This window comes from Salvelinus namaycush, chromosome 33 (assembly GCF_016432855.1).
Source record: "Salvelinus namaycush isolate Seneca chromosome 33, SaNama_1.0, whole genome shotgun sequence".
NCBI classification, from domain to species: Eukaryota; Metazoa; Chordata; class Actinopteri; order Salmoniformes; family Salmonidae; genus Salvelinus; species Salvelinus namaycush.
The window spans coordinates 21514837-21636732 of NC_052339.1; the positions used below are offsets into that span (position 1 = coordinate 21514837).

General features: G+C 44.1%; 10 protein-coding genes and 1 pseudogene across 20 annotated transcripts in view; 4 read left to right on the top strand and 7 right to left on the bottom strand.

The window, feature by feature from the left end:
* The window catches only part of LOC120027827 (ribosomal protein S6 kinase alpha-3-like), a 28105-nt gene extending 13386 nt beyond the window's left edge, over positions 1-14719 (bottom strand). The window contains exons 1-2 of one of the 2 annotated variants that reach the window (XM_038972877.1): positions 14343-14719; positions 12789-12848 (exon numbers count right to left, since the gene is read on the bottom strand). In XM_038972877.1, coding sequence (XP_038828805.1) covers positions 12789-12848; positions 14343-14405 — 123 coding nt within the window. In that variant the 5' untranslated portion in view covers positions 14406-14719. The remainder of the gene's footprint in view (positions 1-12788; positions 12849-14342) is intronic. The other variant, XM_038972876.1, reaches the window with a different exon arrangement.
* A 1001-nt stretch (positions 14720-15720) lies between these two features.
* Positions 15721-21255, bottom strand: LOC120027844 (pyruvate dehydrogenase E1 component subunit alpha, mitochondrial-like). The gene is made up of 11 exons (XM_038972911.1): positions 21139-21255; positions 19602-19670; positions 19293-19466; positions 19050-19176; positions 18678-18769; positions 18507-18599; positions 18278-18433; positions 18134-18205; positions 17364-17431; positions 16874-16982; positions 15721-16732 (listed from the first exon to the last, which is right to left on the bottom strand). The coding sequence occupies exons 1-11, from the start codon at positions 21199-21201 to the stop codon at positions 16568-16570; spliced, it is 1188 nt and encodes a 395-aa protein (XP_038828839.1). The 5' UTR covers positions 21202-21255; the 3' UTR covers positions 15721-16567.
* Positions 21256-21382: 127 nt separating this feature from the next.
* Positions 21383-22743, top strand: LOC120027690 (annotated as a pseudogene).
* A 2416-nt stretch (positions 22744-25159) lies between these two features.
* LOC120027868 (acyl-coenzyme A thioesterase 9, mitochondrial-like) lies at positions 25160-41932 on the bottom strand. 2 transcript variants are annotated; one of them, XM_038972950.1, is made up of 16 exons: positions 41770-41932; positions 31333-31427; positions 31118-31144; positions 30378-30423; positions 30060-30230; positions 29881-29918; positions 29501-29584; positions 29226-29329; positions 29078-29151; positions 28908-28975; positions 28716-28827; positions 28188-28278; positions 28006-28091; positions 26165-26252; positions 25918-26068; positions 25160-25486 (listed from the first exon to the last, which is right to left on the bottom strand). In XM_038972950.1, exons 1-16 carry the CDS (start codon positions 41781-41783, stop codon positions 25428-25430), a joined length of 1308 nt encoding a protein of 435 aa, XP_038828878.1. In that variant the 5' UTR covers positions 41784-41932; the 3' UTR covers positions 25160-25427. The 2 variants fall into 2 exon arrangements, with proteins under 2 accessions (XP_038828878.1, XP_038828879.1); XM_038972951.1 differs by lacking the exon at positions 31118-31144.
* Positions 41933-44628: 2696 nt separating this feature from the next.
* On the top strand, positions 44629-47864 carry LOC120027951 (diamine acetyltransferase 1-like). Its single transcript, XM_038973043.1, has 6 exons — positions 44629-44909; positions 45393-45444; positions 45542-45628; positions 46652-46753; positions 46877-46917; positions 47269-47864. The coding sequence occupies exons 1-6, from the start codon at positions 44844-44846 to the stop codon at positions 47443-47445; spliced, it is 525 nt and encodes a 174-aa protein (XP_038828971.1). The 5' UTR covers positions 44629-44843; the 3' UTR covers positions 47446-47864.
* Positions 47865-50131: 2267 nt separating this feature from the next.
* On the bottom strand, positions 50132-55763 carry LOC120027862 (MICOS complex subunit MIC26-like). 3 transcript variants are annotated; one of them, XM_038972943.1, is made up of 9 exons: positions 55715-55763; positions 55252-55368; positions 54830-54952; positions 54648-54680; positions 53060-53114; positions 52821-52916; positions 52167-52258; positions 50729-50818; positions 50132-50622 (listed from the first exon to the last, which is right to left on the bottom strand). In XM_038972943.1, exons 1-9 carry the CDS (start codon positions 55733-55735, stop codon positions 50587-50589), a joined length of 663 nt encoding a protein of 220 aa, XP_038828871.1. In that variant the 5' UTR covers positions 55736-55763; the 3' UTR covers positions 50132-50586. The 3 variants fall into 3 exon arrangements, 2 of the variants coding, with proteins under 2 accessions (XP_038828871.1, XP_038828872.1); XM_038972944.1 differs by having other exon boundaries at positions 50132-50626; XR_005473350.1 differs by having other exon boundaries at positions 50604-50626; positions 52064-52258.
* Positions 55764-62972: 7209 nt separating this feature from the next.
* LOC120028063 (kelch-like protein 15) lies at positions 62973-69241 on the bottom strand. Of its 4 annotated transcripts, none has more exons than XM_038973213.1 (10): positions 69011-69034; positions 68534-68621; positions 68065-68158; positions 67443-67581; positions 67157-67345; positions 66764-66988; positions 66475-66636; positions 66157-66366; positions 64491-64681; positions 62973-64343 (listed from the first exon to the last, which is right to left on the bottom strand). In XM_038973213.1, exons 3-10 carry the CDS (start codon positions 68082-68084, stop codon positions 63575-63577), a joined length of 1905 nt encoding a protein of 634 aa, XP_038829141.1. In that variant the 5' UTR covers positions 68085-68158; positions 68534-68621; positions 69011-69034; the 3' UTR covers positions 62973-63574. The 4 variants fall into 4 exon arrangements, with proteins under 4 accessions (XP_038829141.1, XP_038829142.1, XP_038829140.1 ...); XM_038973214.1 differs by having other exon boundaries at positions 68065-68142; positions 69011-69031; XM_038973212.1 differs by lacking the exon at positions 68065-68158 and having other exon boundaries at positions 69011-69241.
* Positions 69242-71422: 2181 nt separating this feature from the next.
* Positions 71423-78745, top strand: LOC120027843 (eukaryotic translation initiation factor 2 subunit 3-like). The gene is made up of 11 exons (XM_038972910.1): positions 71423-71531; positions 72464-72527; positions 73224-73351; positions 73508-73724; positions 76271-76429; positions 76581-76715; positions 76803-76897; positions 77129-77273; positions 77376-77545; positions 77754-77926; positions 78035-78745. Exons 1-11 carry the CDS (start codon positions 71463-71465, stop codon positions 78096-78098), a joined length of 1419 nt encoding a protein of 472 aa, XP_038828838.1. The 5' UTR covers positions 71423-71462; the 3' UTR covers positions 78099-78745.
* A 5378-nt stretch (positions 78746-84123) lies between these two features.
* lrrc31 (leucine rich repeat containing 31) lies at positions 84124-89213 on the top strand. 4 transcript variants are annotated; one of them, XM_038973239.1, is made up of 13 exons: positions 84124-84572; positions 84820-84872; positions 85187-85357; positions 85485-85640; positions 85764-85931; positions 86021-86185; positions 86288-86377; positions 87291-87431; positions 87557-87724; positions 87811-87975; positions 88086-88241; positions 88335-88612; positions 88736-89213. In XM_038973239.1, exons 2-13 carry the CDS (start codon positions 84860-84862, stop codon positions 88853-88855), a joined length of 1791 nt encoding a protein of 596 aa, XP_038829167.1. In that variant the 5' UTR covers positions 84124-84572; positions 84820-84859; the 3' UTR covers positions 88856-89213. The 4 variants fall into 4 exon arrangements, with proteins under 4 accessions (XP_038829167.1, XP_038829169.1, XP_038829168.1 ...); XM_038973241.1 differs by having other exon boundaries at positions 85190-85357; XM_038973240.1 differs by having other exon boundaries at positions 84829-84872.
* A 4762-nt stretch (positions 89214-93975) lies between these two features.
* On the bottom strand, positions 93976-106300 carry lrrc34 (leucine rich repeat containing 34). Its single transcript, XM_038972682.1, has 9 exons — positions 106197-106300; positions 105957-106069; positions 103103-103167; positions 100984-101112; positions 99408-99503; positions 99063-99217; positions 98467-98622; positions 98144-98270; positions 93976-94222 (listed from the first exon to the last, which is right to left on the bottom strand). The coding sequence occupies exons 1-9, from the start codon at positions 106298-106300 to the stop codon at positions 94016-94018; spliced, it is 1152 nt and encodes a 383-aa protein (XP_038828610.1). The 3' UTR covers positions 93976-94015.
* A 7919-nt stretch (positions 106301-114219) lies between these two features.
* On the bottom strand, positions 114220-119936 carry mynn (myoneurin). The gene is made up of 9 exons (XM_038973034.1): positions 119880-119936; positions 119361-119407; positions 118472-118764; positions 117190-118085; positions 116911-117070; positions 116625-116803; positions 116430-116513; positions 115900-116001; positions 114220-115795 (listed from the first exon to the last, which is right to left on the bottom strand). The coding sequence occupies exons 3-9, from the start codon at positions 118732-118734 to the stop codon at positions 115050-115052; spliced, it is 2430 nt and encodes an 809-aa protein (XP_038828962.1). The 5' UTR covers positions 118735-118764; positions 119361-119407; positions 119880-119936; the 3' UTR covers positions 114220-115049.
* Between the last annotated feature and the right edge of the window lie 1960 nt (positions 119937-121896).

Here is a 121896-nt window from a genome sequence, read left to right on the forward strand (position 1 = left end):
GTCTGAATTGTCTCAAGGCTTAAAAATATTTTTTGACCTGTCTCCTCCCCTTCATCTACACTGATTGAAGTGGATTTAACAAGTGACATCAATATGGGATCAGAGATTTCACCTGGATTCACCTGGTCAGTCTATGCCATGGATAGAGCAGGTTTTCCTAATGTTTTGTGCACTCAGTGTATATAGTATGTACATTATAGCACCCTTATGGACTTCCGTATAGACCTTGTCATATACTGAACATAGATATATATCATGCTAGTGTAGCTATGTTTACGTGATGAGTATCAGTGCCACCTGGATATGTAGTAGGGGAGTTTCAGTTGGACACACACTGTGTTGAGATATTTCCGTCTGTTTGAAGTGTGTGTGTCTGTGTGTGTGTGTGTGAGTGAGTGAGTGTGTGTGTGAATCACACCGCAGATGGAGGATCAGAGAGAGGCGACAGGTTGCTCATGTAGCACCTCTTAATCACAGGATAAAAATGTACAGCTCAAATCAAATCCAATTTTATTTGTCACATGCACCGAATACAACAGGTGTAGACTTTACCATGAAATGCTTACTTACGAGCCCTTTCCCAACAATACATAGTTAAAAACAAAGAAACATTTACTAAATAAAAAAAGGAAATTGTAACACAAAATAACAATAATGAGACTATATACAAGGAGTACTGGTACTGAGTCAATGTGCAGAGTTAGAGGTAGTTGAGGTAATATGTACATGTAGGTATGGGTAAAAAGTGACTAGGCAATCAGGATATTTAATAAACAGAGTAGCAGCAGTGTATGTGAAGAGTGAGAAAGTGTGTCAACAAAATGTGTGTCTGTGGCATCATTATGCATTTGTGTGTGTGTGAGCGTATGTAGTGCTTTTACATGCTTTTACACAAAGACTGCACCCTACACAGGGCAATGTCCCCAATCACTGCCCTGGGGCATTGGGATATATTTTTTTGGGGGGGGGGGACAAGAGGAAAGAGTACCTCCTACATCACTTCTAGCAGAATCTGGTCTCCCATCCAGGGACCGACCAGGACCAACCCTGCTTAGCTTCTCTGTGTGTGTGTGTGTGTGTGTGTGTGTGTGTGTGTGTGTGTGTGTGTGTGTGTGTGTGTGTGTGTGTGTGTGTGTGTGTGTGTGTGTGTGTGTGTGTGTGTGTGTGTGTGCGCGTGTGTGTGTGTGTGTGTGTGTGTGTGTGTGTGTATGTGTGTGTGTGTTCAGTGAGTGCATGGAGCCAGTGCAAGAGAGTCAATGCTCTGCGTATGCACCTGGTAATCAGTTTGGTCCTGCGGCCTTGTGAATGTTAAGGTCTTACTCACATCGGCATGATCACACAGTTGTCCGGAACAGCTGGTGCTCTCATGCATGGTTTTGTGTTGCTTCGAAGCGAGCATAGAAGGCATTGAGCTCGTCTGGTAGGCTTGTGTCACTGTGTCACTGGGCAGCTCGAGGCTGGATTTCCCTTTGTAGACAATGTCCAAAAGGCTCTACCCCCAAGCCATAAAAATGCTGAACAATTAATTAAATGGTCACCCAGACTATTTACATTGACACCCCCCACCCTTTGTTTTTACACTGCTGCTACTCACTGTTTATTATCTATGCATAGTCACTTTACCCCTGCTTACATGTACAAATTACCTCGACTAACCTGTGCCCCCGCACATTGACTCGGTACTGGTACCCCCTGTATTTAGCCTCATTACTTTTTATTTAAAAAATTACTTTCTTAACTCTATTTCTTGAACTGCAGTGTTGGTTAAGGGCTTGTAAGTAAGCATTTCACGGTAAGGTCTACACCTGTTGTATTCGGTGCATGTAACAAATACAATTTGATTTGTAATCTGTGATAGTTTGCAAGCCCTGCCACATCCAACGAGCTTCAGAGCCGGTGTAGTAGGAGTCGATCTTGGTCCTGTATTGAAGCTTTGCCTGTTTGATGGTTCGTTGGAGGGCATAGCAGGATTTCTTATAAGCATCCGGATTAGTGTCCCGCTCCTTGAAAGCGGCAGCTCCAGCCTTTAGCTCAGTGTGGATGTTGCCTGTAATCCATGGCTTCCGGTTGAGATATGTACGTACGGTCACTGTGGGGACAACGACGTCGATGCACTTATTAATGAAGCCGTTGACTGATGTGACAAACTCCTCAATGCCATCGGATGAATCCCGAAACATATTCCAGTCTGTGCTAGCTAAACAGTCCTGTAGCATAGCATCCGCTTCATCAGACCACTTCCCTATTGAATGTGTCACTGGTACTTCCTGTTTGAATTTTTGCTTGTAAGCAGGAAGACAGTTATGGTCAGATTTTCCAAATGGAGGGCGAGGGAGAGCTTTTTCTGTGTTTCTGTGTGTGGAGTAATGGTTAGCTAGAGGTTTGTATGTGTTTCTGTGTGTGGAGTAATGGTTAGCTAGAGGTTTGTATGTGGAGTAATGGTTAGCTAGAGGTTTGTATGTGTTTCTGTGTGTGGAGTAATGGTTAGCTAGAGGTTTGTATGTGTTTCTGTGTGTGGAGTAATGGTTAGCTAGAGGTTTGTATGTGGAGTAATGGTTAGCTAGAGGTTTGTATGTGTTTCTGTGTGTGGAGTAATGGTTAGCTAGAGGTTTGTATGTGTTTCTGTGTGTGGAGTAATGGTTAGCTAGAGGTTTGTATGTGTTTCTGTGTGTGGAGTAATGGTTAGCTAGAGGTTTGTATGTGTTTCTGTGTGTGGAGTAATGGTTAGCTAGAGGTTTGTATGTGGAGTAATGGTTAGCTAGAGGTTTGTATGTGTTTCTGTGTGTGGAGTAATGGTTAGCTAGAGGTTTGTATGTGTTTCTGTGTGTGGAGTAATGGTTAGCTAGAGGTTTGTATGTGTTTCTGTGTGTGGAGTAATGGTTAGCTAGAGGTTTGTATGTGTTTCTGTGTGTGGAGTAATGGTTAGCTAGAGGTTTGTATGTGTTTCTGTGTGTGGAGTAATGGTTAGCTAGAGGTTTGTATGTGTTTCTGTGTGTGGAGTAATGGTTAGCTAGAGGTTTGTATGTGTTTCTGTGTGTGGAGTAATGGTTAGCTAGAGGTTTGTATGTGTTTCTGTGTGTGGAGTAATGGTTAGCTAGAGGTTTGTATGTGTTTCTGTGTGTGGAGTAATGGTGCGCTAGAGTTTTTTCGCCTCTAGTTGCAAAGGTGATTTTAGTTTTCCTGCAATAAAATCACCGGCCACTAGGAGCGCTGCATCTAGGTCAGCAACACCAGCGCTCAACATACACAGACACACACACACACACACACACACACAGACAGACAGACAGACAGACAGACAGACAGACAGACAGACAGACAGACAGACAGACAGACAGACAGACAGACAGACAGACAGACAGACAGACAGACAGACAGACAGACAGACAGACAACCCCTCTCCTCTTCTACAACCACACCACACCATTACTGTTTAATACCACCACAAACAGTGTGTGTGTGTGTGTGTGTGTGTGTGTGTGTGTGTGTGTGTGTGTGTGTGTGTGTGTGTGTGTGTGTGTGTGTGTGTGTGTGTGTGTGTGTGTGTGTGTGTGTGTGTGTGTGTGTGTGTGTGTGTGTGTGCGCGTGTGGTTAAACTAAAGAGAAAGTCTATTACAGCCTTCCCAGATCACTATAACTCAATCCCACTGTGGCTGCATGGGCCTATTCATTTAATGACATTAATTCAACTAATGAAGTGATGAGATCTAATCAAGCATCATTGTAAGGAACAGAAGCCTGTAGATGAGATCAGAGAGAAAGAACTACACAGAGAACAGCAGCATCACAAATACAAAATTACAATTTTAGCTGGAATGTTCTCTATCTTCCATGGAATATTCTACAGCCAATTCTGAAAGCCACACACATACACAAACACACAAATACACACATAGTACAGAGGCAAGTTTTAGTACTTGTCAGCTTTAGGACAGATAGTGGCAACCTGACACACACACTCCAGGATAGCGTTACTGTACCCGCACACACAGTCCTGTACTTACAGCCCCCTGGGTTTCGGAACACCCGCATCCTGCCCTGGTAAACAAACCCCAGTCCCGCTCCTTCCCGGTAAAGTTTCTGGTGCAGTTCCTGGTAAGGTCTCCGGTAAAGTTTTGGATCAGTAGACATCCTAGGGCCTTGAGTCTGCTAGTCAGAACACCCAGCGACACACACACTGCTTTGGCCTCAGTCATACCTAATCACACACTGTCCTTCGGACAGCTATGCACTGGATGTGTGTGTGTGTAAGACAGAGGTAGAGTGAGTGAAAATAAGAGTGAAGAAGAGGGAGCATGTTGGAGTGTATGTGAGGGAGGTGTGTGTGTGACTCAGTCAGGGGGAACACCAGAGATCCAAACTGGGATCCCCCCTAAACCCCTCCGTAACCTCCTACCCTTAGCTTCCAACATGTGATCTGGAGATTCCCATGAAACACACACACACACACACACACACACACACACACACACACACACACACACACACACACACACACACACACACACACACACACACACACACACACACACACGCGCGCGCGCCATACACGCGGACCAATGCCTGACTACCACGTACCGCAAAGAATGCACACACACGTGTCTCAGAATATGACAGCGTAGATGGGATTACAGACAGCTGTTGTGCAAGGCCTATCACCTTCCCCATGAGTGCAACCTCACTAATTGTCCCCACACAACAAGAACAATGACTCCCGAGGTTCCTCTGGGGGGACAGACCTCTACAACTAAACAGCTCAGTCTGAGACAGTCTAACCTACTAGTTCTAAACCACACTTTCTTCCCTTGAACAGTGAGACTAGCGAAGATACTAAATACATTACTGTACTGAATACAGTGTGTAGAAGAATAGACTGATAAGTAGTACTACAATATTACTGCAATAGTACTACAATAGTACTAGAGCATTAACAGCTCTGGAGCTGGTCTTTCTGTATTAAACCTCCATGGGTGCGTGTGTCTGTGTGTGCGTGTGTCTGTGTATGTGCGTTCATACGTGCATGCGTGTATTAGGCTCTAAGTCTCTGTGTGGCAGTGGCTTCCATGGACTGTGAGAGAGGAATTCCAGGCAATCTGTGTCCCTAAACCACTTATGCAACCAAACTAACAGTGCACATACAAGTGAGGACACACACACACACACACACACTCACACACAGAGGGCTGATTGATGCGCATACTTGGGCCTAGGTTAGCAGAACATAATACATCCGCTAGGCTAGGCCTTAGGACACCGTCTCATAACACACACACACACCTTTGGTAACTGGTCATGAGGCGCTCTACAGACAGCGATAGGTTAACTAACAACCAATCAGAAAGGCGGCGAGAAAGTGAGAGAGATTATTAAGTATTGATGATGAGGAGCAGAGAAAGGATAGGGCAGCATAATTTATTCAGGAACTGAATTTATCTGAATTAGAATTCAATCTCTGCCTGCTTGGCCCCCTTCTATTCTGACTGAGTGGAGACTCCAACATGTTCAATACACCTTCTATTCTGACTGAGTGGAGACTCCACCATGTTCAATACACCTTCTATTCTGACTGAGTGGAGACTCCACCATGTTCAATATACCTTCTATTCTGACTGAGTGGAGACTCCACCATGTTCAATACACCTTCTATTCTGACTGAGTGGAGACTCCACCATGTTCAATATACCTTCTATTCTGACTGAGTGGAGACTGCACCATGTTCAATATACCTTCTATTCTGACTGAGTGGAGACTCCACCATGTTCAATACAACTACTATTCACAGATCTGTGCAAGAAATGGAACACAGAATTTAACAGCAGGACAGAGAGAGAGAAAAGACAGAGAGAGTGTGATAAAGAAATAGACTGAGTGAGAGTGACAGAGGGAGAGAGCGAGAGCAAGAGAAAGAAAGAAAAGAGGGGGAACCCCACAGTGCAGTGATCTACACTGGCTCTATTGTTCTTAGTCTTGTCAGTCTGATCGCTCTCTCTCTCTCTCTCTCTCTCGCTCTCTCGCTCTCTCTCTCTCTTTCGCTCTGTCTGTCTCTCTCTCTGTCTGTCTCTCTCTCTGTCTGTCTCTCTCTCTCTCTCTCTGTCTCTCTCTCTTTCTCTCTCTCTCTCTCTGTCTCTCTCTCTCTCTCTCTGTCTCTCTCTCTCTTTCTCTCTCTCTCTCTGTCGCTCTGTCTGTCTCTCTCTCTGTCTGTCTCTCTCTCTCTCTCTCTCTGTCTCTCTCTCTTTCTCTCTCTCTCTCGGGCTCTCTCTCTCTTTCTCTCTCTCTCTCTGTCTCTCGGTCTCTCTCGGGCTCTCTCGTTAGAGAAATCTCAACGCTTCATCTGTTGCCAGCAGCGCTTCTTAGGTCAGAGCAAGCCTCGTAATTATATCACACACACACACACACACACACAAATACACACATACACACATGCCTTTGTCTTAACAGAGAATAAGAATGTTTGCCCTCACCCAAAGAAAGAAACACTGAATGTGATTGTTTGGGAAACTAACACAGTCAGTATGAGAAAGCAAACGCTAACCGTGTGTGTGTGTGTGTTTGCGTGTGCGTGTTATCAGAGCCCTACCCGTATATGGTTGTGTCTGATCCAAGACAAAAGCATCTTCAGCATTGTCCTCATATCACACACCCACATCCACAAACGACGACAGATAGAAACACATACCCAAGCATTCACAGGCCACTGAGTTTGAGAATGGACAGAGAGGAACGCATAGGAGTCTAAACACACACACACACACACACGAGGAAGGTCTGCCCAGGAAAAGCCTACAGCTGCTGGTCACCGTGGTGATTAGAGCATGTCCTGTCCTTGCTCCCCTGGCAACCACATCTGCACAGGAACACACACATCATTCCTCAGAGGGTTTCCACTACCTCACACAAACACACCCACATCCACACAGACACACACGAAGATATGGCGTTCCAATAGATAAAACATAAAATCCTACACAACGCCCATGAAGATACTCAAAATATATAAATGGTCTGTAAACTGTATACTGTATGTAAATTGTATGTTTCACTAGCACAGACTGTAATATGTTCCGCGATTCATCGACGAATTCATCCCCCACAGTGACCGTACGTACATATCCCAACCAGAAGCCATGGATTACAGGCAACATCCGCAATGAGCGAAAGGCTAGAGCTGCCGCTTTTAAGGAGCTGGACACTAATCCGGATGCTTATAAGAAATCCTGCTACGACCTACGGCAAGCCATCAAACAGGCAAAGCATCAATACAGGACTAAGATCTACTACTACTACGCTCGTCAGATGTGGCAGGGCTTGCAAACTATTGTATTTGCTCCAGCAGGTATATTTCACTGATCATCCCCAAAGCCAACTCCTCCTTTGGCCGCCTTTCCTTCCAGTTCTCTGCTGACAATGACTGGAACTAATTGCAAAAATCACTGAAGCTGGAGTCTTATATCTCCCTCACTAACTTTAAGCATCAGCTGTCGCATCAGCTGTCAGAGCAGCTTTCCGATCATTGCACCTATACATAGCCCAACTGTAAATAGCCCACCCAACTACCTCATCCCCATATTGTTATACATTTTTTTGCTCCTTTGCACCCCAGTATCTCTACTTGCACATTCATCTTCTGCACATCTATCACTCCAGTGTTTAATTGCTAAATTGTAATTATTTTGCCACTATGGCCTATTTATTGCCTTATCTCCCTAATCTTACTACATTTGCACACACTGTATATAGACTTTTCTATTGTGTTATTAACTGTACCTTTGTTAATCCCATGCGTAACTCTGTGTTGTTTGTGTCGCACTGCTTTGCTTTATCTTGGCCAGGTCGCAGTTGTAAATGAGAACTTGTTCTCAACTGGCCTACCTGGTTAAATAAAGGTGAAATAAATACATTTAAAAAATACGGATTACAAAGGGAAACCCAGCCGAGAGCTGCCCAATGACGCAAGCCTACCAGACAAGCTAAATGCCTTCCATGCTCGCTTCGAGGCAAACAACACTGAACCGTGCATGAGAGCACCAGCTGTTCCGGACGACTGTGACATCACGCTCTCCGTAGCTGATTTGAGTAAGACCTTTAAACACTTTAACATTCACAATGCTACAGTGCCAGACAAATTACCAGGACGCGTACTCAGAGCATGCGCTGACCAGCTGGCAAGTGTCTTCACTGACATTTTCAACATTTCCCTGACCCAGTCTGTAATACCTACATGTTTCAAGCAGACCACCATAGTCCCTGTGCCCAAGAACGCCAGGTAACTTTTCTAAATGGCTATCGCCCCGTAGCACCCACATCTGTAGCCATGAAATGCTTTGAAATGCTGGTCATGGCTCACATCAACAACATCATCCCAGACACCCTGGACCCACCCCAATTCGCATACTGCCTCAACAGATCCACAGATGACGCAATCTCTATTGCACTGCCCTCTCCCACCTGGACAAGAGGAACACCTATATGAGAATGCTGTTCATTGACTACAGCTCAGCGTTCAACACCATAGTGCCCTCCAAGCTCATCACTAAGCTAAGGACACTGGGACTAAACACCTCCCTCTGCAACTGGTTCCTGGACTTCCTGACTGGCCACCCCCAGGTGGTGAGGATAGGCAACAACACATCCGCCACACTGACTCTTGACACAGTGGCCCCGCAGGGGTGCATGCTTAGTCCCCTCCTGTACGCCCTGTTCAACCATGACTGCGTGGCTGTGCACAACTCCAACACCATCATTAAGTATGCTGGTGGTAGGCCTGATTACCGACGATGATAAGACAGCCTTTAGGGAGGAGGTCAGGGACCTGGCAGTGTGATGCAACAACATCTTCCTTAAGGATCTATCATGGTCCACACACACCAACAGAGTCGTGAAGAGGGCACGACAACGCCTCTTCCCCTTCAGAAGGCTGAAAAGATTTGGAATGGGCCCTCAGATCCTCAAAAAGTTATACAGCTGCACCATTGAGAGCATCTTGACTGGCTGCATCACCACTTGGTATGGCAACTGCTTGGCATCTGACCGCAAGGCGCTGCAGAGGGTAATGCGTAAGGCCCAGTACATGACTGGGGCCAATCTCTCTGCAATCCAGGACTTTGATACCAGGTGGTGTCAGAGGAAGACGCTAAAATTGTTGAATACTCCAGCCACCCAAGTCATAGACTGTTCTCTCTGGTACCGCATGGCAAGCGGTACCGATGCACCAAGTCTGGAACCAACAGGATTCTGAAAAGCTTCTACCACCAAGCCATTAGACTGCTAAATAGTTAGTTAAATAGTTATCAATAGCTACCAGGACTATCTGCATTGACCCTTTTTGCACTAACTTTTTTGACTCATCACAGATTCTGCTGCTACTGTTAATTATCTATCCTGTTGCCTAGTCACTTTATTCCTAGTTATAAGTACATATCTACCTCAATGACCTCGTACCCCTGCACATCCACTCTGTACTGGTACCCTGTGTATGTAGCCAAGTTATTATTACTCATTGTGTATTTATTATTACTTTCTCTCTACATTGTTGGGAAGGGCCTGTAAGTAAGCATTTTACTGTTAGTCTACACCTGGTATTTACGAAGCATGTGAAAAATACAATTGGATTTGATTTAAACACGAGCCATTACTGGTGTTTTGTGTGTCTATGTGTTCCCTGTCTAGAGGTTAACTTCCTGATTCGGTACAGAAACGGAATCTCCCTGCATCTCCATGACAACAGACATCCCTCTATCACCACTTGAGGAAGAAAGAGGGAGTATAAGAATTACGCTCTAAATTTAAACAGTCTGATTTTTCTTAAAGGCAGAATTTGTAGGGGAACAAGACCCGTATTCTCAAAGCGTCTTAGAGTAGGAGTTCTGCTGGGATCAGTTTTGTCCTTCAGATCATAAGTATATGAACGTGGATCAGCACTCTCACTCTGAGACGCTTAATGAATACAGGCCCAGAGTGTGACTGTGACAAGGTCATGTTGATTCAGATGGAGTGGTTCAGTAGATATCTGGCTCTGGGGGACAAGGGGATCCCTGGGTGGGGCTCTGGGGGACAGGGGGGATCCCTGGGTGGGGCTCTGTTTGGCCTGTAGCCCCTCACTTCCTCCTTTGCCCTCTCCTTCTTTCTCTGCATCCGTCTCCTCCCTCTTTTTCTCTCCCTTTCCTCTCTTCTCTCCCCTGTCCCTCCCTTCCTGTGTCTCTCTCATAACTCTCCTCCCTCTCTTTCTCCTCCCTCTTCTCTCGATAAAAAGTGTCTGAGGGAAACTCCTAGAAAACCCCTCTGACCGTGTGTGTGCATGCAATATAATTGTTCTTAGAGAGTGTTCCATTCAGGAAGTGTGGCGCCTGATACAGAGATTGCATCATCACCTTGTGACCTCACAATAACAATCCCACAATGCTTCACTCTCATGAAGAGCCCAATGCCGGTAACAATCCCACAATGCTTCACTCTCATGAAGAGCCCAATGCCGGCTGTCCCAGAATGTGCGGACCAACACACCCATACTTGAACATTTACACACACACACACACACACACACGAGTGCGCTAGTCCAGTGACCCTGCCCTTCAGAGGACTGTACCATGTAATACTGACAGCAACCAGATGGGGGACATCTCTCTCTCTCTAGCTTCACCTCACCCTCTCTATCAATCAATACGTCCACCTCCCTAGCCAGCTCTCCCTTTACCCCTCTCTCTCAATCAATAGGTCCACCTCCCTAGCTAGCTCCCCCTTTACCCCCCCCCCCCTCTCTCAGTACTGTGTTGCACAATGAAATGAAAAAGAATATAGACAGAGAGTGTGTGCATTGCGTCATCCCCAGGGAAGTGATGAGCATACATATGGCAGGTTCTTGCTTTTGGGACAGGCTCATTTGACATTTTTGGTATTATGTATTTATTAGGGATCCCCATTAGTTCCTGCCAAGGCAGTAGCTACTCTACCTGGGGTTTATTATGGATCCCCATTAGTTCCTGCCAAGGCAGCAGCTACTCTTCCTGGGGTTTATTATGGATCCCCATTAGTTCCTGCCAAGGCAGCAGCTACTCTTCCTGGGGTTTATTATGGATCCCCATTAGTTCCTGCTAAGGCAGAAGCTACTCTTCCTGGGGTCCATTAGTTCCTGCCAAGGCAGCAGCTACTCTTCCTGGGGTCCATTAGTTCCTGTCAAGGCAGCAGCTACTCTTCCTGGGGTCCATTAGTTCCTGCCAAGGCAGCAGCTACTCTACCTGGGATCCATTAGTTCCTGCCAAGGCAGCAGCTACTCTTCCTGGGGTATGATATTTATGCCTCTAACTTTCTCACTCATCATTATTTACGATTCATTCATGATTATTTACACTATAAGTGAATTTGTCCAAATAGTTATGACACCTTCAAATAGGGGGACTAGATACATAAAGTGTTTACACATCTGTTTACCATTTAGAAATGTATGAAAATACCCTAAAATAAAAGGTGACATTCTGTAATGTCACCTCATATAAAACATTTGATCTCAAATCCAAAATGCTGGAGTACAAAGAGTATAAAAGTTTTAGCTTCACTGTTCAAATAAATATGATGGGGAGAGTGTGTGTGTGTGTGTGTGTGTGTGTGTGTGTGTGTGTGTGTGTGTGTGTGTGTGTGTGTGTGTGTGTGTGTGTGTGTGTGTGTGTGTGTGTGTGTGTGTGTGTGTGTGTGTGTGTGTGTGTGTGCGTGGGCGTTTAAAGACGCCAGAGAAAGTCAGTCCAGATGGCCTGAGAAGATTAAATACCATCTGCCAGCGAGCGCTGGACACAGCCAATCCCTCTCTCTCTGTCTCTCACGGACACATGCATGCACACACACACACACACACACACACACACACACGCAGACACACACACACACGCAGACACACACACACGCACACACACGCACACAAAGTATAATATACATCACATACACACTCTCCATAGGGACTACAACACACAGGGTCAAATACAAACTATTTGAGATTTTCTTGGCGTAGCTTCTTTAGGTCTATTCCATTGTTTCCATCATATCAGGCAATCCAAATCACGTGTGTGAAAGAATTTGACATACATAAATGACCCAGATCTGACACACAAACACACAGATACACACACTTCCATAAAGAGAGGGGTTTTCACAGTCTGTCTCCGTGACAACAGGGTGCGGCATTAAAGAGCTGTGGTCAGAGTGAGAGGAAGACCCTACCAAGATGCCCCTCGATGTCGTGTGTGTGTCCCTCTAGGGATATTTGTAATAATACCTGCTCAGCTCTTCTCAGACGGCAAATCTATAAGCCATCTCCTCTGCATTTAAATGTCTATACATGCAGCTGACACACATACAGAGAAAGAAAGAGAGAATGAGAGAGAGGGAGAGAGAAAGAGAGAAAAGACAGCCTATGTGCACACTGCCCACAAAATGAGTTGGAAACTGAGCTGCACTTCCTAACCTCATGCCAAATGTATGACCATATTGGAGACACATATTTCCCTCAGATTACACAGACCCACAAAGAATTCAAAAACAAATCCAATTTTAATAAACGTTCATATCTATTGGTGAAATACCACAGTGTGCAATCAGAGCAGCAAGATGTGTGACCTGCTGCCACAAGAAAAGGGCAACCAGTGATGAACAAACACCATTGTAAAAATAACCCATATTTATTTTCACCTTTGTACTTTAACTATTTGCACATTGTTACAACACTGTATATAGACATAATATGACATTTGGAGGGGTGGGGGGAGTGTGTTTCAGTGTGTGTGTGTGTGTGTGTGTAGACTTACGTTACAGGACATAGAATCATCCTCTCCAATAGAATCCTCCAGAACATGTCGATGGGCATCCTGCAATAACACAATAAACAACTATTAGTTATTGTAATGTCCATTTTATGTCAATTTTATTTCAAAGAAGTCAACACAATTTCTAAATACCTGGTGTTGCTAGATGTAGTGAATCCCAACGAAACAATGTTGTAATGTATAGGTTATTACTGTGTCATTCCCATTTCACAACTTAGCTAAATACTTGGGAATGGATGTACTGTCAAATATAGTGAAACTGTTGAAGTGATTTTTGTACTGGAGCTGTCAGGTCACATGTTTCTTTAATATGAAAGTGATTGGATAACTCAGAATAAACTGAGGCTGTAACATGATTATTATTCATAATAGTAGCACTTATCATTATTATTACTTAGTTCAGTGCAGCAGTAAGCCTGATAAACATGTAACAGGATGATTGAAAGATAAAGAGAGAGAGAGAGAGAGGGAGAGAGGGGGAGAGAGAGGGGGAGAGGACAGGAGAGAGGGGGAGAGAGAGAGGACGGGAGAGAGGGGGAGAGAGAGGGACAGAAAGAGTGGAGAGGGAGAGGACGGGAGAGACGGAGAGGATGGGAGAGAGGGAGAGGGAGGGGGAGGGAGAAAGGGAGAGGGGGAGAGAGGGAGACAGAGAGGGGAACATGTCGGATGGAGTGAAAAGACAGAAAGTCATCTCACGGCCTCTGTCATGAAAGGGTTCATGTCTCTCTGTCATGAAAGGGTTAATGTCTCTCTGTCATGAAATGGTTAACTCTCTCTCTCACACATACACTCACTCACACACAGTGTGATACAGTGATGGCTATCTAATGGACCAGTATTGACTGAGGACCCAATAGTCTAACAGTCAGTCTACCTGCTGCCAAAACTCATTTATTGTTAACTTACTTAGTTGAGAAGGAATGATTGAGTGAGTGAGAGTGCTGTTGTGCCCTAGAAACATTCTCCCACAAATCACTGAGAACACACACGTTACCAAGAATATGTCCATCCTCTTGCTATGGAGCATGAGATATATACTGAGATAGACAGAGAACAGAGAAAGGTAGAGAGAGGGGGGTCTGTGTACAGTACACTAGGGTATAATTATGAATCAAATGTGAATCAGAGAATGTCTTCAGACAATCAAACGCGGGCGACTCTACTCACTTCTCTTTAAACACGTCACGCTTGCTTTAACCGCATCATCCAGGAAACACACACGCCCGCTGAAAGCCGCATCCTAAATCGTGCGGTCTGTCGGATGACCGCCCACTCGCCTTTCTCTCTCTCTATTATCCGAGGCTCAGCAACTTATCCATTTGGTTTTAGTAGCCAGCCTCAGACCCGTGGTGCTACGCGTTTGTTTATATCTATGAAGTGCAGCTCAGAGACAGTCAACGTGACGCTTCAATATAATAATCTGTTCACATCTATTCCCGCAGACAGTTTTCTGGTGATGGAAATGAATACTATCTCTCTCTCACACACACACTCTCTCTCTCACACACACACACACACACACACACACAAACTCACCTCGCTTGCCGCCCGCCCCAGTGCCATCTTCTGCCAGGGATCTGGCAATTGTGCCAGGGGCATCTTGGCGCTCGAGCTGTCCTGGTTTCCTCTGATCTATTCTAGTGTTGTCAATTAGTTAGAGCGCTAAAGCTTCGCTCCAGACAGGACCGTAGGCAATCAATGTAGTAATCTAAAACTCTGTTCTATTCTAGTAGGCTAACGCGTTAGCCCCGTATGGGAGGACAAGGAGTTTCTAAAACAGGGGCCGCCCCGTCTTTCTCTAGCGGAATAATGTTCACTACATTACACTAGCTGAGCTCACGCCTTTTACGGAAAACTGTCTCGCTCTCCACTTTCGCCCTTGTGTCACTATCCCGTGTTTCCACTGCCTATTCTCTCTCTCTCTCTCTCACTCACTCACTCACTTCCGTTTTGTCCCAATATGGCGCCGGGTGTCTTACCTGCCTGTCAGACTGGCGAGTCACGCCTGCGTCATATTTGGGGGCGGGGCCCTCTTATAACGGGAGTACGGGACACCTCTTCCGAGCCGGACACAGGCAGGTGAGGGGGCTTGCTCTAGGAGTTACAGTCTAGCCTGGCTGGTCATATGAGAAGAGATACTTTATTATTTGGTGAAGGCGGTGCGTTGTAGGCTAATGGTTCGGTAACCATGAAGAGCCCACAGTCAGAGTGCAGAATATGACTCTGATCAATACGGAGCTATTCAGGCGATGGACTGAAATATGCTGTGTGTTGAAAATGATATAAGGCTATAATAATTATATGATGTAGATAGGCGAATCATCGGCTTTATCATAGGTTACAATTCGCCCCAACATAGTATAGTATACCTTAATATTAGCAGTTTAATTGCCACCCTTGACTGGAGGGGTCTGTCTCTGACTGTATGAATCGTTTCTCACCAGTTAAAGTTTGATGTTGGAGGTCCTTTGCGTGAGAGACTGCTTTATTATGAGCTATTTATAGTCCATCCACCTTATGAAGGATAATGAGAACCATGAACTGGCACAGAGTCATTATCTGTGACTAAAGAGGTGTGTGTGACTGAAGATGTGCTGTGGACGGGAACAGTATAATTAAAACCCAAAGATATTTATACTGAACTGCCAGACTGAACTTGGTGACAGAACATTAATCTCTGTCTTCTCTCCTCAGATACAGCTGTAGTCTGGGCGTGGACTTCTAGCGCTGTGGTGACATCTGCTGGTAGATGATGTCTTAGATTTATGGATGTAAAATGAACTGGATAGGTGGAAGCAAGATGGCTCCATCTGAGAAGCTAATCTCATGAGGTATGGTACATTATTAGCTGTCTGCACACAGAACTCTGCAGTGTTATCAGACACAAACAACTAACATATCACACAGTCTCTGCCAATTTTATTGCTTCAGTCAAATCACAACAAACTGTATTACAATCGTTCAGTTTCAGTTCTTCTGTTAGTGCTTGGATCAGTATCCTCTCCTCACGGAAAGAAGGATGGATGAATGCCAGGGAGGAAGTTAGAGAAGGAGAGGAAGAGAGAGAAATAGACCACCATTGATGGTCCCTTTTTCTATGATGACATAATGACTTGCAGTATGATATCTCGTTAGTTTATCTATCTAGTCAAAGTGCTACAACAACATCTGGGTCAGAAGTAATACATACTAACAGTCTGAAACCTTACAGGGAGATGAACTTGGTTTAACCTAGAACCATCCCCACACACACTCCCTTATCCAGGGGTAGCCAACCCTGGTACTGGAGAGTTCTAGGGTGTGCAAGCTTAGTAAGTACCAGCGTGAACACACCAGATCCAGCTAATCAATGTCTTGATGACTGATTGAATCAGGTGTGTTAGTGCTAGGCTGGAACAAAAGCCTGCCCTAAGCCATACACCTCCAATCTACAGACAGGTGGTCCCTCAGTGTCAGGAGAATACATCAATATAAAACGACATAATATACTCTATACAGTGTCAATAAATACCAGTGATGTCAGTGTCAGAGGTGACAGACTGGTTTGGATTGCTGCTACAGACTGAACTCTAACCTACAGGGTCATGACCTTCTCTCATATAGTGCATTTAGAGACAATTCATGAGGGAATAAGAGAAGGGAGACGAGGACAGGAGGAGTAGACTTTCACCCAGGGGTTGGTTGCAGAGTGTAGACAGGGATGTGTAGCTGATAGACTGTACAGTAGTTTGGTCCGTGTGTGTGTGTGTGTGTGTATGTGTCTAGCTGACAGACTTCAGTTTGACCCAGGGGTTGGTCCCACGGACCTCCATGGGTGGATTGTTGGCGAAGATGTGGTTGCAGAGCTCGTCCAATGGCGGCTCAGGGTCAGAGATCGCAAACTGGGCCGCGTCCTCGATCACCTTCCTGATCTCTACATCTATCTCCTAATGGTAGGGAAGAAGGAAGTAGGTAATAAAGGAAGGAAGAATGAAAGAAAAAGTGAATTGGACCACCTGTGTCTGTATGTTTGTGTGTATATATGTGTGTGTGTATGTTTGTTTGTTTGTCGGTGAAGGTGTGAGTACCTTGATCTCCTCCACAGAAGCCATGTTGTTGGACAGCATACGCTCCTTCAGCATGGTTATGGGGTCACTCTTACTGCGCACTTCCTGGATTTCCTCACGTGAACGGTAGCTACAGGACATTACATCACACACAGGAAGAAGAAGAGGAGTTAGACCTTATTAGCAGGGTTCGGCTCCAGCCCTTCGTTGACGAGAGAGAGAGAGAGAGACAAACACATACACACAGAGAGCGATAGAGCAAGAAAGAGCTAGCGCGCCCTGGAATGGAAGCGATGGTAGTGTTATTAGGCACGTCCCAAACCAACACTGGGTGAGCCTACAGGACAGGCTACATTGGAGAGTGAAGTAAAGCGGCTACACAAGGTTGAGGGCAAGAGAGAGAAAGAGTGAGAGTGAGAAAAAGGAGAGGTGTGGTGAGGAGTGAGGGGGTGGAGAGAAACCGGGGGTCAGGTGACGGTCACAGGGTCAGGGGTCAGAGATCACATCTCACCTAACCCCGGGGTCGCTCATGCTGTGTCCATGGTAACGGTAGGTCTCCAGCTCCATCACAATAGGACCCTGGCAGAGAGGTTTCAAAGCCAGGAGACTCAAAATGCTAACCAACGCTGCTATGACACTGCTGAATGGCCTGATCAGGGAATTCTACACTCTTGGAAAGTGGAGACTTCATAAAACATCAAAAAGTTAACATTACTAGTGACGCCTTGCAGCAAAGATATAGAACTGATATATGGTCTGTCCCTTGCAGTTTTGGAAACCGCATCGCGTTTGCTAGCAAAGACATTTGAGGTGGCTAATTAATGGTAAATAACTTAATTGTTTTGTCCCACAGTTAGCTGATGATTAGCTAGCCAGCTAAAATTGTTCACAGTTAGTAAGCAGTTGCGTCTACACTATTTTTCTAGCTACAGTTGCGCCGCCAAGTCAATAACCTGTCTCCAAAGATGACCTGATGTCTCTATATCTATGCTCTTTGGCCCTAGCACACCAGGAGCACCATAAGTGGTTTTAAACTGGGAACAGTTACAGCTCTGTCCTATAGTCTCTTCCACAGACTGTCTTTATTCTACTGGTCACTGAGCTGAGCCTCCCTCTGTCAAGCAAGAGACACTGGTGTGATACTACAAGCTGATCAGCCTTCTGAGATTACACTGTCTGAGACAAAGTGATTCTTAACACTCTTCAAGCTCTTAAATCAGTTATAACTTTTTAATCTCTGCCCCAATCAGAACTCATCTTTTCCCTATCATTATAGCTCACCTTCCCAGCTCTGCAGTAGTCTGCAGCAAACTTGATGGCCTCCCTCACACACAGAACGTCCATGCCATCCACCTACACCACAGGGACAGAGGGGTTAATATAGCAAAGATACACACACAGTCAGTGAGTGTGTGTGTGTCCTACCTTGATTCCAGGTATATAGTCTCCTCTCTTGAAGTAGTCAGTGCTAGCGGAGGATCTCTCTACAGACGTCCCCATGCCAAACTTGTTGTTCTCACAGATGAAGATACACGGCAGCTTCCACAGAGCCGCCATGTTGAACGACTCAAAGATCTGGCCCTGATTGGACAAGAGAAGAGACAATGATGACGATGATTTAATAACTTCATTGTAACCGTTAGATAGACCTCACCTGGTTGGCTGCTCCGTCTCCGTACAGCGCCACGCACACCTGGTTGTTGCCTTGGTACTGACAGGCTAGTGCCACACCTGCCCCTAATGGAACCTGTAGACACACACACAGTGAGAATGCATGTGTGTGTGTGTGTGTGTGTGTGTGTAAGTGACCTGTTCAGATAGTTACCTGAGCCCCCACGATTCCGTTCCCGCCATAGAAGTGTTTAGCGTACATGTGCATAGAACCACCTTTACCCTTGGCCACACCCCCTCTACGACCTGAGAGAGGGAGAGAGAGAGAGAGGTCAGAGAGAAAGGGGGGGTGAAGAGAGAGAGAGAGGTCAGAGAGAAAGGGGGGGTGAAGAGAGAGAGAGAGGTCAGAGAGAGAGGGGGGGTGAAGAGAGAGAGAGAGAAAAAAAAAATAGAGAAAGAGATTAGAGATCTATTTCAGGTAGAAGTTGCAGAGATCTAAGATCAGTTTATCTTCCTTAAATCCTGACTGTAACCATTAGGGGGAAATAGAGATCTGACCTCAGATTAATGTCTAGGTGTATCCCACCTGTGAGTTCAGCCAAGATCTCTCTTACAGACACGCCCCTTGTGAAGGTGTAGCCATGGGCGCGGTATGCCGTGATCAGGTGGTCTGTTGGGTTGATGCCCGCCTCGATGCCCATCGCACACGCCTCCTGTAACACATAACCAACAGCAGCTAGGAGTGAGGGGGGGTGTATGTTCTTGTGTCCCTGAGAGTGTGTGTTGATATGCTAATCTAATGTGTGTGTGTGTGTGTGTGTGTGGTGACCTGTCCGTCGTAGAGGTGGCAGAAGCCTCTGATGATCTTCTGCTTGTACAGCTGGTCAGCCTTCAGCTCCATGCGTCTCATGGTCTGCATGGTCCTGTAGTACTGGAGGCCCTGTTCTCTGGTCAACACCGCTGTCTCAGAGGGGCCCTCCTCCAGACGGTGCAGCTCACACTTCTATTGGAAACAACAGGGAAGGGAGGGAGACAGACAGCTCAACCAACCAATCAGATAACAGTTTTAAGAAGGAAGTCCCCTTGTCATATCTAGGGCTCGTCCAGCAGGGCGTGCTAAAAGTGTATGTGGACTCACCTTGATGTCAAAGCTGGCCTGTGGGGTGAAGTCAGCGAAGGAGCGTGTGGACGCCACCATCCTGGCCCCCTGCAGAGAGAGAGAATGACACATGAGAGTGATACACACACAGGAAATACAAGTCCAACAGCCAGCCACCCTCCTCCCTAGGCTAAATCCACCCAAATCCACCCACAGTGTGAAAGGAGTACTGGGAATTCTGCAGAAGGAACGTGGCTGTTTGAGGTTCAGGTTTATCTGTTAGAGCCAGCCAGCCAGTCAGATACTAACTAGGTCTGGGTGCTCTGGTACTAACTAGTGGTATTGGTGGTTGTCGGGGTGTTGCTGGGGCAGGCGGTGAGGTTATATTGACATATTCGGACAGACCAATTAGCAGCTGGGGAACAGAGGAACCATCCAATCAGACCAGAGCAAGGCCAGAGGAGTCTGACAGCTGCCCTTATAGGGAGGAGCAGAGGGTCGGGACAAAGCAGATTAATCTGTAGTCAGAACTATCACTATCTACCACAGTGCACCAAAGAGAGTCAGGGCCTCTATCAGTACACACACAGGCTGTTTTCTATATGAGCTGTTTTGTGTTCATGGTCTGACAGGCTAAATCAGGCCTACAGGACAGGCTGTACAGCAGAGCTATGAGCTCCTTACCTCTGACACTGTTTGGGCTCCCTACAAGAAAGCCAGGGAGAGAGTGAGAGAGAGATAGAGGGAGGGGAAAAGGAGTGGTGTCTGTAATGAATCTTTAAAACACGAGGGGAACTTATGCAAAAACTCATATAGCCCCTAGGGCCTAATATCTTCTTGACCATGAAAGGTGTGCTGATGAGTTTATGGTGAGAGAATGCGGCTGAGGGGGTGTGCTGAAGTTCACAGAGAACATCACAGAGGAAAATCTATAGACCAGAGGCAGACAGCCAAGAGATTAGTACACAAATAGCCCCAACCATCACTAGCCTACACACCATCCTTACAGCGCCACCGTGCGGCAAACTTGTAGACGCCGCAGGTACAATGAAGCATCTAATTAGGATGCGGAAATCCCTTGTTGTGCCCTTATACCCGCGCAAAAAACACTAAGCACCATGGACAGCGCCAAGATAAGCGCGAACTACAGCCACTGTTTTTAATGTTCTTATTGCCTTTTACCCAGTTCTTTATAAGTGTGAACTTATTGGAAATAAATAGAAGAGTATTGCAATACTCTTTGGTTTCCCGTTACACCCTACACATCTTTGTTGAAAAATGAATCTGGCAGAATAGAGCACGCATGGACAGGCTGTCAATGTATGTAACAACTCATATAAACAATACCCGCAGTAGACAGCGACAGTAAACCGATTTGGTTGTTGTGTTGTTGAGTTCGTACTGACTGACCATGTTACCAGGCCTACAAGGTCAGCACTGCTAGCTGGGACTAAAGCTACTACCAATCTCTCATCCGGCAAGTCTGGCTAGCTAGCTTGCTATCTCAGTGCGAATTCACCTAGCTAGCTTTCAGCATCATTGACAGCGGCACGCAGGTTGTCAGTAGACTACGTACCACATTCTTGCTGGCGTTGCCCAGTCGGAACACGTTCGAGATGAGGGTCAACATATTTTGCATGCTACTGGACACCCTGCTCTACCAGTACAGAATAGCTGACCTAATTAACAGATTAACGCCGACAACACAGAACAGCTGACACGCCTTGTGCTGGGTCGGGTGGCCAACTACAACTATCCCGGGGTTGGCCAATACAAAAGGAAATTACATGATGATAATAAAGATTATAAACTACAGGTGCATGCCTGTACAGAAGTACCCCCGCATTCTCATCGTTCAATATCTAGGCCTATTCTAAAAGTGCTTGAAATCTATTTCAGTTATTGTCTGGCTGTATCCTTAAATGTTCTAACGTTTTCACTGCTTTGCCGGTATTTGAAAAATGTAAAATGTCCAGCTGCTGTCAGTCTCGGTAGCTACCCAGGAACTTTCTCTGTCATCAGAAGAAAATAGTTTATTCACAGATTTTCTACTTCTGTAACTCTGCTGAATCGTCGGGCAGCTAGAAGGACCATTGCCCATCTGTCCCTGGTCGTTCCCTGCACCTGAGAAAGGCAAGAGTGAGTCCGACCTGCCATTCACCTGATCTCGGTCTCACCTGTGCACAGTATAAATTAGACTACATATGCCTACATAGATTATGTAAGGCAGCAGGTAGCCTAGCGGTTAAGAGTGTTGGGCCAGTAACCGAAAGGTCGCTGGTACACATCCCTGAGCTGACTAGGTGAAAAATATTGAGGTGCCCTTAACCTAGGCACATAACCATAATTACTCCAGACAGGGTGGGTACGGCAGTGGTTGATGAACGGTTTAAACAGTTAAATCTGTCTGACTATTCCTGGACTTGTGAGTACTTAAATATATCTGGTTTCAGCTCATCTCTTCGAGATGGAGTCAGAGACACAGATTTTTTTAAATGAAAGTTGTGTAATGGTCCTTCGAGAATTCCCTATCCCTATACCGTTCAGTAAAAGTGTGTGCCCTGCAGTACGTTTGTCTGTCCCACTGAGGTGATAGCATTCAGTGAGTGTGTGGAAGAGTTCAGTGCCATCGGGGCCAAGGTGGTCGCCTGTTCTACAGACTCCCAGTTCACAAACCTGGCCTGCTACAAATTCTAACTCCTGACCCCTAATCCCGCTATACAAATATAATTTGATTGGTTGATGTCAACATAATCAAACTCAGGAAGTAGGGTGGGCTGGGACCAATAAGAATCCCTCTTCTCTCTGACATCACTCACCAGATCGCCAAGGACTACGGAGTCTACATGGAAGGCCTAGGACACACACTCAGACAGGATACAAACACAACCAATTCCCACACAAAAACATGAACAAATTACCTGTGCCTCCTCTACCCTCATCTCCTCTACTCCTCTCCTCTACCAATCCTCCTTCTCTTCTCCAGGGGTCTGTTCATCATAGACAGAGTAGGCATTCTGAGACAGGTTACCCTGAATAACCTCCCAATAGAACGTTCTGTAGACGAGAGCCTGCGTTGGGCACTCAACACACACAGACTACACAGGAGGGCAGTGTTGACCCCAGTGTGTGTTTATGTGTCTCTCTGTCCTTTTGTGTCCAGCTGGATCATACCATGTGATATTACTAATCAGTCCTGTACCAATACTAACAGAGGGATGTTTTATTCAATCAGATCAACCCTGAGGAGGCCTTGAAAGCCCGGTGGCCAAAGCAGGAGCAACCCCAAAACAACCCCAACACCCAGTAAGAGTGACACTCAACAGCTGACCAACCAGTCAGATCTAGTCTCATCTGTTGATTAACCAATTACTGTTGACCATATGAACTGGCAATTTGGGTTAAGTAGTTCAGGATGAATCACCTTTCTCATGTTTTTTTTCCTGTAACTTCCTTTTACAACCACAAGATAGCGATCAAACTCCTCTCTTTTGTCAGCGTAATCCCATCACGGTTTATACAATTCATCAATTTCATATTTTAATTAGGGGTCCTAGCATTGAAGGTGCAGGAACCCTACCATTATTGTAAACAAAGATGGCATTTCCAGACCAGTTGATGGCGCTATAGCACACTTTAGGGCTATAACGTCTGAACTGTTGACTTTGAGTCATGCAATTTCGTAAACATTATGTACATAAGGACAGTAGAATATGTTATGCAGGTGTTGTGACTAGATAGAGTACAGCTACGACTGGTAGTTACTTTTCATAGCAGGTTAGGAGAGTAATTTAGCTAACCTTAACCTCAGTCTCCTAACCTGCTACAAAAAAAGTAACTTCTGGTCGTAGATAGATATATTCCCCAGTCAGAACCCCATTTGGGACCGTAAACAGATCATTGTGGGGCTCCGGCCTTGTACTAGGATGACCCTGGAATGCTGCTTGCAGCTTCAATGAATGTAATATCTATATCTATATATCTTTTCCGGGAGAGACTGATGTTTGTGACTCACTCCCTAGATCATCCCAGATCCAGGGGAATTATAATCCATTATTTAGACTAGCTGATGTGAACGACTGAGTCTACCAGAGGGATCTGTTCAATGAAGTTAAATGTTCAGAACATAACAGATAGAAATGTAATGAATAGAGCCGACATGATGTCCTATTCTACATGACAGGCAATCATATCTGTTCTACACAATACATTTCTATCTGAACATTCTGGAACGCTGCACCCTGAACAGACTTTAGCCAACTCAACAACCTTTACTTGAAGAAAATAACTCTTATTTGCTCAGTCGAGTTGACTTTTAACGTGTGTATGGACACTTACAACAGCTTCCTTCCTTAAATTTTTGATAGTTGAACATGAATAAAAGACGGATGGATACACGTGAATCACAATGAAGGATAAATATTTATTGCAAATATGTGTTCATTTGTTACATAACTTTGATCGAATTGAGCAAAGATGCCCCTTTCCCTTAAATAACCCATACACACCCATTCACTCGCTCTAGTGTACACACGGATGAAGTTTATATAAAATAGAATACATAAAAATAAGACTTGTGATGAGTATCTGTGAAAAACAAGTTTGTGCGTTAAAGATGTAAGACTGTGTAGCATGAATAACATTTTGACAAAATATAAAATCATGCTGATGTAATCATGCTAATCAAATGGCTACCCAGACTATTTGCATTGACTGCCCATCCTTTTTTTTACGCTGCTGCTACCCGCTGTTTATTATCTATGCATAGTCACTTTACCCCTACCTACATGTACATATTACCTCAATTTCCTCGACTAACCGGTGCCCCCGCACATTGATTCGGTGCCGGTATCCCTGTATACAGCCTCACTATTGTTCTCTTATTATTGCTCTTTTATTTTTTACTTTAGTTTATTTAGTAAATATTTTTCTTAACTCATATTTTTCTTAAAACAGCATTGTTGGTTAAGGGCTTGTAAGTAAGCATTTCTACCCCTGTTGCATTCGGCATGTGACATATAAAATTTCATTTGATTTTATGTAGAAAAAAAGTGATAGCACTATTGACATCTGTGTTCCCAAACCAGGATCCCAGAACGTAAACAGACTCCAGAAGAACCAACCACCAAACTGACCTATACTAGACAGACATCATGCATATATTTAAGCAATAAGGCACAAGGGGGTGTGTTATATGGCCAATATACATTTACATTTAAGTCATTTAGCAGACGCTCTTATCCAGAGCGACTTACATTTTTAACCTTTATTTAACTAGGCAAGTCAGTTAAGAACAAACTCTTATTTTCAATGACGGCCTAGGAACAGTGCCTTGTTCAGGGGCAGAACGACAGATTTGTACCTTGTCAGCTCGGGGATTTGAACTTGCAACCTTTCGGTTACTAGCCCAACGCTCTAACCACTAGGCTACCCTGCCGCCCAATATACCACGTCTAAGGGCTGTTCTTAGGTACGACGCATCGCGGAGTAACTGGATACAGCCCTTAGCCGTGGTATATTGGCCATATAACACAAATCCCCGAGGTGCCTTATTGCTATTATAAACTGGCTACCAGCATAATTAAAGCAGTAAAACAAAATGTTTTGCCATACCCGTGGTATACGGTCTGATATACCACAGCTGTCAGCCAATCAGCATTCAGGGCTCGAACCACCCAGTTTATAAATATATATATTTGGTACATAGAGGTAAACAAATTAATAGATACCTTGTTATTCAAATAGACACACACACACATACACACACACACCGTACGGTAAGGAGTGCGGGTGCGGTGGCTGGACACTAAGGCTTTAGCAGGTAGTTGTTGTGTTGGGTCAGGGTTCGTCAGTGTTCATCACGTCTCACTGAGACTCCAGGGTCTGGTTAAAGTGTCTCTTTCCATCCAGGTACAACATGGACTCTGGAGATAGACACATACGACCAATGTTAGACTGTGTGGACCAATGTTAGACTGTGTGGAATCTCCAGTAAAAACATTACAATAACTTTAATCTCTTTCTGTTGGCACAAACGTTCCAGTAACAGTACCTCCGTAGCTCTGCCATGCAATGTTAGAGTTTAAAGGTCAGGGGTTAGAGGTCATACCTCGGTAGCTCTGCGGTATTATTGCTGAGTTCACGTCATGTCGGAAACTCAAACTGACATTTCCAACTTGCTTACTCGTAATATAAACAAACCCGCGTTTCCCACAAGGGAAGTATCCGAATCAACCAATAGGAAGCTCTACATAAATAACGTTCATTTTAACTCGGAGGTCCCGAGTTTCCGACATGACTTAAATGCGGCATATGTTAGGGTTAGAGTTAAAAGGTCAGGGCTTAGAGGTCATACCGCCGTAGCTCTGTGGCACTATGTTGGGGACGTCTTTGTCTGTGGCGAAGGTGAAGTGGAAGACATTAGTGGTGTTGTGCTGCCGGGTCATGGGGTCAAGAACCTCTGTATGAACTCTGACCTGGATGTACTTTCCCTCTGTGTAACACACCTGGAGGCGGAGAGAGGGATGTGTCAGCACTGAAATTGGAGCAGATCATATAACACACAAATGCACATGCTTGCATGCGCACACCCACACACAAACCTGTGATGAGAGCAGGAGTAGGGAGCCAATCTCTACTGGCTTCCGGAAGAGGATATCGTCCACGGCAACCAAGTTAGGCCGACACCCCCTGGAGCAGAGCGAGAGAACACACACACAATGAGGATGCGCAGGTGTACAGTGCATTCGGAAAGTATTCAGACCCCTTGACCTTTTCCACATTTTGTTACGTTACAGCCTTATTCTAAAATGTATTAAATTGTTTCCCCCCCCCCTCCTCAATCTAAACACAATACCCCATAATGTCAAAGCAAATACAGGTTTTAATTTTTTTTTGCAAATGTATATATAAATTTTTTGGGGGGGAAATATTACATTTACATAAGTATTCAGACCCTTTACTCAGTACTTTGTTTTAGAACCTTTGGCAGTGATTACAGCCTTGAGTCTTCTTGGGTATGACGCTACATGCTTGGCACACCTGTATTTGGGGTGTTTCTCCCATTCTTCTTTGCAGATCCTCTCAAGCTCTGTCAGGTTGGATGGGGAGCGTCGCTGCACAACTACTTTAAGGTCTCTCCAGAGATGTTCGATCGGGTTCAAGTCCGGGCTCTGGCTGGGCCACTCAAGGACATTCAGAGACTTGTCCCGAAGCCACTCCTGCGTTGTGTTGGCTGTGCGCTTAGGGTTGTTGTCCTGTTGGACGGTGAACTTTCGACCCAGTCTGAGGTCCTGAGCGCTCTGGAGCAGGTTTTCATCAAGGATCTCTGTACTTTGCTCTGTTCATCTTTCCTTCGACCCTGACTAGTCTTCCAGTCCCTGCTGCTGAAAAACATCCCCACAGCATGATGCTTCCACCACAATGCTTTACCGTAGGGATGGTTTCCTCCAGATGTGACGCTTAGCATTCAGGCCAAAGAGAATATTGTTTCTCTTGGTCTGAGAGTCCTTTAGGTGCCTTTTGGCCAACTCCAAGCAGCTGTCATGTGCCTTTTTCTGAGGAGTTGCTTCCGTCTGGCCGCTCTACCATAAAGGCCTGATTGGTGGAGTACTGCAGAGATGGTTGTCCTTCTGGAAGGTTCTCCCATCTCCACAGAGGAACTATGGAGCTCTGTTAGAGTGACCATCGGGGTTTTGGTCAACTCCCTGACCAAGGCCCTTTTTAATGATAATTTTTTAACCTTTATTTAACTAGGCAAGTCAGTTAAGAACAAATTCTTATTTTACAGTGATGGCCTACCCCGGCCAAACCCTCCCCTAACCCAGACGACTCTGGGCCAATTGTGCGCCGCACTATGGGACTCCCGATCATGGCCGGTTGTGATACAGCTCAGGATCGAACCAGGGTCTGTAGTGACGCCTCTAGCAGTGAGATGCAGTGCCTTAGACTGCTGCGCCACTCGGGAGCCCCGAGTGGTATGATCAATGGAAACAGCATGCACCTGAGCTCAATTTCGAGTCTCATAGAAAAGGGTCTGAATACTTATGTAAATAAAGTATCTGTTTTTTTGTTTAATACATTTGCAAACAATTCTAAAAACCTGTTTCTGCTTTGTCATTATGTGGTATTGTGTGTAGATTGATGAGGGAATTTTTTAAAATCCATTGTAGAAAAAGGCTGTAACGTAACAAAATGTGGAAAAAGGAAATGTCAAAACATTGCACTATAACTTTGAGTCTTGTGGGAATGTTCCTTGTTTGATATTATGGGTGTTTTAAATAACATCTTCATCAACCCTAACAGAACATTCCTGTAATATTTCTGCAGAATGATTTTAATTAAATCCAGACATAGTTGCTGAGGTGTGTTTAGGGTACATGTCATAACGTCACACTGTAACTGGGAATGTTCTCGGTTGCTGGGAACACATTCGCTCACTCACCCGTAGACACATGCGTTAGCCCAGCCCAGCTCGTAAGCTTTCCTCATCAGAAACCCTCCAAAGATCCTGTTAAAGATGTTCCTCTCCTGAAAACACACATCTTAGTCAGCACAAATTAGAAATGTTTCAGGTTGTAAATATCTCTGCTTCTCTCTCCCTCCTTCCCTCTCTCGCTCTCTAACCTGTGGATGGCAGATCTCCAGTCCTTTGACTTTGGCATCCTCCATCCATACTGAGTTAGGAGGCAGAACTCTGCTACGGAAACTCACTGTCCTACAGGACAACACACAGACAGACAGCATCACCACACACTCACAAAATGCTTGTACTGGATTTTATGATGTGTGTGTTCTCATCATTTAATAAGGTAACACTTGTAATTTGACAGTGAAGCAAACAAAAAAAACATAATATTTCGTACAGCTTATGATTCAGTGAGTTTGCTCTTGTAGATTTTTATGCCTTATATGTGTTTGTACAATGGGTGTGAAGTCAATTAAGATTATTGCTACCTTAAGTTAACTTTAATCTCATTTTAAATGGGAACATCAATGTGACAACAATTTGATATGACAAAATATGACTGTAGTCATTGTGATGTGTGATTTAAAGATACACTATGGAAGTTTAGTCGCTTATTGTTTATGTAAAAACAAATATTTGATGTGTGTGTGTGTATATTTATGTGTGTGTGTGTGTTTGTGTCGTACTTGCTGTCCAGGGTGTTGAGGAACAGGCTGTGTACGATCTTCCTCTCCTCAGCAGTAGGGGCCACCTTTAGTAGAGACGCTGTACTCAGCTCTATACGACGCGTCTTATTGACTGGAGGGACACACACACACAGTAAATAACAGAAACACAAACACAGTAATATATACACATAAGGATGTAGTCTGTCTTACTCTCTCCCTGCTGAAACAGTTTCTCCTCCTCAATTCCCTCTGGCTTCAGAGGGTTAACAAACGCTGCCCTGAGAGAGACAGAAACCGACAGAGCAATAGAGACATCAGTCATGGATGGATACTGTGGATGGTTGGTTGAATGGATGGATGATTGGATGGATGTTGTATACCTCTTGTTCTCAGGGTCTCTGGCCACCATAACAAACGTAGCGTCCAGAACTGGAGTGTAGGCCCCACCGTGGTACTGTACATACACACAGACATAACATCACTATTGTGGACATTAGTATATTACTGTGTGTGCGCGCGCGTGTATACCTGAGACATGTGCATCTTGGCTTCAATGGAGGTCTTCCCCACCCAGGTCACGTGACCAGTGAACTTGATGTCACAGTCAGGGTGGATGATTTGTTTCCTCATGTCTGTGACATCACATACAGGGGAAATAAGCCACAACTACAAAACTGCAACAGTAACAAACAATATATATTCAATGACACTAGGAAAAAGTGTCCCTGGATTAGATTTGAGAAACACTGCACTGGTCTATACGGTACACCCTGGTGTTGTACCAGGACTGCTAGGTGTCATACCTATCTTATCCACCAGGGCAGTGACGATGGACAGAGGAGATCTCTGAAGTGTCTTGTTATGGGTGTGAGAGTAACAGATCAACACTGAGGGGGGGAAAGAGACAAAGAGAGAGAGAGTGAATAGTAATACCAAGTACCAGTGTGTTGTTGAGGTGATGATGTCGGCAGGTAGCCTTGTGGTTAGAGCGTTGGGCCAGTAACCGAAAGGTTGCTAGATTGAATCCCAGCGCTGACAAGGTAAAAATATGTCGTTCTGCCCCTGAACAAGGCAGTTAACCCACTGTTCCTAGGCTGTCATTGAAAATAAGATTTTTTTCTTAACTGACTTGCCTAGTTAAATAAAGGTTAAAATAAAATACAAAATACAAAAATGGTCATACCTGCTAGACTGTCCAGATCCTCCAGGATACGGCCAAACCTGGAATTGAGACAGCATACAGAGGGGGGAAGGAAGTGTGTGTGTGTGTGTGTGTGTGTGTGTGTGTGTGTGTGTGTGTGTGTGTGTGTGTGTGTGTGTGTGTGTGTGTTTGAGAAGAATGTGTGAGTGTGTATCTGTTACCTGACACCTTTGAGGTAGTTGAGGTATTTCTCTCTAAGGGTAGGGTCTGTGCCTAGGGGAAGGTGGGCCTCTATGTAGCTGTCCTTCATCCTGCGGACAGGAAGCTCATCCTGAGAACCAGCCAGCTGATTGGACAATGACAAACGGTCAGCTAACGCCTGCTGGTGGTCTCTACAGGATGGGAGATAGCGAGAGATACAACAGGAATGAGCTGTGAGTTTAACAAGGTCATACACATCTATAACAAGTAAACACAGGCCTTCCTGTCACGGTATCAATATCTCAATACAAAGTAGCTTTACTGGTTCTGTTTGGTACCTCCAGTTAGTGGACGCTCCCACAATCTCTCTCAGCCTGTTGCGCACTGAAAAACAACCACACAGTTGATCAGCTCTCAGTGTGTGTGTGTGTGTGTGTGTGTACTGATTCTGTGCTCAGAACAGAATGTGCAATGGGAATCATATGATCTCAGACAGAATGACAGCAGCAAGCTACAGAGTACTAGTGAGGTCTGGGTAGGATACACAATATCAGCTCCACTGTTGTTCCAGCTAGCACATGGAGCCACTGAGTGGCTTTGCGCTGCAGCTCGAGGGTGTACGCGCAATGGGGAGAAATCACTAGTGCACTGACAAGGTAATAAGGTGTCATTTCAGATTTGCCTATTGGTTTGTGGCCCACCTGACTGGCGCCGCTGTGATGTCATAATGTTGAGACGATATGAAAGACACTTGAGAGAGAGAGAGAGATGACCAAGACAGTTCTGCATACTATAGAATAGGGTACAGCAGCATCGTTAAGAGGTGCCCGCCACTGCCACAGGCCAGGGGTGCATTCATAGTTCAGTCTGTAAGAAATGGAAGAGAGAAACAAGGCCGTACAACCAGCTCAACAGACCACAGGGTGCTGGATAGAGATAGAGAAAGAGAGAGTGCGTTCAAGGTAGTGTGTTTGAGAGACGATGAGCTAAAATACATGCAGGCAGGATTAAGTTGAATTTAGACTGAATTAAGTAAGTGTTTTATACAATTAGGATTCAGGGTTGATTACCAACACACCATTGGACATTAGCAAGTGAGCATTTCCTGTGGAGAGTGGAGACACAAAACAAGTTATGGGTTAGAGGTCAGGAGACTAGATGGAGTCTCAATGTCCTCTAGTCTTGTCATCATACCCCAAGAGTAGTATAAATTAAGTTCATAACAATTAATTAATTAATCAATTAACAAACCAATATATAAATACTTAGTCAGTCAGTTGTATATGGCCTTACCCTCAGACATGTCCGGGGCCTTCCCCTGCAAAGACACAGGCCCCCGGGAGAACGTCATGGTTGTCAAGGACGCCACCGACCTTAGGAACCGGAACCTGTGGAACGGAAGGAAAAAACACTGGCATGTCAACACAAAGCCCACAACATTCAAACTCAAAGTTCTAGTCCCTGGCACGTAGCCCACTGAATTTGGACAGCACATTACAGCACAGTACAGAACAGCACAGTGGACTTCAGTACAGTAGACTTGTATACACACACTGCTCAAAAAAATAAAGGGAACACTTAAACAACACAATGTAACTCCAAGTCAATCACACTTCTGTGAAATCAAACTGTCCACTTAGGAAGCAACACTGATTGACAATAAATTTCACATGCTGTTGTGCAAATGGAATAGACAACAGATGGAAATTATAGGCAATTAGCAAGACACCCCCAATAAAGGAGTGGTTCTGCAGGTGGTGACCACAGACCACTTCTCAGTTCCTATGCTTCCTGGCTGATGTTTTGGTCACTTTTGAATGCTGGCGGTGCTTTCACTCTAGTGGTAGCATGAGACGGAGTCTACAACCCACACAAGTGGCTCAGGTAGTGCAGCTCATCCAGGATGGCACATCAATGCGAGCTGTGGCAAGAAGGTTTGCTGTGTCTGTCAGCGTAGTGTCCAGAGCATGGAGGCGCTACCAGGAGACAGGCCAGTACATCAGGAGACGTGGAGGAGGCCGTAGGAGGGCAACAACCCAGCAGCAGGACCGCTACCTCCGCCTTTGTGCAAGGAGGAGCAGGAGGAGCACTGCCAGAGCCCTGCAAAATGACCTCCAGCAGGCCACAAATGTACATGTGTCTGCTCAAACGGTCAGAAACAGACTCCATGAGGGTGGTATGAGGGCCCGACGTCCACAGGTGGGGGTTGTGCTTACAGCCCAACACCGTGCAGGACGTTTGGCATTTGCCAGAGAACACCAAGATTGGCAAATTCGCCACTGGCGCCCTGTGCTCTTCACAGATGAAAGCAGGTTCACACTGAGCACATGTGACAGACGTGACAGAGTCTGGAGACGCCGTGGAGAACGTTCTGCTGCCTGCAACATCCTCCAGCATGACCGGTTTGGCGGTGGGTCAGTCATGGTGTGGGGTGGCATTTCTTTGGGGAGCCCTCCATGTGCTCGCCAGAGGTAGCCTGACTGCCATTAGGTACCGAGATGAGATCCTCAGACCCCTTGTGAGACCATATGCTGGTGCGGTTGGCCCTGGGTTCCTCCTAATGCAAGACAATGCTAGACCTCATGTGGCTGGAGTGTGTCAGCAGTTCCTGCAAGAGGAAGGCATTGATGCTATGGACTGGCCCGCCCGTTCCCCAGGCCTGAATCCAATTGAGCACATCTGGGACATCATGTCTCGCTCCATCCACCAACGCCACGTTGCACCACAGACTGTCCAGGAGTTGGCGGATGCTTTAGTCCAGGTCTGGGAGGAGATCCCTCAGGAGACCATCCGCCACCACATCAGGAGCATGCCCAGGCGTTGTAGGGAGGTCATACAGGCACGTGGAGGCCACACACACTACTGAGCCTCATTTTGACTTGTTTTAAGGACATTACATCAAAGTTGGATCAGCCTGTAGTGTGGTTTTCCACTTTAATTTTGAGTGTGACTCCAAATCCAGTCCTCCATGGGTTGATAAATTTGATTTCCATTGATAATTTTTGTGTGATTTTGTAGTCAGCACATTCAACTATGTAAAGAAAAAAGTATTTAATAAGAATATTTCATTCATTCAGATCTAGGATGTGTTATTTTAGTGTTCCCTTTATTTTTTTGAGCAGTGTATATATATATATATATATATATATTATTATTATTTATTTATTTTTCTTCCCTTTATTTAACTAGTCAAGTCAATTAAGAACAAATTCATATTTACAATGACGGCCTACCGGGGAACAGTCGGTTAACTGCCTTGTTCAGGGGCAGAACGACAGATTTTTACTAGAGGTCAACCAATTAGGATTTTTCAATGCCGATACCGATACCGATTATTGGAGGACCAAAAGAAGCCGATAACGATTAATTGGCCGATATATATATATATATTTGTAATTACCGATTGTTATGAAAACTTGAAATCGGCCATTCCGAATAATCGGTCGACCTCTAATTTTTACCTTGTCAGCTCAGGGATTTGATCTAGCAACCTTTCGGTTACTGGCCCAACGCTCTAACCACTAGGCTACCTGCCACCCCATTCATGAACTTCTTCAATGAAAATATCATGATCATTAGAAAGCAAATGACAGACTCCTCTTTGAATCTGCATATTACTCCAAAACGCAGTTGTCCTGAGTCTGCACAGAACTGCCAGGACCTAAGGTCAATGGAGACACTCAAGTTATTTAATCCTGTATCTCTCGACACATTCACAAAAATAGTAATGGCCTCTAAGCCTTCCAGCTGCCTACTACTGAAAGAGCTACTTCCTGTGCTTGGCCTTCCTATGTTGAACATAATAAATGGCTCCCTATCCTCTGGATGTGTACCAAACTCACTAAAAGTGGCAGTAATAATGCCACTCTTGAAAAAGCCAAACTTTGACCTAGATTATTATTATTTTTTTTTTTAAATGTTTATTTTATTTTAAATCGGCCTCTCAATTTTGGGGGAAAAAGCTGTTGCCTTCCTGAAGACAAATAACATATACGAAACTCTCCACTCTACCGAACCTGCTGTCTCAACCTCTGAATGCTCGGAAAAGAAAAGCCAAATAACATTTACTCTTGAGGTGTTGACCTGTTGCACCCTCTACAACCACTGTGATTATTATTTGACCCTGATGGTCATCTATGAATGTTTGAACATCTTGAAGAACGATCTGGCCTTAATGACCATGTACTCTTATAATCTCCACAATCTCCGTACTAAACTCTACAGTACAGTATTGTACTGAGCTATACTCTACTTCTCTACTGTATTGCACTTTACTATACTGTACTGTCCAAACTTGTGAAGCAGACGTTTACAAGTGGTTCAGACTTGGACTGACCAAATTTCAACTACTTTCAACGTCCATGGACATCTGGTGTCCGCCAGTGCTCAGTGGGTGAGAGGGCTGGTTACAGTAAATGGAAAGTTGGGGGGGGGGGGGGGGGGGGGGGGGGTCATGGGTAGATGTCAGTAAGAGCCAGGAGAAGTGACATTAGCTGGAGAGAGAGAGAAGAGACAGGGAGAGAGGGAGAGGAAGGGGTTGTCTGCACTGTTTTTACACTATTGCTTTGACCACCACGCGACAGAAAGAAAGCCATTATGCTATGAGCTGAACATAACAAAATGCCAGTGGAAGGAGATCCTATGAGCTGAACATAACAATATGCCAGTGGAAGGAGATCCTATGAGCTGAACATAACAATATGCCAGTGGAAGGAGATCCTATGAGCTGAACATAACAATATGCCAGTGGAAGGAGATCCTATGAGCTGAACATAACAATATGCCAGTGGAAGGAGATCCTATGAGCTGAACATAACAATATGCCAGTGGAAGGAGATCCTATGAGCTGAACATAACAATATGCCAGTGGAAGGAGATCCTATGAGCTGAACATAACAATATGCCAGTGGAAGGAGATCCTATGAGCTGAACATAACAATATGCCAGTGGAAGGAGATCCTATGAGCTGAACATAACAATATGCCAGTGGAAGGAGATCCTATGAGCTGAACATAACAATATGCCAGTGGAAGGAGATCCTATGAGCTGAACATAACAATATGCCAGTGGAAGGAGATCCTATGAGCTGAACATAACAATATGCCAGTGGAAGGAGATCCTATGAGCTGAACATAACAATATGCCAGTGGAAGGAGATCCTATGAGCTGAACATAACAATATGCCAGTGGAAGGAGATCCTATGAGCTGAACATAACAATATGCCAGTGGAAGGAGATCTTATGAGCTGAACATAACATTTATTTAACTAGGCTTTATTTAAGTTTGTCAGTGGAAGGGAGGACAGTAGCAGGAGACACTATGAGCTGAACATAACAGTATGTCAGTGGAAGGGAGGACAGTAGCAGGAGACCCTATGAGCTGAACATAACAGTATGTCAGTGGAAGGGAGGACAGTAGCAGGAGACACTATGAGCTGAACATAACAGTATGTCAGTGGAAGGGAGGACAGTAGCAGGAGACACTATGAGCTGAACATAACAGTATGTCAGTGGAAGGGGGGAGAGTAGAATTCAGTTGCAGTCATTCTGTTACTGATTTTTTTGGTCATTCTGTTAAAGATTTGGTAACACATTGACACATTTCAATCACTTAATAAATCATAAACAAAATGATCAGTAAAAAATAAAAACAATAGCTAATTGGTAGGTCTACGGAATCGTGGCTGAATGACGACATGGATATTCAGCTAGCGGGACACACGAAGGGGGGCGGTCTGTGCATATTTGTAAACAACAGCTGGTGCACGGAATCGAAGGAAGTCTTTAGATTTTGCTCGCCTGAAGTAGAGTAGATTGTGATAAATTGCAGGCCACACTACTTGCCTAGAGAGTTTTCAGCTATACTTTTCGTGGCTGTTTATTTACCACCACAGACGGATGCTGGCACTAAGACCGCACTGTCAGCTGTATAAGGAAATAAGCAAACAGGAAACCACTCACCCAGAGGCGGCGCTCCTAGTGGCAGGAGACTTTAATGCAGGGAAACTTAAATCAGTTCTACCAAATTTCCAACAACATGTTAAATGTGCAACCAGAGGGAAAAAAATTCTAGATCACCTGTACTTCACACAGAGAGACGCGTACAAAGCTCTCCCTCGCCCTCCATTTGGTAAATCCGACCACAACTCTATCCTCCTGATTCCTGCTTACAAGCAGAAATTAAACCAGGAAGCACCAGTGACTCAGTCTATAAAAAAGTGGTCAGATGAAGCAGATGCTAAACTACAGGACTGTTTTGCTATCACAGACTGGAAAATGTTCCGCGATTCTTCTGATGGCATTGAGGAGTACACCACATCAGTCACTGGCTTTATCAATAAGTGCATCGAGGACGTCGTCCCCACAGTGACTGTACGTACATACCCCAACCAGAAGCCATGGATTACAGGCAACATTCGCACTGAGCTAAAGGGTAGAGCTGCCGCTTTCAAGGTGCGGGATTCTAACCCGGAAACTTACAAGAAATCCTGCTATGCCCTGCGACGAACCATCAAACAGGCAAAGCGTCAATACAGGGCTAAGATTGAATCATACTACACCGGCTCCGACGCTTGTCTTATGTGGCAGGGCTTGCAAACTATTACAGACTACAAAGGGAAGCACAGCCGCGAGCTGCCCAGTGACACAAGCCTACCAGACGAGCTAAATCACTTCTATGCTCGCTTCGAGGCAAGCAACACTGAGGCATGCATGAGAGCATCAGCTGTTCCAGGCGACTGTGTGATCACGCTCTCCGTAGCCGACGTGAGTAAGACCTTTAAACAGGTCAACATACACAAGGCTGCGGGGCAAGACGGATTACCAGGACGTGTGCTCCGGGCATGTGCTGACCAACTGGCAGGTGTCTTCACTGACATTTTCAACATGTCCCTGATTAAGTCTGTAATACCAACATGTTTCAAGCAGACCACCATAGTCCCTGTGCCCAAGAACACAAAGGCAACCTGCCTAAATGACTACGGACCCGTAGCACTCACGTGTGTAGCCATGAAGTGCTTTGAAAGGTTGGTAATGGCTCACATCAACACCATTATCCCAGAAACCATAGACCCACTCCAATTTGCATACCGCCCAAACAGATCCACAGATGATGCAATCTCTATTGCACTCCACACTGCCCTTTCCCACCTGGACAAAAGGAACACTTACGTGAGAATGCTATTCATTGACTACAGCTCAGCGTTCAACACCATAGTACCCTCAAAGCTCATCACTAAGCTAAGGATCCTGGGACTAAACACCTCCCTCTGCAACTGGATCCTGGACTTCCTAACGGGCCGCCCCCAGGTGGTGAGGGTAGGTAGCAACACATCTGCCAAGCTGATCCTCAACACTGGGGCTCCCCAGGGGTGTGTGCTCAGTCCTCTCCTGTACTCCCTGTTCACCCTCGACTGCATGGCCAGGCACGACTCCAACACCATCATTAAGTTTGCAGATGACACAACAGTGTGTCGTCTGTTATATCTGTAGTATTTCTCCTGTCTTATCCGGTGTCCTGTGTGAATTTAAGTATGCTCTCTCGGAGGACCTGAGCCCTAGGACCATGCCTCAGGACTACCTGGAATGATGACTCCTTGTTGTCCCCAGTCTACCTGGCCGTGCTGCTGCTCCAGTTTCAACTGTACTGCCTGCGGCTATGGAACCCTGACCTGTTCACTGTGATTGCTATTATTTGACCATGCTGGTCATTTATGAACATTTGAACATCTTGGCCATGTTCTGTTATAATCTCCACCCGGCACAGCCAGAAGAGGACTGGCCACCCCTTAATAGCCTGGTTCCTCTCTCGGTTTCTTCCTAGGTTTTGGTCTTTCCAAGGAGTTTTTCCTAGCCACCGTGCTTCTACACCTGCATTGCTTGCTGTTTGGGGTTTTAGGCTGGATTTCTGTACAGCACTTTGATATATCAGCTGATGTAAGGGCTATATAAATAAATTTGATTTGGTAGGCCTGATCACCGACAACGACGAGACAGCCTATAGGGAGGAAGTCAGAGACCTGGCCGGGTGGTGCCAGAATAACAACCTCTCCCTCAAAGTAACCAAGACTAAGGAGATTATTGTGGACTACAGGAAAAGGAGGACCGAGCACACCCCCATTCTCATCGACGGGGCTGTAGTGGAGCAGGTTGAGAGCTTTAAGTTCCTTGGTGTCCACATCAACAACAAACTAGAATGGTCCAAACACACCAAGACAGTCGTGAAGAGGGCACAACAAAGCCTATTCCCCCTCAGGAAACTAAAAAGATTTGGCATGGGTCCTGAGATCCTCAAAAGGTTCTACAGCTGCAACATCGAGAGCATCCTGACTGGTTGTATCACTGCCTGGTACGGCAACTGCTCGGCCTCTGACCGCAAGGGCGTACGGCCCAGTACATCACTGGGGCTAAGCTGCCTGCCATCCAGAACCTCTACAGGCGGTGTCAGAGGAAGACCGGAGTGCCAAGTCTAGGACAAAAAGGCTTCTCAACAGTTTTTACCCCCAAGCCATAAGACTCCTGAACTGGTAATCAAATGGCTACCCGGACTATTTGCATTGTGTGCCCCCCCCCCCCCCCCCCAACCCAACCCCTCTTTTTACGCTGCGGCTACTCTCTGTTTATCATATATGCATAGTCACTTTAACTATACATTCATGTACATACTACCTCAATTGGGCCGACCAACCAGTGCTCCCGTACAGTGGCTAACCGGGCTATCTGCATTGTGTCCCACCCACCACCCCCTCTTTTACGCTACTGCTACTCTCTGTTCATCATATATGCATAGTCACTTTAACCATATCTACATACTACCTCAATCAGCCTGACTAACCGATGTCTGTGTGTAGCCTCGCTACTTTTATAGCCTCGCTACTGTATATAGACTGTCTTTTTACTGTTGTTTTATTTCTTTACCTATCTATTGTTCACCTAATACCTTTTTTGCACTATTGGTGCAAAAAAGTAAGCATTTCACTGTAAGGTCTACACTTGTTGTATTCAGCGCACGTGACAAATAAACTTTGATTTGTAGACACTAGGCGATATTTCTTAAAGGTCCTGAACAGTCATTCTGATCATGTAAAATTGCCTTTTGGGTGACTAAAATATCACCCATAATATTATGAGTAACTAAATATCAGCCATAATAACAGCTCTTTGAAGCGCCTATGTCTAGAAACGTGGATGCAGTGAGCAGGGTTGTTTCAGGCTGGCTGAAGACCTAGCTAGCCAGTAAGTAGCTAACACCAGACACAGATGAAAGTGGAAACATATAAGTATATTTGCCATTGATTAATAATGTAAACTTTTAATTATATATTTGCTGACACTATATAGTCAAATGTAGACACCAGCAAAGTAACTATCTAGCTACAGTACCTTCGGAAAGTATTCAGACCCCTTGACTTTCTCCACATTTTGTTACGTTACAGCCTTATTCTAATGGATTAAATTGTTTCCCCCCCCTCATCAAATCTACACAAAATACCCCATAATGACAAAGCAAAAACAGGTTTTTTGAAATTTTAGCAAATGTAAATGTGATATTTCGATTTCTTGTTTTTAATACATGTATTCAGACCCTTTACTACTTTGTTGCACCTTTGGCAGTGATTACAGACTCAAGTCTTCTTGGGTATGATGCTACAGGCCTGGCACACCTGTATTTGGGAGTTTCTCCCATTCTTCTCTGCAGATCCTCTGAAGCACTGTCAGGATGGATGGAGAGTGTTGCTGCACAGCTATTTTCATGTCTCTCCAGAGATGTTCAATTGGTTTGAAGTCCGGGCTCTGGCTGGACCACTCAAGGACATTCAGAGACCTGTCCCAAAGCCACTCCTTCGTTGTCTTGGCTGTGTGCTTAGGGTCGTTGCCCTGTTGGAAGGTGAACCTTCGCCCCAGTCTGAGGTCCTGAGCCCTCTGGAGCAGGTTTTCATCAAGGATCTCTCTGTACTTTGCTCCGTTCATCTTTCCCTCGACCCTGACTTGTCCCCCAGTCCCTGACGCTGAAAAACATCTCCACAGCATGATGCCATCACCACCATGCTTCACTGTAGGGATGGATGGTGCCAGGTTTCCTCCAGACGTGATGCTTGGCATTCAGGCCAAAGAGTTCAATCTTGGTTTCATCAAACCAGAGAATCTTGTTTTTCATGGGCTCATGGTTTTTCATGGTCCTTTAGGTGCCTTTTGGCAAACTCCAAGCGGGCCGTCATGTGCCTTTTACTGAAGAGTGGCTTCCTTCTGGTCACTCTACCATAAAGGTCTGATTAGTAGAGTGCTGCAAAGATGGTTGTCCTTCTGGAAGGTTCTCCCATCTCCACAGAGGAACTCTGGAGCTCTGTCAGAGTGACTATTGGGTTCATGCTCACCTCCCCGACCAAGACCCTTCTCCCCTGATTGCTCAGTTTGGCCGGGCGGCCAGCTCAAGGAAGAGTCTTGGTGGTTCCAAACTTCTTCCATTTAAGAATGTTGGAGGCCACTGTGTTCTTGGGGACTTCAATTCTGCAGAAATGTTTTGGTACCCTTCCCATATCTGTGCCTCGACACGATCCTGCTCGGAGCTCTACGGACAATTCCTTCGACCTCATGGCTTGGTTTCTGCTCTGACATGCACTGTCAACTATTGGACCTTATATGGACAGGATTCTGCCTTTCCAAACCCTGTCCAATCAATTGAACTTAACACAAGGCAGACTCCAATCAAGTTGTAGAAACATCTCAAGGATGATCAATGGAAACAGGATGCACCTGAGCTCAATTTCAAGTCTCATAGCAAAAGGTCTCAATACTTATGTAAATAAGGTATTTCTGTTTTTATATTTTTATTACATTTGCAAACATTTCTAAAAACCTGTTTTTGCTTTGTCATTATGGGGTATTGTGTGCAGATTGAGGGGGAAAAAATATTTAATCAATTTTAGAATAAGGCTGTAGTGTAACAAAATGTGGAAAAGGGTAAGGGGTCTGAATACTTTCCCAAATGCACTGTATATAAACCACGTCCCTCTGAAAACACACCTTCTCTGATGTTGGTACTTATTAAATTAGGTAAGAGAATATCATGTTACCATTGGTGTATTAAAATAAGAGTTAGGGTGATGTCACCCTATTCCCTTAATGATCCAGGCTCCTGAATCCAAGTGTTTAACATGAGGGAGGGAAGCAATAACTTTATGATCAAACTTGATCAATGTAGAAGCAACAATCATTTTTCATACTTTGGTCATCATACTTTTATCTGGTTTCATCCAAATATAATCAAATTTCACAAAAAAACATGATTTTAACTGTTCATTATCTATAAAATGATTTCTGCAAAACTTAATATAAATGATGAAATTAGTTGGCAGGGGCCTTTACAACATAATTTTTGATATATTTCTAATATCTTTTGACTTTTCTAATAGATATTTTCTAAGACCTATTTTCCATATGTTTGACCAGAAATCAAAGCCTATGCTTATTACACATTTTTGGGATGAAAAATGGTTGGAAAATGCAATATATACCTTATTTTTTCTAAAACATACTCAGCGTTCATTTTACACCAATTTTGATACGCTCCTTTGAACTTCACATTCGAGCTCATGGTGTTGTCTTTTTTACAAAGAAATGCCTTTTAGCTAGCTAACGCTACTACATTAGCAAACTAACGTTAGCTAACTAGCTTTACAATTTCTGTGAACTCGACTGGTTTAGCTAGCTCTTCTACACTCTCACACTCACCTCGGTGACAGCATTTCCGTGTGCTATATGAAGATGTTTGAGAAGTTAGCTGAATTTGCTAAATACCGAAATACAACTCCAAAACGGGGGGACAGATTATTAAGCTAATTATACAAAGAGTGACACCACTGAAATTGTAGATGCTTTCCTGTGGACATTTGCCCTTGGCTGTACGTACCGTACTACTAAAAATAAGTGCGCAATTATTTTGCGGATATAATGGATGGTGTAATTCACTCTCAAATTCATAGACAGAGCTATGGATGCAAGGACTTACCATTAAAGATATGTTTTATTTTGTTTTAAGCATTGAGGCTATGTTTGTTAACAATTGTTAACAAACAATGGAGACAAATTAGCTTATATTTTGGGTTGTGATGGGGTACCAGTTTAACTTAAAGCTCATGAGGCATTTATAAGTTATATTCTGCTTGAATCAATGGGTATATTCCATATATATTACTTAAACGTCCAAAAATGTATGTACAAATGGCAGATTGCCCCTTTAACCTCCCTGTATGTGAGTACATATGGCCTCCGCCAAGAGGTCTGCAACTTTATGGCACAGCTTCCCTGTAACTGCAGTGCCACTGATTCAAGCCCCTCTGTCTCTTCTCCTTTAGATAGGGCCCAGTTTGAGAGGAATATTAGACCTCTGTTGGCTCTGTCACATACTTTATTTGTTATTAACCATTTACAGCTCCTCATTATGCCTGGGTCATGATGAGGCCTTTGTCATTAATTGCAGTATTCCACATTCAAATAGCTATTCTGGGCTGTAACATGGAAAAACCCACATTCCAGTCCACACTCTCACCTGTGAGGGTCAGTGGGGGGTGGGGGGGGGGGCAAGGTGAGAGAGAACAAAGTTGTTAGACTACGTTCGATGGGGGGTACGAGACAGTATTCTGATAACATGTCTCCAGCACATTCTACAATGTCAAATTTTGACCTGGTAGATGGACAAGAGCAGTGTAACTGGTGGGACACAGCTTTGCAGGGAAATCCTTATTGGATGTACAAACTTTGCTGTTGTTGTAGCAATTCAAGAGTTAGTTCACCTCTAAACTAAAGTTTGAAGATCGATTTATTGTCAAAGAGTATAAGCATATTTTTACGTGAGTGTACATGAAGAGTTTATTTCCAAAACGCTTTTATAATAAATGATTGCATAGCTTATGATTGCATAGCTTACCTTCATGTGTGTGTGTAAAATAATACTGTTCTCAGATTTTTTTATTCATAGATTTTATTGAAATGTGTTTTTTTTTATAGCTGGAATGGAATGTTCATGTGCTGTATATTTGACTCTGATATTTTGTTGTCTCATCTAGCTATCTTAAGATACATGCACTAACTGTAAGTCGCTCTGGATAAGAGCGTCTACTAAATGACTAAAATGTAAATGTTTTACATACAGATCTCATGTTACAGTGTAGAATTATTTTTAACCTTTTACTGCAGTGGGCTAAATCAGGATCACACAGTGTTTCGTAGTAGTCTTAAACAAATCTACTTTGAAACAAAAGTATACACCTCACACATTATGGGCTTAAAAAAAGAAGCCACCTGTACCATGTCAGATATAGAGTTGAAACATTATTATTTGTCTCTCTGAAATGAAACCATGGTCCGTATAAAGTGATAGATTTAAACATATACAACATGTATGTCATTGAACAACCCCATGCCATGATTAGATACAGAAAAAACACACCAATCTCTCATAAGTTCTTTAAACAATAAAAGCTCATTTACCAACATTTCTGAAAACGGATGTAGCGTTTTGGAAATAAACTCTTCAGCTGTACATGTAAGTCCTAGTCATATGGCACCACATAATTAACATTCTATATTCCACCTCAATTGCTACATAAATACAAACACTAGTCGTGACCAATGACGTGTAAAAACCCTGGATGACTGACAGGGGGCGCTGTATTGAAGCCACCTTACAGCCAATATCTTGGAAGCTACAGAAATCAATTTATTAATGTCTACGTTAGTTTTTGACACGTTTATTCTATTACAAACACTTTAATGCATGATTTTAAATTATGTGAGCTAAACATAAAAATAACAACAACAAAAAATAAAAAAATTCTTGAGGTATTTTTTTGAGAGTACTAATGTTACTGTTCCCACTACAATAACCCTGAAGAAGGCACAGTGATGCCGAAACGTTGGTGATTTACCCATAAATTACTACGAGTTTTTATATAGTGTGCGACTCTCTTTATTATTTTTATACCCACAACAAACATATTTAAATATATGTAATTTTGTCCTTGAAAAATGTAATTGAAATACTGTAGAATTCCATTCATTCCTATGGAGGACTGCTCCTACCAGCATCAGCAATCCAGGGTCAATATAAAAGTAACTGGTCGTGCTGCACTGGCTACAATCCAGTAATTACATAGGCTACTGAGCCTGTTATTATCGGCCATTCCACTGTAGTCTTGGCCTGTGCAAAATCTATGTAACCAATTTCTGTAGATATTTCTACTCAATACATTATGTAGAATTCCACTATGTATAAATAGTTAAAGACATTTAAAGAAAAAAAGTGCTAAAGTACAGACTGGGCTAGATGCAGTGAAAAATATATAATTTGAACCTGTTATCTCGTTGCCTGGCTACCCATCCACATCGCATGGCAAAATGACGTTATAGCGAGCAGCAGAATGGCCCTACTTCACTTGTGAAATAAGGCCATTAAATTCAGGGTGACTCGTCAGGCAAGTTATCTCTTGACGGGAGAAAACAACAGAGAAACTTGCGACGTGTCGTCGATCTTTCGTTCCAATTGGCCAGAAACTGCCGAGTTCCGGTTAACCTCCCCAACCCTCCTTGGTCCGTATAAAACCGCGGTGCGAGACAAAGCACGATCCAGTCCAGCTGATCCGACCCAGATAGGTTACTGCTGCATGTAAACTCTCCCGACATAGGCGTCAGGATCCCAGACTGACTGCGGAGGTTTAAACTCCTGGGACGCGAATGAAGAAACTTCTCCTGCTTCACTTCACATACAGAGGTTTAGTGAGAAAAGGGAAAAAGAGTAAAAGAAGAAAATGGACCGTTTTAAATTGCGGAAAGCGGAACCCAAAGATGTGCCTGACATACTGCGACTCATAAAGGTAGGCCGTAAACAAAAACATTTGACGAGGAGAATAAATAAATGCACTGTCTACTGTTTTGCGTAGATTTACTTAATTTTAGTTTTGCGAAAGTTGTTGGAAAGTATACTGAAGTATGTTTAGCCTACACTAGACACCCATCTGGCCCTGAACTTGAGACCCTTTCTTTGATGTTGTTATTTTGTAGCCCCGCTTAAGCCTAGACGAAATCGTTTTGTTTGACTTCATTCAAAGAAACCGCAAACTTGTGTCTGAAGGTGACATAAATACCGACGATTTCCTCTGGATATCCGTCGGTATCACAGTTGGCTCTGTAGTTTATTTGTTTACGTTGGCAAGGATCCTTCTTTCCTCCGTTTAATGAGGTGTTTATAACGTTAACGTTCTCTGTCCGTTGACGGTCAACTATCTCAGTCAGTCATACACGTTCCCCATTTGACGTGTTCTTGGTTTTGATTCTGACATGTTTCCGCTTCTGTTTAGGAACTGGCTAAATACGAAGACATGGAAGATCAAGTAATACTGACTGAGAAAGGTGAGTCTGAATGAAACTGAAACCATTTATGTCCTGCTTACCGTGTGATTGACCGCACACAGAGCTTAAATTGCATTTATAATGTTTGTAATAACAGATCTGCTCGAGGACGGATTTGGGGACCACCCATTTTACCACTGCCTGGTGGCGGAAGACCCCAGTGAGGAGCGCAACAACAACAATGGTAAGAGATTGTGAATCTCCAATCACCCCCAACATTGCCTCTCAATGCATGTAGTTACTTTCCCTATGCCAAACATAGCTCAAACCTGTTAGCCCAGTTTGTACTGTATACAGACGCATCTCTTTCTTCAGTTATATTGTCAGTGTACACAATTACATGAGCTTTGGTGTCTGGGAGGAGCCCAACACTTTACTTACACTTTCTCTATGAGAAGTATGTGGGTTTGAAACATTGTAGCTGTACATGTCTGTCTCTCTCAGCGAGAGGCTGATGGGTACACTTTGTCTTACTTCCTCTTATGGTCTGTGTGTGCGTGTAAACTGCATGCGTTCAATTCTCCCAACACAACCCCAACTGCAGTGGTGGTAAAAGTACTGTATTGTGAAAGTCACTCAGTAAAATAGTACTTGAGTAAAAGCAAACCAGACTGCACAATTATTTATTTTTGACATTTACGGATAGCCAGGGGCTATCGCCAACACTCAGACAATTTACAAATGAAGCATGTGTGTTTAGTGAGTCTGCCAGATCAGAGGCAGTAGGGATGACCAGGGATGTTTTCTTGATAAATGCATAAATTTGACAATTTTCCCTGTCCTGCTAAGCATTCAAAATGTAACAAGTACTTTTAGGTGTCAGGGAAAATGTATGGAGTAAAAAGTACCGTATTTTCTTTAGGAATGTAGTGAAGTAAAAGTTGAATGGAAAATATAAATAGTACAGATACCCCCAAGTAGTACTTTAAAGTATTTTTACTTAAGTACTTTACACCACTGCCCAACTGACACGTCTCCTCTTTACACAGTCCTCTAGCCTCACTAAAACCAGACTGAGTTTAGAGCTGAAGGTTGAAGTTATCCTTAATCACAGATCTGTGATCCGCCATCCCACATCCTTGCTGCTCATAACCATTTAGGGCAGAATTCTGAACTGACCTTCATTCGGTGTTTTGGGGTAACTCGGGAACAAGCTCTGTTATACTACGTCAGGCTTGTATTTATGTGGTTACTTATTTTTGTCTAGGTCCTGTGGTAATTGGTTTTGCCATGTACTACTTCACCTATGACCCCTGGATCGGCAAGCTGCTTTACCTGGAAGACTTCTTCGTCATGAAAGAGTACAGGGGTAAGCACAAACACTTCCTCTCCTGTCTCTTTCTTCCTCACTGACCTTACCAATAACCATAAACTCTCTCATCGTCCGTCCATTTTTACTGCTTTCCCATTGTCTTCTCTCTTTTCCCACCAGGGTTTGGCATCGGCTCAGAGATCCTCAAGCTCCTCAGTCATGTGAGTAACTTAGGAGTTATTAGATGGTAGATGTCAGACAGTTTTTACATGGCTCTGGTCAGAATCCTGTTGTAGAAATAGGTCAATGACTCAAACAGAATGCCATACTTTCTATAGAGCCCATTTCAGTGAGTTATGATTCTTTGTACAAATAGCTGATTCCACTCCTGTTCTGTTTGTTTATTGCTGTTGAAATAATCAATGAATATGTATTGGGAAAAAATAAATGGTGTTGGCAGGAAAAGCTGATTTTTAGATTCGGATGGCTTTGTGTGAGGGGGGGTGGGGAAAGCTCACAATCACTGTCTGGTACGCTGATGCACGCCTGCTCTCTTCCTCTCTCCCCCTCAGACGGCGGTCAAGTCTCGCTGCAGCAGCATGCACTTCATCGTCGCCGAGGGCAACCAGGCGTCGATAGAGTTCTACAAGCGTCGCGGCGCCGCCGACCTCTCTCTGGAGGAGGGATGGAGACTCTTCAAGATCGACAAGAGCTCTCTCCTCAAGATGTCATCCGGCCCTGAAGAGTGAGCTGGCCCAGAGACACAGAGAAAGATGGGGATTGGAGTGAGACTTGGTCGATTTCAATTCAGTTAATTATTTGCCTGTCTCTCACTTCAGCAGTGGGGTGTGTGACTACTGACAATAGATTATTATTATTATTAAAAAGGGGCATTAAACATTACTAAATCACTTAATTTAGGGTTCATGAATAATTTTATTTTAATAGATCGAGTATTTATCTAAAGCCATCATTTTAGTAGGTGATGTAGTTTTTAGTTTATTCTACTAATCAACAAACCTTAAAGCCTTTTGTGTAGGAATCCTATCTAGAACCTGAAAGGGTGTAGCGTGCTCCGTTTCCTTATAGACCAATCTGGGTAACTAATGCTAAAATAGTGATTTGTAGTTTTAATGTGTGTTTTTGCAATTAAAAGGTTCAGAGCATATTTGTGTGGTGACTGACTTCTCTAGATCTAGGAAGCCGGGGGCTTTACAATGAAATCCCAGAATGGTGATGTCATCAGCCTTTTCCTCTTTCTCGCTCCCTCTGTCATACTTTATCTCTTCCTCTGTGAAAGGGGAATGTGTGGTCTGTTAAGTCTATGGAGAGCAGGGGAGTGGAACACGTGCAGGCACACAAACGTTCTAGTCAGATCTTGCAGAAACCGGGGGCGTAGAAATGCATATCAATGTGATGGTTTGTTTTTCACTGACTGAACATTCACTACAGCATTGCCTGATCAACAAACACTTTCACAAACTAACAGTGTAGTGGCCCAGTTTAGAGTATACAAACACTGCATCCCAACCCTTTTCACAGACGGACAGATCCTCTTTACTGTAAACACAGTGGCCCTTTCTCAGGGTTTTCCCCAACACTCAAACTAAGAAAAGGCCTAACGCTCTAATTATGAAGTTTCACAGCTCTCCTTTTTCTATTTGGCTTTTGCCAAATGTGTGTTTAAGGACAGAGCAGTTTCAAGTTCAGTAACAACCAACTAAAGGAGTGATAAGTCTTCCATTGTCTTTAGTAAACAGTTGTACTCCACCTTAAACCATATGAACTCAAAGCTGGTAGGAAATAGGGCAGGACAGTGTTTAATTGACTTAGTTAATGTTGATCCACGTACAGCATAGACCACAATATTTACATCTGAGAGAACGAGGTAGAAGGATAGGGGGGTGCTGAAAAGAGACAGCATTCTTCATTTTAAGACGGGCCATAATATTTTCATAGACTCCATGACCTGTTTGTCCAGAGCTTTAAACGCGGTTAATCTCTTTAGACACAACAGGGAGATTAAAACACCCCATGGGGTCTTTATCCAACCCTTTCTAAACTATAACAATGTTCTATTCTTGTACACACGTGTGTTGATCACTTGGTTGCACAAATACAGGCATTCATTCACACAAACAAGACCCTAGTGGGTCACACCAACAGATACCCCCAATATACCTACCCTAACTCGCTCACCCTCACTGCGGATGGAAACTGGAGTCAACTTCAGAAATCATTTGGTCAGGGTTACAGCAGATTCAGTTTGTACAGTGTTAGCCTGGTCCCATCAGTAAGGGTTGATAGGAGTTGGCTAAAGCACATCAAGATGTGGGGCCAGGCTGGAGTTGCAGATGAACTGCTTCCTCATGTAAGTTTTACGGGGCGGGAACAGTCCCTGTTTGAACAACTAATTCCACACATAAAAGCCTTCAGACCTGACCAGAATATCCCATATAGAGTATGAACAGACTACCCTCTCTGTGAGAATGCTAGAGGCATATGAAAACATGCACTTAAGTTTATTAGCAATAACTCAGATATGAGATTAATTTATTATGACCATTTTTCTGTTCCTAGAAAGTAGGGAGGTGGACAATCAATACAAAAAATAAAAAACACAATGCTCAAATAAATCTTCAACGTTTGAAATAATTTATGTAATGTTCTGCAGTGGATCATTGATGGGGGGGGATGTCTCTGGAAATAAATACATAAATAGCAAAACAAAATATTATGCGCATTAAGATTTGGCTAGACATAAACATTCAATTGAGGTCAGAGAACAGCTGACAGGAGTCAAGGGTGTCCGTTGGCATGGTTAGTTGGGATGGTAACAGAGCAGGAGGAAATGGGATGTATCATGTTACAGGAGAGACAGAGGTGTATGGGGGGTGTTGTGTGTGCCTGTGTATATAGGGGTGTTGAATGTGTAATCTATCCACAGGTACAGACCTACATAGTTAATTTCACCTCTTGTAATCCAGGTCATGTCATTGAAAACAAATTGTCTTTTACAACAAGAACCTGGTTATCAATTGGTTGTTCAAACCACCCAAAACCAATTTAGGCATAGATGATGGTAATAACAGTTACAGCAGGCTCTCAGCACTGGTGGGTGTGATGACATGCTGTAACATCCTCAAAGTATATGAACATCTAGTTCCAAAATTCAAATAAGGGAGAGTGGGATAAGTTGAGCCCCCCATACATAAAATTAATAATTTGACCAAATATTTAGGAAGAGGTCATCATTTCATGGAGTCTGTGAAGGAAGAAACCACATGGAAAAAGTGGACCGCAAGTGAGGTCCAAAAAAAGTCAAATGAATGTATTGTGTTAGAGCAGGGGTATTCAACTCTTACCCTACAAGGTCCGGAGCCTGCTGGTTTCCTGTTCTACCTGATAATTAATTGCACCCACCTGGGGTCCCAGATCTAAATCAGTCCCTGATTAGAGGGGAACAATGAAAAAAATGCAGTGGAACTGGCTTCGAAGTGTTAAAAAAAAAAAGTACAAAGTGTTGCTTAAAAGACAAAAGCGATTGTGTTGAATTGTGTTTGGGAAATAAAGATATACATGGTTTTAAAAAGGTAGTGGTAATATTTCATCCAGTACAGAAATTGGTAGGCGGCTTAATTTACCCTGTTCCGCGCATCAATTTTGCCTCATTCCCAGGTCAATTATGCCAAGAGACCACTTTTTTTGACAACTATGTTTTCAAACTGTTTACATGAATCATATTATTTCCAGGGATACACAACATCCTGAAATATATGCAGATATCTTTGTTAGAAAGAATACTAGAATACTAAAACAAACAATTAAACCAGCACCTGCACTTGACCCCCCCTCAGCCAGGTTATGTGTCTTGCCAGGCTTTCTCTGTCTCAGCTAGGAATGCTCTTGTCCTCGGTCTTCTTAACCTGCCTGAGGGGAAACAGGAAGCAGTAATGCACATCATTATTACTGACACATTTCACCTGAATCTCAAACATCTTTCCTCGATTCCTTGTCATGATGATGACTAACCTTGCCCTTGCCAAACGGCAGGTCCTTCCAGAGCGTCTTCCCAGCATCCCGACCCTGCTGACTCCAGCTATACATAGAATACCAGCTCACCTGAGATAAGAGATTCACCACACACACAAATTGTGATTCAGGCCCAATGGAAATGTGCAATAGAAAAAGGCCAACAGCGTGTGTGTGTACATGGGGCAGATGGGTTCCTACTATGAGGTCTGACCTCAACCAATCAGACAAACCATCTGACAGATCTAATGCCCATAAACACCTCTACTGTCCCAAAATGGATCATTAAACACCCAATCCTGCTTACAAGCAAAAATTAAAGCAGGAAGCACGAGTGACTCGGGCTATAAAAAAAGTGGTCAGATGAAGCAGATGCTAAACTACAGGACTGTTTTTCTAGCACATACTGGAACATGTTCCGAGATTCTTCCAATGGCATTGAGGAATACACCACATCAGTCGCTGGCTTCATCAATAAGTGCATTGAGGACGTCGTCCCCACAGTGACTGTACGTACATACCCCAACGAGAAATATGTACGTACAAAATTGTCAAACTCCAGCCACCCTAGTCATAGACTGTTCTCTCTGCTAGCGCACGGCAAGCAGTACCGGAACACCAATCTAGGTCCAAGAGGCTTCTAAACAGCTTCTACCTCCAAGCCATAAGACTCCTGATCATCTAATCAAACGGCTAACCAGACTATTTGCATTGCTGCCCCCCCCCCCACGCTGCTGCTACTCTGTTATTACCTATGCATAGCCACTTTAATAACTCTACCTACATGTATATAATTACCTCGACACCGGTGCCCCCCGCACATTGACACATTGTACCGGTACCCCCTGTATATAGCCACGCTATTGTTATTTACTGCTGCTCTTTAATTATCTCTTACTTTTTTAGGGATTTTCTTAAAACTGCATTGTTGGTTAAGGGCTTGTAAGTAAGCATTTAACTGTAAGGTCTACACCTGCTGTATTCGGCGCACGTGACAAATAAAACTTCATTGTATTTCATTTAAACTGACCATAAGTCACAAAACTACATCCATTACCCCAGTCACCAGTCACAGCTTTCCATCCTCCCTCATCTGCTGTCTACTCATCACTTTCCTATCCTGCTTCTATAATCACCCCCTCTATCATCCCTCCTGTCTGACTGATCTGGCTGTGTTGGTGCACACACATACATACACACCTGTATCCTCTCTGGGTGTGTCTCTCAGATAACCACATAAAACAGACCCAAAATATCCCAGACAGCATGGGACACCGCTTTAAAATGAAAGGGCAGACTATTAACCACATACCTTCCCCACACACACACGCTTACCTCACAGCCAGAACTTCCTACAGGAAACCACAGCCCTTCCCGTTGGGGAGAGAGAGGGAAAGGGGTGGAAGACACACACGAACATTGCCCCCCCTACACACACCTTGGCTAAGGAGGCAGCCTGTTGGGGGTAGAACATGGAAGCACTGAGAGCCATCAACCCTACAGGAAACACCAGCCTCTTCACCCTGGAACCTAGAGAGACAGAGACTGGTACGGTATTCACACCCCTTGACCTTTTCCACATTCTGTTATGTTAAAGCCTGAATTTAAAATTGATTTTAGATTTTTTGGTCACTGGCCTACACACAATACCCCGAAACGCGTCGGATTTTTAAAACTTTGTTTCTATTGAACATGCCATTCAAATAAAGGCATTTTAATTAATTATATGAAGAGTGCCTTGGTCCTCCTTTCTTTTTGATACCCCATGTTCCTGATTGGCCGAGTTACAGTTTTGACTTAAATCTGCTTGAAAATCTATGGCAAGACCTGAAAATGTTGGTCAAAGGTGATTCGAAAATGTATTGACTCAGGGGCTTGAATACTTATTAAACATATAATATCTTGATTAGATATTTTATTTTTTACAAATGTTGGAATTTTTCTTCCACTTTGGCATTACAGTATTGTGTAGATCGTTGACAAAAAAAGACAATTAAATCTAGTTGAATCCCACTTTGTATCAACAAAATGTGGAAAAAGTCAAGGAGTGTGAATACTTTCTGAAGGCACTGTAAATGTCTGTGCACATTACCTTTGGCCAGGTAAAGTCCTAGGAAGCCAGAGAAGCCAACCACCCCGACACTGGGATAGAGGTCAGGAGGAGGATCTTTGAGGAACTCGTACGTCTCTGTGTGTGTGTGTGTGTGTGTGTGTGTGTGTGTGTGTGTGTGTGTGTGTGTGTGTGAGAGAGTGTGAGAAAGAACACAATTAAGTATGCATCCATAATATGGCATGTAAATGAAAGTATCTGGATGATGTATGTCTCCTCACCTCTCACTGTCCTGATGGAGGTGCTCACAGTGGGCTCTACAGTCCTGTAGACTTCCTGTTCCACAGGATATGACATCACAAAGAGGAGATAGAACCTTAATCTATGCTTCAGTATATCCAATTCCATTCACAAAATAAAAAATGGACAGAAGGCTCAGTGTGTTAGTTATGCGCGGGTTGACTCATAAACCGCCATCCCCGCAGTTATATATGCGGGGAGGGTAGGCTTAAGGTCATTAAATATTGTGTGGATGAAGGGCGGGTGGGTGGCATGTGGGTTGAATAAAGAGAGAATACATTTAAAAATCCATAAATGTATAATTATTGTGCAATTTCTAGCTATAGGCTACATTGATGTTTTTCTTTAATTATTTTAGGCTATCTGGCATTAGTGCGTAAGCCTAAGCTTTAGGGCCTAACTGTATGCGTGACAAATATCCTTACACGCCAATCACCAAATGCTTTTGTGAATGGGCAGAAAAAGCAATTCAATTCACGGAGGCAAAAAAGGACAACGTCTGAGTTCAATAAGAGAAAAGCTGTGAAATGGAGAAGGGAGGGCGAGAAGTCATGTTTGTGAAAGATTTGGAAAAGTGGTAAAAAAGGATGATAGCAGTGCCAGCTATGTTGTGTGATGAATGTGAGGCGCTATACAAATTTGAGTCACAAGACGGGGACTTCAAATAGGCCTTTTACTGTTCAGATGGGTTAAATGGAAACTGAAATCTGGACACTGACTGTAGGTCTATAACCTCTCACATAGCCTTCATATTAACTCCTGCAAAATTAAGCATTTCTATCAGTAAAATTATACACCAAATGTAGGACACATTTTGAAATATGATTTATTTCTTTCAGAATTTTGAGAGAATTGCAAACGTGCAGTTAGATTGGCTAGCTTCTGTATCTTTATCAGAATCATAAACGCTGATAGCTTATTTCAAAACACATAAAATATGCATCCAAGCCGAACTGAAATCTTATCAGAAACATTTGAGTTTTTTTTTTTTTACATCTTTCTATTTCCTTACAACCGGTCAAACTGGTTGCACAGAAAATCTTTCCGTTTTTTTGTTTGTTAGCTATTGCATTTTCTTCCCGGTCCCTAAACGAAAGCAGCAGAGATGACAGTGAAAACTTTACAGATGTCAACTATATTGAAGCATTCATTCTATCGATTTAGGACATTATTCTAGTGAGCAAGGGTTTATTTTGTCTTCTAGGGCAACATATAATGACAAAAGAGAAGCTTCACGTATCTAATTATAGACAAGTTAACTAAGAACTAGCCGACCAAAATGTTGGAAATTATGAGCCGAAACATATTTAAAACCAGTCAAAAGAAATCCTGCACCCCCTGTAAAACAAATTGTTCGGCCATCACTGACTGTAGCCTACAACGCATTTTCTATATTAGCGGGTTAGGGTCGGGTGTGGGCCTTAGATTTTCACTTTATCACATATAGCCGGGAGGTTGAGGATGGCTTATTAGCAATTGCGGATGGGTGCAGGTGAACAAACAGCTGATCCGTGCACCACTAGTGTGTGTTTGTATGTCTAGTCTTAGTAGACAGTGTCTGTCACCTACCTCTGCTTTCTCCAGGGCAACCAGACCCGTTTCCTGCAGGAAAACAAACAATTACCACAAACATTCTTAAATCTCAGCATTTAACAAGATAATGAGGGAGATGCCACTTGCGATTTCCTAGATACACCCATCTTGTTCCAGATGATAGGTTCGATACATACAATGCTGAGGAAGAGGTATACCTGACACTGGTCGGTGAAAGGCTCGGCCCATTTCCTCAGCTCGGCCACACCCTGTTCCACTGGCCCCGCCTCTGACTCCACATACTTGAGCTGCGGCTCTGGAGTAGTGTAGAGGGACGGGAGCTGAAACACACACACTTTAATCCAGCAGACTACGTTGTCCTGTCAAATAAATGTAATCTGCAAAGGCCCGTGTGGGAGCCAACATAAACACCAAAACAGACATTATTAGCAGATAAGATCTGTCCATTCATATCTGGGTCGTAGCCAGAAATTCATTGGTGGGGGACCAACAGAAATTTGGGCAGGCCTGGCTCCCCAGTTGGTGGGCCTGTGTCCACCCAGGCTCACGCCCCTGCTTCACATAACTGCCACATAAGTGTTCCTGGACAGGACATTAGAGGGACAGGAAAGCTAGCTACCTCTTCAATACTGAGACTCAGAGCTGCCAGTTTCTCCTTGACCTCTCTAGCGGCCAGGACAGTTGCATTCCCCGTCAGCAAACCCAGGACACCTGACACAGCGGCAGACAGCGACACCTGGCAGCAGACACATCGTGATGAGGACAGTTACTTTATGGTAAATGTATGGCAGGAATCAGGACATTCATGGCAGGTATTTGAGAGTAAGTTACACTAACGTTAACATATGGGGAATGTTCTGCTCAAAATAAAGAATAAAGCTATTAGTCCAGGACTGCTAAAAAATATACTGTTTCGTCCAGTCATGTCATAGTTATGACTAAAAGAGAATACGTTTTGCTAACGTTTCAGCCAATGCTCAGCCCCACCACCATCACGCTTTTATGTAGTCTGTCATTAGCTACGAGTGTAATAGTCTATAATAACCCGAATGCATCTTACAAGAGAAATGTTGAGCCATTACCAGTTTCCCAAAGTTTGACATTTCTCTTCCTGCCTAGTGTACGGCGACTCGAACGGAAAAAAACATTAGATTCGGCAATTTTAGAACGATGTGCTTCTCAACAGCGACATCTGCTGGCACACTATAGTCAGCATCACAGGTGAATACACGACACACACACCCCTTTCCCAAACACACTAAATCACCGTTTCTCAAACTCGGTCCTCGGGACCCTAAGGCGTAAACGTTTTGTTTGTTGCCCTAACACTACACAGCTGAATAAAAGTACGAAAGCATGATGATTAGTTGAATCAGCTGTGTAGTGCTAGGGCAAAAACCAAAACGTGCAGCCCTTGGAGTCCCAAGGACCGAGTTTGGGAAACCCTGCACTAAATTAACCACAAAAGGAAAGCTGAAAACCTGAACAGTATGAACATTTATTTCTGGATAGAAATTACAAAGTGTTCCAAATAGCAGTGTCTACTCAGATTATAGTAAATACATTGTTTATCTATTTTTTATTTTATTTGTCAAATAGTCATCATACAGGGTATTTTTATCCTCAATATTCTATTATTTTATCCTACTGAGACTGAGGGCTGATGAGGATTATAAATGCTGAGCTATGACAAACAGACATAAAGATAGACAGGCAGGCCATGTCCAAAATAAAAACAGCAGGAGTAGTACATACATGTTGACCAGCAGAGGGAGACAGCAGTTTGAAGACAGGAGTTTGGCATGATATGGGCCCTTTGGCCAGACGCATACTATTCCTGGACCCAAAAACCTATATTTCAATGGAGATTCTCTATTGCACATTGCTTTTTAGTGCAGAAGCAGCCTTACGTCTGGGAAACCAACTGGGCCTTAGAGTTCATGATATTGATAGTAATTTTCACATGGGAAAATATACATTGATACAAAACAAACAGAGATGGGAGATGACGACAGAAGACCATATTAAATCTAACCTGCCTTAGTGATGTTAACAGTCTCAGTTTACACATGACTGCCCACAGCACACACACATATATATTACTCGGTCAAATGAAGACATCTACCTGTGAGGGGGGTCTACCTGCTATTTATACAGTACCGCAAACCACTCTGAGACTATCTGACTGTGCGGGGAAAGATATGTTTGTATGCTACTGCATAAATACTGCACTGGGGGGTTTTACTGAATAAAACCATGAATGTAGGCAGGAGGATGTTGCATAAAGGAGAGAAGAATAGCACAGAACAAGTGGCACAAACTCTCTCTCTCTCCCTCACTCACTCTAAAAGCATCATAAAGACCATGACCTATTGCAATGCAAATCATATCAACATCATATTCTAAACCACAATCACACCAAGTTACCTGGTGGTGGATGGGGGTTAGATAAACACACATAAAAAATGGCTGACAGACAGAACTGCAGAATAATGTGTTTTAGCCCTTTTCATTGTTGCTCATGAAAAGAAGAATGAGATAGAGATGAGCAGGTTCATTCGCTGCACCTGGTTCAGTCAGTCAGACAGAGACAGACAGGACTACGGTCAGGGTAGGGTTTCACAAAGTAGGATTAATAAGTTAGCCAGATAACTGACGCTCAAGATATCAACTCTTGATTAGAAGGCAAAAATAGTTTATGGCGTTGCATTACTGGGAGTATTGAGTAAGGAACGCCATGTTCATTTCAAGTCCATCTTTAATGTGAACTCGTTTTCTTTCTCAACTTTTTCTTATTTTATCAAAAGTTGTTTCTAGTACATTTGTGGCCAACACCCTACTCCTACCTTGCAAAAAAAACTTCAGCAGTCAGCCACAGTAACACTCAAAGCAGACAGAGTTAACGTCAATAAATCAAGTGTAATCTTACATACAGTACTGCCAGAGAGACCAGGACCTTAACAATTCTGTCATCCCTAACCAGGGTCGGCTCTAGCCTTTTGGGGCCCAAAACGAGATTTGGTTGGGCCCTAAGCGAGACTTGTAGGGCTTACTACAAATTCTTGCTAGTAACAACAACATTAGCACAGCTTGCTAGTCAGCTTACATTAAGTACAACCGGCACAAGCCAAACAAGCTAGTGCCACCTTGTGGCCTGGAGTATTTAAACTAGGCAAATCGGAGGTTAAACTGTTCTGTGAACAACAAAAACTTAACTGCCGACACTCTGGGCAGAGGTGCCCCCCTGGAGGTCAAGGCCCCTGGGCACGTGCCCTACATGCCGGTCGGTATTTGGCCATGATTACTACAGGTTTAGATGACTGGATAGACTTACAATCAAAACAATATTAGCTGACATGGCTAATTGAGTGACTAAAATTAACCAGATTTCCATCCAACCTTTTTATGCGAGTAAAGTACGTTGGATTAAAAATGTCAGGACAGCCTGATGGAAACAGAAAATTGGTCTGTAAACTTTCCAAATGTCAACAAAACCAAATATGTTAGATATGGTGGGACCTTTTTGTGTTGGGAAAAATGAATTATGCAGTTTAAACCTTTTATGCACAAATATTAATATAATAACCATCATATCTTAGTAAACTTGGGAGTCCCGCGATGACATGTTGTGTGGTCCTCCCACTACAACTCGTCAGGAAACCATGCGGTTTATTAGCTTACAGATGAAATAAGTTATGATGAACTTCACAGGGTGGTGAACATGCACGGTGATGAGCTTGATGCTCCTTTCCAATAAATAATCAAGGGTCTTATTCTGGTGACATGATCATCGATGCTTGGCTGCCGTTTGACAATTACAAATAATCCACAATTTGATCCATAATAATCTCATCACGTAGGCCAAGGATGGGAAACTCCAGTCCTCTGGGGCCTGATTGGTGTCAAACCTTTGCCCCAGCTAACACATCTGACACCAATAACTAACTAATCATGATCATCAGTTTGGAATGGAATTAGTTTCATCAGCTGTGTTGGCTAGGGATGGGGAAAGTGTGACAACACTCCGGCCCCTGAGGACTAGAGTTACCCATCCCTGATGTAGGCTATACCCGTACTGTATTGGCGAGCTGTTGGCTAGAGCACACGTGTCAATACCAGAGTGGGCACACTCGCTATATAGAGCAACATGTTTTGTGAGAAAACCATCAGTAGAGTTGAAATGTGATGGAAACACATTGAACTTCTATTTATTTACTTTTATTCGGTACATGGGAATCTAACCGCAAAAGGTATTTTTATGTGTACTATGTCATCACGCACAGCCTTTTAACTGCAACGAGTCAATTTGATGGAAACACATCTCTGGTGGGAAAATGCAGTATATTGTTTTTATGTGGATGATTGATTATATGAAAATCTGTCGCCAATTGGATGGAAACCTAGCTAGTGATAAAGTGTGATAAAACAAGAGGAAACTTGTTTGCACCTTGACCATTCTATTATTCTCTTAACAGTAAGTTGAGACCCAGACTGAGTTCCTAAAAAAGATATATAGTTTCTAAAACTCAGTCCTGAGGTCCTCCCTGAGTGCACGTTTAGTTTTTTGCCCTAGCACTACACAGCTGATTCAAATAACCATCTCATCATCAAGCTTTGATTATTTAAATCATCTGTGTAGTGCTATGGCAAAAACCCAAACATGCAAACGGGGGGGGGGGGGGGGGCAGGACCAAGTTTGGGTAACCTTGTCCTAAGTGACCGCTTTGCCTGCAGGACCGCTTTGCCCGGCCCTGTTCCTGACCTCTGACATGGTTCTCTCAGTCAGCACATCAACAGTGTTATTGCAATGTAGTCATGACAGCACTAAATCATCACCATGATCATCCTCTTCGTCACTAAAAAATGAACTTTCTCACATGCCCACTAGTATGATGTGTGCATACTTTTTTTCCTCATTCTGCTCATTCATTTATCCACACACACACGCTCCAGATCCCCAGACTCAGAGAGGGGGTTACAAAGAAACTGCATGACATCACATGGTGGAGACAGACAGAGGGTTCAGAAGACTGTAGGCTGAAACTGAATCATAATAATTACAACAATATGAAACTGACCTCAGTCCAAAATAAACCAGGTAAAATCATGAAAAACATTCAATATTTTTCCATTTCTTCTGAGAAAGCTAATTTTGAAAATGATCAGCTTGAGTTACCCACCACCACTGATCACAAGCGAGTCTAGCTTTTCTGCCCGTGAGTAGGACAGATTACTATGGCATGTTTAGTCTCGTACAACAGTGACTAGGGTCTAGTTTCAATTAAGGACTATTTTGGCAAAGAGGAACTATGTCACTGTCAACATCACTACTTTATCTGTTTAAAAAAAAAAATGAAATAGTAGCTAGCAAAATGGAAATTATGGAAGCAATTTTTAAGGAGTGCCTTTCGCAAGTGGCTAGTTTGCATGAACTATCTTAACGATAAAAACATTTGAATTGAACCACTTTTTGACAGCATCCCTTTCGATTTATACAAAACGTTCCATACATGTTTGCCCATGGAAGAAGTGGTCAGGAAGTGACCTTTTGGACCTGAATGGCAGAACATTCAGCAGATAAAGCATTTCGCTACACCCACATTAACATCTGCTAAATAATGTGTACGTGACCAATAACATCTGCTAAATAATGTGTATGTGACCAATAACATCTGCTAAATAATGTGTATGTGACCAATAACATCTGCTAAATAATGTGTATGTGACCAATAACATCTGCTAAATAATGTGTATGTGACCAATAACATCTGCTAAATAATGTGTATGTGACCAATAACATCTGCTAAATAATGTGTATGTGACCAATAAAATGAGATTTGACTTTAAAAGGTGCTGGAAATTGACCCATTGTGCATACTCCACCATACCATGAGACATCCATGTCTTCTTCACTGGAAAAGAGAAACAGTTGAGTTTGATATCATTTAAAAGCTTACCTACAGTGATGTCAAACTATTTTATTATTTCAAAAAAATCAAAAAATCAATTATTTCTTTAAAAAAAATAAACATAAATTACTATTGTTTTTATATTCGCATATGTTGTAGCTTAGGCCCTATTTCACATGAGGTTTTTGTGTTGTGCCCACCATCGGTTGATAAACAACATGCTCTTAAATACAGGGTGGGTGTCATTTCAATCATAGAATGGACCTATCCCTACAGACCACTGCAATTTAGCTGGTACACCATTGAAATTGAAACAACATTTTTACTTCTAAATTACTTGCCCGTCTACCCACCATCGAATGTCAACTTAAAATGGTCAAATCTATTTTATTATCCTTATTTCTATGATTTAAACAGGTTTTCTATGGAGAATAGACAGTATACCTTACAGATATTCCCATTCAAATCAACATGTGTGGACATCTTTGTGGTACCATTCAAGTTGATATTTCAATTTTATCCTCATTTTAGTACTTTTATCAGCCCAAACATGACACTCAATCTGTATTCAAGAGCATGTTCTCAACAGATAGCGGTCACAATACAAACGCTTTAGAGGATGTAAAATAGGGTCGAAGCTAAAACATATGACTGAGTTTACGTGTTTTTAGATCATTTATGTTAAGTTAGAAAAGTTATTCCCCCCCAGAAATTATAAAATAGCTTGACAGCCCTGTTTGTAAGCCTTTAAATTATATACATCTCAACAGTTATCTTTTCCAGTGATGAAGAAGATATGGATGTCTCATTGTATGGTGAGGTACAGTTGAAGTCGGAAGTTTACATACAATTAGGTTGGAGTCATTAAAACTCGTTTTTCAACCACTCCACAAAATTCTTAACAAACTACAGTTTTGCCAAGTCAGTTAGGACATCTACTTTGTTCATGACACAAGTAATTTTTCCAACAATTGTTTACAGACAGATTATTTCACTTATAATTAACTGTATCACAATTCCAGTGGGTCAGATGTTAACCCCTAAGTTAACTGTGCCTTTACGCAGCTTGGAAAATTCCCAAAAATGATGTCATGGCTTTAGAACCTTCTGATAAATGCTGTCAATTAGCCTGAGTCAATTGGAGGTGTACCTGTGGATGTATTTCAAGGCCTACCTTCAAACTCAGTGCCTCTTTACTTGACATCATGGGAAATCAAAAGAAATCAGCCAAGACCTCAGAAAATAAATTGTAGACCTCCACAAGTCTGGTTCATCCTTGGGAGCAATTTCCAACCGCTTGAAGGTACCACGTTCATCTGTACAAACAATAATATGCAAGTATAAACACCATTGGACCACGCAGCCATCATACCGCTCAGGAATGAGACGCGTTCTGTCTCCTAGAGATGAACGTACCTTGGTGCGAAAAGTGCAAATCAATCCCAGAACAACAGCATAGGACCTTGTGAAGATGCTGGAGGAAACAGGTACAAAAGTATCTATATCCACAGTAAAACGAGTCCTATATCCACATAACCTGAAAGGCCGCTCAGCAAGGAAGAAGCCACTGCTCCAAAACCACCATAAAAAAGCCAGGTTTCGGTTTGCAACTGCACATGGAGACAAAGATCGTACTTTTGGGAGAAATATCCTCTGCTCCGATGAAACAAAAATAGAACTGTTTGGCCATAATTACCATCATTATGTTTGGACGAAAAAGGGGGAGGCTTGCAAGCCGAAGACCACCATCTCAACAGTGAAGCACGGGGGTGGCAGCATCATGTTGTGGGGGTGCTTTGCTGCAGAAGGGACTGGTGCACTTCACAAAATAGATGGCATCATGAGGGAGGGAAATGATGTGGATATATTGAATCAACATCTCAAGACATCAGTCAGGAAGTTAAAGCTTGGTTGCAAATGGGTCTTCCAAATGGACAATGACCCCAAGCATACTTCCAAAGTTGTGGCAAAATGACTTAAAGACAACAGTCAAGGTATTGGAGTGGCCATCACAAAGCCCTGACCTCAATCCTATAGACAATTTGTGGGCAGAACTGCAAAAGCGTGTGCGAACAAGGAGGCCTACAAACCTGACTCAGTTACACCAGCTCTGTCAGGAGGAATGGGCCAAAACTCACCCAACTTATTGTGGGAAGCTTGTGGAAGGCTACCCGAAACATTTGACCCAAGTTAAACAATTTAAAGGCAGTGCTACCAAATACTAATTGAGTGTATGTAAACTTCTGACCCACTGGGAATGTGATGAAAGAAATTAAAGCTTAAATAAATCACTCCACTATTATTCTGACATTTCACATTCTTAAAATAAAGTGGTGATCCTAACTGACCTAAGACAGGGAATTTTTACTTGGATTAAATCTCAGGAATTGTACCAAAAAAAATGAGTTTAAATGTATTTGGCTAAGGTGTATGTAAACTTCCGACTTCAACTGTACATATGCAAAATGGATTAACTTTGAGTACATTTATCTCTTGAATGTTTTGAAATTCCTGTCCACAAAGTCACTTTCTGAACGCTTATAAAATATGTAAAATGTATATGGAAGGTTTCGTTCAAATCAAAAGGGATGCTGTCAAGAAGTGATTGAATTCAAATGGATTTACACTTAAATAAGTAAAACCACTGCAAAGGTTTTGCATGCAAACTTTGGATTTGAATCTCGATGTTCTGGCATGTCTGCCTCACGATTTGCTGGGCGAATCCCCAAAATATTTATTTTCCCTTATCGGCGTAGGTAGTGACGTAGTTCCACTATGCCAAAAGCGTCCATCATTAAAACCAGACCATAGTCATGGTGTTGCCTAGGATCGGGTTTTTGAGACTGCTTAGTCCATTCTGTCTCTCTAGTTGAAAAGCTTCTGTGTAATTAGAGCGTTAGTGTCACACCTGTAAACACCTATCCTCCACCGCCCGACCCACATCTGCCGTCTGGAGCCTGTGGGAGGAGTCTGTCTTAAAAAGGGGGACATTCCCAAACCTTAAAAAGGAGCATGTCTGAACTGAACCAGACCTCAGCTGCAGCGCCGGACGTGCTCCAGGACGTACTCAGGGAAGTGTAGAGTGCACACCTGCAGCCCGTCCAGTTTGCAAGGCATCCTGGGATACTCGTCTTCCTTCCACTTGTTGTCGTCGGGGTCGAAGGTGAGGATGGAGTCAGAGTAGTGTCCATTATAGCAGAGGCCCCCCAGCACCATGATCTGTCTGTCCAGCACCGCCACACCGTGCCCACTGCGCCCGATGGGCATCGACGCCAGGATGGTCCACTCATCTGTCTCAGGGTCGTAGACCTCTGTGGATGGGCAGCCCTGCGACTCGAATGACGCCCGGAGGATCACACACACCCCCCCGAACACGTACAGCTTCCCGTTATGGGAGATCATCTTATGGAAGCAGCGAGCGTAGTTCATCTTCGACTTGTTCTCCCAGCAGCTGGTGTGTGTGCTGGGGAGGATGGGGGTGCGAGCTGAGCGCGTCCTGTGTGTGTCCGTCGTTCCCGCTCCCCCGGAGCCCGCTAAACACACCCCTCCCCCTGCGTCTCGCCCAGGGTCGAACACACACACCTGTTTGGAGGTGGATGAGGATGTGATTCCTCCTGTGATGTAGAGTTTACCGTTTAGGACTGTGCCCTCGTGACCGTACTTGTTGACCGGGTACGGGTCCACAAACTCCCAGCGGTCCGCCGTGATGTCATAGCGCTCCGTGGAGTAGAACGTCTCGTCCCGCGTCCGGCCAGCAACAGCGTAGATGAACTTACCAATGACCCCCACTGCAAACTCTGACCTGGAAGTAAAGACAAAATGTTTATAAATACATTTTTGTTAAAAAAATGTAACACCCTAGTAGACCTTGTACAAACATGAAACCATGTCCCACCTGGGTACAGACAACTACAGACCTGTGTACTGACAACTACAGACAAGTACAGACCTGGGTACAGACATGTCGGCCATGCGTAGCCAGGAGTTCTGGCGGGGGTCGTAACGGTAGACTTTAGAGGAGGCGTGGAACTCCCCGTCAGGCCCTAGCTCCTCCCCACCCAACAGGAAGGCAAAGTTGTTGACGATGGCCAAGCAATCTGGACGGAGAGGGACTTGGGGACCTTCCAACTCCCACCACACCTACAGACAGATCATACAGACATTACACATATTATTACAGAAGGAGTTCCCAACCTAGGGGCAGCAACATTTCATTGGGGGGGTGCGGGAACTTCCAGTTATACAAATGAATGCATTCAACGGAAATGTGTCTTCCGCATTTAACCCAACCCCTCTGAAGTATACTGATCTAAAACAATGCATAAATTTGCAGTGCTTTAGGCTAGAAACAAGCGGTAAATGCCAGAGGAAGACGTGACTCTGATGCACATATATTTGGTTAGGCTCTGACGTTCCTAAGCTGAGCTACGACCTTCTAAAGTCGAGGATTCAAAGAAATTTGACTTTGCTTGGGAAGTTTTTTTATAATTTTATTTTTTATTACATTTCAAATTACAATAACAACAAAAATTGCTTGGGAAGTAATTTTATACAATGTATATCAAAAGAGAATATGTATAATTAAATTGAGAGTTCATATAAATTATCAGAATAAAACATTTGATAGCGCAATAACATATTCCTTATCCATTATTATTAATAATATCAGCCTACCTAAAAGATGTCAAGAGTCTTGTTAAACTATACTGAACAAAAATATAAACGCATTATGCAACGATTTCAACGGTTTTACAGTTCATATAAAGAAATCAGTCCATTTAAATTAATTCAATGGGCCCTAATCTATGGATTTCACATGACTGGGCAGGGGCGCAGCCAGAGTGAGCCTGGGAGGGCATAGGCCCACCCACTTGGGAACAGGCATACCCACTGGGCAGCCAGGCCCAGCCAATCAGAATTAGTTTCCCCCACAAAAGGCTTTTTTTTACAGACAGAAATACTGCTCAGTTTCATCAGCTCTCCAAGTGGCTGGTCTCAGACGATCCCGCTGGTGAAGCCGCCAGATGTGGAGGTCCTGGGCTGGCGTGGTTACACGTGGTCTGCTGTTGTGAGGCCGGTAGGACTTACTGCCAAATTATCTAAAACAACGTTGGAGACGGCTTATGGTAGAGAAATTAACATTAAATTCTCTGGCAACAGCACTAGGGTAACATTCGTGCAGTCAGCATGCCAATTGCACGCTCCCACAACTTGAGAGCATTGTGTTGTGTGGAAAAACTGCACATTTTAGAGTGGCCTTTTATCAAGCTGGTGGTGTATTTAATATAGGCTACCTCAATAAACAAGATTTTCAAATGGGAAAAAGGGGGCCCTGGGGGAAAAAAAGTTGGGAACCCCTGTATTAGAGAATGGCTGCAACAAAAGCCTCCACACTCCAGGAGGAGCGTTGTTCACATCTGCTGTAGGCCTAATTCCTCTTCCTTAGGTCTGTGCAGTAGTAGGATCTTACCTTGGGTCTGTGCAGCAGTAGGATCTTACCTTGGGTCTGTGCAGCAGTAGGATCTTACCTTGGGTCTGTGCAGCAGTAGGATCTTACCTTGGGTCTGTGCAGCAGTAGGATCTTACCTTGGGTCTGTGCAGCAGTAGGATCTTACCTTGGGTTTGTGCAGCAGTAGGATCTTGCTGTTGACCATGCTGTGTCCGATCATACCCCTAAACACGGCGGTCTGTGGTCGGACTGAGCGGATGCGATTGGACCGCGTCTCGACCAGCGGCTGCTCGTTGACGTCGTGGAAGTAGCCGAGAGCCTGGTCTACCTCCTGACGCAGCCGTCGAGAGTAACGATAGAACTCTGACGTCTTCACCTGAGGGAGGGGAGGAGAGGGAGACAAAGAATAATTAGTAAGAGGTGATGTCATAGAGAGCAGGTTGCACACATGGGAACCATGTGACTTATCTTGTGTGTGTCTTACCTTTTCGAAGACATTAACGGCAGTCATGAGGCAGAAGCGTAGAGACTGGACGACAGTGTCTGTGTGTCTCCAGCGGCGGCGGTCGTGTCGTAGCCAGGCCTGGACAGACTCATAAAGCTCTATCTCTGGGAAGCGACTCAGGGCATCACTGTCCAGGTACGCCTGACACACACACACACACACACACACACACACACACACACAGTTAACAAGAATATATCACCTGTTATAAAGAGCATCACTTTTTAGGTACACACACAACTAATGTGTGAGAGTTATTCCAGCCCACCTGCAGTCTCTCAAGGCTGAGGTAGGACAGGAAGTCAGGTCTGCTCATCAGAGGAACAAAGTTCTCCAGCAGGAAGTTGTCGAGCTGCTCCTGCACACCCTCCACCCCCACGCTGAAGTCCTCCAGCAGCCTCAGCACTTCAGCACAGTTCTCCAGACAGATCTTAGACAGCAGGAAGGAACAGCAGAACTCCACCACCTCTGTCAGCTGGACGTACATGGCTGCCTAGAGGGTGAGGGGAAACAAAGAGAGAGAGAGAGTGACAGATCATCAGCAAGAAGGAACAAGAGAATTGGACATACATCACAGCTTAAAGGGTTAAAGAGACAGTTGTGTGTGTGTGTGTGTGTGTGTGTGTGTGTGTGTGTGTGTGTGTGTGTGTGTGTGTGTTACCTGTAGTATCTCCTGCACAGTGACCATGCTGAGCTCCAGTGAACCGTAGTACATGAACCTCAGTACGTGGCCGAAGCCGGCAGCTGTTAACCCCTTCATGTGGATCTTGTCCTGGTCTCTCTCTCGCATGTCTGCTGTGAACATGACCCGGAAGTAGTCACTCTGGGTCGCTAGCAGGGCCTTGTGAGCCTGGAGGAGGGGATAACATTACGTTAGTGAGTGAGTGAGTGAGTGAGTGAGTGAGTGAGTGAGTGAGTGAGTGAGTGAGTGAGTGAGTGATGCTAACCTGGAAGTGGTGTTCCTCTATGAGCAGCGTGACATCCAATAGGAGTCTCTCCTCGTAGAGCGCCCGAAACCCTGAGGACACGCTCCCATCATGCACCTGGGACAGGTACATCTCCACCTCCCCCCCCGACATCACACACCTGGAGGAAGAGAGAGGAGGTTAATAGCTCACACACACCTGAAGTAAGGAGAGGGGATTAATCACACACTAGTAATATGACGGTAGTGATGCTTTACTGTTCAACCACAGACCAATAAAAGAGTAGAAAAACTGTCACTCAAAAGGGATGCATCACACTACAGTTAAAACACAATGCTGTATTTCTCTTTCTAACACATGGCTGTGTTTTTTCTAACACATGTGTGTAAAAGCCTGTCTCAGTGGAAGGCTCTAGAATGACGTCAAGAACATTCAAACCTCAGCGCTCATACAGACAGACACCGAAATACACACCCACACTAAAATACATACCCACACAGAAACGCGTGCTGCGTGCGTACACCCAAACACACCAGCTGACAATTATGCACTCACACACTAGCAGCAAACCCACCCACAGACAATCAGATACAAATGCATGCATTCATTCTCACACCCACACACACACACAATGCACACTCACCTCTGATTGGCCACGGGCATGTCAGAGGGGTTATTCCGAGCCAATCAGAGGACAGTGGCCCTTGTGTCCTGGGAGAAACTAACAACGCCCTTCTCTGAATCACATGGACGACAAACCCAACATTTTATTGTACATCGAAACTGTATGTTGAAAAAAAAAATTGTATCAAGAAAAAAAAGGTTATTCAAACCAAACCGTAGGCTAGACCTAAAGCTACTGAGTAAGTTAAACCAGATGTGTTTACAGAACTTTCCCTGATTGAGGAGAACACATACTGAGGCTCCAAGAACAGGCTGCCTTGGATCCCCATTCCAATACTCAAAATTGCACCATTCCTTCCATTCTCTCCTGCTTTGTCAGATCAATGGCTGGTGGCCGTATTAAGGAAGGAAGGAGGGATGGATGGAGGATGTAGGCTACAGGTAGAAGTAGGAATGGATGGTTGTTATGGTTGTCATGGAGATTGTACCTTTTAGGGGCCTCGAGGCCAGTCTCGAGCTTAGCTGACAGCAGGCTGAGGGGACGCTCACATTTCCTCTGTTTATGTTTGCCCTGATCTAGAGACAGAGAAAAACATTCTACAAAGCTAGAAATTAATTTCCCCCCTATGAATGAAATCATAATTGATAATATAGCTAGTGCATTTAACGTTAACTGACTCAAAAACATTAGATTCACCGTGTAGGCTAATCTTTGACGTAATCGTGTTGGCTAGCAAACTGACGTTACAACGTAGCTAACCAGTGAGCTCGCGCAGTCGGGAAAATCACAGATTGCTTATTTTTCACGCAAGGACATGACAGGACAGTCAAAATGATAGCCAATGTAGCTAGCCAACTTGTTAACGACAATACACAATTTATTGCAAGCTTGAATTGACTTGTAGCTCACGACATCCCGTGGAATTATTTATCGCTAGCTAGCTTAGCAGGCTAGTGTCTCTCACCTCGGCGCTGCGAGTCCCCACAACCCCTCTTTGACCAGGCAGACCTGGCTTCTTCTGACATGTGTTGCGGGTTTATATCCGAGATCAAGAAAAAGGACAATAAAAAAACATGGCCGAAGATTCCTTATCGTCCATTTACAATTCCACCGCGGCTTTAATTAGTCTTTATTTTAACTTGATATCAATATACTGTTTGTCTTTAGATTCCATATCCATTGCAGACGCCATATTCCCCGCACTGACGTCATTTCCTAGGTATAGCCTGTTTGAACGGAACTTTAGTGGCGTCGTTGTGCAGTGCAAGTGAACCTGTCAATCAAAATCATCAGGCAGGTGTACTAGGGTCAATCTGCGATTATAGAGCTGCAGTGGTGCAGAATAATTGAGGCCTCTCTCTTCATATTATTAATGAGAACTTGTTCTCAACTAGCCTACCTGGTTAAATAAAGGTGAAATAAAAAATAAAATAAATATATTGACCTTGTAATCAACTATCCTCTCTATCTCTCCCTCACTCTCTTTTTTTTCTCAGCAGTTAAACAGAATGATGGAATGATTTTTGGTGGAACAGCCAGAGCGGGCTGTTTCAGCAACCCTGCTCACACACTTTTGATGTCCCGCCCTCATCCTCCTTACCGGTATTAACATTAAAGCCTTGTCTGAATCTCTGCATCGTATCCATGTTAGTTCTACATTGGGGCAGTGTTAATGAGTCTATACCCCAAATCATTTTTCAGGTGGAGCACAACATTTAAAACTCTTTACACTACTGAGCAGCGCTGTAGCTTACTGTTTTGGCCTGGTTATGCATAAGGTTATCGTTATGCTGATTCAGGGTATATAGGCATTCTGATCATCCTGGACCTCAGTGCAGACTTTCACATTGTGAACCACAACATCCCACTGGAAAGACTGGAGCAGCTCATTGGTCTCACTGGCCTGGCCATTGGCTAGTTCAAATCCTACCTCACAAACAGACAATGTGTCACCATGGACCAGAGATCATTAGCTACTGTAGATTCAGCTGTGGGCAGTGGTGGAAAAAGTACCCAATTGTCATACTTGAGGAAAAGAAAAGATACCTTAATAGAAAATGACTCAAGTAAAAGTCAAAGTAACCCAGTAAAATACTACTTGAGTAAAAGTCAAAGTATTTGATTTTAAATATACTTAAGTATCAAAAGTAAATGTAATTGCTCAAATATACTTAAGTATCAAAAGTAAAAGTATAAATAATTTTATATTAAGCAAACCAGACAGCACAATTTTCATATATTTTCTTTTTTACGGATAGCCAGAGGCACACTCCAACACTCAGACATTATTCACATATAAAGTATTTGTGTTTGGTGAGTCCGCCAGATCAGAGGCAGTAGAGGTGAGCAGGGATGTTCAATTGATAACTGTGTGAATTGGACCATGTTCCTTTCCTGCTAAGCATTCAAAATGTAATGAGTACTTTTGGGTGTCAGGGAAAATTTATGGAGTAAAAAGTACATCATTTTCTTTAGGAATGTAGTGAAGTAAAAGTTGTCAAAAAATATATATGGTAAAGTAAAGTACAGATACCCCAAAAAAACTACTTAAGTAGTACTTGAAAGTGTTTTTACTTAAGTACATTACGCCACTGGCCATGGGCAGATTTTTCTTGAGCGGATGGTCAAGGTGCAGAAAATAATTCTAAATAATTTGTAGACTACAAATTGACAGCAAGAAGCCCAAACATATATAATATTTGACTAAAACATAATCATTTCAAACCTTACTTACATTTCTATACGATCACATACAGTGAGTGTAGAAAACATTATGAGCACCTGGTCTTTCCATGACATAGACTGACCAAGCGAATCCAGGTGAAAGCTATGATCCCTTATTAATGGTGGAGGGACTGTGCTGGTGAAGGATTGACGGGTTATGGAGAATGAGATACTATTGAGAAAATGAGAGCGATAATGTATCATTTAACATAGAGCGGGCACTTGACAATAAAAATGTCTGGAAAAACTACAAATGGACAAATAATGAGTGACGTCATCAATAAAGGACGGACCCAACGCATGTATCTGAAGTTCTTTCTCACTTCTTTTATGATGAATAAATCAAACAAAAGCACATCGATGAAACGATATGAATTATATGCAGTTACTTTAGAGTAGCTGTCAACAGCACCAGTGAATATTGTGTAAAGAAGGGCTTTGAATTGCTCGTGAATTAGAATATTGCATCATCCCTAACGAAAGGACCCTTTTTTGAGTCGTTCACCAAATCCAAATATATAATACATTTCTCTTATACAGTTCACGATAACACACGATGAAACATCTAATTTCTGACAACTGTCATGTCTGACTGGTGATATTACAGGAGACACAACTTGCTGAGTAGAATTTGGTGTACTAAATTTTTCAGGCAATCGCCGCAACATACTCAAATTCCTTTTACGTTTAAGATGGCGGGTGACGAGTCTGGAATAACGCTGGGTCAGCCTCATCTTTCCAAACAAGATCTAAATGATCTGGTGAGTGTTGATCTTTTCAACATTGATGATATGGATAGTGATGGTTAGGTTCTTTAAAAGTCACCGAACAAAATATGAACAATGATGTTGTTGCGGGCTCTGGGAAAGGGACTGTTCTACCGGCACATGCTAACAGTAACTAGCTAGCTAACATTAGCTTGGCTGTCGTAGCAACGTGGGGATTGTCCATATTCAGCTCTGCCCAATGAGTAAAGGCAGTTTTCTCTTTTATATATAGTAACGTTCTAGACCTACAAGTACATTTGTTCCTCCAAGTCAGTCGTGTTTGCATTCAGTTGTGTATGTGCAGTTGTCACTGAAATTAAAAGTAAACAGCTGTTCAGTGCACATCTTCCCTGAATGGACAGGAAATGTCGCAGCACAACTGAACAACAGCCCATTCCTTTGTGTGAATGACCTATACGCAACACTTAAAAAATATATTATTAAGATACGCTGTAATTTAGCTGTTCAATTAGTCGATATTATTGATGGGGATATTTTACCATGGTATCATCAGCACCTGATGGTCACATCACGTAAACTTCCAGCCTCTCCACAGGTCCCGTTTACTTATGCAGAATAGATTACACTTCCACTGTCTGCTTCACAATGTACTCACACAATAAATCATCCATTCTTTATTTCTCTCATAATGTTATTAGCCCACTCTAGATTAAATACCATACTTTTATAACGAAGGTCAGGCTGCTTGCTTAGCGAATACCACTCCTGATTCCACCAGACTTGAACCCAGGACCTCTGCCTTGCTAGCACACGTGACAGCCTTCCTGAAGCGTCTTACCAGTCAGCGCCACTTAAAAGTTACAATTTGGCGGTTCAAGTGGCGAGACAAGGTTGAGGAGTAAGTTTCACATCCCCATGTGCTACACTTTGCATACTTCAATGACCTGTGTGTGTTCTCTCAACAGGATGTGTCCACCCTGACTCCTCTCTCTCAAGAGATCATCAGCAGACAGGCCACCATCAACATTGGTGAGTGAACCAGAACCAGTCCCCTACAGTAGTGGTGTCTAACTTGAGACCTGGGGAAATCAGCCATAGATGACACACCCCTCACTTGATCTGATTCTAGCCTGTCTGATTGTATGTTGACATTTGCCTTTGTGGAAATAAGGATTCAGACATATTATTGGCAATGTTATGCTGTGGGGCTGCAGCATAGGGGAACAAAATGTAATTGCTTAAAAAATATATATATATACCAAATATTGCGATTGCACTTGCAATATAAATCAAAACACTTGGGTGAACTGTTGGAATCATAGAAATAGAATGTTCTGGTTTGGAACAATCGGTTGATGCATTTGACGTAAATAGAACAGCATGCAAACATAGGGTGAATCCAACAGCGAGGAGGAGGAACTGCGCAGCTTGAGTAACATGGGCTTGTGGGTGGGAAGCAGCCTCGAGGAGAAAAAACAAAGGAGTAAACTATAAAAACGGACATTGCATAGTGCTGAGATAAGTTTCAAAATATTGCATGCCATATGGATCTCTTGCGATATGGGTATTGTATTGCACATGTCAGTATTGTGATTTCTGTGAATTTGATCAATAGTGTAGCCCTACGTGTGAGCATTGACCCCTAATACCCTCCTACACTGCCTCCCCCACTGCATCCTCCACATAGCACCTCCAGTAACACTCTCTGTCCTCCCTGCCCTGTAGGCACCATTGGTCATGTGGCCCACGGGAAGTCGACAGTGGTCAAGGCCATCTCAGGGGTTCACACTGTCCGCTTCAAGAACGAGCTGGAGAGGAACATCACCATCAAGCTAGGTTACGCTAACGCCAAGGTAAGCAACAGTGGCCATTGACCCTAACAGAAATAGGATCACACATGAGGAAGGGCTGTGACATGGGCAGAATACATGTGAGAGAATGGAAATGGCACAGTACCAGTAGCACAGGTGATGTTCCCCTACTGACCTGCCCTCCCCTCCCTGCTCTAGATGTATAAGCTGGACGACCCCAGCTGTCCCAGGCCAGAGTGCTACAGGTCGTGTGGCTCCAGTACTCCTGATGAGTTCCCTACAGACATCCCTGGAACCAAGGGCAACTTCAAACTGGTCAGACATGTGTCCTTCGTGGACTGTCCTGGTCACGACATTCTGATGGCCACTATGTTGAACGGAGCAGCTGTTATGGACGCTGCCCTCCTGCTCATTGGTAAGACTCCACCTCTGATATGTTAATATGACATCAATTGTCATTCTCATCCACACACACCTTGTCTATTCATATAATGTCCATGAGGCTAGGAGTGTTTAAACAAAGTTGGGATTTACGTTTAAACAAAGTTGGATCCTTAATGTTAAGAAAAATCCCAAACAGAATTTTTTTGTCCCCCTACATAATTAAAATCGCAGTGCAGTTATCACAAAAAATATAATTTTCTGTGTTATAGGCCTGGAACAGTGGGTTAACTGCCTTGTTCAGTGGCAGAACGACAGATTTTTACCTTGTCAGCTTGGGGATTAGATCTTGCAACCTTTCGGTTACTAGTCCAACGCTCTAACCACTAGGCTACTATGCGCACGGTTCTGCCGGCCCCTCCTCTCACTCCCTTGCGCTGACCTGCCTGCTCTTTCTCTTTGCTAATGAGGAGAGTGGGTGTTCAGTCTTTGGTCTGTTGCCTTGATACCATCCAGGACCTATATAGTAGGCGGTGTCAGAGGAAGACCCAAAAAATTGTCAAAGACTCCAGTCACCCAAGTCATAGACTGTTTTCTCTTGTCGTTGAAATTCTAATCAATAATGAGGAAAGACAAGGTCAATCACCAATTGGGATATTACTTTATTCAAAATGTATTAATTAGGCAGCCGGTGAGGCGGGTCGACCCAACACTCTTGATTGTTGTGCCAAGCAGCTCTGACATAGAAAGAATACAAATATATTCTATAGCAGAAATGCACCCTCTTAGTCTACATGACAAACATCAGATGTATGGAATGGTTCAAAAGGTGAGACTTGATATATGAGAAAGGAGGATCCCCCCAGCCAGATAGCATTTGTTGTGAAGATGGTTTTTATTGTATAGAAACCAGAGCTTGGTTCCTCTCGTCATTATCCAACACCAACTCATTCTATGAAATGCATGCTGTAGGTTTTATCACCAACCCATTAAATCAATTGTCAGTTCCAGATACCCCTATCTTGAGTAAAACCCATGTCCTTGACCACACGTCTAGACTAGCTGCAGGGAGCTGGAGTATGCACCCTGATGAAAACACAGAATTAGTAGAACAGAAATGTCTTAAATTTGTTAAGTATATATAATTGTTAACTATTAATATTAAACAAAGCAGGTAAACATGTTAATTTTCCTCTCACACTCTGCTACCGCACGGCAAGTGGTACCGGTGCACCAAGTCTAGGACCAATAGGCTCCTTAACAGTTTCTACCCCCCAAGCCATAAGACGGCTGAACAATTAATCAAATGGCCACCCGGACTATTTACTTTGACCCCCCCCCCCCCGTTTTTACAAATTACCTCAAGTAACATGTACCCCCGCACATTGACTCTGTACCCGTACTCCCTGTATATAGCCTTGTTAGTGTTATTTTTTACTTTACTTTATTTAGTAAATATTTTCATAACTCTATTTCTTGAACTACAGTGTTGGTTAAGGGCTCGTAAGTAAGCATTTCACGGTAAGCTCTACATCTGTTGTATTTGGTGCATGTGGCAAATAACATTTCGATTTGATTTAGAATATCCTAGTTTATTCATGGAACTGATGTTGCCGGGATACAGGGGTATCTTCTGGCCAGTCTTGGAAGCACAGGGTACTCTTCGTTGCTGAGTGGTTGGAGGTGTTTTTGTCTCATAATATGAAATGACAGTAGGCTACAGGTAGCCTGTATCGATGACCCCTGTCAGATATAATGGAATGTGGTCTGTTAGGGTAGGCTACACTACGGCTTTTTAAATGCACACAAAACCTTCTCTGGAGATATGAACCGCATTTTACTTGTCTGTAAAGTAATTCTGCTTCTGAAGCGGGACTATCGCTATGTGACCAGAACTGTCAATCAAATAATCTTGATCTGCTGCGCGCAGCCTGCCTGCCTGTTTCTTGTTGTTTCTTGTTGTCAGGGAAACAATAGAGCATGATATGCCTGAGCAGAATTCGACTGTCTGAAAAGCTACAGACTCTTCTGATGCGGCACTTTTTTAAATTGTCTGAAAAGTTATCACTTGTAGCTGCGTTGTATGTCTGTAGCTGTCGTTGTATGTCTGTAAAGGGTTGTTACGGTCATACATATATAATAGAATCGTTATTCTACATTGTGAATTGACGTGGAATTTTATGATTTTTTCATATCGTTTTAAACAGAAAACCTATAGTGGCCGTTTTTTAAACGTTAAGCTAAATTGACCATTTATCATATCCATACTGTTTATAGACATCATTATTTATATGTACAGTACCAGTCAAAAGTTTGGACAAACTTTTTTTTGGTTACTGTGTTGTTTCGTGGTTTTGATGTCTTCACTATTATTCTACAATGTAGAAAATAGTAAAAATAAAGAAAAACCTTTTGAATGAGTAGGTGTTCTAAAACTTTTGACCGGTATGTGTGTTTGTTTTATTCCGGACTCTGACATTGCTGCGATAACATATGCAAATCTGTTTATGTGACCAATAAACTTTGATTTGATACACACACACACTGCTCTGTCTAACACCTCTCCTTCCTCTCTCCCAGCGGGTAACGAGTCATGTCCCCAGCCCCAAACCTCTGAGCACCTGGCTGCCATAGAGATCATGAAGCTCAAACACATCCTGATCCTGCAGAACAAGATTGATCTGGTCAAGGAGAGCCAGGCCAAGGAGCAGTACGAACAGATCCTAGCCTTCGTACAGGGTCAGTGGCTGGAATAGCTCTCTCCTGTAAAGCATTGTGTGTGTGTGTATTTCTGAATGTGTTTGTTTGCCTGAGCGTAGTGAATGCAAACTGCAAACTGCCTCTGCCTCTCCTTTTATAGTGTGTGTAACCTTTCTCCTGTTGTGTGTAGGTACTGTGGCAGAGGGAGCACCTATTATTCCTATCTCAGCCCAGCTGAAGTACAACATAGAGGTGGTGTGTGAATACATTGTCAAGAAGATCCCTGTCCCCATCAGAGACTTCACCTCAGAACCTAGACTGATTGGTAAGAATAGACACGTGATGACTTGTACCAGCTTATCATGTGTTGTGTGTATGTTTTGTTGATGTGGTTTGAGTTTGTGTGTTTCAGTGATCCGGTCGTTTGATGTCAACAAGCCGGGTTGTGAGGTTGACGACCTGAAAGGAGGTGTGGCCGGAGGCAGTATTCTAAAAGGCGTGCTCAAGGTAGGACTCACTTCCTCTTCCCCAAAGCATCATGGGTAAGTGATCCCATGGCACAAAGTTCTCATGAAGCTCTCACTCACTTTCATTCCCTGGTCTCTTTCACTCCCTCCTCTCTCTGTTTCTCCTCTCCCGTCTCATTCACCCTGTCTTTCTCTTTCTTGTCTCTCTCCATCTCCCTCCTCTTTCTCTCACTACCTGCCTCCCTCCTTTTATATATTGGTCCCTCTCAAGGTGGGTCAGGAGTTGGAGGTGCGTCCTGGCATTGTTTCTAAGGACCATGAGGGGAAGCTGATGTGTAAACCCATATTCTCCAAGATCGTCTCACTTTTTGCTGAACACAACGACTTACAGTACGCAGCACCCGGAGGACTCATCGGTATGTACTTGTGTGTTACTGTGACAGTTTGGTGGGTCAGGTGTGTGTTCTTTCTAATATGGGTATAAATACTCAGGTAGGTGTGTTTTCTGTCCTATCCAGGTGTAGGCACTAAGATTGATCCGACCCTGTGCAGAGCTGACCGTATGGTTGGCCAGGTGCTGGGAGCGGTCGGAGCACTACCTGAGATCTTCACAGAGCTGGAAATCTCCTACTTCCTGTTGAGGAGGCTTCTGGGAGTCCGCACTGAAGGAGACAAGAAGGCCGCCAAGGTCAGCACTGTACCCTTGGAACTGTAGTCTGATACTCCTGGGCTTGGTGTTGTAATGTTGTGGATAGTAACAGACAAAATTTTAAAATGAAATTTAGAGGAGAAGGCGTCTTTAGAGACGCACCCAGTGAGAGTCTGTGTCAGTAAGTGAGAGGTTTTGTCTCTACTCCAACTCAGTCTTCTTTCTGTGTCTGTGTTTTTCCCCTCAGGTCCAGAAACTGTCTAAGAACGAGGTGTTGATGGTGAACATCGGCAGTCTGTCTACGGGCGGCAGAGTGAGTGCAGTGAAGGCTGATCTGGCCAAGATCGTCCTGACCAACCCTGTCTGCACAGAGGTTGGAGAGAAGATCGCTCTCAGCCGTCGTGTGGAGAAACATTGGCGGTAAGAGAGAGGGGAGGGGTTGATTTTACTGGATTTCAAATATGTGTGTGTGTGTTTGGCTGTTTACCCTGACTATCGCATCATTGGTTGTCTCTTTTCTCTCTGCAGTCTGATTGGCTGGGGCCAGATCAGGAGGGGCGTGACCATCACCCCTACCGTGGACGACGACTGAGCAACCAAACAGGAAGTGTGTCTCCATGGTGACACCCTCTCCACAAGACTACACACCCAACATACTCTTTTTCATACATACACACACCTGTACAGCTGCCGAGAGGGATACCTGACCCGGGAGGGGGAGGGAAGGAGGCTGCATCTCAAATATCTATACTGGCTTCCTCACTACGTCTCCTCTCCTACATCTGCACTGATAAATAAAGAACTGCGACAGGTGAAAGCAGGTTCCTCATAGGTATCTACTGTTTTCATCTGTCTTGTTTTCAGATCAGTGCAGACGTACGAGAGGAAGACACCGTAAAGTATTGACATGCAGCCGGGGAGGGTAAAGAAAGGTAGCTGGTCTGGGGTTTTAAGATGAGTATCTCCCAAAGCAGGACTGGGAATGATGGAACAGGGGGCAACACTCACAACGCTACAGATAGAAATGTAATGGATAGAGCTGAGATTACATGAGTCCCTATTAATTCCACATGACAGAGAATCCTGTCTTTTTCTATTTTATATATTTCTATCTGGCTGTACAGTAAGCGTTGCTCCATCCTGAATAAGCCCTGGAGTAACAGATGGTTGATAGTGCTGTGTGTTCTGCTGTTAACAGCTTTCAGTGAAATCTAATAAAATACACATTTGGAACAAAAGCCTTTGAGTTTATGTTCTTTAATATTCTATAGGGTTTGATTGGATACTTTTTATTATGCAATGATCTATTTACATATGTTTCTGTTCAATTAAAGCAGGACAGTGGCAAGAATAAAAAGAGGGTTTATGAATAATGTATTTTTTTTTTTAAACATGAGAGAAGTCACATGTAAAGTCTGAGTACAGCTACAAACACACTCAGTAATGATTTATCTGTAAACTCCACCCCTAACTCACCTGTTAGGATAAAGTTCAGCTCAGTGCTATAACATTCAGCTCGGTCTGACAATGGAGCACTTGGGTTTAGATTTTTTACAATTGCCGAAAGGATAATGGGAAATGTATGAATACTGACTTCCAAAAAGTCGTCTATCTGGTAATCTACACTGGGGAAATGAGTTCCTGAGCTGCTGCTGAACACTGGAGGAGATGACGAAAGGAGACTTAAGAGATTTAAATGGCACTGGAATAATGGTGTGCTGGATTACTTTAGTCGTATCCCAAAGGCCCAGTTGGAGCATGCTGAGAGAGAAGACACTGGGTATCATGATGCAGCTCTATGGACTTGAGAATGCTGTGAGGATCTCGCTGGAGATCCTTAGTAAGATAAACCTCAACATTCTTGCTGAGGGACTACAAATTGACAACAGGTAATCAGGTAATGACTCACATTAGGTTTGAAATATCACTTACTGTACAATCTTGGGGTTCTTATAACCAATATTGAAACGGAAACCTTTTATTTCAGCAATTACAGAGGAGACAGATAAACCTCAATCAGAGGAGAACACTGCTCCTGAACCTCTTCCACCAGAGGAGACAAAGCCTCCAAAACCGTCTCTCCCAGAGGAGGATCTCTCCTGTCCTCTGTGCCATGACATCTTCAGGGATCCTGTCATCCTGCTATGTAGTCACAGCGTCTGTAAAGCCTGTCTGCAAGAACAGAGAAGGAAGGAAATGAATGTTCTGTTTGCAGGAGAAGAGATCCAATAAGTCCAACAAGCGATCCAAAAAGTCCAACAGGATCGGAGTTGCTCTGCAGTCTGCACAGTGAGAAACTTAAGCTCTTCTGTCTGGAGGATAAACAGCCAGCGTGTGTGGTGTGTCGGAATTTTTTTTAAACACACCAAACACAACTTCAGACCCATAGATGAAGCTGCACAGGACCACAAGGTATGATTAGTTAAAGATGTGAAGTTAAACACAGAAATGGTTCATATAATATCCCCACGCTCCTCTTTCACCGATAACATCCCCACATTCCAGGAGGAACTCCAGTCTGCCCTGAAGCCCTTATAGGAGACCCTGGGTTATTTAAATATTATTAAACAAACCTGTGATCAAACAGCAGAACACATCAAAGTAAGGATAGTGAGTGATGAGAAAATACTGGGATCTCTACATACTGTAGATGCCTGGGATTAACTGATAACTACCATTCCTCTCACTGTCTCTAGAGCCAGGCCCAGACCACAGAGAGACAGATTAGGGAGGCATTTGACAATCTTCACCAGCTTCTACAAGATAAGGAGTATGCCAGGATAGCTGCGCTGAGGGAGGAAGAGGAGCAGAAGAGTTAGTTGATGAAACAGAAGATTGAGAAGATCAGCAGAGATATCATCACTTTCAGACACACTCAGAGCCATAGAGGATGAGCCGAAATCTGAAGACATATCTTTCCTGCAAGTCAGAACTAATATGTTTATTGACTGATCAATAAATATTGATTGATTGTTTCATTAAATCTGGTATTTTGTTCCTCTGCAGAACATCAAGGCTTCTGCCTCCTTTCTTTCTCTTCTCTGTGGTTCTAAACCCAACCCCACAGCAGCACTGATTGTTCTTCCAGAACCCAGTGCACACTGACGGATCCACACCTGGTCTCAGGAGCACTGATAGATGTGACCAAACACCTGGGCAACATGCAGTTCAGAGTCTGGGAGAATATGCAGGGGTATGGCATACAGTGAGTACCTTATACAGTTTTCACAACATTAATTCTATAGCACTTTAAATTGAGACTCTCCATTGAACATTTTAGTTTTAGTCCAGGACAACCTGTGAGACCCAAGTGTTTTTGCAAGAGCTTAGAATGTTTGTTTCTGTTTCTTTTTTTCTACATAATCACTACATCTTAGAGAAGACAGGACACACAACAAATGCTACTAAGATATACATTTGGGTCTAAGGTTTAACTATGTAGTGTTTGACATGAGTTTAGGACCTGTTGCATCTTTGTAGCCGTGGATCTCACAGGGTTAAAATGTGTCCGGGGGAACCATCCGATGAAGTTTAGAAAGAGGACCTTGTTCTCCCTGTCTTCAGATCCTGTGATTCTGGACCCCAACACTGTCCATCCAGATCTCACGTTGTCTAAGGATCTGACCAGTGTGAGAGAGAGTGAAGAGACACAGAAGCTTCCTGACCACCCAGAGAGATTTGATTACTTTACATGGATCATGGGTTGTGATGGCTTTAACTCAGGGACACATAGCTGGGATGTTGAAGTTGTGCAAAATACAAATTGGAACTTGGGTGTGGTCACAGAGTCTGTGCAGAGGAAAGGAACCATCGAGAGTGACCACTGGCGATTCCGGCACTTCGATGGTGGATATATGGAGCATTTAGTCCACCGGGTTCGTCCATTGACCTCACAGTAACACAGAAACCACAGAGGATCAGAGTGCAGCTGGACTGGGACAGAGGAACGCTGTCATTCTCTGACCCTGATAACAAGACACACCTCTACATGTTTACACACACTTTCACTGAGCGAGTCTTTCCATTCATTGGTAATAAACTCAACAAAAAAATAAACATCCTCTCACTGTCAAAAATGCTCACTGTATTACTCACTGTATTTTCAGCAAACCTAACATGTGTAAATATTTGTATGAACATAACAAGATTCAACAACTGAGACATAAACTGAACAAGTTCCACAGACATGTGACTAACAGAAATGGAATAATGTGTCCCTGAACAAAGGGAGGTCAAAATCAAAAATAACAGTAACAGTCAGTATCTGGTGTGGCCACCAGCTGCATTAAGTACTGCAGTGCATCTCCTCCTCATGGATTTGCCAGTTCTTGCTGTGAGATGTTACCCCACTCTTCCACCAAGGCACCAAGGTTCCTGGACATTTCTGGGGGGAATGGCCCTAGCCCTCACCCTCCGATCCAACAGGTCTCAGACGTGCTCAATGGGATTGAGATCCGGGCTCTTCGCTGGCCATGGCAGAACACTGACCTTCCTGTCTTGCAGGAAGTCACGCACAGATCGAGCAGTATGGCTGGTGGCATTGTCATGCTGGAGGGTCATGTCAGGATGAGCCTGCAGGAAGGGTACCACGAGGGAGGAGGATGTCTTCCCTGTAACGCACAGCATTGAGATTGCCTGCAATGACAACAAGCTCAGTCCGATGATGCTGTGACACACCGCCCCAGACCATGACGGACCCTCCACCTCCAAATCGATCCCGCTCCAGAGTACAGGCCTCGGTGTAACGCTCATTCCTTTCACGATAAACACGAATCCGACCTTCACCCCTGGTGAGACAAAACCGCAACTCGTCAGTGAAGATCACTTTTTGCCAGTCCTGTCTGGTCCAGCGATGGTGGGTTTGTGCCCATAGGCAACGTAGTTGCCGGTGATATCTGGTGAGGACCTGCCGTACAACAGGCCTACAAGCCCTCAGTCCAGCCTCTCTCAGCCTATTGCGGACAGTCTGAGCACTGATGGAGGGATTGTGCGTTCCTGGTGTAACTCGGGCAGTTGTTGTTGCCATCCTGTACCTGTCCCGCAGGTGTGATGTTCGGATGTACCGATCCTGTGCAGGTGTTGTTACACGTGGTCTACCCCTGCGAGGATGATCAGCTGTCAGTCCTGTCTCCCTGTAGCACTGTCTTAGGCGTCTCACAGTACCGACATTGCAATTTATTGCCCTGGCCACATCTGCAGTCCTCATGCCTCCTTGCAGCATGCCTAAGGCACGTTCACTCAGATGAGCAGGGACCCTGGGCATCTTTCTTTTGGTGCTTTTCAGAGTCAGTAGAAAGGCCTCATTAGTGTCCTAAGTTTTCATAACTGTGACCTTAATTGCCTACTGTCTGTAAGCTGTTAGTGTCTTAACGACCGTTCCACATGTGAGTGTTCATTAATTGTTTATGGTTCATTGAACAAGCATGGGAAACAGTGTTTAAACCCTTAACATTTAAGATTTGTGAAGTTATTTGGATTTTTACAAATTATCTTTGAAAGACAGGGTCCTGAAAAAGGGACGTTTCTTTTTTTGCTGAGTTTAGATCCAGGGTATGACTGTGGCAATGCGTAGGTCTAGAGAAATGTTGTACAAAACCCACTGAGTCGATGATGGCTCCGAAAGCCTTTTGGAGTGCATCTGTGGCTTTTTCCATGTGAATATTGAAGTCACCAAAAATGTGAATATTATTTGCCATGACTACAAGGTCCGATAGGTTGATTTATGGTTCATTGAACAAGCATGGGAAACAGTGTTTAAACCCTTTACAATGAAGATCTGTGAAGTTATTTGGATTTTTACGAATTATCTTTGAAAGACAGGGTACTGAAAAGGGGACGTTTCTGAGTTTTGCTGAGTTTAGCTGTAGTCTCCATCCTCTGAGGATCTTACCAATGAAGGCCTCTGTGCAAATCCAGCACAGTTAGTTAGAGAAGACACATAGTTGCGTTTCAGGTCGTCTTTATTGCAGTTGTGTTGCACAAATAATCAGATCTCACAACGCCTGGAGAAGTGTTTGTCGTATATAAATGAGATAGCAATGCCCCTTGTCACTGTCTCATTTCAGATTCAGATGTATTTTTAATCCCAGCCCCCGTCCCCGCAGGAGGCATTTTTCCTTTTGGTGCATTTTTCCTTTTGGTAGGCCGTCAATGTAAATAAGAATTTGTTCTTAACTGACTTGCCTCGTTTAATAAAAGGTTTAAAAAATATATATAATAATAAAAATAATACAATTAGGTCGAGAGTTGAATTATTTGCTCGATTTTTGGGAACCATCTTTTACTGTACATTAGGCTTACATATTTCCAGTAAAAAATTGCTAAATATTTACATTAAGTCAATATGTAGGCTACATAAAGTCCACATATGTTTCCTTTGAGTAGTCTTATAGCATTATTATCCTTGGGTGATATGTAATATAATGATAATTAAGTTATTATATGAATGTAATCTTGTAATAAATAAAATATGTATTGATCAATCCAAATATTTCAGCGTTATTCAATCATCTCTGTTCGACCTAGATGAAAAAATGGATTTTAGCTCAATATTTATTATGTTGCAAGCTGTCGTTTTTGTTTACTAAAGGAGTTCCGAAGTCTACTTCCTGAATGGATGGCACACCTGATGGTTGTCACTCGTTACCACAGCCACAAAGTCCAAATTGGCTAGGCTATATCGTAAGTAATGAAAACAAAAGGTGCTTTTGGGTCTTAATTTAATGTTAGAGTTTGGCATATGGTTACCAGAGTGGTTAGGGTTAGGTTTAACATCTGATTTTAAGAAGATACATTGTAGAAATAGGCGGGGATTTGCTGTGATAACAACTGAAGACTGCACCTGAAGAGCACGAGACACCACGCGTCAACACGGAGTGACAATATCCGAAGGAGTCGCATCTGTAGACGCTGATCCAAGGTCAATTTGGCGTTTATTGAGCTGAAGGGGGTTTGAGGACGGCAAGCCGATCCTAGATCTGTACAGGACAGCCTCTACTTGGAGCTGAAGTAGCCTACACCTGCGACAGACGCAGTTCAGCGGTCAGGCAATAACACGGATCCAAAAGTATGTATTGTAAACTTTAAATGCTGAAAAATGTCATGTTTTTCGCAATAAAAGAGACAAGACGCACGCAGCTTGGGTTTCTTTGTGGGAGGTCGATTGTGTTTTTAATAAGATTTCAGTGTTCAATTCGGTAGGCCTACTCAAAAGATTGAATACAGAAGTATTGCCCCTATTCTAGGCAGAAACGGTCATGTAAAATGGTATCTGTGTCAACGTGTGTGTGATCTGTGCACCATCTGATCATAAGCTGTTACAGAGCTATTTGAGTTGCTGAGCTGCACTGAAGAATGGAATCATCAGGTATGTTGCTTTATGTTTTTGCTCCTATACAGGTCTAGGCTCCGATATTGATTTCCTAGCCAACTGATTATGTCCCACTGATGATTCAAATATGATAAAGTTTGGAATGAGATTGGAAAATCTGATTGATCTGTTGTTATGGCCATACATCAGTCCTTGACTCAATTGATCACTTGACTGAGTAGGTGTGTTAAAGCTGAGCTGGAACAAAATACTGCACACCCTGTAGCTCTCAAGAACTGGGTTGGGGTAGAGGGTAAGGGTCGTTTTGGGATTGATTAGATGCCTGCTCATGTCTGTTTGTGATTGGCCAGAAGTCCAGCGGGGGCGGGGACGATCACCGTTTGACCTCATCATGAACCAGATCCGCAGGAAACGCACGACCTCAGACAGGAAGTCAACGTCCGGCCGCTTCCTGTCCCGCCAAGCGGAGAGTGGAGGGCTTCCTGAGGACAGAGAGACGGAGGAGGAGAGGGACGGAGCAGGTGAGAGGACTGTGAGAACCTCAATAAGCAGCAAAAGTATTTAGTGCCCATAGTCAGTACCATTTTACTGGAATTGTAGTGTGTCTTAGGATAACTTAACGTGTGATATGTTTGTGTTGTGTCCCAGGTGTTGTTCCTGGCCCAGCTGACCTAGCAGAGAGTGTGTGTGACATGGGCTGGGGTCGTGTGTGTGTGTTTGTCAAGAGGCTGGGGAAGAGAGCAGACAGCAGGACTCTGAGTCTGGCTCACTGTGACCTCACTGCTACTGATGTACTGGAACTGGGTTAGTACACACATACATTTAAATACTTTATTTGGATCCACAAATCAAATGTACATTTCAAGACACACACACACACATACTCGTCATATTTTTGTGCCCTCATACACCCTGTCTCTCTCTCAGCTACCTTGCTCCCCTCGCTGTCTTTATTGGAGGAGATGGACCTGTCATGGAACGAGCTGATTGGAGGATGTTTGAGATCATTGACCTCTCACCTCCAGAACGTGGGTGGGCTCAGAACGCTCAGGCTCTCCTGCTGTAGGCTGACTGCTGATGACATCACTGCTCTGGGTGGGGCTTAAAAAGAGACTCTAACCTACACACTAACTGTGTCTTTACATTAGTGGCTATTTTGCAGACTGCCTGTGTGTGTTGTGTAGGTGAGGCATTGAAGTGTGTTCCGGTGTTGGAGGTTCTGGACCTGTCCTGGAATGCTGGTATTGGTGGCTCAACTTTGCAGGGCATTGTGGGTAAACTCCACCCAACCCTTAGAGAGCTCTACTTGGTGGCCTGCCAGCTCACTGAAACTGACGCTACTATACTGGGTACGTACACATGCATGCACAGACACACACACAAACACAAAGTTGTACGAGGTTAAGTAAAAAGTTAAATAAAAGGTCTCTCCCCTCTCTTTCTCATCCCAGGTGGTATAGTGAGTGTTCTCCCCAGACTGTGTGTGTTGGATGCGTCTTGCAACCCTCTCCTGGCCCACACACAGACAGAAGCAGAGGACGGTGCTCAACTCTTTATTATAAAAAAACTACAGTAAAAGGGTGCTAGAAGCAAGCCAACACTCCTAAGTTGAAAAGGGGGTCAGCCCTTACTCATTTGTTGCAGTTCATATATATATAAATATTATAATTTTATAATTTTTATTATTATAATAAAAAAATGTAACCTTTTATTTAACGAGGCAAGTCAGTTAAGAACAAATTCTTATTTACAATGACGGCCTACCAAAAGGAAAAATGCCTCCTGCGGGGACGGGCTGGGATTAAAAATACATTAAATGGAAATATAGGACAAAACACACATCACGACAAGAAAGACAAAACTACATAAAGTGAGACCTAAGATAACAACATAGCATGGTAGCAACACAACATGACAACAACATGGCAGCAGCACAACATGGTAGCTGCACAAAACAGGGTACAGACAACAAAAAATTGGGCACAGACAACAGCACAAAGGGCAAGAAGGTAGAGACAACAATACATCACACAAAGCAGCCACAACTGTCAGTAAGAGTGTCCATGATTGAGTCTTTGAATGAAGAGATTGAAATAAAACTGTCCAGTTTGAGTGTTTGTTGCAGCTCGTTCCAGTCGCTAGCTGTAGCGAACTGAAAAGACGAGTGACCCATGGATGTGTGTGCTTTGGGGACCTTTAACAGAATGTGACTGGCAGAACGGGTGTTGTATGTGGAGGATGATGGCTGCAGTAGATAACTCAGATAGGGGGGAGTGAGGCCTAAGAGTTTTTTTAAAATAAGCATCAACCAGTTGGTCTTGCGACGGGTATACAGAGATGACCAGTTTACAGAGGAGTATAGAGTGCAGTGATGTGTCCTATAAGGAACATTGGTGGCAGTTGATATAGTTGCAGATGATAGTAGATTTTCTTGGTGTTGTTTTTCTTTCACAGGCAGCATGTCAGAGACAGAGCCAGGGAAAGGCGGCGTGTGGGGTTTGGGGGGGTTAGTCCCTTCCCTGAGCCACACCCCCTCCCTTACAACCCTACGCCTACACGACTGTGGCCTGACCACACAATCCCTCGGCCTGTTGGGTAAGACGCCAGTCAAACACATAAGGGAGTGAAACTGGCCTTAGATTAGTGTTTGTCTAGGGGCTAATTCATCTATCAGTCCTCATAGATCTGTTAATTTGATCCACCCCTCTTTCTCTCTACAGGTGGTTCGTTCCACTGCCTCCGCTCCCTGTGTCAGTTGGACCTGTCCTGTAATAAGGGTGTGGCCGGGGGGCTGTCCCTCCTCTCCCCTCACCTGGCTCTCCTCTCACATCTGGGCGGCCTGGACCTGCACCTCTGCTGCCTCACACACACAGACCTACAGGCCCTCAGTGAGTGTGTGTGTGTGAGAGAGAGAGAGAAGTGATATGTCTTAAGTTGATGCGTACCTTTGAATGTGAGTGTTTGTTGTCTCCAGTCCAGGCGCTGCCCTCGCTCACTGAGCTGACGGAACTGGACCTGTCATCCAATAAGGAGGTTGGGGGTGTGGTCAGTGATCTAGTCTCCGCCCTCCCGCTGTCACAGATTAAACTCCTCCCACTCAACGGCTGCAGTCTGAACCAGGAATCACTCAGCGCACTCGGTACTCCACTATTACTGGCTGCTTCTTATTCTAGTCTAGTGTACTTCAAGATGAGGCTTCTGTTTGACTGCTTGAATCCAAATAAAATATTCTGTATGTGTGTGTTCCAGCTCTAGCTTTGCCGTACCTGCGGTGTATAGATGTGTCCTGGAGTAAGATGGTGGGCGGGCGTCTGGCACTGCTATTGGAAGCTCTGCAGCCGTCAGTCACCCAGGAGCTCCGCCTTAGCAGCTGTGACCTCACTACTGACGACCTGCTTCATCTGGGTACACACATGCATACACACACTATCACGCACTCTATACACAACTACTGACACAAATACAGGTGCGTCTAATAATCTTTCCTTCTCCCCCTAGCTGTGGTATGTAAGCGTGGCGTTCTGTCCTCTCTGCGTGTGTTGGACCTGTCCTATAACGGAGGGGTGGGGGAGGAGGGGTGGTGTGGGTTGCTAGGAGAGGGTGGGCTGGGCTCACTGGAGGAGCTGGACCTTAGTCTGCGACCCCTGACCTCTAAGCCCTCACTCCTGACCTCTAACCCCTCACCCCTGACCTGGCTGCCAACCCTGCTCTCTGCTTTTCCTCATCTACCTGCGCTGACACGTCTCTCTCTTCAGCGATGGACTCTCACAGCCCAGGTACACACACACACAAGCACTGACTTGGTACTGACTTTTCATCTATATGGCATAAAATCAGGCCAATTGTAATGAGTGGCTGGAACTATCAGTTGTATGTTATTTCATCCTTCTCTCCTCCAGGAGCGGGAGCAGGTAAACCATGCCCTCAGGAAGAGGGAAGTACTATTAGAGTTGGACCCCGTCCTGTTTGCTTCGTCCGCCAATCAGGAGGGGCTAGAGGAGGAACGCTATGAGGAGTAGAGCTGGAAAGAGGGAAGGGAATTGGAGGGGCTTTTGTTTGTTTTAATTGATTTCATGTAAATGTATCTAATGTTTATTACTAACATTTGGGTCAAACACATTAACTATGTTGTCTTTTCAGATCAAGCACCCAAAATAATATTGTGATGTTAAGCACCATGCACATACACCATACTGTTTGCACATTGTTTTCCCGCTGAAAATGACTTTGATGAAAGTAAGAAGTTTACATCAGTAAAACTACTAACACTGTGAGTCTACTGATCTGAGGTGTTTGACCAACTCTGTTCATTTGACTTTTAGCTTCACTCTGACATGCTGATGATTGTTTCAATAAATTATGCACCGGGTACATGAATAACACGTTTGACATCTTGGAGTGTGTGTAATAATTCTGCAGGTGGAAAGTAGTGTGTCATATTGTGTTTAATGGGTTTCACATTCTCATCTCCGATAGAAACAGAACCTGAATCATTTATTCTTCTTGCTGGCTAGGCGGGTGCTTTCTTCTCCTTCACTGCAAGTTCCTTTCTTCCATCACTCTTCTTCTGTCCTTCTCCAGTTCTCGGAACATTTCGAAGCCCCTCCGGACCATCAGCCCCTGCCACCATGCCTGGATCTGTTCGCAGAAACATTGTATGTGTGTGACCAACTGGGTTCAAAAACTCAGATCTCCTGTGTGCCACAAGACTGTGTTCGCCCTTCAGTTATTTACAAGCACCTGTATGTGTGTTTGTATGTTTGTAGTATCTGTATGGCCTTGCGGAGCTTGTATCCAGTCTCCTTTAGGTAGAGTTGTATAGCCCTGAGGCATAACTTCTACCAGAGGGTTGTAATTCAGCTGTAGAACCACCAGGTGTCGCAGGAGAGGCAGATATTTGGGCAGAGCTGATATCCTGCTATCCTGTGTATACAACTATTTTAAAGCTGGGGGGAAAGGAGAGGAAAGGGGTAGGTGTGTGGTTACCAGGCAGCGGGCAGAGTGGTTAGTCCCCTCCTGTAGTTCCTGTTCACTCATGACTGCACGACTCCAACACCACTATTAAGTTTGCAGATGACACAACAGTAGTAGGCCTGATCAACGACCAGACAGCCTATAGGGAGGCGGTGAGAGACCTGGCCGTGTGGTGTCAGGACAACAACCTCTCCCTCAACGTGATAAAGACAAAGGCGATTATTGTGGATTACAGGAAAAATAGGACAGAGTACGCCCCCATTCTCATCGACGGGGCTGCAGTGGAGCAGGTTGAGAGCTTCAAGTTCCTTGGTGTCCACATCACCAACTAACTAATGGTCCAAGCACACCAAGACAGTCGTGAAGAGGGCACGACAAAACCTATCCCCCCTTAGGAGACTAAAAAGATTTGGCATGGGTCCTCAGATCCTTAAAAGGTTCTACAGCTGCACCATCGAGAGCATCCTGACTGGTTGCATCACTGCCTGGTATTGCAACTACTTGGCCTCCGACCGCAAGGCACTACAGAAAGGTAGTGCGAACGCCCCTGTACATCACTGGGGCCTAGCTTCCTGCCATCCAGGACCTCTATACCAGGCAGTCAGAGGAAGGCCCTAAAAATGGTCAAAGACTCCAGCCAACCTAGTCATAGACTGTTCTCTCTGCTTCCGCGCGGCAAGCGGTACCGGAGTGCCAAGTCTAGGTCCAAGAGGCTTCTAAACAACTTCTACCCCCAAGCCATAAGACTCCTGAACATCTAGTCAAATGGCTACCCATACTTTTTTGCATTGCCCTCTCACCCTCTTTACACCACTGCTACTATTTTAAATGACTTAAAATGTAAATGTACTCTCTGTTGTTATGTATGCATAGTCACTTTAATAACTCTACCTACATGTACATACTACCTCAACTAACAGGTGCCCCCGCACATTGACTCTGTATCGGTACCCCCCTGTATATGGTCTCGCTATTGTTATTTTACTGCTGCTCTTTAATTACTTGTTACTTTTATCTCTTATTCTTATCCGTATTTTTTTGAAACAGCATTGTTGGTTAGGGGCTCGTAAGTAAGCATTTCACTGTAAGGTCTACACCTGTTGTATTTGTCGCATGTGACTAATAAAATTTGATTTGATCAGTGGAGGCTGCTGAGGGGAGGCTGCTGAGCGTATTCTCTATATGGCTCCCTATCAGTGGAGGCTGCTGAGGGGAGGCCGGCTCATAATAATGGCTGGAATGGAGTGAATGGAATGGCATCAAAGACATGGAAAGCATGTCTTTGATACCATTCCACTGATTCTGCTCCAGCCATTACCATGAGCCCGTCCTCCCCACCCCAAGGTGCCACCAACCTCCGTGCGCCATATTCCCTAATATAGTGCACTCCTTTTGGCCAGAGCTCTATGTGGCAGCATATGAATCTTTGGCCAAAAGTTGTGCACTATAATAGGGAATAGGGAGCCATATAGTAGTGAATATGGTGTAATTTCAGTTTTGCTGAAGGTTGATGACATCACTCTCCAAGTGCATAAAAATCGTCTATCCTCGGTTGTAACACTCACTACCGAGTTCCAAACTGCCTCTGGAAGCAACGTTAGCACAAGAACTGTTTGTTGGGAGCTTCATGATATGGGTTTCCATGGCCGAGCAGCCGCACACAAGCCTAAGATCACCATGCGCAATGCCAAGCGTCAGCTGGGGTGGTGTAAAGCTTGCCGCCATTGGACTCTGGAGCAGTGGAAACGCGTTCTTTGGAGTGATGAATCACGCTTCACCATCTGGCAGTCCGATGGACGAATCTGGGTTTGGTGGATGCCAGGAGAACTCTACCTGCCCCAATGCATAGTGCCAACTGTACAGTTTGGTGGAGGAGAAATAATGGTCTAGGGTTGTTTTTCATGGTTCGGGCTAGGTCCCTTAGTTCCAATGAAGGGAAATCTTAATCCTACAGCATATAATGACATTCTAGAGTCTACACGATTCTGTGCTTTGAACTTTGTGGTATCAGTTTGGGGAAAACCCTTTCCTGTTTCAGCATGACAATGCCCCGTGCACAAAGCAAGATCCATTTAGAAATGGTTTGTCGATATCGGTGTGGAAGAACTTGGCTGGCCTTCACAGAGCCCTGACTTCAACCCCATCAAACACCTTTGGGATGAATTGGAACGCAGTCAGTGCCCGACCTCACTAATGCTCTTGTGGCTGAATGGAGTTAATGATTGCCATAGTAATTACCAGAGCCATACCATTGTTCTACAGCGCAATCGAAATTTATTCAGACCCCTTTCCCTTTTTCCACATTTTGTTACTTTACAGCCTTATTCTAAAATGGATTAAATAAAAAAATTTCTTCAATAATCCACACACAATAACCCATAATAACAAAGCGAAAACAGGTTTTTAGACATTTTTGCAAATGTATTAAAAATAAAAAACAGTATTCAGACCCTTTGCTATGAGACTCGAAATTGAGCTCAGGTGCATCCTGTTTCCATTGATCATCCTTGAGATGTTTCTACAACTTGATTGGAGTCCACCTGTGGTAAATGCAATTGATTGGACATGATTTAGAAAGGCACACACCTGTCTATATAAGGTCCCACAGTTGACAGTGCATGTCAGAGCAAAAACCGAACCATGAGGTCGAAGGAATTGTCCATAGAGCGCAGAGACAGGATTGTGTCGAGGCACAGATCCGGGGAAGGGTACCAACACATTTCTGCAGCATTAAAGGTTCCCAAAAACGCAGTGGCCTCCATCGTTCTTAAATGGATGAAGTTTGGAAACACCAAGACTCTTCTTAGAGTTGGCCGCCTGGCCAAACTGAGCAATTGGGGGAGAAGGGCCATGGTCAGGGAGGTGACCAAGAATCCGATGGTCACTCTGACAGAGCTCCAGAGTTCCTCTGTGGAGATGGGAGAACCTTCCAGAAGGACAACCATCTCTGCAGCACTCCACCAATCAGGCCTTTATGGTAGAGTGGCGAAACGGAAGCCACTCCTCAGTAAAAGGCACATGACAGCTGGTAGGAGTTTGCCTAAAGGCACCTAAAGGACTCTCAGACCATGAGAAACAAGATTCTTTGGTCTGATGAAACCAAGATTGAACTCTTTGGCCTAAATGCCAAGCGTCACGTCTGGAGGAAACCTGGCACCATCTCTACGGTGAAGCATGGTGGTGGCAACATCATGCTGTGGGGATGTTGTTCAGCGGCAGGGGCTGGGATACTAGTCCGGATCGAGGGAAAGATGAACAGAGCAAAGTACAGAGAGATCCTTGATGAAAACCTGCTCCAGAGCGCTCAGGAACTCAGACTGGGGCGAAGGTTCACCGTCCAACAGGACAACGACCCTAAACACACAGCCAAGACAACGCAGGAGTGGCTTTGGGACAAGTCTCTGAATGTCCTTGAGTGGCCCAGCCAGAGCCCGGACTTGATCGAACATCTTTGGAGAGACCTGAAAATATCTATGCAGCGACGCTCCCCATCCAACCTGACAGAGTTTGAGAGGATCTGCAGAGAAGAATGGGAGAAACTCGCCAAATACAGGTGTGCCAAGCTTGTAGCGTCATACCCAAGAGGACTCGAGGCTGTAATCGTTGCCAAAGGTGCTCCAACAAAGTAATGAGTAAAGGGTGAATACTTATGTAAATGTAATATTTATGTTGTTTTTTTTTTCTTTGTCATTATGGGGGTATTATGTGTAGATTGAGGGGAAAAAACAATTTAATCCATTTTAGAATAAGGCTGTAACGTAACAAAATGTGGAAAAAGTCAAGGGGTCAGAATACTTTCCGAATGCACTGTAGATGGAGAATATTGAGCAATCTAAACTTTTCTTAGTGTTCTATGCAAAAATGGTCATTACCATGGCAACTATATCACATCAACATGTTGGCCATATTTGGTGTACCAGCCATATTGTAAATGAATGAAAAGGATAATTTATTTTTTATTTTATTTAACCTTTATATAACAGGAAAATATATTTTTGAGGCTACAAAACCTCTTTTGGAAGTAGGGCCTGACAAGCGGTCAGCGTAAACATACAACACAAGAGCATGATACAAATAGGACATGAACAGAAAAGTTACTTAAAACAGTTTATTAGATATTTATTAGAGTGCATATATGCATCAAGTTAAACTGAATGTGCGCTAGGTGGGTAGTATTATTAAGGGTTTAGGGTGTGTGTGAGGAGTTAGTTAGGATAGAGTTGTGTATTTGTGAGGGTCACAGCTGCATTGCTAGCAGGATTTACATCCTGTCCGTAGCTGGGTGTCCAGTAGTAGTGCCTCTTCAGCCCATGGAAGACCTCAGCCAGACACACACACCCGTCCACCTCGTACACACACACATCGGTCTGCTCCGACGACAGACGACCACTGGACAGCAGATCACTGAAAGCCTGGTGGAGGGGAGTAAGAGTGTGGCTTTGAGTGTGATTTTGATTTGTGTGTGTTTTATATTTTTTATTTTTTTATTTCACTTTTATTTAACCAGATAGGCTAGTTGAGAACAATTTCTCATTTACAACTGCGACCTGGCCAAGATAAAGCAAAGCAGTTCAACACATACAACAACACAGAGTTACACATGGAATAAACAAACATACAGTCAATAATACAGTAGAAAAAGTCTATACACAGTGTGTGCAAATGAGGTAAGATAAGGGAGGTAAGGCAATAAATAGGCCATAGTGGAAAAGTAATTACAATATACCAATTAAACACGAGTGAATAGATGTGTAGAATATTCATGTGCAAGTAGAGATACTGGGGTGCAAAGGAGCAAGATAAATAAATACAGTATTGGGATGAGGTAGTTGGATGGGCTATTTACAGATGGGCTATGTACAGGTGCAGTGATCTGTGAGCTGCTCTGACAGCTGGTGCTTAAAGCTAGTGAGGGAGATATGAGTCTCCAGCTTCAGAGATTTTTGTAGTTCGTTCCAGTCATTGGCAGCAGAGAACTGTAAGGAAAGGTGGCCAAAGGAGGAATTGGCTTTGGGGGTGACCAGAGAGATATACCTGCTGGAGCGCGTGCTACGGGTGGATGCTGCTATGGTGACCAGTGAGCTGAGATAAGGCGGGGCTTTACCTAGCAAAGACTTGTAGATGACCTGGAGTCAATGGGTTTGGCGACGAGTATGAAGCGAGGGCCAGCCAACGAGAGCGTACAGGTCGCAGTGGTGGGTAGTATATGGGGCTTTGGTGACAAAACGGATGGCAATGTGATAGACTGCATCCAATTTTTTGGGTAGAGTGTTGGAGGCTATTTTGTAGATGACATCGCCGAAGTCGAGGATCGGTAGGATGGTCAGTTTTACGAGGGTATGTTTGGCAGCATGAGTGAGGGAGGCTTTGTTGCGAAATAGGAAGCCCATTCTAGATTTAATTTTGGATTGGAGATGCTTAATGTGAGTCTGGAAGGAGAGTTTACAGTCTAGCCAGACACCTAGGTATTTGTAGCTGTCCACGTATTCTAAGTCAGAACCGTCCAGAGTAGTGATGCTGGACGGGCGGGCAGGTGCGGGCAGAGATCGGTTGAAGAGCATGCATTTCGTTTTACTTGCATTTAAGAGCAGTTGGAGGCCACGGAAGGAGAGTTGTATGGCATTGAAGCTCGTCTGGAGGTTAGTTAACACAGTGTCCAAAGAAGGGCCAGAAGTATACAGAATGGTGTCGTCTGCGCAGAGGTGGATCAGAGAAACACCAGCAGCATGAGCGACATCATTGATGTATACAGAGAAGAGAGTCGGCCTGAGAATTGAACCCGGAGGGCCTGTGGCAATCTCTACGGGGGTGCCACAGGCCCTCCGATTTGACACACTGAACTCTATCAGAGAAGTAGTTGGTGAACCAGGCGAGGCAGTCATTTGAGAAACCAAGGCTGTTGAGTCTGCCGATAAGAATGTGGTGATTTGACAGAGTCGAAAGCCTTGGCCAGGTTGATGAATACGGCTGCACAGTAATGTCTCTTATCGATGGCAGTTATGATATCGTTTAGGACCTTGAGCGTGGCTGAGATGCACCCATGACCAGCTCTGAAACCAGATTGCTTAGCGGAGAAGGTACGGTGGGATTCAAAATGGTCGGTAATCTGTTTGTTAACTTGGCTTAGAAAGGCAGGGTAGGATAGATATAGGTCTGTAGCAGTTTGGGTCTAGAGTGTCTCCCCCTTTGAAGAGGGGGATGATTGCGGCAGCCTTCCAATCTTTGGGAATCTCAGACGATACGAAAGAGAGGTTGAACAGGCTAGTAATAGGGGTTGCAACAATTTCGGGCAGATCATTTTAGAGAGGGTCCAGATTGTCTAGCTCTTTCAGAACATCAGCTATCTGGATTTGGGTGAAGGAGAAATGGGGAGGCTTGGCGAGTTGCTGTGGGGGGTGCAGGGCAGTTGACTGTGGTAGGGGTAGCCAGGTGGAAAGCATGGCCAGCCGTAGAAAAATGCTTATTGAAATTCTCAATTATAGTGGATTTATCGGTGGTGACAATGTTTCCTAGCCTCAGTGCAGTGGGCAGTTGGGAGGAGGTGCTCTTATTCTCCATGGACTTTACAGTGTCCCAGAACTTTTTTGAGTTTGTGCTACAGGATGCAAATTTCTGTTTGAAAAAGCTAGCCTTAGCTTTCCTAACTGCCTGTGTATATTGGTTCCTAACTTCCCTGAAAAGTTGCATATCACGGGGGCTATTTGATGCTAATACAGTATGCCACAGGATGTTTTTGTGCTGGTCAAGGGCAGTCAGGTCTGGAGTGAACCAAGGGCTATATCTGTTCCTGGTTCTACATTTTTTGAATGGGGCATGCTTATTTAAAATGGTGAAGAAGGCCCTTTTAAAGAATAACCAGGCATCCTCTACTGACGGGATGAAGTCAATATCCTTCCAGGATACCCGGGCCAGGTCGATTAGAAAGGCCTGCTCGCTGAAGTGTTTTAGGGAGCATTTGACTGTGATGAGGGGTGGTCGTTTGACCGCAGACCCATTACGGATGCAGGCAATGAGGCAGTGATCGCTGAGATCTTGGTTGAAAACAGCAGTGTATTTGGAGGGCAAGTTGGTTAGGATGATATCTATGAGGGTGCCCGTAGGTCCATTGATAATTTGTGTGAGATTGAGGGCATCAAGCTTAGATTGTAGGATGGCTGGGGTGTTAAGCATGTCCCAGTTGAGGTCACCTAGCAGCACGAGCTCTGAAGATAGATGGGGGGCAATCAATTCACATATGGTGTCCAGGGCACAGCTGGGGGCAGAGGGTGGTCTATAGCAAGCGGCAACGGTGAGAGACTTGTTTCTGGAAAGGTGGATTTTTAAAAGTAGAAGCTCGAATTGTTTGGGTACAGACCTAGATAGTAAGACAGAACTCTGCAGGCTAACTCCCCCCCCTTTGGCAGTTCTATCTTGTCGGAAAATGTTATAGTTAGGGATGGAAATTTCAGGGCTTTTGGTGGTCTTCCTAAGCCAGGATTCAGGCACGGCTAGGACATCCGGGTTGGCAGAGTGTGCTAAAGCAGTGAATAAAACAATCTTAGGGAGGAGGCTTTTAATGTTAACATGCATGAAACCAAGGCTTTTACGGTTACAGAAGTCAACAAATGAGAGCACCTGGGGAATAGGAGTGGAGCTAGGCACTGCAGGGCCTGGATTAACCTCTACATCACCGGAGGAACAGAGGAGGAGTAGGATAAGGGTACGGCTAAAAGCTATAAGAACAGGCCGTCTAGTACGTTCGGAGCAGAGAGTAAAAGGAGCAGGTTTCTGGGCGCGATAGAATAGGTTCAAGGCAAAATGTACAGACAAAGGTATGGTAGGATGTGAATACATTGGAGGTAAACCTAGGCATTGTGTGATGATGAGAGAGATATTGCCTCTAGAAACATTTAAACCAGCTGATGTCAGCGCATGTGTGGGATGTGGAACTAAAGGGTTGGCGAAGCCATATTGAGCAGGGCTAGAGACTCTACAGTGAAATAAGACAATAATCACTAACCAGAACAGCAATGGACAAGGCATATTGACATTAGGGAGAGGCATGCGTAGCCGAGTGATCATAGGAGTCCAGTGAGTAGTTAGGCTGGCTGGAGACACGGTGATTCAGACAGCTAGCAGGCCGGGGCTAGCAAGCTAGCAGAAGGGCCATAGAGGGACGTCACGACGGAGGAAGTCTGTTATAGCCTCATCGCGCAGTTACGTCGAATATACCAGTCGTGATGGAGTAGTAGGGTTCCGTGTAGCAAAGGGGTTCAGTCCAATTGGCAAAATAGGTATAGTGGCCAAAGAAATTGCCCGATGGATCTGTGTGTGTGCGTGTGCGTGCGTGTTACCTGACAGACAGGCTCCTCCAATCTGTTCCCCCAAATGTAGATGTGTGTCAGAGTGTTGTTAGCCTGCATGGCCCGAGACAGAGACACCAGACCAACAGTAGCTATGTTATTACTGGGGATAGACAACCTGGAGAGACAGAGCAAGAGAGAGAGGGAGAAGAGAGAGTTGGATAAATCCTGGGTTGTGTTCAGTAGGAACGAAAATGTAGGAAAAGTTTTGAAACAAAGTGAAAAATGTAAGCACTAACTGAACTTGTCCAATAAGTAACACTCAAGGTTTGGGGGTGGGTTAAAGGTGAGGTGTGTGTGTATGTGTGTCTCACGCTTTGAGGTTGCAGGTGGGCAGGGCGATAGCCTGGCTGAGGTAGAGGGCGCCATCGTCTTCGATGCGATTGAACGCCAGGTCCAGAATCTCCAAGGTTCCATTGTTCTTCAGGACCTTTGCTAGACACCGCGCCCCATCACGAGTCACATGGTTACTGAGCAGAGGACAGACAGAGAGGAGGGGTGTATGGTGTGAGTAACTATGAGCGTGCTTATGGTGTATGTAAGTATGTGTATGGTCTTTGAGTGTATGATGTTTCTGTGCATGGTGCGTGTGTGTCTGTGTACGGTGTGGTGTCCAATCCTCCCGGGTGGCGCAGTGGTCTAGGGCACTGCATCGCAGTGCTAGCTGCGCCACCAGAGTCTCTGGGTTCGCGCCCAGGCTCTGTCGCAGCCGGCCGCAACCGGGAGGTCCGTGGGGCGACGCACAATTGGCATAGCGTCGTCCGGGTTAGGGAGGGTTTGGCCGGTAGGGATATCCTTGTCTCAGTATGTAAAAAAATGTAATAAAATGTATGCACTCTACTGTAAGTCGCTCTGGATAAGAGCGTCTGCTAAATGACTAAAATGTAAAAAAAAAATGGTGTGTGTGTACCAGCGTAAGTCCAGGTATTTGAGGGTGTAGTTGGTTCTCAGGGCGTCAGTGAGTCTCTCCACTCCACAGTCAGTCATGCCCATCTTTCCCAGGTGCAGCTCCCTCAGACACTGATTAACCACCAACATACCTGACAGATGGACCGCTGTTTCCTCCTATGACAGAGAGAGAACCTGATGAAGGCAGCGTAGCTGTCGAAAGGTGGCTTTACTAAACGTATTGCATCGTAGCCATTCGAGTTTGCAGCTTTTATTTTCTCAGAAAGAGACAGAGCCACACAAAAGATGCACATATGTTCTGACATGGTAGTCTTTCTGAAGACCACGTCTAGTACACGTTGTGTACCTGGTGGCTGAAGAGTAGAGGTCTGCTGATGTTGACAGATCGGAGGCTCTTGTTGTTGTTCAAGACGATGGCAAACGCTATCACACTCTGAGTCCCCTATGCACAGAGAGAGAGAGAGAGAGAGAGAGAGAGAGAGAGAGAGAGAGAGAGAGAGAGAGAGAGAGAGAGAGAGAGAGAGAGAGAGAGAGAGAGAGAGAGAGAGAGAGAGAGAGAGAGAGAGAGAGAGAGAGAGAGAGAGAGAGAGAGAGAGAGAGAGAGAGAGAGAGAGAGAGAGAGAGAGAGAGAGAGAGAGAGAGGCCATGTCGGAATACCCAAACTTTTATCCTAAATAGTAGGCCGTTTGAGCATGCGAGAAAATTATGTTTAATAGTACGCCAAATTGTAAAAAAAATCGAGTATACTTTAAATGCCCGGATGTCATGCTCATTTTGGCTTTGACAACAGCTCATCAATTACATATGGGGATGCACTACTGAAATCAACAAATAGCGGGAAACAACGCAATCGCGCATGACAAATTCTCAGTATTCGAAAATAGAATGTTTTATAGTATGTGGATTTTCAAAAATCGTGTATGGTTTAAATGCCAGGATGTTATACTAATTTCAACTCTTCATCTAGTAGAATTCGATGCACACGTTTCCACAATGCACCGGAAGAGGTGGTCTGCAGGTGATAGGCCCTGGTTCTCTTCAAGTAACCAAACAACAAAACGAAGCTACTTAATTGGGAAGATGACGAATAGCGAAGCTTCTGCGGTGGTGTTCAAATGCAGGCTAAATAGTTTTTGTTCTCCTTAAAATCAGATTTTTTCGGGGGTGGATTTCTGTTTTCTCATGGAAAAGTGTTTCTTGTTCTCTTGGCCTTCATCAGAGCTTTTAAAGTAAATACTAAACCATCTTTTGATTTGTGAATGTGTCAGCACTGGGGACTCAGGATGTGGCTGTGTTAATGATGTCATGTTAATCAGGCCTTTTGATTTGAACATATGGATTGTTTTAGTTTTTGGCAGATATCTAAGCTTGGATATCAGCCCACCACCTTAAGCTTAACCTCGACAAGGTGGAGTTGCTCTTCCTCCCGGGGAAAGCCTGCCCGCTCCAAGACCTCCATCATGGTTGACAACTCGACGGTGTCCCCCTCCCAGAGCGCCAATAACCATGGCCTGACCCTGGACAACACCCTGTAGTTCTCGGCAAACATCAAAGCAGTGACTCGCTCCTGCAGATTCATGCTCTACAACATCCGTAGAGTACGACCCTACCTCACACAGGAAGCGGCGCAGGTCCTAATCCTGGCAATTGTTGTTGGCTGGGCTCCGCGCTTGTACCGTCAAACCCCTGCAACTTATCCAGTACACTGCAGCCCACCTGGTGTTCAACCTTCCCAACTTCTCCCATGTCACCACATTCGTTCACACACTCCACTGGCTCACATCCACTAGAAGACCATGGTACTTGCCTATGGAGCAGCAAGAGGAACTGCTGCTCCCTACCTTCAGGCTTTGCTCAAACCCTACATCCCAACTCGGACACAGCCAGTATATGTATGCGAGAGTGTGTGGCGCATGTGTTACCAGGTCAGAGTCGGCCACGTCCAGCTCCTGTAGTGTAGAGTTGACCTGCAGCATGCTGGCGAAGTGCATGGCTCCTCCATTCCCTATCTTATTACCAGTCAGCCTCAGAGACAGGAGGGCATCATTAGACTGGAGATAGTGAAAAACACGCACACTTTACATGGTGTATACAAATGGAGAAATCATGTATTGAAGACTTCCTGTATGTTGTTTTATGTGGTCTATATAGCTACTGCATAGTGTATTTATAAAATAATGTATATATACAGTTGAAGTCGGAAGTTTACATACACCTTAGCCAAATACATTTAAACTCAGTTTTTTACAATTCCTGACATTTAATCCTAGTAAAAATTCCCTGTTTTAGGTCAGTTAGGATTACCACTTTATTTTAAGAATGTGAAATGTCAGAATAATAGTAGAGAAAATGATTTAATTCAGCGTTTATTTATTTCATCACATTCCCAGTGCGTCAGAAGTTTACATACACTCAAATAGTATTTGGGAGGATTGCCTTTCAATTGTTTAACTTGGGTCAAATGTTTCAGGTAGCCTTCCACAAGCTTCCCACAATAAGTTGGGTGAATTTTGGCCCATTCCTCCTGACAGAGCTGGTGTAACTGAGTCAGGTTTGTAGGCCTCTTTGCTTGCACACACTTTTTCAGTTCTGCCCACAAATTTGCTATAGGATTAGGGTCAGGGCTTTGTGATGGTCACTCCAATAGCTTGACTTTGTTGTCTTTAAGCCATTTTGCCACAACTTTGAAAGTATGCTTGGGGTCATTGCCCAATTGGAAGACCCATTTGAGACCAAGTTTTAACTTCCTGACTGATGTCTTGAGATGTTGCTTAAATATATCCACATCCTTTTCCTTTCTCATGATGCCAGCTATTTTGTGAAGTGCACCAGTCCCTCCTACAGCAAAGCACCCCCACAACATGAAGCTGCCACCCCCGTGCTTCACGGTTGGGATGGTGTTCTTCGGCTTGCAAGCCTCCCCCCTTTTCCTCCAAACATAACGATGGTCATTATTATGTCCAAACAGTTCTATTTTTGTTTCATCGGACCAGAGGACATTTCTCCAAAAAGTACGATCGTTGTCCCCATGTGCAGTTGCAAATTGTAGTCTGGCTTTTTTATGGCGGGTTTGGAGCAGTGGCTTCTTCCTTGCAGAGCGGCCTTGCAGGTTGTGTTGATATAGGACTCGTTTTACTGTGGATATAGATACTTTTGTACCTGTTTCCTCCAGCATCTTCACAAGGTCGTTTGCTGTTGTTCTGTGATTGATTTGCACTTTTCCCACCAAAGTACCTTCATCTCTAGGAGACAGAACGCGTCTCTTTCCTGAGCGGTATGACGGCTGCGTGGTCCCATGGTGTTTATACTTGCGCACTATTGTTTTTACAGATGAACGTGGTACCTTCAGGCGTTTGGAAATTGCTCCCAAGGATGAACCAGACTTGTGGAGGTCTACAAATTTGTTTCTGAGGTTTTGGCTAATTTCTTTTGATTTTCCCATGATGTCAAGCAAAGAGGCACTGAGTTTCAAGGTAGGCCTTGATATACATCCACAGGTACACCTCCAATTGACTCAAATTATGTCAATTAGCCTAACAGAAGCTTCTAAATCCATGACATCATTTTCAGGGAATTTTCCAAGCTGTTTAAAGGCACAGTCAACTTAGTGTATGTAAACTTCTGACCCAATGGAATTGGGATACAGTGAATTATAAGTGAAATAATATGTCTGTTAACAATTGTTGGAAAAATTACTTGTGTCATGCACAAAGTAGATGTCCTTACCGACCTGCCAAAACTATAGTTTGTTAACAAGACATTTGTGGAGTGGTTGAAAAACTAGTTTTAATGACTCCAACCTAAGTGTATGTAAACTTCCAACTTCAACTGTACATACAGTCAAACTCTTTGCAATGTATTCAGCTCCGTCTGTCTGAATGTCGTTACACGTCAGGTCCAGAGAGCGCAGACACACGTTCTCCTGACACAATATAACACACAACAACACACCGCTTAATACACACTTAACAACAGCATGTCTGGATTTTAGGAAATGGGACCAGTGTTCTAATCGACCTCCATTATATGTGACCAGGTTACCTTGAGGAGGTCAGCGAGGTGTCCCGCCCCCTCGTCTGTGATGCAGTTGTACCTCAAGTCCAGACCTGTCAATCAACAACACACCTGGATGAACAACAAGACACATGGACATAAAAGTGCATCTCAATATCTATAAGTGAAGTTCTCTCCTCTCCCTCATCTTCACTGATCTAAGCAGGGTCAGCGTTATGGGCGGGCCTTTGAGGGCCTGGCCCGCCCTACCGCACCTCTTTGCACATCCAAATAAAACATTTTAATATTAATAATTTATTTCACAGCGACGCGTGCCGACAGAAAGACATGAATCCAGTTAAAGCATCCGAGCGAGTGAAACAGCGCCCCTCTGTCTCAGTATGTGTAGACCATGTATCTGATGCTGTCTGGTCAGTGAAACAGCGCCCCTCTGTCTCAGTATGTGTAGACCATGTATCTGATGCTGTCTGGACAGTGAAACAGCGCCCCTTTGTCTCAGTATGTGTAGACCATGTATCTGATGCTGTCTGGACAGTGAAACAGTACCCCTCTGTCTCAGTATGTGTAGACCATGTATCTGATGCTATCTGGACAGTGAAACAGTGCCCCTCTGTCTAAGTATGTGTAGACAAAGGCAAAGTGTAGACAAAGGCAATGTGCTTTGGCAAAGTGGGCGGGGTTATATCCTGCCTGGTTGGCCATCTCCGGGGGTATCGTCGGACCAACCCACACGTCTCAGCCTCCAGTATCTATGCTGCAATAGTCTATCTGGTGTAATTATCCTGTCTTATCTGGTGTCCTGTGTGAATTTAAGTATGTTCCCTCTAATTCTCTCTCTCTCCCTCGCTCCCCCTCCCAGAGGACCTGAGCCCTAGGATCATGCCTCAGGACTACCTGACCTGATGACTCCTGGCTGTCCCCAGTCCACCAGGTCATGATGCTGTTCCAGTTTCAACTGTTCTGCCTGCGGCTATGGAACCCTGACCTGTTCACCGAACGTGCTAACTGGTCCCGGACCTGCTGTTTCCGACTCTCTCTCTACCGCACCTGCAGTCTCGACCTCTGAATGCTCAGCTATGAAAAGCCAACTGACATTTACTCCTGAGGTACTGACCTGTTGCACCCTCTACAACCACTGTGATTATTATTCTTAGAATATAATCTCCACCCGGCACAGCCAGAAGAGGCCACCCCTCAGAGCCTGGTTCCTCTCTAGGTTTCTTCCTAGGTTCCAGCCTTTCTAGGGAAATTTTCCTAACCACCGTGCTTCTACATCTGCATTGCTTTAGACTGGGTTTCTTTATAGCACTTTGTGACATCTGCTGATGTAAGAATTTGATTAATTGTTAGGATGCTGGATTGCCCTAAAGTAAATTGATGTTTCGACAAAATTATATAATTATTCCAGTCTAAATAATCATTCAAAATACTTCACCAGAGAGCATGACTTAGCCACAGAGGATCATTAGCGTCTTATTCACACCGAAGCTTGGTGCTTATCGAGGCTGGGAGTATTGGAAAGATTTTTCAAATAGGAACTATCATTTGCAATGTATGTTAAGAAAAGCAGACTTCGTTGACTTGTGTGAGGCGAAGAAAAAATGACTGAGAAGCAAATTTTATTAGTGGTGTACGTAGTGAGTTAAGACAATCAGAAATCAGACATTGCCAAATGGGCATTTTCCTACATATGCATGCATTCGCATCCTGGAGAGAGACGCACCGTATATTCACCATCTTCTTCTTGATGCAACATTTTAAGTTATACTCAAGACACATTATCTTCACACATATTTTAGACGCTTATCACTGACAGCCGCAACTCAATCAGCTATACATACTGCCACGCGCACTACCCAAACAGTGGGTTTCCCAAACACACTTGTGATTTGAAACAATCCACAGCTAGTTATTTTTTTATGTGAAAGAGCAAAATATCATAATCTGATGATCCCATATATCCAGTGGAAACATCATTAAAAAAACAGCTGTCTGTTCTGAGCTAACTGGCTCAGGAAACTCTGAGGGCCAGGAATAAGTTCACTAGTGACAGCTTCGGCTGGACCCAGTGATGATTTGATACAATGTTGCACTACACTTGCAATTGTTCAAGTCAAGATGGATATAAAGTGAGGCAGACAGGTGGAGTAGAGAGGTTCATTTGATTGAAAGAACCGGAATTTTCATCAGGATATTTTTGTCATTTTTTTTTACTGCTTTAGGCGTGTGTATTTTACTTAGTTGACACGGAAGTTATAGGCCTACTGCAGCATTGCATTGGCCTATAGGTTATAACGAAGTTCTATGCTCTCATTTCTTTAGTCGCCAATGGATCACAGTGTACCAATGTGTCCACATGGCAGAGGCTAGTGCTCTCGCCATAGCTGAATTTGAACTTTTAGATTTTTATAATTTTACTTAAGATTTTTATGATTAACCAAGTGACAATTATTTTGAGAACAAAAACGTTATTATTGAAATGAAACTGTTCCACGAAAATGCGCATATAACAAATAATCACAATTGACATAAATTGTAAGCTTCCCCAACGTTGCAACTCACGAACTGCCTGGTCTTTACTATTGACACCCGTAACAAAAATTGTGAACGCGTAAGTGCGTACACACGTGGGAGGTTCCTCAACAAACGAGCGCACCTATGAAAATCACCAGTCAAGTCCAACTGATTCGTTCTGGCGCCGGCCGTGGATCTAAGAACCCGACAGGAGAAAGCATATCCCTGTGCTTGCATGTCTACAATGCGTTCACCTATCCTATCCTCTGACTTCGCAGACCAGTGATGAAGGAGAGGAGGATCCCACTTGAGGATTTTGTTAGAATGCAGGCTATCTATGGTCTCAACGGTACACATGTCTATCTACCTGTCACTGAGTCGTTGTCTCGGAGGGTTCTGGACAGAGCGAGAGCATCTTTGTTGGTCACTTGTTCTACCTTTCTCAGCCTGTCGTTCCCAGTCAGTTTGAGTGTGATGTCTCTACGGAATGCAGACAGGCAGGCAGGGCTTGGTTAAGCTCGTTCGTGAGAAACGTGAATGTCAGTATAAGAAGTTGCTTTTGCGGCTAGAAAATTAACTGCAGCATGCCATGATGCTGCGAACCTACCCCGTCTTCCCCTCCGTCTCTTGCAGGACTTCTAAAATGTATCGATTAGTTCGTAGTTTTAGTTCTTTGCAGACAGAGGAGTAAACATCTGTAATACTTCCCATAGTAGCGAAACTTTAACCTAGCTATGAATGCCAAAACACCAGTCAAGGCCAGAGGACAAGGAAATGTTTACATTCCTATGGCAACACAGGCGCGCACCCGCGCTTGTAAAATCAAAAATGCAAGCGAAAAAACGCGCACCCAACATTCATTAGAATTATTTAATCTCTGATGATAAAAGAAACACACATTTTTTAAAACGTTAACTTTCTTCAATCCACACTAATGTAAAATGTTAAAAGGGTAAAATCTAAGTATAGTGGTGCATCTACAGGGCCTTCAGAAAGTATTCACACCCGTTGACTTTTTCCACATTTTGTTGTGTTACAGCCTGATTTTAAAATACATTAAATTGAGATTTTGTGTCACTGGCCTACACACAATACCCAATAATGTCAAAGTGGAATTATGTTTTTCAAAATGTTTACAAATGAAAATCTGAAATGTCTCGAGTCAGTATGGGGCGGCAGGTAGCTTAGAGCGTTGGGCCAGTTACCGAAAGGTTGCTGGATCGAATCCCCAAGCTGACAAGGTAAACATCTGTCGTTCTGCCCCTGAACAAGGCAGTTAACCCACTGTTCCCCGGTAGGCCGTCATTGTAAATAAGAATTTGTTCTTAACTGACTTGCCTAGTTAAATAAAGGTTTAAAAAAATATATATTTATTTTAAAGATAAGATGTGGTGGGTGTCCCCGAGATAGCATGGAGGAACAGAACAAAGGCCTCAGTATTCCTAATTATCCTGGCATCTGGGAGACAGCACCAGAGGCAGATGAAGACAGGATGAACAAAAAGTGGCTTATGGTTCCCCCAATCTATATGGAGGGGGGGGGGGGAGGGGGGGGGGGGGGGGGGGGGGGGGGGGGGGGAAAGCTATGACTGAGCAATCTTGGTATCAGATATATAAGGGACAGCATGGTCTGTAAAGGGTAGGCACAATAGTGACGGTTTCAATATTGCAATAATTAATCAATATTGAATAAAGATGATTGTTTGAAGAAAAGACAAAGAATATATATTCCATAGAATATTTCACCACAGGAATCAGTGACAGTGGCTATGTGATCCCAAATCTGGGATTAAGGGGCTCTTTTCCAAGTTTAAAATGATTAACGTTCAACATTGGCCATGCTGTCAATGAAGCATGATTTGTGCCGCGGTCCAAACAACCGTTTACTCGGAGGATCGCCACGCCACCTTCCTGTTTAAGTGAGCCGAGCACAGCAATGTGAGTCCAAAAATGACTTGTATGCTGCTTCATAAATTATGTAATATGCCAGGGAGATATGTATACTGTAGCTAAGAAAATAATACTAAGGGTATGTTGTGTAGTAAGATGTTAGCCCATGTGCCTCACCCTAATAATTTGGTCTATTTACCCCTCTTCATTTCGCCTACTGTTCTGACTGTTCTACTGTAGCCTATAACCTGTTTTAGAGCAATGTAATCAAATTAAATCAAATTTTATTAGTCACATGCGCCGAATACAACAGGTGTAGTAGACCTTACAGTGAAATGCTTACTTATGACCCCCTAACCAACAATGCAGTTTAAAAAAAATACAGATAAGAAAAAGAGATAAAAGTAACAAGTAATTAAAGAACAGCAGTAAAATAACAATAGCGAGACTATATACAGCGGTTTCCCGATACAGAGTCAATGTGCGGGGAGCACCTGTTAGTTGAGGTAGTATGTACATGTAGGTAGAGTTATTAAAGTGACTATGCATTGATGACAACAGAGAGTAGCAGTGATGTAAAGGGAGGGGGGCAATGCAAATAGTCTGGGTAGCCATTTGACTAGATGTTCAGGAGTCTTATGGCTTGGGGGTAGAAGCTGTTTAGAAGCCTCTTGGACCTAGACTTGGCGCTCCGGTACCGCTTGCCGTGCGGTAGCAGAGAGAACAGTCTATGACTAGGGTGGCTGGAGTCTGACAATTTTTAGGGCCTACCTCTGACACCTCTTGGTATAGAGGTCCTGGATGGCAGGAAGCTTGGCCCCAGTGATGTACTGGGCCATTCGCACTACCCTCTGTAGTGCCTTGCAGTTGGAGGCCGAGCTGTTGCCATACCAGGCAGTGATGCAACCAGTCAGGATGCTCTCGATGGTGCAGCTGTAGAAACTTTTGAGGATCTGAAGACCCATGCCAAATCTTTTCAGTCTCCTTAGGTGGAATAGGTTTTGATGTGCCCTCTACACGACTGTCATGGTGTACTAGGGTTTCTGGGATGATGGTGTTGATGTGAGCCATGAACAGCCTTTCAAAGTACTTCATGGCTACAGACGTGAGTGCTACGGGTCAGTAGTCATTTAGGCAGGTTACCTTAGTGTTCTTGGGCACAGGCACTATGGTGGTCTGCTTAAAACATGTTGGTATTACAGACTCGGGACAGGGAGAGGTTGAAAATGTCAGTGAAGACAGTTGCCAATTGGTCCGCGCATGCTCGCAGTACACATCCTGGTAATCCGTCTGGCCCTGCGGCCTCGTGAATGTTCTTTAAAGGTCTTACTGACATCGGCTGCGGAGAGCGTGATCACACAGTCTTCCGGAACAGCTGGTGCTCTCATGCATGTTTCAGTGTTACTTGCCTCGAAGCGAGCATAGAAGTACTTTAGCTCGTCTGGTAGGCTTGTGTCACTGGGCAGCTCTTGGCTGTGCTTCCCTTTGTAGTCTGTAATGGTTTGCATGCCCTGCCACATCCGACGAGCGTCAGAGCCGGTGTAGTACGATTCAATCTTAGTCCTGTATTGACGCTTTGCCTGTTTGATGGTTCGTCGGAGGGCAAAGCGGGATTTCTTATAAGGTTCCGGGTTAGAGTCCCACTCCTTGAAAACGGCAGCTCTAGCCTTTAGCTCAGTGCGGATGCTGCCTGTAATCCACAGCTTTTGGTTGGTGTATGTACGTACGGTCACTGTGGGGACGACATCATCGATGCACTTACTGATGAAGCCCATGACTGATGTGGTGTACTCCTCAATTCCATCGGAGGAATCCCGGAACATATTCCAGTCTGTGCTAGCAAAACAGTCCTGTAGCTTAGCATCTGCTTCATCTGACTACTTTTTTTATTGATCTAGTCACTGGTGCTTCCTCCTTTAATTTTTGCTTGTTAGCAGGAATCAGGTGGATAGAATTATGGTCAGATTTGCCGAATGGAGGGCGAGGGAGACCTTTGTATGCGTCTCTGTGTGTTGAGTATAAGTGGTTCAGAGTTATTTTTCCTCTGGTTACATATTTAACATGCTGATAGAAATTTGGTAAAACAGATTTAAGTTTCCCTGCATTAAAGTACCCGGCTACTAGGAGCACCGCCTCTGGGTGAGCGTTTTCTTGTTTGCTTATGGCAGAATATAATTTATTCAATGCTGTCTTAATGCCAGCCTCTGACTGTGGTGGTATGTAAACAGCTACGAAGAATACAGATGAAAACTCTCTCGGTAGGTAGTGTGGTCTACAGCTTATCATGAGATACTCTATCTCAGGCGAGCAATAGTTCGAGACTTCCTTAGATATCGTGCACCAGCTGTTATTTACAAAAATACATAGTCCGCCGCCCCTTGTCTTACCAGACGCCGCTGTTCTATCCTGTTCTAATCATCGGATATTTTAAGCGCTTTTTAAGCGCTATTTTAAGCGCTTTCATTGTCTGCTTATATGCCCCCTTTATTTATCCTACAGTTCTAACTTGGGAGAACAGGGAGAGCACTGTAAGACCAGCGCATGCTCTGAATTCTGTCGCTGTACATTTCAAAAGTACAAAACAAATAGTTATATTGACTAACGCTACATCCGTCCTAGCGTGCTCATTGTCTTAATCGAAATTACGGATTGCCTCTTATCCGCTTGTCGTCCCTTTATGCCATAGTTTGTACATCTCAATTGTCATTAGAAACCACATTTGTATAAGCTAGTCAGCCATATCAGCTATGTTTTTTTAAAAGACAGTAAATGAGGCTGAATGAACTATTTCGCTGCCAGACAACGCTCCGCTGATGGCCAGGTGTAGTGGTAAGGTGTTGGGACAGCTGTTGGGACTCTGCTGTTGGGAAAGCTTTATGTAGGCCCTAACAGTTTGTGGGCACGGTTTGTCACCGTTATAGTGCAATTCATGTATTGTTTAGTGTTGTGTAGTATAGTGGCTTTGCTGGAATGCATTCCACTTCTTTTTCCTTTTTTTTTGTCTTACTAAGATATACATGCTAAAATCGCCTCTGATCCTTCCTAACTCAGTTGCCGGAAAGGAAGGAAACTGCTCAAGGATTTATTTCACCATGAGGCCAATTGTGACTTTAAAACAGTTACAAAGTTTAATGGCTGTGATAGGAGAAAACTGAGGATGGATCAACAACATTGTAGTTACTACACAATACTAACCTAAATGACAGAGTGAAAAGAAGGAAGCCTCTACAGAATAAAATATTTCTAAACATGCATCCTATTTGGAATAAGGCACGAAAGTAAAACTGCAAATAAATGAACATTATGTCCAGAATACAAAGCATTATGTTTGGGGCAAATTCAACACATCACTGAGTACCACTCTTCATATTTATTTTTTTATTTTATTTTTGAATTTTACCCCCCTTTTTCTCCCCAATTTCGTGGTATCCAATTGTTAGTAGTTACTATCTTGTCTCATCGCTACAACTCCCGTACGGGCTCGGGAGAGACGAAGGTCGAAAGCCATGCGTCCTCCGAAACACAACCCAACCAAGCCGCACTGCTTCTTAACACAGCGCGCATCCAACCCGGAAGCCAGCCGCACCAATGTGTCGGAGGAAACACCGTGCACCTGGCGACCTTGGTTAGCGTGCACTGCGCCCGGCCCGCCACAGGAGTCGCTGGTGCGCGATGAGACAAGGATATCCCTACCGGCCAAACCCTCCCTAACCCGGACGACGCTAGGCCAATTGTGCGTCGCCCCACGGACCTCCCGGTCACGGCCGCGAACCCAGAGTCTCTGGTGGCACAGCTAGCGCTGCGATGCAGTGCCCTAGACCACTGCGCCACCCGGGAGGCCACTCTTCATATTTTAAAGCATGGGGGTGGCTGCAATATGTTATGGGTATGCTTGTCATCGGCAAGTACTAGGGAGTAAAAAAAATAATAACGGAATCGAGTTAAGCACAGGCAAAATCCTAGAGGAAAGCCTGGTTCAGTCTGCTTTCCAACAGAGACAAATTCACCTTTCAGCAGGACAATAACCTGAAACACAAGCCCAAATATAAACTCAGCAAAAAAAGAAACATCCTCTCACTGTCAACTGCGTTTATTTTCAGAAGACTAAATGTGTAAATATTTGTATGAACATAACAAGATTCAACAACTGAGACATAACCTAAACAAGTTCCACAGACATGTGACTAACATAAATGGAATAATGTGTCCCTGAACAAAGGGGGGCAAAATCAAAAGTAACAGTCAGTATCTGGTGTGGCCACCAGCTGCATTGAGTACTGCAGTGCATCTCCTCCTCATGAACAGCACCAGATTTGCCAGTTCTTGCTGTGAGATGTTACCCCACTCTTCCACCAAGGCACCTGCAAGTTCCCGGACATTTCTTGGGGGAATGGCCCTAGCCCTCACCCTCCGATCCAACAGGTCCAGACGTGCTCAATGGGATTGAGATCCGGGCTCTTCGCTGGCCATGGCAGAACACTGACATTCCTGTCTTGCAGGAAATCACGCAAAGAACAAGCAGTATGGCTGGTGGCATTGTCATACTGGAGGGTCATGTCAGGATGAGCCTGCAGGAAGGGTACCACGAGGGAGGAGGATGTCTTCCCTGTAACGCACAGCGTTGAGATTGCCTGCAATGACAACAAGCTCAGTCCGATGATGCTGTGACACACCGCCTCCGACCATAACAGACCCTCCACCTCCAAATCGATCCCGCTCCAGAGTACAGGCCTCGGTGTAACGCTCATATATTCGACGATAAACGTGAATCCGACCATCACCCCTGGTGAGACAAAACCGCGACTCGTCAGTGAAGAGCACTTTTTGCCAGTCCTGTCTGGTCCAGGGGCAGTGGGTTTGTGCCCATAGGCGACGTTGTTGCCGGTGATGTCTGGTGAGGACCTGCCTTACAATAGGCCTACAAGCCCTCAGTCCAGCCTCTCTCAGCCTATTGCGGACAGTCTGAGCACTGATGGAGGGATTGTGCGTTCCTGGTGTAACTCGGGCAGTTGTTGTTGCCATCCTGTACCTGTCCCGCAGGTGTGATGTTCGGATGTACCGAATAATGTGCAAATATTGTACAATTCAAGTGTGCAAAGCTCTTAGAGACTTACCCAGAAAGATTCACAGCTGTAATCATTGCTAAAGGGGATTCTAACATGTATTGACTCAGGGGTTGTAATACTTATCTAATCAAGTTATATACAGTTGAAGTCGGAAGTTTACATACACCTTAGCCAAATACATTTAAACTCCGTTTTTTTTTACAATTCCTGACATTTAATCAGTAACAATTCCCTGTCTTAGGTCAGTTAGGATCACCACTTTATTTTAAGAATGGGAAATGTCAGAATAATAGTAGAGAGAATGATTTATTTCAGCTTATATTTCTTTCATCACATTCCCAGTGGGTCAGAAGTTTACATACACCCAATTAGTATTTGGTAGCATTGCCTTTCAATTGTTTAACTTGGGTCAAATGTTTCTGGTAGCCTTCCACAAGCTTCCCATAATAAGTTGGGTGAGTTTTGGCTCATTCCTCCTGACAAGAGCTGGTGTAACTGAGTCAGGTTTGTAGGCCTCCTTGCTCGCACACGCTTTTTCTGTTCTGCCCACAAATGCTATATGATTGAGGTCAGGGCTTTGTGATGGTCACTCCAATACCTTGACTTTGTTGTCCTTAAGCCATTTTGCCACAACTTTGGAAGTATGCTTGGGGTCATTGTCCATTTGGAAGACCCATTTGCGACCAAGCTTTAACTTCCTGACTGATGTCTTGAGATGTTGCTTCAATATATCCACATAATTTTCCTTTCCTCATGATGACATCTATTTTGTGAAGTGCACCAGTCCCTCCTGGAGCAAAGCACCCTCACAACATGATGCTGCCACCCCTGTGCTTCACGGTTGGGATGGTGTTCTTCGGCTTGCAAGCCTCCCCCTTTTTCCTCCAAACATAACGATGGTCATTATGGCCAAACAGTTCTATTTTTGTTTCATCAGACCAGAGGACATTTCTCCAAAAAGTACAATCTTTGTCCCCATGTGCAGTTGCAAACTATAGTCTGGCTTTTTTATGGAAGTTTTGGAGCAGTGGCTTCTTCCTTGCTGAGCGGCCTTTCAGGTTATGTCGATATAGGACTCGTTTTACTGTGGATATAGATACTTTTGTACCCATTTCCTCCAGCATCTTCACAGGGTCCTTTGCTGTTGTTCTGGGATTGACTTGCACTTTTCGCACCAAAGTACGTTCATCTCTAGGAGACAGAACGCATCTCCTTCCTGAGCGGTATGACGGCTGTGTGGTCCCATGGTGTTTATACTATTGTTTGTACAGATGAACGTGGTACCTTCAGGCGTTTGGAAATTGCTCCCAAAGATGAACCAGACTTGTAGAGGTCTACAAATGTTTTTATGAGGTCTTGGCTGATTTCTTTAGATTTTTTCCATGATGTCAAGCCAAGAGGCACTGAGTTTGAAGGTAGGCATTGAAATACATCCCCAGGTACACCTCCAATTGACTCAAATTATGTAAATTAGCCTATCAAAAACCATAACATAATTTTCTGGAATTTTCCACGCTGTTTAAAGGCACAGTCAACTTCGTGTATGTAAACTTCTGACCCAGTGGAATTGTGATGCAGTGAATTATAATAGCTGTAAACAATTGTTGGAAAAATTACTTGTGTCATGCACAAAGTAGATGTCCTAACCGACTTGCCAAAACTATAGTTTGTTAACAAGAAATGTGTAGAGTGGTTGAAAAATGATAAACTTCCGACTTCAACTGTAAGTGTTGTATTTTTCACATATATTTTTTTACTCATCTTAGAATGTTTCTTCCAATTTGACATTACAGAGTATGTTGTGTAGATCATTGACACAAAATTACAATTAAATCCATTTTAATCCCACTTTGTAACACCAATTTTTTGGGGAAAAATCAAGGTGTGTGAATACTTTCTGAAGGCACTGTATAATGATAATGTACTTTTGTGGAAAGGATGAGAAAGCACACAGATGTATTCCTCCCAATAAAGAATTAAAAACCTTGACTTTTCATAAATATCCATCCATCTCAATACTACCTCTAGATTCCATAAGACATTAAGCCCCATGTTACTGAGACGTGGGATTAAAACCAGAACATTAAACAGAGGACGATTCAGGATGTGTAGAGAAGTGCAAAGTCAGGAGATGGTGAACCTGGCTGTTCTGTGGGTAGGACCTCAGTGATTACCTCTAGTAATAAACATTTAACACATACAATAAAATAAATGTTTAGATCTGAATGAGTTCATTTCATGAAAAGATGGAGTGAATTACAAAAATGTATGCACTCACTACTGTAAGTCACTCTGGATAAGAGCATCTGCTACATTACTAAAATGTAAATGTAATTACATATATGATTTGTCAACATCCACACTATTCACAATTCTATATCTGACACTACAGCTGATTCATATTGGATCCTGTAGGTCCCGTTGATCCATTCAAAAAGGGTGGATCCACTCCAAGCCTGAGAGAGTAATGTTAGGATCTGGGTGAGGGGGTCAGAGGTGGTTGAGTCAGGGGTCAGGGCAGGGGTCATTGTCCAAAGTTCTAATGATGATGATCTGCTCCATGTCTTCGACAGGGTAGGCTGGATCACAGTGGGAGAGTGGGGAAGAGAAGTTGGAGGAAGATGTACGCAGCTGTTCCACTAGAACACTGAGAGGGTTTGGGCTCAAGTTAGGGGATGTTGGTTCAGGGTTGTCTGGCTCCTCGAGGTCATGGTTGTCTGGCTCCTCGAGGTCAGGGTTGTCTGGCTCCTCGAGGTCAGGGTTGTCTGGCTCCTCGAGGTCAGGGTTGTCTGGCTCCTCGAGGTCAGGGTTGTCTGGCTCCTCGAGGTCAGGGTTGTCTGGCTCCTCGAGGTCAGGGTTGTCTGGCTCCTCGGGGTCATGGTTGTCTGGCTCCTCGAGGTCAGGGTTGTCTGGCTCCTCGAGGTCAGGGTTGTCTGGCTCCTCGGGGTCAGGGTTGTCTGGCTCCTCGGGGTCATGGTTGTCTGGCTCCTCGGGGTCATGGTTGTCTGACTCCTCGGGGTCAGGGTTGCCTGGCTCCTCGGGGTCATGGTTGTCTGGCTCCTCGAGGTCAGGGTTGTCTGACTCCTCGGGGTCATGGTTGTCTGGCTCCTCGGGGTCATGGTTGTCTGGTTCCTCGGGGTCATGGTTGTCTGGCTCCTCGTGCATGGGGCTGGGCGCATCGCGGGAGATTAGCCCCTGGTGGTCGATAGGAATGTTGTGGAGGAGAGCCCATTCTGGAACCGCCATTGGAACTGGAGAACACACACACAGGTTAACATAGATGGCCAAAAGGATAAGTTGACACACACACACACACACACACACACACACACACACACACACACACACATCTCACCTAAGTGTTGTCTCTCTTGGTGTTTCTTCAGGCTGCTCAGGCCAGCGTAGGTGTTTCCGCACAGCTCACATGTCACACGCTGCTTAACAGCTGGGTCTCCACCTACACACACGCACAGCACACAAATCTTTCCCCATTCTCTACAACTAGGGCCAGGAGTCTTTCCTGGTCAAGTCACATGGTCAGGAAAAACTCAGCCACATCTATAATCTCCATATCAACTCCTTTATCAGTCTATCCATCACTTCCATCTTCTACCTTCTTCCCGCTATACTTCTATATGGTCCCTTCTTCTCCATCCTCTATTCTTTACCTACATCTCTCTCTCTCCTCTTCCAAGTGACTCTCTCCATCTTGTGTTTACTCTCCACTCCAGGACAGGTGCCCTTCTAGAACACAGTAGATCTACACAACTAACAGACAGTGATTTGTTTGACATCTGGACACTTGGTGCTTGTCATCTTTTCCCTTGGATAGATTTAAGTAGTCAAAGTGGTTGGTTCTCACGTGTGTGTGTTCGGTAGACTCACCGTTGTGGATATGGGAGTGTTTGTTGAGTTCTCGTTTGGTAATGAAGGCCTTCTGACACACCAGACACTCGTGTGGAGCTTCACCTGGAAAACACACAGAAACGCGGACACACACGTCAGAGAATACAGGGACACATGCTCACACACACACCATCAAGACAAATTTACCTGGTAATGTTTCTCTTTGCTTGTTACCTGTGTGTTTGCGTTTGTGTGTGATGAGAGAGGAAGAGACGGAGAAGGCCATCCCACAATCGTCACATTGGTAAGGTTTCTCTCCTGTGTGGATCCTCATGTGATAGGTCAGAGTGCTGGCCTGGGCAAAACCCTTCCCACACTGTTCACACACATACGGCTTCTCTCCACTGTGCTTCCTATATGGACACACACATGGACACACACACAGGTAGATAGATACACACAAATAGGTCTTCTCTCCACACACGCACATGCACGCACACTCAGACACACACAGTCCTACCTGCAGTGTATCTTGTAGTTAGATGAGGTAGCGAACTGCAGCCCACATTGTTCACAGGTGTAAGGTTTCTCTTCTCCGTGGTACATTCGACAGTGCGCCACCAACTGACACTTCTGGGCAAAACCCTTGTCACACTGAGAACATGCAAATGGCTTCTCTCCTAGAAAGGCAGAGAGACAGTTAGGTTGTCTCACACCTGTATGTGTATGCGGAGGAGTGTGTGTGTGTGTGTGTCTTACCCGTGTGTATGCTAGCTATGTGTGTGTGTGTGTCTCTTACCTGTGTGTATGCGGAGGTGAGTCTTGAGCTGGTTTCCCTGTGTGAAGGCTCGGGAACAGAAGAGACACTGGAAAGGTTTCACTCCTTTATGGATCCTCATGTGTCTCCTCAGACTACTGATCTCAGAGAACTCTTTGTTACACTCAGCACACACTGGCTTCTCTTTCACCTGTTGGTTCTTCAACCCAGCCTTCCCCTCATCCCCCTCTCCATCGCTCGATCTGTTCTCCAGTTTCCCTCTTCCTCTGCCTCTTCCTCTCTTCACTCCTCTCCTCTCTCCACTGCTCCTCCTTTGCCTCTTGACAGGTTTCAATGATGAAGGGCTGAGGTCTGTCTCATTCTCCTCAACGATCTGAAGGTCTGACTCCTTCAAAGACAGATCCCTCCTCATTCCTCCTCCCCTCCCCCTTCCTCTCCCCCTTCCCCTTCCTCTCCCTCTCCCCCTGCCCCTCTGAGGCTGGGGGACTGTTGCGTCATCTTGGGTGTCGTCATGGCTAGGTGATGTTGGGTTGCTAGGCAAGGTTTGGTTTCCAGGTGAGGTCTGGTTGCGAGGTGTGGCCTTGGGCTTTCTTCCCTTTCTTTTCCTCGCTCCTCTTCGGGGGGATGTTGGGGGGCTTGGGGAGGAAGGGGTGTACTCTGGATCTCCCCACTCTTCTTCCTCCCCCTTCTCTCCTTCCCTCTCCTCCTCCCTCTCTACCGAGCCCCCTCCAGAAACGCAGGACAAGGGCTTGAACGCCTCTGGGCTGTGGGGTGAGGGTAAGCAATGGGGGGAGGTGGTAGGTGAGGCTGACTCTATCCTCATCTCCCGTTGGCTGTCAGACTTGTCTATCAGGTGACGCTCCGCCTCCCTCATCCCCAGGAACACCGCCGCTCCCAGCACGGCCTCCGACCCCTCACTGTTATCATGGCAACCACAAATAAACAAAAGATCAATAACAAAAACAGATAAACAACAATATTGTATCCTACATAGCACAGGAGTTTGGTGGCACCTTAATTTGGGAGGACGGGCTCATAGTAATGGCTGGAATGGAATAAAAGGAATGGTAATCGGACTCATCAAACACATGCTTTCCATGTGTTTGATACCATTCCATTCACTCCATTCCTGCCCTCAGCAGCCTCCTGTGATACATAGTTATTGTGATGGTATGATGGTGGTGTAGTCGTATTATACAAAGGGAGTAGTAGGGGCGCTTACACACCTTTTGATTTGATGAATAGTATTGCCACACCTATTGCTAAATTAGCTTCGTACACATCAGTGTAGTGATGTACCTACCTGTCAGTGTGTAGTTCTCCAGAATATATGTATTTCAGCAGGGTGTTCAGGGCCTGCCCACTGACAAACTCCGGGTTAAGGGTTGTGACCAGGTGACCTCTGTCAGGCAGTGCGGAGAAGAACCCGCTGAACGCCGCCAGTACATTACGGTGCGCTCGGAACAGCGTGTCGCCCACGACGACCGTGATGTCACACAGAACGTTGCTTTCCCGCTGCCAACGCAGCTGCTCCAACAGGTGCTCGCTGTGGGCCAGCTGTGACATTACTGCTTCCGGGTTCACGCTGGGGTCAAACTGCAGGGAGGGGAATTAATCGGATTGTTTTTTAACTAACAGTGCAATACCTTTACTAAAAGGTCTTTATGTCAGAGGAGATCGTGTGCTTGCAAGGTTGTTGCTGTTTATATTTTAGAAAGGCTAGGACAGGGCCAACCTCAGACTGACAGTATTTAAAGGGGAAATCTACATCCATTTCTGGACGTATAAATTAATTATATATCCTCATGGATTCTTGAAGAATATAACTTAGAAATGCCTAATGAGCTTAGTTCAACTGTCACACTTCATCAGGACCCAAAATATAAGCTTGTTTAACTCCAATGTTTGTAAACATTGTAAATATAAATAAACACTGTAAAACCTAAAAAAATGATTAAAACTATGTTGATATCTTGGATGGTCAGTCCTTGCATCCATATTCCTATGATTTTGAGAGTGGTTACATTTCTCCAGGTCCAACCCTCATCTTTTTACCAAAACATTATTGTTTAAACAGTCAATATTTTATCTCCCAAAATAATAATAGCTTATCCATCTACCATTCTAGTTCTTTACTTCTCTCTCCCTCCGCAAGATACACAACACATTTACATAAATACACATGAACTCACCCTTTATAATAATGTTATTGTTTGGTTGAAAGTGTGTATCGGGTGTTCTGTTGGGATAAAAATAAGTGATTGAAATTAATACACAATTACAACCGCAACACTCATCTCATCGAACAGTTAAGCCAACATTATGAAAATAAAAGTTCCTCAGTTCCATGGCTAACTGCCCTACAGCTAACCGCGAAAATCAGCTACGTTCTGTTGAACCATTACTGATATATCAATTTAATTGTGAATCATTCTGATGCTATAATTATAATTGTACATTAAGATAAACGTTTATGAAGCTTGAAACCATTTAATCTCTCTTAAATGTTGATTTCGCGGATAAATTACTGTTAATAACAAAGCGCTCTTATTTCGAAATGCGACGAGGAGCGCGGTAAACTAGCGAAGTTAGTCAATTTTAAAATGACGGGGCATTCAGGAGGGTAACCACATGGACAAATATAACATTAAAACATATGAAATGTGGAAATAAAGCATATAGACGGATGTAAATGTGTAAAATGAAAATACCGTATTTTATAATCCCTTTGACGAAGTAGCCATTTTCGGATGACGTCAGACCACGACTCAAGTCCACTGCTCAAATCTCGCGTTGTTTGAAAATATACATTAAAACGTTTATATGAAGTGGAAAGACAAACTGCTTAATGTCTCTTTATTGAATAGAAATCACATTTACAATCCAAACAGGAACGTGACAGTGCATTTATTTAGTACTGTACAAAACAATCTCTACTTTCTTGCCCTTTGTGCTGTTTGTGCCCAACAATGTTTGTACCGTTTTGTGCTGCTACCATGTTGTGTCGCTGCCATGCTATGTTGTCGTCTTATGTCTCTCTTTATGTAGTGTTGTCTCTTTTGTCGTGATGTGTGTTTGTCCTATATTTTTAATCCCAGCCCCCATCCACGCAGAAGCCTTTTGCTAGGCAATCATTTTAAGTAAGAATTTGTTCTTAAACGTGACTTGCCTAGTTAAATATAAATAAAGGTTAAATAAAAAATAAATAAAACAATGTAGAGAAATAACAAAAAAATACAAAAACATGAACAACATTGAGTCCAATCTTTAAAATGTAATTTAGCTAATTTTCATAAAGCTAAAAAATAAACATTGTAAAATCAACTCTACTGTTTCCCTTTATTAAAATACAACCAGTTGTCAATGTATGATGCAGTATTCAGTTTTATTTAGTTAACAACAGCATTGCAGCCTGGGAGGGTTGAAGATCAGGATTAGTGTGTGTGTGTTTTTGTGAATGTGTGCGTGTAGGTAGTATGTAGGTAGGTATGCATGCGTATATATATATGTAAATATATATGTATATGTATGTATGTGTTACAGAGGAGGAAGGCCTATGTGGTGCACATTGCAGTATGGCTGTATGAGGTATCTGGCAGTAGACCAGAGGATATCGGTGCAGCTGAGTCCAGTACAGTGGTCGTAGCAGCCAGGGACCATGGAGACCAGCACACACAGAGGAGCCAGGAAACCCAGGGTGAAACCTCCTGCTGCCTGGACACCTCCCACCAGATCTGACCACACACCTCTCTTCTCCTGTAACAGCTGTTTCTCCTCCTTGACCTCCTCCTCTTTCTTCTCATTCTCCTCTCTTTCTTTCCTCTCCTCCACTCTCTGCTTCTCCTCTTTCTCTACCCTCTCATCTCTTTGCTCCTGCACCTCCTCATCAGAGGACTCATCCTGGGATAGGAAGTGAACACATACATTTCGCAACAGAGCATCTGCCCAGTGTGTGTGAAGGCAGCCTGCCTCCCAGCTAAGTCCTACCCAACCCTAAGCTCACTGTCCTGTAGTACTACCTGATCACCAAACCGTGAAGACAACACTACAGACAAGCACTTCTGCACTTTAGGGGAAGATGTGGAAAGAGTGATCGGTCATATGTTGTGTGTATGCGACCCACCATCATACGTGGCAGTAGACCCATTTCCTCCGCTAGAGAGATGGAGCGCTGAGTGGCTGCTGACAGAGTCCCATCTAACGCCATGTAACGCCCCTCTCCTCCATTACTAAAGACAGAGAGAGGGAAAGACAGGGGGAAAGAGAGAAAGGGTATTACAAAAAAGAGAGGGTATTACAAAGAACGTGCCAAAATTAGAGTGATGTGTGAGGGATGTTATGATTGAGTGTCTGTGTGTTACACTAGGGCCTCTGCCACTTGGCTCTCCAAATCCTTCATCTTCTCCTTCAGATCCTGAGAACAGAGAAACACACAACATAAAGCCCACAGTGTGTATCAGTTAGATGTGTGAGGTCTACATCAGGCATATGTAAAATGTGTGTGTGTGTTGTACCTGTGCGATGGAGGAGTACTCTGTGAGGGACTGCTCCAGCTGCTTAATAACAAAGTCCTTCTGTAGGGGAGACACACAAAGAGATGTTGGGCACTAGCCAGCCAGCTAATAGACTGCAATGGACCTAATTTAAACTGGCAAGCCATGTGGCATGTCTAAAGAACATCTGTTACATTTATTGGGAATTTAGGGCATATTTGAAATGTAAACATTT

Coding starts and splice junctions, on each gene's coding strand:
- LOC120027844 (XM_038972911.1), bottom strand. CDS start 21,201: ATGCAAAATATGTTGACCCTCATCTCGAACGTGTTCCGACTGGGCAAC. Junction 19,671..21,138: donor GCAACGCCAGCAAGAATGTG/GTACGTAGTCTA, acceptor CTCTCTCTGCAG/GGGGCCAGGATGGTGGCGTC. Junction 17,432..18,133: donor ACTACTGCAGAGCTGGGAAG/GTGAGCTATAAT, acceptor CCTCTCTGCCAG/GGTCCTATTGTGATGGAGCT.
- LOC120027868 (XM_038972950.1), bottom strand. Junction 30,424..31,117: donor TCACTTGCTAATGTCCAATG/GTGTGTTGGTAA, acceptor GTTGTTTTTCAG/TGCGCAACAGGCTGAGAGAG. Junction 26,253..28,005: donor GCTAACGCATGTGTCTACGG/GTGAGTGAGCGA, acceptor GCTCTGCTCCAG/GGGGTGTCGGCCTAACTTGG.
- LOC120027951 (XM_038973043.1), top strand. CDS start 44,844: ATGGACCGTTTTAAATTGCGGAAAGCGGAACCCAAAGATGTGCCTGAC. Junction 45,445..45,541: donor AGTAATACTGACTGAGAAAG/GTGAGTCTGAAT, acceptor TTGTAATAACAG/ATCTGCTCGAGGACGGATTT. Junction 45,629..46,651: donor GGAGCGCAACAACAACAATG/GTAAGAGATTGT, acceptor ATTTTTGTCTAG/GTCCTGTGGTAATTGGTTTT.
- LOC120027862 (XM_038972943.1), bottom strand. CDS start 55,735: ATGTCAAACTTTGGGAAACTG. Junction 52,917..53,059: donor CTCCATCAGGACAGTGAGAG/GTGAGGAGACAT, acceptor ACACACACACAG/AGACGTACGAGTTCCTCAAA. Junction 52,259..52,820: donor AGGACTTTACCTGGCCAAAG/GTAATGTGCACA, acceptor CTGTCTCTCTAG/GTTCCAGGGTGAAGAGGCTG.
- LOC120028063 (XM_038973212.1), bottom strand. CDS start 69,071: ATGTCAGAAGAAGCCAGGTCTGCCTGGTCAAAGAGGGGTTGTGGGGAC. Junction 68,622..69,010: donor TGGGGACTCGCAGCGCCGAG/GTGAGAGACACT, acceptor CTCTGTCTCTAG/ATCAGGGCAAACATAAACAG. Junction 64,682..66,156: donor TACTGCTGCACAAACCCAAG/GTAAGATCCTAC, acceptor ATCTGTCTGTAG/GTGTGGTGGGAGTTGGAAGG.
- LOC120027843 (XM_038972910.1), top strand. CDS start 71,463: ATGGCGGGTGACGAGTCTGGAATAACGCTGGGTCAGCCTCATCTTTCC. Junction 73,725..76,270: donor CGCTGCCCTCCTGCTCATTG/GTAAGACTCCAC, acceptor CCTCTCTCCCAG/CGGGTAACGAGTCATGTCCC. Junction 77,274..77,375: donor AGCACCCGGAGGACTCATCG/GTATGTACTTGT, acceptor TGTCCTATCCAG/GTGTAGGCACTAAGATTGAT.
- lrrc31 (XM_038973239.1), top strand. Junction 85,358..85,484: donor GGAGGAGAGGGACGGAGCAG/GTGAGAGGACTG, acceptor GTTGTGTCCCAG/GTGTTGTTCCTGGCCCAGCT. Junction 88,613..88,735: donor GATGGACTCTCACAGCCCAG/GTACACACACAC, acceptor TCTCTCCTCCAG/GAGCGGGAGCAGGTAAACCA.
- lrrc34 (XM_038972682.1), bottom strand. CDS start 106,300: ATGGGAAGTATTACAGATGTTTACTCCTCTGTCTGCAAAGAACTAAAA. Junction 101,113..103,102: donor ACCTCGCTGACCTCCTCAAG/GTAACCTGGTCA, acceptor CACTATCTCCAG/TCTAATGATGCCCTCCTGTC. Junction 99,218..99,407: donor CTCTACTCTTCAGCCACCAG/GTACACAACGTG, acceptor TCTCTGTCATAG/GAGGAAACAGCGGTCCATCT.
- mynn (XM_038973034.1), bottom strand. CDS start 118,734: ATGTCACAGCTGGCCCACAGCGAGCACCTGTTGGAGCAGCTGCGTTGG. Junction 116,514..116,624: donor ACACAAACGCAAACACACAG/GTAACAAGCAAA, acceptor TGTGTTTTCCAG/GTGAAGCTCCACACGAGTGT. Junction 115,796..115,899: donor CCAAGAGAGACAACACTTAG/GTGAGATGTGTG, acceptor TGTGTTCTCCAG/TTCCAATGGCGGTTCCAGAA.